Here is a 110,077-nt window from a genome sequence, read left to right on the forward strand (position 1 = left end):
ATTGAAAGTCCAGTCAGGTAAATGGAAATTCGCTTAGTCTGCAGGTTTGCTGCAGCGGGGGTATATAAATATATATATATATATATCTTTACTCTTTCGTAGGGTTGGGGGGAGTCGGGAGGATGTATGCGGCTGCTAATTTTTTTCTAGTTAATAAAATATTTATATTTAAGGTACGGCTGTTTATAACCAAACTCTCAGTTGAAAAAATTCCATTTAGGATCCATATTTTTATTGCAGTTAACAGTTTCCTATAAGATTTTTTTTTTTTTTTTTTTAAAACAGAAACCTAAAAAAAACTTTTATCAAATACACTTTGAGAGTACAGTAACAAAATTGTCCGGAATTTAATAATAAATTTAAATATAACATTATTTTAGTTAATATGTAAACAAACAATACTTTCTCCATATACTATGGTATAGGGGGAGAAAGTAAAAACATGCTAATGAGGTAATACCGGCATGATGTCCACTTAAACCTGCCCCCGGGCAAGACTAAGCTTGCAGCTTAACTCACTATTTTTTTTTTTTTTAATTCTATATATGTATGCCATTTTACTTGGTGTGCTACTCAAATATATAAGTAGCAGTCAGCATAGTTTAAATATTCATCATGGTGTCGCAACATATAAAGCGAAGATACTGTTTTATCACTAAGGACTTACCATAATAATGCGTTTAATTATTACCATCCTGTGGTAGGCTGGAGGTATTACGTGATTTACTATGTTGAAACTAATTATAGCCAAACAAATAATGATATGCTTAATCAATCCATACTCTATTATAAATTCAGAAAGGTCGTCCCATAGAAGTTTGTGCCAATAGAGGAAGATGGGGTGAAACTTTAGGAACGCATTCCCCATATCATTCTGAAACAAGTAAGAACAGTTGAACATCAAAAATAAAAAATAGAGGAACATTGACCACCTTAATAAATTTAAAGCTTGAAACCAATAAAGCATTGTATGATTTTAATTAGGTCTATATTAATTTAGTTGTAATGACATCAATAAATGTATCTGTATATCAAACAGTACAAGTTAAGTTATTTTTAATTTAACTAAACATAAATTAAAAAAACTTGCTTGCAAAAAATATCAAGAGCAAAAATTTCAAAAAAAGATCTTGAAAAGCATCAAAGTTTCATACCATGAGGGTCTGATCCAAAAGGAATGTTTACCAATAAATAACATGGTAATAGTTTATGGGGTTTGAGCTACCTTTCAGTTTTTGATCTTTTGGTTTCAACATTGCATTTCTATTTGACTGGAAAAAATATTGTATAGTAGCCTATAGTCCCCTGTCAAATGTACACCAGGGCCGATTTACCGAATAGGCACGGTAGGCACGTGCCTAGGGCGCGAGGTGATTGGCTTTTTTGGGGGCGCCGAAAATTTGGAAAATAAAGAAAAATTGGTGGTTGTATTTGCATGCGATCGCGGTTAACTTCTGATAATCCCTCACGGCCGTGTAGCAATCGTAATCGTCTCCCGTGTTTGGGGCAAGATTCTCACTATTTTCCGCGGTCGGGTCATTTAGACATAGGGCCTAATTATCGTCTTCCATGATTGAGGCAATATATGAGCATATCCCGCGGTCGTGAGGAGATTATCATCGTCTTGCGCGATCGCGGACAAATTCTGACCACTCGCAGCCGTAAAGACATCATTACATCGTCCTCCGCGGTTGTGTGGGCATAGCAATCGCATCTTGCGATTGTGGTATAATGGTAATCATCTTGCTCGGTCTTGTGAAGATCATCATCCTCTTTCGCAAATTAGGCAAAATTCAGACCTTTTCCTGCGATTGTTATCATCGTATTCCGCGATTGCGGCAATATTCTGATCATCCCTCGCGACCGTGATTAAATCATTATTTTATTTTATTTTATTTACATGCTTCAAAACAGTATACACCATTTACATTGAAGCAGTTCATGCACTTATAATAATTTCTTCAGTGGGTTTCTTCTTGTCCATTCACTTCAATCTAACTTACACTTTCATACCATGCAATAACAACATAAAAAATACAATTTTCAATAACTATAACAACAATATATACATATTTAAAAAAGACTAACAATGATAAATTATATAAATACGTAAATACTGAATAGTAAAAAAATACAACAGTGAATAGAAATATATTAATGATTGGTGAATAATACCGTTTTTAATTTGAATTTGATATTTTGCATGTTGTCAGAGAAAATATCAATACTATTCCATTTTTGTATTGCCAAATTGTATTCTTTCATTAATCGATAGAGGGGGGAGGAGGCATGGGCAGTGGTGCGGCTGTAGGGCAACGAGAAGAGATGTTTGTTCCTACTATTGAAGCAGGGCACGCGATAAGACCGACCGGCCAGGCCAGCGGCGTCATCAACCTCTCCAGTTTGTACAGGAACACCTGACCTATGATCTTTCTCCTCAGGTCTAGACTCTGCAGCCCAAACAGGTGTAACAAATCATGATATGGAATTTTGTACGTATAAATATTGAAACATTTTTAAAATAGAAATCTTAAAAACTTTTTCTGGACTTTCTCCAAAGCATCTTTGAACTGTAAATGATATGGATTCAAAATTATGGAACAGGTTTCTAATCTCGATTTGACCAACGAATGATAAAGCATAATTAAGGTTTCAATGTTTCTAAAATTTGTACTTTGTCTAACTATAAATCCTATCATTTTACTTGCAGCAGCAATGCATGTTTCAATATGAAAATTAAAAGATAGTACAGAAATCATGTGAACACCTGAATCTTTAATTTTGTTTACTCTACTAATTTAAATGCCATTTAAGAAATAGTTATTTTGTAAACAATTTTGAGTCCTAGTAAAAGTCATTAGTTGGCATTTGGAAACATTAAAGTCATTTTGCTTTAAACACTCCATCTGTAAACATTATCAAGATCTTCTTGTAAGCTATTTGCATCCTCAAGACTGTTGATATGCTTAAACATTTTTAAATCATCGGCAAAAAGAAGTGAATTTGAATTTAAAATACAGTCGCTTAGATTATTAATTAGTATTGTAAAAAGACAAGGCCCTAGATTTGAACCCTGGGGAACCCCAGATTGGACATTAAATATAGCAGAGGAAAATCCATGATAGAAAACAAATTGTTTCCTATTCACAATGTAAGATTTGAAAAATTGCAATAAATCATTTGACATGCCATACCAATGTAGTTTCTGCAACAAAAATTGAATGGCCAACCTTATCAAACGCTTTGGCCAGATCAAGAAATAATGTGTCTGTCTGAACCCCAGAACTAGTAAAATTTAATAAATTTGTGTTGACTGACCTTCCTGGGACAAACCCATCATCATTTGAAATGTATTTTTGAAAATGTCTGAATAAATATTTGTGAATAATAATCTCAAATATCTTAGCCGGTACAGATAACACTGCTACCGGTCTGTAATTTAAAACTTTGGATTTTTCGCCACTCCTAAAACTACTTACTTACTTACTTTTGTTGTTTTCCATCTTTCCGGAAATATATTAGTTTTCAAGCTTAAATTGCATAAAAATTCTAAAGGCCCAACTAAAAATTCGAAACAACCTTTAAATAAATATTGTGGGAGTAAATCTGGACCAGTAGTACATTTTGATTTTAAATGTTTGATGGCGTCCTGCACATCCTGACAGCTGAGGCGAGGCAGTGTGAGGCAAGACGCGCCGGCCAGACACGGCCCCTCCACCGCGCACTCCACACTAGGCTCTGTAGTGTAACTCTCGTACACAGAACTAAAATATTCCGCGAATGCATTTACAACCGCTCCTCCGTTATCCAGTCTTACTCCATTGTGCTCGATTATCATAATTTTATTTCGTTCAGATTTTTTACTTTGAATAAAATTCCAAAACTTACTGCTATCAACATTTATACAATCTTCCACTCCATTTACATAATTGCAATATGCTAGATCAATTTCATTTTTTACTGCTGTTCTCTGAACTTTAAATAAGTTTTTTCATCAGTGTTTACTTTTTTCCACCTCCTTCTAAGTTTTTCTTTACGATTTAAATTATAAATAATAGAAGGGATTATAATTATAAACCAAAAGGGATATTTTGATTTTTTATTTTTCTTTAATGGGCAGTTTTTACCAATTATTTCATAAAGTGTGCTGTATAAACAATCTAGAGCCTCATCAATGTTCAAAATGGAATATAAATTTGACCAGTCAGCCTGTTGTAAATCTTCGTATATTCGTAGAAAATTGGCTGGTCTGAAACAATAACCAGCTGACTGGGTTGACCTTGAACGACCAGATAATGAGTAGCCAACACAACAATTACCTCCAAAGCAGGATGATAAAGATCTTCACTAACTAATTGTTCACCGCTTCTCGTCACCACTACTTCCTCACAATTTGATATGACTAAATCCAATGTTTTATTTTGAAAGTTTCGAATGTCATTTTTTAAATTTAAACCATGCATATTCAAAAATATAAACAATTCTTTACATATTGTCCCCTTGATCCAAGCATAAGTCTTGACCATAGATTGAAATATTAGAATCTCCTAATACAATAATATCACAGTTTGATAATGAATTTAATTGTAAAAAACAATCAAAAAATCTTTAGTATGCTACTAACGGTGACCTTGGCCTGAAAAAAACAGTACAAATATACAATCCTCTCCCCTTGCTATTTACAGCTTTTACACAAACACTTTCACAACCAGGAATTGAATCATTAAAAATTTCGACTACGTTACACAATATATCATTTCTTAAGGCTAACAATACTCCCCCTCCTCCCTGTCTGCCTGAAATTTCTAAATTTCTGTCACATCTAAATACATTAAAACTATCAGGAAAAAATTCCGATGAATTAATACCAGGTTGTAGGTTTGTTTCTGTTATAGACACAATTTTGTAATTGCTTGTTAAGATGTTACTAAAGAAAACACTAGATTTTGTTCTCAGACCTCAGACATTTTGGTAGTGAACTAGATTCTCGAAATCATTTTTTACCATGAACAGGTTTTAATAAAAAAAATAACATAGAACAATTTCATAATATTTGGGTTAATATGGATTATAAATACAGCAATAAATAGAAAATAAATAATAAATAAAACAATAACATTTAAGAAGTCGATGAATATTATACATAAATAGATAAACAACATATTGTATACACATGCAAAAATAAATTAATTAAATACTCATGAAGAAGTTGAACGTGCAATTGTATATAAATTTGATATAAATAAATTATGACATAGAATATTAGAATATAAACTAAGCATTTGATTAGGCTACTTACAATTACAGTCATTGTTATACATGCTGTCAATGTCCACGTCCGACCTAATCTTGATAGCATCAGTGTCCTTATTTTGTCGCACGAAGATGCTGCAGTTCGCCGTCCACACCTGGCTGTAGCCTTTGGCCTTCGCCGCATCACGTGTCTTCTTCAGCAGGTCCCTGTTCTCTGGAGTCAATGATTCGTTGACGTAGATCGAGTCTTCGCTGCTTTAGCCAAGGTCCGAAGCTTTAAGATTGTGGCGTTCTTTGCGTTTATTTCGAAAAGCGTCCTTTTCCAGACGTCTGACGAAGCGTATGATGATAGGTCTACGATGTATTCGTAGGTTCGTACTTCCCCATTCGATGTACAGCATCAACTAATTTCTCCGATCAATCTTGGAAATGTAGAGCAGTTGCTAACCGTCTAATAATGAAAATTATTTTTTTCATTGTTTTCCTCCGGGATACTATAAACAATTAAATTATTTCTGTGTGAATACTGTTCAAGATCACGAACTTCACGTTGCACTTTTTCAACTGATTTTCCGAATTAATAAGTGTCCTTCTTAGTCTTCTGTACCTCGTTCTCACACTCTCTTATCTTTAAATCTTGAGTAGATATTAATTGTTTAAAGTCATTGAGGTTGCATGGCATAACTCAATAGACTCGCACATGTCTTTTTCTTCTTTTTTAATTTCAACGATGTCATTAGAATTTCTATTGTATCTCCCGCGGTCCTGTAGACGTCGTAATTATCTCCCGTAGTCGTGAAGACATCATAATCGTCTCCCGCGATTGCGGAAAAATGGTAATCATACCTCGCGGACATATGGAGATCATCGTCTTCCATGAATGAGGCAAAATTCTTATCTTTTCCCGCGGTCATGTGGACATTATCATCATCTTGCGCGATTGTGGCATAATTCTGATCATCAGGCTGTGCAATCATTAGGCTGTTGCATCTCCCGTGGTCCAGTATACATTGTAATCGTCTCCCGCAGTCGTGAATAAATGGTAATCGTCTCCCGCAGTCGTGAATACATCGTAATCGTCTCCCACAGTCGTGAATACATGGTATTCGCGATTGCGGCAAAATGTTAATCATGTCCCGCAGTTCGAAGGAGATCATCATCGTCTTCCAAGATCGTGGCAATATTCTGATCATCCCTCGCAGCCGTGCGTAGACATATATCATCGTCTCCTGCGGTCACAGAACACTGTTGTCATGCGCGATCATGGTAAATTGAAAACTCCAGGTAGAAATACAACATTTACACATAATTCCTGATTCAAAAAACTCCCGCATGATTCCCGGATTTCCCGGTCGGTGGACACCCTGTTATATATATTGCAAAGGTGCGCTACTATTAGTTGTGCCTAGAGCGCTGACAGGGTCAAAAACGGGCCTGATGTACACCTGTGTGCTCCTTGATGAGGCAAGTGTGGGAGTAGTCTTAATCTCTTCGTTTGACCTTTGAGAAATACAATGGTGCGTTTGAATGCTATGAGTAAAAAACAAAATGGCCGCTGTCGCAAACTTGTTTTCTTATTTATATCAGTAACCGTTAGATTTATGAAAGAATTATTGATATCAAAATGTAGCTATTTTAAATTTGCACAAAAAAGATTATTACAGTTTTTTATGGAGGATCAAACCATTCTTTCATAAAACGTAATTTTTATTTTTCATAAATAAAAATTAATCAGGGTGGAAAAAATGTCACAGGACAGTTAAATATTTCAAAAAGTAATAAATATAGAGCTTCAAAACTTGGTACACAGTTACTAGGCATTTTAACATATATTCAGTGATGCACTACCTCCTCAGGGGGCCCGCTAGGAGTCAGAAGAAAATCTTAGACGTAAGCATAGGTTGATATGTATACCAAATTAAAGGTCTTTGTTAGTTAATTACAATGACACAAACCGGAACTCAAACGAACAACGGAGTCAAAAATGACAACTATTCAAAGATGCATTGAGTTTGCATTGCTATTATACACTAACTCCACAGGGAGGCACCCGCTAGAAGTCGGATGAAAATGATAAACATACTGTATGCATAGGTCGATATGCACGTCAAATTAAAGGTCTTGATTAATAAAATACAATGCCAAAATTTGAGCTCAAGATAACATCTGAGTAAAAAATGGCAGCCGTTCAAAGATTTAAAATGGCATATTCAAGATATCTTTGAACGGCTGAAATTTTCTTCTGACTCCTGGCTGAGGAAGTCCCCCTGAGGAAGTAGCGCAATACTGAATAATGTGTTAAAATCATTGTAACACCCAGTAACTGTGTACCAAGTTTTGAAGCTCTATATTCATTACTTTTTTAAATATATAAAAATTTCAAGCCATTTTGTTTTTTTCAAACGCACCATTTTCAAGAGAGCCACCATTGAAATTGTATTTCTCAAAGGTCAAACGAAGAAATTAAGACAATACCCACACTTAGGTACGTCATTAAGGAGCACACGGGAGCCTGTATATGTACATTTGACAGGGGACTACTAATTCAAATAAATAACAAAATCAAAGATATAAAGGGAAAACTTAAACTACTAAACCGTCCAAAAATACTGCCCAACTATTGTAATTTAAAATGTTAAACACCCACAAACACACAAAATTACCAAATATAGTATAAAATGTAAACAAATTTGTTTTAACTTCAAAAGAAAGTACGGTACCTATGTGTTTGATGATTAAATGTTACATGATGAGTATGCTAATGAGTAGTAAATGCTACGTCAAACAATAAAAAAACATACAATCAGTGGCATATCCAGGGGGGGGATTTTGGGGTTTGAACCCCCCCCCCCTTGACTTTAAAACGTCATATTTTAATGCAAGTTTACAGGTCTAAGTTTCAAATGTTTCCTGAGGGAGGCCCCCCCATTCCCTGGGGGGTATTACATACCCCAGACCCCCGTTGCAACCCCCCCCCCCCCCATCCTAGTTATGCCTATGAACACATAATACCGTACTTACTTAGTGAAAAAGTGTTTTATGTCTTTTGGTTTTCAGCTGACATTTTCTGACCCCCAAATTTAGTAGTAATAGTCTCTTTAGAAGTACAAAGAGAGTACCGTACTCCTCCATTTGCCATTTGCATAGACACTAAAGGTGGGTTTTCCTAGCTGCCAAATTTGGCAGGTGCACTACCACGAAAAACCAAGGTTGCTCGGCGTTCACAATGCCACAGCTGTAGGGTCATTTATATTCCAGCAGATTGGAAACCTTGCCTAAAAACTTAAGGATTAGCAGAGAGATATGCAGACAAGAGGAGAAAGTACTGTACTGTCTAAAGCCTGACTCAGATAACCAAGAGAACCCGCTGTCTATGAGAATCATACAAAATCTTTAATGTAATATGGTGCTTATGACATACGTTTAAGGTTCATAATTCAATAATAATAAATTGTATGTTTTTTTAAATAAATTTAAAGTAGGCCTAAGCAAATTACATAAAATAAATTTCAACTATTGTATAGTTTTCCAAGATAAGCACCTGATGGGGATCCGGCGTGAGTGAGAGTGACACATAGAGCATAAGAGGGATAAAAATAATCCAGGTCGCAAAATAGTAATACTCATATACTGACATGACTTCATTTCGACAATATAGAAACAGCCACATTCCTAATTGATAAATCATTGGGTAATCTGGCATCTCAACTGCAACAAAAGAAAAGCACATCATGAATGTCATGTACAATCACATGGACAAGTCAGTGTAATTATTGGTGGTCTTAAGATTTACCAACTTTATGAGTGAATAATGCTAATTTACCAATTAATGTTGTATTATTTGTGGAATTTTAGCAAATGCCATTCTGAATTATTTCTTAAAACGCAATAGGGTATTAAAAGGTTAAATTGGAATATTGATTATATTAAAAGGAACAATGACAGATAAGAGTCTGTTTTAAATTTAAATAAAAAGGGTCAAGTGGACATTGGACTTTCCTAGCAGTATTATCTAGCCTATAGAATGGACCCCATTAGACATAAGGATAAAAAAATATCAACTGAATGATTGAATGAATGAATGAAAAAGTTAATATACAAAATAAGTGGGCCTGCATACAATGACATTCTTAGCTGTAGATACAACAATGATCATTTAAGACCGTCTGTTGTGGCTGGGGTAGTGGCGTACCTGGTCATCAGCTCTTAAATAAATATCAAAGAGCAAAAATTAAATTAATTAAAGTAAACTGTACTTCTAAATCAAATTAAGAAACACAAGAAATACATTTTTTGTACAATGGAGATATTTTAACAAAAAGAACGAACATGTATATTTATTTCTTTTTTATTTAAAAAATATCAATTGCAGTTTCCCTAAAAAAAAAAAAATTAGCAAAACATCAATTTCAATAAAAAATACGGCTATTCAGAAAGTAAGTAACGTTTCCGCCCGACACTGGGTGGAGCACACTAAATGCACACATTCAAGTACAGAGGTGTACTTTTTACTGTGCAGCTGCTGTGATTAGAGCTGCAAAAATAAAATATAAGCCAACTCAAAGCTTAATGGTTACAGATGCATACATGAAAATTGAGACTTACGTTTCTCAGTTACGTTTAATGTATAATTCTTGCTGCTTACAATTCCAAAGCATGTTTTCTTGTGTGGATCTATATTGATATGGAATTTGGACAAATCAAAGATGTAGAATTTAAAAACTGGTTTTTTGTCTCTGAACTTTTTCAACACTTCTTGATTATTTTTACCCCAGAAAAGACTGAAGTCATCGTGGCGAAGAGATATCACTGCCTACAAACAAGAAATTAGTGTTTTATGTAGTATAGGATAATAACATTAATCATAAATACATAAGTTATATAAAAATCCATAATCCAATTCATCCCAACAAACTAAAGTATTTAGGTAAACAGGAGCTGATTATGTGTTCATTTAGATCACTAATGCTTGGTTTTTGTCTGCAAAAACTGTTGTGTGGTGTAACTGACATAAGAGGTACCTACCTAATGTAAGCTAATCTTAAACATTTGTAAAGGTTTTAACCCTTAACACTTGGACCCTGCTAAACATATTGATGCAAAAGTTACATGATTATAATATTTATCCATTATGTAAAGCTACACGAGTACTATATAAAGTTACCTCTGCAGTTGTGATACTCAGTTTCAGATCATTGCCATGGTAACAGTAAATCGTAGGATTGCTTTTGTTCAGTGATTCTTTGCAGCATGAGAAAATGGATCCATTTTTGAGATAGTTACCTGAAATTGAAATTAAGTATTAATACCATTTAATTATCAATACATGAAAAAAATGAAATAGCGGAATTAAAAAAACAAGCCAGATGTACAGGTGATAATGAGCTTCTACATATTTGTAAGCAGAGAAGCAAAGATTATAAAAATAAGTTAATAAGACAGAAGAAAAGCTTTTATGATGGAAAAATTAAAAACTCTGACAATATTTCTAAGAAAACTTGGGAAATGATAAATAAGGAAACAGGAATAAATGCAAATAAGTCTAATAGTTCAATCACTGTTCTGAAAAAGGAGAATAATATTATAAATGATCCCTTAACCATCTCAAACACTTTTAATAATCATTTTATTGGAGCCATTGAAACATTGATACAAAAAAACAGTATCAAATTCACACTCAGCTACAGGAATTAACCTGCCCAAAAATGCAATAACAAAGCCATTTCGTTGTAGCCCAGTAAATGAAAATGAAATAAGTAAAATAATTTTATCTTTTAAAAATAAACTATCTTGTGGCCATGACGAGGTTCCACTAAAATTAATTAAATATGTCAGAAAATCTATTTTAAAACCTATTGTACACATAATTAACTGCTCTTTAATAACTGGAGTTTTTCCTGACAGTTTAAAAATTGCTAAAGTTATTCCAATTTTCAAGACAGGGGAAAAAACTGAGGTAAAAAATTATCGACCTGTGTCCTTGTTGACTTCCATATCTAAAATATATGAAAGAGTAATGTACAACCGTGTTGTGGATCATTTAGTAAATAATGATTTCTTTGATGATGAGCAACATGGTTTTCGAAAAGGCAAGTCCATAACTACTGCTTTAATGGATTTTACAGACACTATAATTGACGCAGTTGATAAAGGAAACAAAGTAGTTGGTATTTTTATGGACCTTACAAAAGCTTTTGACAGTATATCACACAAAATACTTTTAAATAAATTGCAAAATCTGGGTATAACAAATCGTTATATAGATTGGTTTGAATCATATCTCTCTAATAGAAGACAGTATGTTGAGATTGTGTCTGAAACAACTGGTAAAATCTTAAAACATAACTCAAAAATGATAAACATCAAACATGGAGTTCCACAAGGCTCTATTCTTGGGCCTTTGTTATTCTTGTGCTATGTGCAAGGAATGCCCTGAGTGAAAATTTAAAAACGTACGTTTTCATGTCCCTGGCCTTTTACTTCGTAGATACTGGATTTGTAGTTTGTTATTATGTGTTTTAATATTTTTTGGGACGGGGGCAACATGTTACACACATTTATTTGGTTTTAAATAGGTTCTAGGTATTTTTTTCGTATTTTTAAAGTCTCGAAATTCACGACCATGACGTGTCCCTAGGGTACATTTTCCAACTTTCACGCTGTTTTTAGACTAATTATTCATGCCGAAATATTTAAAGCCATATTTTTATGTCATCAATGGTTATTAAACTTACAAAAAAGGAGCATATTATAATTTTATTGGCATTACAAACTGACTACCATGACAAAATAAGTCTGTCCCTCGATTTGGCGTCACGACCATTTGGGGAAAATTTATAACTTTGGAGCACGACAGTGGCAAGCCTGGCGTCGATGGAGTCAGTTGGTTTTAGAGAGTAGTTCGGGGTGTACGTCAGGATTGTAGTGCCGGTCGTTTCGAGTTGAAAGGAGGAATTACAAGATTAATAGAGGAAAGATAGTGTTTTTTGTAATTTTGGTGTGTCCATGACCGTACGTAGTCATTCGATGAAGTAGACATGGTGTTAATTTTTGTTTATAAGATATTTCAATTGCTAGATTAACCTAGAAGTCCACTTTGTATCCTCGAACATGAGGTGCAGGGCTACCGCCAGAACAGAGCCAAATAACACGTAATTTCACGACCAAAGTTTCACGACCATCGCGGGTTTTTTCACGACCAATCCAGCCTTATGGATTATAGTGTGTTTGGTCGTGACAATAACTTTAATATAATTGTAAATTGAACAGTTTAGTTCAATTGAAACACATATTTTTATTATAACTAACAGGATAATTGAAGGATTGTTTAGAAAGATTTAGATTATTCCAGACAATTCACGACCGTACCGCTTGTCCCTGACCATCACGTTTATGATTTCTATCATAAAAATTTCAAAAGTTAAAATATCGTCATATTTCAATGTTTTATACACAAAAGAAGCACACCTCTATACAAACATAACGATTTTTCGGGTCTCAGGTAAGTTTTTTCGGAGTTATACAAACTTAAAAAGATTTTATTGGCTTTTTTCAATTTTTTGAGTTTTTTTATTTTTTTCTAGAAAGACCAAATATACGAAAAGCTCAGTGACCTTTTTATTGTATAATGGCCATAAAAGTAAATTAGTTTATAGCAAAACATAGTTATAAAAATAATATTAACTATTTTTAATATTCATTTAAACGTCCGTTATGGTCGTGACAGGATTTTGTGTTTTTCCACTAAAGATGCTCTTTTAAAAAGAAACTACCAAAGATATTGCGTTACCATGGACATTTTATGAAACTTCAAATGTTAATGAAATAAAAAAAATAATAAACGTTTTGAAAAAAGTGGAAAAAAATTTGCAAAGTGCTTTTCCTGAAAACGTACGTTTTTAAATTTTCACTCCCCTCTATATTAAAAAGCTTTAATGGTAGCAATAGCAAGTTAGTTCTGTATGCTGACGATTCAAATTTAATAACATCATCTAAATCTGATAATGATCTTGAAATTGTGTGTAATGAACAATTAAAATGTTTTCAATCCTATTTCTCAGAAAAAAGTTTATTTTTAAATCATGGAAAAACAAATAAAATGTTCTTCTCAACAGTGCAAAATAAAGACAATCCGGAATCGTCCATATCAATAGAGCAAAGTCAAGTAGAGACAATAAAATTCACAAAATTCTTAGGTTTAATTGTGGATAACCATTTGAATTGGGATCTTCATGTTCTTCATTTAGTAAAAAAGATTTCTTCAGGATTATACGTCTTAAAAAGAATGTCATTTTTATGTAATCTAGAAACACTAAAATGTATTTATTTTGCTCATATACACTCACATCTGTCATATGGTCTAGCAATCTATGGGTGCACTAGTGCACAAAACCTAGATAAAATACTTAAACTTCAAAAAAAGGCTTTGCGAATAATGTTAAACCTGGAACCTAAAACATCTGTAAGAAACTACTTTTCACAATTAGATATACTAACTGTCTATGACCAGTATATTTTAGAATGCATTATCTCTGCCAAAAATAACATTCATAAGTATGTGTTTCGCAAAGATATACACGTATATAACACAAGAAACAGAGATCAAATAGATATACCCCGGCATAACCTCACTTTTTTCTCAAAGAAAGCAACACAAATCGGATGTAAATTTCTTAATAAATTACCATCAAATCTGAAAACTAATATACACACAAAGGGATTTAGGAAATTAGTAGGAAAATATCTCCAAGATAAAACTTGTTATTCTATAGAAGATTTCTTTTTATAGCTCTATTAATCCATCCTATAATCAAGCTTATTTGCTACCAGCAAACTAGAGCTGGTTGTAGGTATATATTTACAAAAACGATTTCAATGATAAAGAAGAAAAAAATACAAATTGCAAGATCAAGTGACTGGTGAGCGTATTTAATAAATGTGTCTTTAGCCTTTTGTTATGTAGGACTAACTAACCAAAAGAGTAAAAAATGTTTTAACTACATTCATAAATACACAGCATTAATAAAGGATTGTATTGCATAGATTTAGCAATGTATGTAAATAAAATAATGTTAAAATAAGAAACATAATGTACTTGTTAGTTCTTATTTCTGTGACTCTATTCATGTATGTATGTACAGTTTGAATAAAGATGATTTGATTTGATTTGATTTGATTTGATTTGATTGTCACTTTGTAAAACTATATTTTTACTAATAGCCTACTAAATAGAAGTTTTAAAAGGTAAAAAAATTGATTGGTGTTCACCCAATAGAAAACTAAACAATAAATACTGAACAAAATAAAATTGATTTGCTACTACTGTCTATAAAAATGGGTAGGCCTAATAGGCCTTGGCCAAAATTTGAACGTCATGAATGAGCAAAGCATAAAGTCATTGGAAGTCTAATAAAAATATACAAAGTGTGATAAATAGATTAGCAATAAAAACTGGAATTTAACCCCCTGTCCATATATAACTAGGGTTTAGGCAACTGTAGATGTGGATTTTTACCCCCGGAATTTTACCCCCGGATCTTTACCCCCTGACCAGATATAGAAATTATTGAGAATGATTCATCTTCCTCTTTCAGTTTTAATTTAATATTAAACATTTTATAATTAAGTAGCCTATCTTAATTTATTTGTAATCTCAACTAAGTAAACAGATTTCGCTGTTTAATTTTGATATTTGGGATTTGGGTTTGGGACCAACTTTTGGTTAATATGTATGTATAATAAACTGAGTACTGTATCTCATTTAAATGATAATTGGGTGAACATTTCTCAAATGATTTATTTTACCACCGTGTGGAATAAAATGTATTTCGTTTCTGTTGTACAATAACTAAATATGCCTTTTTGTTTCTTCAGGCACAAACCATGAACTATTTATGGTTTGTACTGAGAAGGTCATTGAAATAACACGACCAATTGTTGAGTTGACTACTGCAAGGAAACCCAAATGTATTTATACCCACAGTTATCATGTATTTATTGAATTGTTCATATAAAATTGGCAATTTTGCCGTTGAAATAAATTAAATTAAATGAAAAGGGGGTAAAAGTCTGGGGGTAAAATTCAGGCCCATTGTAATGGGCACAATACACTCTATGTTTGTATAATTTGATGTATTCTGATTAAATTCACAACCGTAAAAATATACGTTTAATTCCACCATTAATCCATCAAACTGATATTATGCAACTCAAAAGTCTGCGGCCGGAATTTCACCCCCTGGTTTGTGACATAAGTTTTGCCCAGGGGGATAAAAATCTGCTACCCCTAAAAATGTACAGTGCATTCTCAATGTAACAAATTTGTTGATATAACACTTGTTTTTCAAATCCGTTACAACCCTCGATACGTAGGCTTATCTACAGGGTGTGGCAAAAAACCGATCCATTTTCTGCAACACACTGTTCAGCTTCAGGTTGTCTGAGCGTGGTGGGAGTAGACTCGTTGGAAAGCCTACACATTGCCATTATCTGTAGTCATATCACCTGAGCAACCTGCATTTGTTAATGAGTCATATTTAAAAAGTACTGATTCAGTCATAACAACTCAGTGGCAGTTCCATGCATTCTTCCAATTAGGTCGACATGGAGAGGTTCTGTTGCATAACAAAATCATGCGGTAGATTACTAACTTTAGAACAACAGCTTCTGCGATCAAAAAGAAGCTAACAGGTCGTCCAAAGCAGATCGGATGCCAGACAACTAACATTTGAAAGAGTTTGTGGTGTTGTGGAAAACAGTCCCTGTAGAAAACAAGCAGCTGCTTTGAACATGTCTGATAACTCAGATACACGGATTTTGAGGTTCGATCTTAAATTTCATCCCTAAAGATAAATTTGAATTAATATGTTCAAATTGTTTAATTATCCATACAGATAGTTGCGACGGAACCTCTCTATGTTGACCTAATTGAAATAATGCACGGAACTGCCACTGATTTACAATGACTGAATAATAACTTTTTAAAACAACTTGATAACAAACACACGTAAGTTAACCCTCCCAGTGTTACTTGACGAAAATTCGACAAGCAGCACACTTTGTGTAGTGTTACTTGTCGATTTTTCGACAAGCAGACATCGTTTACGGCGAAGGCTCTATAACTGACTGAATCGGATTGAACTGGATCGAGTTAGGTATCGTTCTTTCCGTTTCATTCTAAGCTTTCTCCAGAGGTCTGTCTCAGCGCTGTACGTTATCTGAGCCGATCGTAATATGTAGCAGACAGCTGACGTGCGTGTATTTGTAAACAGCTAGGTTACCCTCCGACCGATGACTGATGTGTTTTATTACGTTTATCATTGTTTTAGTGTTAAAAATCAAAAGTAGTGATACGGTATACGTGTTGCATTATAAGAAGATTTAAGTGGTTTTGAAGTGCTGGTTGATGATCCTGAAGAAGTAGGTAGTGATATTGATGTAAATTATCAGCCAGATTCCTAGCTATGGTTAGGCTATGCATTCTTAGCTAAACGCTATGTACTGAAATCTGTTTTTGCCCATAACTTATTTATTTGCAAATCTACTTCCTTATATTATTATATATTTGTAATCCTCATAAAATTTAGAACAAAGTGGCTATTTTCAAATATTTATAGGCCTATAATTTATACAATTTCATTGAGCGCGAACTTATTTTTTTTTAAAGTTTTCGAAATTATTTTTTTTTACCTAAAAAATTTTTTTTTGAAAAAATGTTCCTTATGTTTTATATATAATATTGAAGCCATGATTTTCCAAACAAAATGGTATATAGAACATTAGAATTAACATTGTTTTAAGCTTCTCAGATCCGTTTTAATAAAACCTTGCAAATGCGCCAAAAATAGGTGGACATTAAGGCCTAAACTATGGACACTTGGAGGGTTAAGTTAGCTCAGGTGAACACTGTTCTATGACGAGGCTACTACTAAAATTTTAAAATACTTTGATCAGATAAATAAATAAAAAGATTGTAATGGCATAACTTAGTAAGTTTTAGCATATAGGCCTAGGCCTATAACCAAGATAACTAGACCTAGGCCTAGCACGCAATGCAGACCAAATGTCTTAGGGTTAATGAAATATGGTTAACGAATGCATTTTGTATGTAGGCCTAAACAAGTTTTAAGACTTAGCATATACATTAGTCAACTAAAAACACTACAAAATTAACATATAATAGTCATAACAATATTACTTCTCAGCTAAAGGCTTAGAGCTAAAGCTTAGGCCTACCATGTTTTGTGGAAACTTCTACGATGTTTGTGGTAGCTTCCAACTGCTCGGCAAACGCTACAGCGAGATATAAACAAGTCACAAAGAAACAAAATTTCTTTTTTTCTGACATTTCTTTGCAATATTGACTGGAAATATCACTAAAATAGAAAACAGTAAACTAAAGTTTAAAAAGATATTCCTCCAAAGTTCCAGCAACCAACTCCAAAACGAAATCTAGTGTCAAAATTCAAACACGAAATGGTAAGGGTAAGGGCATTAGTTGATTGTTGCTTCTTATTCTTTTTTAACTACCGGCAGGCAATAAATTTAGCCATGCAGTTTTCCTATATACTACAAGGTACTACATAGTACCTGAATCATAGATGGAAAGTATTCCAATGAGTGCTTCAGTATTTAAAGTTATTAATCGTGATATACTTAGTATTACATGTACAATGAATTATCACACTCTAATACCCCCGCCACAGTAAACCTGCAGTCTAAGCAAATTTGAAATTTCCATTTGCCAGGTTGGATTTACACTATCACCTTAAAAATATCACATTTATTCCCTATTTGTGATGTGGAAAGCGAAAAGTGACATTTTGTCGGAGATGCAAAATTTTCAGTACGGCCGATATAAGTAACTAAGGTAGAAAATATTGAATTTCGAGGTTTTATCGATTTATATACCTCATTTAGCATAGAAAATGACAGTATCAGTTAAAATATCGAATTGAAGATGCAAAAGGTCGAAAAAATTACTTTGTTTAGCCTCTGCACGGTGTGATAAGAGGTACCTCTTGTCGCTGAATGTTATTTCACCATAACGACAAGAGGTCCCATTTCTAATATTCACTTTTTACACAGATTTTAGTCCAAAAATTAATTGTCCTGTATTCTAGTGGAAATTTAGAGAACTACATAAAAGTTCAGTTCACGGAGAACAAAATAACTCACAATTTTTGTGGTTCCGACAAGAGGTACCTTTTCTTATCTAATGGAGAAATAACATAGGGCCGACAAGAGGTCCCTTTTCTAAAATGCAATTTTTACGACACGCTTCAATAAAACAATTATTTAAATGAAACTTACTGTGAGTTATGACAACAATTTGTATTGCTTCCAATGAGGACATTATAAGTTTTCTTTTGATACCATAATCGTTTTCTTAAATACGAAAAACACCGTATTTATGCGTATTTGAAATTTTCAAAACAGTTTTTCTCAAAATGACCCTTTTCCAAAACAAAATTTCAAAGTCCTATAACTTTACCAAAAAAAATCATACACCACTTCGACCAATCGACTTGCACTAATCGATTCGGAATTCAATAAGGAATTCAAATACATATAAAACTCAAAATAGAAAATTCCCGACAAGAGGTCCCTATTCGTTTTCCACATCACATTTGAATAACATTAGTTTAACAGGTACTTAGGTTTACTGGAAAAGGAAGGGGAAAAATAGTTTTTATTAAAGGTTAATAGTATAATATGAAATAAATAAATTTTCAAAATTTTTCCAAAATATGTTCATAAACATGCAAACTACAATATTTTACGTATTCTCCATAAGAATAACATGGAAATTTTAAATTTACAATTTTTTGGAATTTTATCTGTAACTATTACGCGCGTAACAATGCTTCTATATAGTAAATTATTTATATTTGTTTTCAAGCTCTACAAAATGGTTTGGAAATATGGAATGGCAAAATTTCTTTTTTTTACGGCCAAAAGTGGGAAAACTAATTTTTACCCCATAAACCTCCGTTCCCATAGTCCGATCATGCTGGTTCGCGAACTAGTTCGAATGAATGTAGGTTTACACGTTTGTACCAAACTTCATCGAAATCAGATCATTTTTCCCTTTCCCCCCTGCCCCTAACTTATTTTAGCGAATTTCCCTATGGGAAAGTAGCTATTACCGTAGGAGGCATGGTAAGACCTAGACCCGGGACCGATTTACTTTTTCATTTTGATGTCCCCAGAGGCCAAAAACACCTTTCGTTCAAATTTTTATATATGTGTATATATATATATATATATATATGTGTGTGTGTGTGTGTGTGTGTGTGTGTGTGTGTGTGTGTGTGTGTGTGTGTGTGTTTGTCCGTGAACACGATAACTTTAGTAATTTTTATCCGATTTCGATGAAATTTGGTTTGAAGGTGTAAGGCGGGATAAACTTGAATGAGTTCGCAAACCAGCATCATCGGACCATGGGAACGGGGTTTTATGGGGGGTTTTATGGAGTAAAAATTGGTTTTTCTAATTTTTGACCCTCTAAACGCAAAATTTCCCGATTTCTCTTCAGACCTCCTTAAAGAGCTTAAAAAAAAACAAATAATTAAGTATATCAAAGTGTTTTTGTACAATTATTAGTTACGGAGAAATTTCAAATAATTGCTATTTTCCATGTTATTTTTATGGGGAATATTGTAAAATGTTGTAGTCTCAGTCTGCTTGTTTATGGATATATTTTGATCAAACTTAGTAAATTTATTTATTTTATACTAAGTCATTAATATTTCACTAAAAACACACTTTTTGACCTGTAGCAGCAAGCCTATGTACTCATAAACATTAATATTAATTAAATAAATTTAATTGAAAATCAATTCAGGCAACTGGAAATTCGCTTAGTCGGCAGGTTTGCTGCGGTGGGGGTATTTTTGAATAGCAAGGTACCCCTTGTGATATATCAAATGAAAGAGCATGAAAAAATAAAATGTTTAGTGAAAACAAATTTTAAAATTGGCTCATAAATTTGTTAAATATCCCCCTTCCCGGAACTTATTTTTTTAATAGCAATGTACCCCTTGTGACATATCAAATGAAAGAGCATGAAAAAATAAAATGTTTAGTGAAAACAAATTTTAAAATTGGCTCATAAATTTGTGAAATATCCCCCTTCCCGGAACTTATTTTTTTTAATAGCAATGTACCCCTTGTGACATATCAAATGAAAGAGCATGAAAAAAGAAAATGTTTGGTGAAAAACCAATTGAAATCGGCTCTTGAGTTTGTGAGATAATCCTCCCCTTCCCACTACCGATAACTTTTTTTATAATAGCAAGGTACCCCTTGTGACATATCAAATGGAAAATTAAATTCACCAAAAATTTTCTTTTTTCATGCTCTTTCATTTGATATGTCACAAGGGGTACCTTGCTATTAAAAAAATTAAGATCCGGGGTGAGGGGGGGGGGATATCTTACAAATTTATGAACCCATTTTCAATTTTTTTCATCAAACATTTTATTTTTTCATGCTCTTTCATTTGATATGTCACAAGGGGTACCTTGCTATTAAAAAAAATTAGTTGGTGGCAGGGGGGAAAGGGGAGAATGTTAATGTAATGTTGAATTCAAAATAATTGGGCCCCATACGTCAATAGATGATTCCCGCAAACTGCATATTTCTATCTATTGCGGTTTTTACATAAATAAAGATGCAAGTTAAAAAAAATACCCTGTATGTAAATTTGAACGGATCGTGTTTTTGGCCTCTAGGGATCTCAAAATAAAAAAGTAAATCGGTCCTGGGTCCAGGTCTTACCATGAGTAGGGTACTACGTTTTTAGCTTATTTCCTAAATGGGAAATCCGATAAAAAACTAATCACAGTAAACCTGCAATCGAAGTTAATTTCCGTTAACCTGGCTGAATTTCTACTAAAATAATTCCTTACAATTAATTATTGTCATATTTATTTCCTGTTTAGATAATATTGATGTTAATGAGTAGCCTACCTGTGGTTACTGCTACAAGGAAGGTAATGGATTGGGATTTTATTGGAAGTTAATAGCTTTGTATGAAATCAACTAATTTGCCAAATTTGATTACATAATATCCACAAACAAATAAACTACAATAGGTAGTTTATCTATTCTCCATAAGAATAACATGTACATTTTTCATTTCATTTTTTAATTCCTCCGTAATTATTGTAAGGCATACAACAACTCTTGAATATGTTAAATTATTTATTTTTTAAGCTCTGTAAAATGGTTTGGAAATTTTATGATTTTACGATTGACAATTAGAAAAACTGTACTGGATATGTAGAACTGAGTTTGGACTTGTAAATCAAGAGGAAATGTGACTCTGTTTTTTTTATAGCTTTAGTTTTATTGACTTGGCCATTTGTGAATTACTGGACGGCTCAATAAATCTTGAATCATGAACCCAAATTTTACCTCAAAAACCTTTAAGCCCCGCCCGTTCTCATAGTCCTATCATGCTGGTTCGTAAGCAAAATCGTTCAAATAAACGTAGGTTTACACGTTTGTACAACATTTATTCGAAATCTGATAATTGTTGCTCGATTTATTGAGCTCTAAACTGACACATAGCCTATTAATCTTCCAGTTATAGAGGACTTGAAAGCATGGGTTAGATCACTCTGAGTTAAATACGATGGCAAATCAGATCCATCTGAATTGTGTACCGTTATGTTACCGTAATGTAAATTTTGTTCAGAAATGCTACAATACACATAAGATGTTTTTGGTATACAACTGCAGATTTTTTTAAATTACACTTTATTGTTAACGTAAATCTGTTTCGGGGTTGTGTTCAAATACTGTTAGGTTTTTTCTTAAATTTTCTTTATTTATACGATTACTTCAAAAACAATTTTAAACAATGTTTTTGACAACAGGGGAAAATATCACCTAGCTATCATACCTCACAACCTTATTTAAGAAAACATCTGACACCAAATGTAAATAGCTTATGGCATGTAGTATAAGGAGTTTTGTATATGTATTACTGTAATTGACATAACCAATGCATGTAAATTATGTAAATCTGGTTAAATAAATGACTTATGACAGCGTTATGTGCTTACCATACAGGGGGAGGCACGGACGCCTCGGACACGGCCGCCTTTAACTGTAGTTAAAGATGGCCATGCCTTGGCCGGGGGGGGGGGGCGGGGCGGTTTAGACTTTATGCAGCGTCCTGCGTCACTTATGGGAGGGAGGGGTTTGAAATTCCGGATAACGCGTTACGTACGTAATTGATGGCGCCTTGCACGTCAGCATAATTAATTAATATCTAAGACTATCGTAAGTTGATAATTTGCAACGTCGGTTATTTAGGATGTCGGTAAAATGGGAATATTTCAGTGTCGACCAAATGGGAATAATTCAGTTTCGATCAATTTCTATGGTTGTCGATAATTTGGAACCCACCCGTAAAAACGGGGTTTGCCAAAGATGAAATAAATAATTTAACAGCTATATAAATTAACAGTGACATATTAATGCCAACACAAATAAATTAAATTGTTTAACTGTTATATCGTGTTCGCGTTCATTTTTAATCGTAAATTTATTATAATTCTTGATTATTAGATTATACGTGCTAGCACTCTTATTGGTACCATAATCTATTAACCTGTAGTTCCACCTTAAATTAAACCGTGGGGTCCCAGCTCAATGGTCCCAGATTATCGACATCCCAAATGATCGACACTGAAATCGTCGCATACCACTGCTATGTGAGTCTACAGTCTACATGGAGACACAAAAGTAGTACATTCTTATGACGTTTACAAAATGGTAACTAGCATAACAGCATAACCATAACCTCATTTTGCAGAATAAAAATGTGTCAATTGAATTTGTTTTGTTTTGTTGACACTGACAGTGAGTTGAGTGACACTACATTATTGAAGTGATTAGTAAAAAGACTAACATTTGGATTGAACGTTGTAGATGTGAACACTGTCCAATAAAATAGGGTTAACCTGCTTAACTAAAGATTGATGAAGTTTCAATTATTTTTATATTTTCCATGTTTTTGCCATTAGTTTAGCCAATACCAGTTAGCAAAGATGACAGCACTACTTATACATGATTGGCACCCTACTGATAAAGATGGTTATTATAGGTATGATAATTACAGCCTAGAAAAAAACAAATTAAAAGGGTACAGTTCCTTAACTGGGCTACGCTAATATACAGTTCTGGCACCTTATTTTTAACAAATCGAGCACTGACTAGGCCTAATCGAGCACTATCTGAAAATAGTGAAAATGTCCTATGAATAGACCAGATTTGTCATTAAATCCTTTTATTTTGCCTAAGGTAACTTACAGTAACGCAGAGAATCTAGCCTAACTTAGGCTATGATCAATTATGAAATTTTCAATTGACCCTAAGTTACATATCCAATCATTTAAAAATATTTCATTCAATAAAAATATCCTTTAAAATATTTTGGTATTTATTCCGTATAGGTGCCTCCAAACGAATTTTTAATTTTGATATCTTACTTCATAGTTTTTTACCTCCTGTATAGGTGCCTCCAAACGAATTTTTAATTTTGATATCTTACTTCATAGTTTTTTACCTCCTGAATCCAAATATACCATTGTTTTTCACCGCTAATGAATATTTCTCAAGATATTGCCGTAAAAACATACTTAACATTACAATAAACAAGATAGGATGGATAACATTTCAAGTGATTCTGTAGTCAAATAACTTAATGTTCTCTATAATAGGAATTTCGTCACATTATAGAGATATAGATGGACTGGTGGACTAATTACATGTAGTTCTTATTTAGGCATGTCAGGGTGGTAGGTCGTGCTGTATGTGAATTGGTGCCTGCATTAAGTGTTTTGAAGTTAGGTTAGATTAGTTAGGTAAAGTTTAGGTTATAATGTATCGAGTTGTTAGTTTATGTCGCCTGCAGACTGTTTTTGTAAAATTAAAATCCTGAGAAGAACACTTCAAATTACTTTTTCAAAAATGCTTGCAGTAGTAATTTGAAGTGTTTTTTCTTTGAAATGTTCATATTCAAACTATGTAATTGATATAACTTAATGTCACATGACAACAATATGTGTTTCAATCTAAATGTAGGTATTGAACTAATATTTTATCCAATAAGATATCGTAGGTTCTATGTGAAACTGTACCCTGGACTGTCCTTGCTTAATGTCTCGTTCTTGGTAGTCCATTAAAATCAATCACTAAAATGTATGGGTACACTTCCGTATCTGTTGCCAGAAACAACCAAATGAAAATATCAATCGATATATTGAATGAAACAATAGAATAATCAATATTTTAATTTGGTTGTTTGTGCCAACAGATACGGAAGTCCACCCAAATGTAAGTTATGGGAATAAACTAATAGTACCTCTCATATAAGTTAGTGAAATACATGACTTTTTTACGGAAAGTAAATAAAAGAAACGTCTTATAACACTTAAAATCACTTTTTAAGTGTTATAAGACGTTTATTTTATTTACTTTCCGTAAATTTAATAACACGTACAATGCTGATCAAGAAGTTATTTAATGACTTTTTTCTAGAGCGGAGAGAGGAACGCGGAGAGCGGACTCCACTTGTCTTAGGTAATTATATGTTACTGTTTTCCTAGAAGCGGAACAGAACACCATGTTTATCTCTTTTCCGCTCTCCGCGCTCCTCTCTCCGCTTCCGCGCCTAGGAAAACCCAGCTTTAGTGGTTACGGTATGCCCAAATCAAACCGAGAGTAGGCTGGATAAAAACTTAGTTTAACCTAGTGGATTTTTTCTCACACAACAAAATTTGGTATTTATGAACTTAAGAATCATGCGAATCATGCGATTTTGGGGCTGTTTAAACCTAGGTTAGATTAGGAAGGTAAAGTTTAGGTCAGAATGAACCGAATTGTTAGTTTATGTTACCTCCAGACTGTTAATGTAGGCCTACAATGAAAGCTCTGGAGTAAAACACTGAAATATACTATTAATAAAAACAATGCTTATAAGGTTGTCTAATAGGTATGTGAGGATAAGTCTGGTTTATGTAAATTCGGGACTGTATTATAAGTGTTTTTGGTTAATATGCATTTTAGGGTTTGCACACGATTTTTGAATTTGTTTTCCTTCTACTCAAAATTCAATGCTGATTCCAAAAATGACGTTCTTTTTCCACGGAAAAGGACCATAACACAAAAAAACGACCACAATTCTTTTTTTACAAAAATACTTCATGTAACTCAAATTATCTGGAATATTAAGCAGATCATGAATATGCAAGAACTTTTTGGATCCGACGTCAAATAAGCTAAAATAAGATTTTGACAAAAATGTGATACAGCCATAACCCCAACTCACTAGGGGACAGGTGGGAATTCGTGGTTTTGGGTGGGGGAGACATCTAACGTGGTTTATCATCCAAAAATAGGCAGGGGAAAGAGTAATTTAATGTGTAAAAGGGTAGTTTAACGGGAAATAATGGGTAATTAACTTAGTCGAGAAAATTAAGTTTGTATAGGAAATATGCTTGGAATTCTTTCAGTACCAACCTATTCATTGGTTGTTGTAGCACTGCCAGGTTGCTTGTTATGTTCTGGTATTTTAACACAAGCAAAAGTTGGAGCAAAAATCCTAAAAAACCATTGCAGATTTTTTTAAATCTCGCTTATTTGACGTCGAATCAAAACATTTCTTGAATATTTGTGATCTGCTTAATATTCCGGGTAATTTGAGCAGGTCCACATGACATGGTTTTGGTCGTATAAAATAAAAAAATCACATGCAAACCTTAAAATGCATATTTACCGTGTTTTTTAATTAGGATGGATTGCGATGGTATGAATTGTTCTAGCTAGGCCTACCTAGGTTTAACTTCACAAGTGAGCTCGTTCGCATGGCTCAATCACGTCCTGGTTGAAGTTCGTTCGCTACGCTCACTCGCTTCCAGGTTGAAGTTTGTTTGCTACGCTCACTCACCTCTTGGTTGCAAATTGGCTGTAGTCATAAATAAAAAAAATAAAAAAAAATCCTTGTAACTTTAATGCTATTGAACATCATAGAACAGTACCAACTTGTTTAATTGAAACAGCTGTTAAGAAATTCCTTTTAAATATGAAAAATCTAAGGTTATCATGGGAAACTTCAGAGCCACTGGGGTAGAGCCCGAAAGCCCGATCAGAATAAAAACTACTTAGTTTTCCTATTTAATGCCCAAGGAATCGGTGTACCGAATTTCAGCCTCCTAGGTAAATGGGAAGTGGGAGAATTAGTGATGAGTGAGTGAGTGAGTGAGTGAGTGAGTGAGTCAGTCAGTGAGGGCTTTGCCTTTTATATATTATGTTGATATATTTATTTGACATATATATATATATATATGAATTTGAACGGATGGTGTTTTTGGCCTCTTGGAACTTCAAAACGACAAAGTAAATAGCAGTATAGCTTATTCCCTAGGCCTATATGGGAAATTCGCTAAAACTTGAACCGTAGGTAGGCCTACATAAAATAGCTGCCTACTCCTACATAAAGAAATGTTAAGGCCTACCCCTAAGGCTTTGGAGGTGTCATGGATACACCCAGCTACATAATCATTCACATTTCTTTTTGTTTACTTGGGAGAACGATCTCAACAACATCTTTATCTTAGGTCAACGGCCAAACCCCGAACCCCATGCCACCATTCTTAAATCAGGCACTTGGTTTTTCCTTCCTTACGTTGAAATCAGTATACGATGCATAATGATGTTTAAAGTTAAAAGTAGTTTGGTTGAGAGACTTTGTACTGTAGTTGTAAAAGGATGTGTAATAGTATATTACGTTACTAGTCCTAAAACAGTTGACTACTGGACGAGTGTGGTAGCTCCTGTGCAAGACAAAGTCGAGTGCGGGATTACCGAATGACTCTGGTAAACACATTTTGGACAAGTGACGTACGATATTTGACGCCATCAGCTGGTGTCCAGTAAAAACTCATTAGGCTACAGTACAGTAGTAAGTAATGAAACCCGTACGTTTACCCGGGTAAAACTGTTTAAAAAACACATAATCTTGTTGCAGGAAATTTGAAATGTATAATATGTCATGGCAGAGAGAGGTTTCACTTGAGTCGTCAGTTCTCACATGTTCTCCGAATGGTGGTCCTATTGCTGTAATGCGGGACAGAACCAAGTTGGTCAAAGTACAAGGCAGTGGAAAACCAGTAATTGCAATCTATAGCTCCTCTGGAAAACTGATTTCTACTTTTGTGGTAAGCATGTGATCCTTTATTTCTTAGAGATTAATAACTGTAATACTGTCAACAGCTCTTAATCCCTACTAGGCGGTGAATAATGCTTTTGTTTTACATAATGCTGTGGTACATAAAAATGGATATTTTAGTGTGAATATAAATAGAACATACAAAGTCAGACGCTTAGTTAAAGTACTTATAGCTAGCCTATAAATACATATTAAATAGTATGCATACAGTAGTATGGGCACTATTCTAATTCATGCATGTCAAACCACATTCCAGCTTTATAGCTTAAATTATTTCAAATTTTTTTTAAAAATTATTTTGAAATTATTTTCAGCTTCAAATTGACTGCCTATTTACACATATTTTTAGGCTATATTTTGCGTAATTCATAATGGCTTCATTTGACGCTGGTACACTTTACTCTTTAGTGTTGATTTTAAATCTAATATAACGTCATCAGTTAGGTTTTTCATATTGGATAACCATATGCAATAAGAAACGGTCTCTTAACGTACCGAAGGTCATTAGGTTTTTATTACCACAGTTAAAAGATTATTTTCAAATACCTTCTCGTTGACCGAGTGATATGTTTGATGTTGCAGTGGAATAGTGGCAATGTTTTGCAGCTCGGCTGGTCTACGTCAGAAGAACTTCTATGTGTACAGGAAGATGGAATGGTTTTGGTCTACGATATGTTTTCCAATTATCAGCGTACTTTCAGTATGGGGAAGGTTAGTTCTGAACTAAGAATTAACACATGCACAATAAGCTATTGCCAACCTAGATCTAGAGTTTGCCACTTCCCATAAAATATAAATGTAAAACTGAAACGTATTTGATTCATTGAGCCAAATGTGAACAATACAAGAAAATTATTGTCATCCCTTTACAAATTACAGCATTGCTATAAAATATCAATCTTCTGTGTTCTGTGAATCTTTGGGGTACCTACATAGTTACACAAGAGCTTGATCGGTAGGAGCATAGAACAGTGATGTTGAATGTTACGTGTATGTAGACTAAGGTCTAAATAGTTACACAAGTCACCTTTGTTTTTAAGTAATGCAATTATCAATTATCAATTATCAATTATTTAAGATGGGGACGCCACTATGTGCGTATTTTACCCCAAATATGAGTGAAGGATGAGTGTAGGATGAGTGTAGGATGAGTGCAATTTTATAATCAAATTATTTTACTTAGGATGTTCAAGAGACCCGTGTTACGGCAGCGCAAGTGTTTGAAAGTGCCATAGGGACTGGAGTCGCAGTGTTGACTATGGCACATCGTATCTTCATAGTCAACAATTACAAGGAACCAAAAACGAGGCTCCTAGCTGAAATACCAGGTTTGATGATTTACAAATTAGCTAACTATTCTGGTAACGATTGAAACAGGTTGTTTTAAGTTTGTCCTACATAGCTATGATGATAACAAAAATATACCATGAGCATTTAGTTTTTTAGCTTGATTCATGCAGGTAAGGATAAAATAGATATATTGCAGCAAAAATTGGCAAAAACCAAACATTCACATAAATTAAATTGTACAATGTTTTTTAATAAGCTGCCTGAAGAAGCAAAATTGGTTTCTTACAGTATTTTTTAAAATAAACTGTATGACTGGATTGTTAAAACCCCCTTTTACAAAATTGATGATTTTTTAAGTTGTGAAATAAATATTAGATTTTGAAGAGTAAGTTGAAATAAAGCTTTTATTTTCATGTAAGTGGTTATTTAAATTTAGATATATTGTACTGTAAACACTGAATCACCTTGTAACTATGTAATAGCTGAATTTTCTTGACTTTTGTCTATTGCATTTGTTGTAAATGTTGAAGGACAATAAAACGTTTCTGATTTCTGATTTCTGATTTCTATGTATTACAAATGATGTGTCCTATTTCTTTTGTAAAGATTAATGGGAATAAATATTTCTTATTCTTATTCTTACACTGCACCCAAAGTAGAACCAGGAAGAAATTTTGCCCGAGAGTTTCGTCAAGTCCTTTCTCAAGTCCTTACAAGGGGTCTAGAATGCTCCTCCTCCAATCATACAAAGGACTGATTTTTTAGCTTTGGAATATTTTTATTTGCTGAAACAGATTTTTTGGTTATTAAGGCTATCCAGAACTAAACGGAGTTGATATAAGATATGGCTATAAAATAACAAGACTTGTTTTTCTAAAAGACAAACGGCATGAGCCTGAAAGCCAAATGCCATACCGAGTCACCTGACATCCCCCCTCTACTTTACAGCTGGTTTGATGACCTTAGGTCACTTAGTTCTGACACATTCTTTATTTGTGTCAGACCGTGTATTGGCCGCTTGCCGGAAAATGGTATAATAGTGCAATGTCTCAATAGGAAATTTGTTGTGAAGTCCTTATCAGAGCCTAATTCCATCATAAATCAAGTGTAGGGGGATCAATGTATTTTTGTACACAGGATTTTGAGTGGTATAAGCGTTTCAAAGACTAAAGAGAAGATATCAAAGATGATCCGCACCCAGGAATTAGGAAATAGGCAATGTCATCTGTCAAGATCGTTGTTTGAGTATCCGTGCAGTTCCTTAGACTGTAGGAATTTTCAAAGAATCAGTTTGACACAAGAACATTTCAACACGAGAAAACTCACTCAATATAAAATGGTTCCCAAAATCCTCACGCCTGAACAAATCACTGACAAATGGAGATTTGTTCTGAGATGTTGAGGAATATTTGTAAAAAAACACCCAAAACAGTTTAGAGCCTTTTTAAGAGTGTTTAAACTTTCAAACTGTTACCAAGCAAAAAAATTCACGTTAACACGTTACTCAATCATAACGCCTACTATTTACCAAAAAATGCAAATACACGATGCGATGCAAATGAAGCTGCGGCCTAGTGTTCTCAAACGTGTTGGAATGTGGAGGGGGATGTCAAGTGGCCCAGGCAATATGGTGTTTGGCTTTCAGGCTCATGCCTTTTGTCTCTTAGAAAACCTGTCCCTTTATTTTACAGCCATACTTAGATTTTTTAACCCTTATCCATTAAGTCACTACGGCTTCACAAATGTTGTATTGCTCTACAACCTGTCCTCCGATCACTTCCTGTCAAGTGTGCTATTCCTATTCCACTTGTAATTACTATTGATGACCTTATCTATCTTATTGCCTTTCAAGAACCAAGAGCGCATTTGGCGTTTAGTCAATGATTTGATTTATGTAGGTAACCATGAGTTTGTGAAATCTAGTCAGTAGTCAGGGTTTTTACAAACCTGTGGCATTTTGCACAAGTTAATCCAAAATTATGTAAAAATTAAAAATTTAACAGTAAATGTTTTTTTTTCTCATCGTGTTTTTATTTTACTCAAAATATTTTCATAGAATAGATCCAATATTTCTTTACAAAACTCTACATGTAGTCTGCTGTGGCAGTATTGATGATCATTTTGCTCATTGACCCTTTTATGCTTTAACTAGAGAGGCCTAGAAGGGCTTTGCAATAGAGGAGCTAAATTTATGGAACAATGTGATTTCATTTGGATGACTTTGTGTGTGGTTGTAGGTATGCAGTTAGGTCCGAGCGCCTGGGCGTTAGTGTGCGAAGAGAGACACACTAGGGTCATGCTGGCTCTTGGTCCTGAGATATATTCCCTTAGTGAAGCGGAGTCAAGGGCCACGATACAGGTTTGTTGAAACATGTTTAATTTAATCTAAATCCAGCAGGTTTTACCCCTTGATGTTTTTACAAATTTTCAGAAGGGAAAGGTCCAATTCTGTTAGAGTAACATGTGATAGGACAACCTTTTAGAAAAACCTTTTAGGAAGCATCTCTAACTATAAGCATCTCTGTAGCTGACATGTACATTTTTCAGTGTGTCTAGAACAATGTTAAAATTATTGAATCTCCTGACGCAAGCAAGATGGGGTGAGTGGTGAGTGATATGTTTTTTGACTTCAAGAAACATATCAGCTGCAGACATTTATCACCAGATGACTGAAGTTTATGGCTCTAATGCAATGAGTGAGGGTGAAGTGCAGAACTGGGTTAGGGAGTTCAAAAATTGCCCTTATATGTCCAATTGGGAAGGAATTTGTGCTTTTGGTGGGTACCCAGACTTCTCACTGAAGAGCACAAATCAAAACAACTTTCATGGCCATTTTACACCCCCTGGCCCATTTATGCACTTTACCCTCACTCATTGCAGTAAGGTCATAACCCTCAGTCAACTGTCGATAATTATCGGTATGTGATATGTTTCTTGTGGTCAGAAAAATATCACTGACCTTATCTTGCATGCGGCAGGGATTTAATAATTTTAAAAATTGTCTAAACTAACAGCGAAGCTTACATGTCAGCTACAGAGCTGCAAATGACACCATCCTGTTTAACAATTATGCCAATAAGTGGCAAGCTGCCTCATGACGTCCATGCGAACATCGGCGTTATACGTAAAATAGGGCCTTACTTAAAAACGCCCCTCGTACTATTATCATTATTGATAGTTATCTTTGTCAAGTGGTATTTGCGTCTTTCACTCATTTTACCCTTGTTATTCTTATAGGTAATAAGTACATTAATTGTTGCAGGCCTAGTTTGATTGTTTATGGGTCCCATATTTTGATATAATTTACTTATTTCATACTAAGCTTTTAACATTTCACAAAAAAACCATTTACCTTCCCTGTTGCTAAAAACCTAAGTAAGTACTCGTTAAACTTAACTTTTTTAATAAGGAAAAAATCCAACATGTATAAGGAAATATTTGAGTAAGAATCCAATGAGGGAAATGGAAAATTGCTTGGTCTACAGGTTTGTTGCACTAGGTATTTTCCTGAAACTTTGGTAGGCCTAATTGTATTGTAAAAAAATGGGGCTTAAACGATAATATCGAACATTATCCAGAGGTCCATTCTGTCTTTAGCATGTAGACCTGGGAGACGAAGGAGCAGGTGTCGTAGTCAAGATGGCTGTCTCGTCCACCAGTCAGAGTGTGGCATTGCTGACGGACCGAGGCAAACTGTGGCTTGGCACCGTGGACTTGCGACACAACTACCGGCTACTTGATGTACGCAACTTCAACATCAAACAGATAGCATGGTCAGTAGCAACCACAAACCAGCTACCAAGAAATATTATAGACTGCTAATTCCTATACCTATAGCGTAGACCCTGAAGCCGACTTTTAGTTCAAAATAGGTCCACGTCTATCAGCCAGCTACTGGCGCAAAATTTAACTTGTCGCTTTTTGATAAACCCAACAAAAAATGTAATTTGAGATAAGATATGTAAAATATAAATATATATACAGGATGAACAACTAAACTGTGTTTACCAAATAGATAAAGTTTTGAATTGTACCTTTTGCTAAAGAATTATCCTTGATGTAACAAATTTTTGGATCACCTGAATTCAAATTACTGAACCTCAGTGTAACGGAATACTTGATATGTCAAATTTTGTGTTAGGTCCTGTGGGATTTATCATATTGAGGTCGCTCTCTAAATTTTATTTATTTATTTCCAAAAAATATAAAACACATACAACTCAGCCACAATAACCAATATGGCTTGTCTGCAGCAATTATTCTAATTTTTGTTATTTCACAGTGTTTTTTTATTCAATCAGTCTTTGTTTTCAATCAGTCTTTTGTTTCCCTTGTTTTTCTGTAAGAATTCAATAATATACCAAACCAATCATAGAATTTAATCACAGATTTTAACAATTATTAATAAACAATGAAAAAGGTAACAGTAATAAACGGATTTAAAACCATTAAAAAAGTAACAATAATAAACATTTAGAACAGTGAACAGTGAATAAACTATTAAAAAAGTAACAATAATAAACATTTGGAACAGTGAACAATAATGATAAAATATTAAACGCAGTACAATACAATATTCTTTATTGTTCATTCGTTAAGAATTACAATAGTGTCAATACAATAGTGAATTGTACGTGTTAATTTCCATAATTTTCATAAAATTCCTTTCTTTAGTAGAAGGGTCTTGCGATTAGCCACTTCTTCAACTCCTGGTGTAGCTTGTTGCCAGTCAGGTCTCTCAGGTAATCAGGTACCGGTAGATGGTTCCTCAGTTTGCAGCCGGTGTAGGAAGGTTTTTTCTCTCAAAGAGTTGTTCGGTGAACTGGTAGGGCAAGTTTGGAGCCATGACGGGTGTTGTAGTGGTACATATCTTGGTTTCTTGGGGGGTTTATTTCATTCACATACTTTATGGTTTCAAGTATGTAGAGAGACACCACTGTGAGGATTCCTAGGTTTGCGAATGCTAGTCTGCAAGTCTGTGGTGGGACAAGGTCGGCGAGGGCTCTTATGGCTTTCTTTTGAAGAACAAGGATTCGATTCATATTTTTTGTTGAAGTTCCTCCCCACACTGTCAAGCCATATCTAAGATGCGACTCTACCAGTGCGAAGTAAGCTGTTTTGGCCACAGAGAGTCCCCAGTACTGATTTTTTTTCTTAGGTGGTTGCTGTGCTCTTTCCATGTTAGTTTGTTATCAAGGATAACAGCGAGAAATTTTGTGTGGTTTTCTATTGTTACATCCTCTAATTGAGGGACTATGTCTTTTTTCTTACTGAAATTCAGATTTGTAGTTTTTGTGGGGTTTATTGCTAAGTCATTGTTCTTTGAGTAGAGGATAGCTTTATTTAAGATCAGTTATCTTTAACTCAAATCTAGATATAAATTCTTCTTTAAAACTCTACAGTAACATATATTCTTCAGCTGTACCGGTAAACTGTTTAACAAGAATGGAACTAAATATTCCCTTGTTCTTTTAGAATATTTATTTGTTGTTCTAGGCTAAATAAAGAACATTTGCCTTGAGTTGTAATTCCAAAGTGTTTCCAAAATGTATTTCCCAAGGTATTTCCAAAATGAAATGTAACGATTGCCCGAGCTTTTACATCGGCCAAACTGCTTGCTCTTTCGCCACTAGGTTGAAAGAACACCTACCCAAAAAGAACTCAAAATCAGCATTCGCCAACCACATAATTAACGCAAACCACAACTACACAGACATACATAGTAATTTAGAAATTATGCATTTATGTAATAAAGGCAGATACATGGACACAATAGAGGAGTTTGAAATATACAAGGCATCCAAAGAACACCCTGACCATATATTGAACGAACAAATTTCATTCAGATCTAATATCATCTACAATACTGCCATTCATTTAAACCAAAACAAAACTGGTCCTGATAAAGGAGTTGGGGGGGAGGGGTAACAGCTGATGCTTGGACACACGCCAGCAGTCATAACGCAACATCCATCGCCGCCTGTCTCGTGTGTTCGTCACTTGGCCAAGCTCGTAAATTTGTGTTATTTAAATGTTTTTTGTGTATTTTGTGTATGTAGAGATATTTATTTCGACAAGTTCATCTATGAATGAATGCTGTTTTATCTAACGTTCTACCAACAACCTGAAGATGTACCCTAGTGGTATGAAACAGCTGTAGTTGTACTAACTACACACGGATCGTTCGACGCAAAGAGGTCAAATAAACCATTTTTATAAATTTTATTGTGTTCTCTAGGGTATCAAAAGCTTTACTAAAATCAATAAAAATCACCAATACCTGCTTTCCCTGGCCCAATTAATTGTTTACTTAGTCTGAAAATTCTAACAACAGCTCATTTGTCCCTCGTTTTCTTTGATATGCGTATTGACTTTCATGTATCACTCCATTATCTTCTAGATGTTTTATTAGTTTATTTGGAACATACCTTTCTAATATCTTACCAAGGGAGGGGAGGATCGATATGGGACGATAATTTGAATAGTCATCATGTCTCTTTGATTTATAGATTGGTCTTATAACTGCAATCTTAAGCATGTGGCCGGGTCCTTTTTTTCTCATTCTCTGCAGTAAACTCACAACTTCATTTCTCTTAATTTTAGGTATATACAACGATGCTATGCACTCATTTTGTCCTAAGGTATCTAGTGTTTTATGCTGACAGTTATGTATTATTGAATATATGCCTCTAGTAAATTTATCTGCAAATGCATTACATATTTCAAGTTCTGTTTTATGCTTTCCTAGATATTTAACTATACTTTCATCAATATTATCCACTTTGCCCCTACCTAAAATTTAGTTTATCTGACTCCAAGTTTCCTTAATATTATTTTGATTATTGTAAAATAAACTGTAGAAGTGCCTTTGTTTTGCTTTTTTGATTTCTTTGTCCACCTTATTCCTTGCTACCCTATATCTTTCTTTATAATTATTATTGTTTGGATGTGTTTTGTACAATTTAAATAATCTATCACGCTCTTTAATCTGTTTTACTATTTGAAAAGATATCCATGGTTTATTGGGAGATTTAACTGGTTTTGATACAATAATTTTACTAATATCATAGGCTTCATTAAAGTTTAAATTTATCTTATTATAAATCTCTGATGCATCAGATAAACATTTTATAGACAGCCAGTCCATCTGCCCCAATACCTGTCCCAATATAGCCACATTTATTTGTATTTATCTGTTTTGTCTTATCAGTTTTGCAGGAGTTGTCAGGCTGGACATTGATAACACAGGTGTAGTGATCTGCTATCTTAGTCTGAACTACATCTAAGTTGACCTTCGCTCTTTTAACTCTAATGAATGCATGGTCTACAGGGAAGGACTTATGGCTTCAGGGGCCCCGGGCAAATCTGCCAATATGGGGCCCCCAGCATGAATATCCATTATATACACAATATAATGTGTCTTGCATGCACACTGATTTGAACTATTATAAGGAATGTAATGGCAAAATAAAATTTAAACATGTTAGAATATCAGTATGTTGCATTTTGTATAAAGTAATTTTATATAATATTTTAACTGTTAAAATATTTTCAATGTACGATTTTATGGTTTGTTGTAACTGTATTTATTAAAATTCAATATACCACATAAGCAGGTACCTTGCAAATTCCTTTGCAATACTACATTAAACCATTGACTATTGGATACTGAAGTCTAATTGTTTCAATAGTCAAAGATTAAAGTGTAATATCCTTTTCAACAAATAATTATAAAAAAATTCAGTCAAAATAAAAAATAAAATAGCACAAAGTAGGCCTAAGGATTATTATTTAAAATTTATTTTTCACTGTAATACCATACTTTTTAAATCTGGTGCAATACATACTTTATTTGGGACTTGAATGAAAAAACTTGAACAAATAACTAAAATTAATTAATTAAGGTAAATAAGTGAGAATGCAAAAACTTTGAAAAGTTAATTACTTCATCCTATAACACTTTTTCGGAAACAACCATGGTGCTTTCCCTGATTGCAGCAACATCCACGATGATTTCTCGCGATTTTGGATATCTGTATTGGTGCTCTTATATAAAAATCGCCCCAAAATTTTTAAATATGGGGGAATTTCCTACAATCGTGTCAACATCCGTGATGATTCCCCACGATCACAGCAGTTCCGTAATCTTAGTAGTTGTGTAATCTTCTTAGTTTATCTTCCAAGCGACCATGTGAACCCCTTTAATAAAGTCAATGATTTTACTCAACCACGGCAATCGGGACAACACCTGTGATGATTTTACACGATTGTGGCAAACCCCGCAATCGGGTTTTGCCGCGATCGTATCTGTTTTTCATTATAAGAAAAACAGTATACTTTTTAGTTGGTATGTTCAAATCCTGTGACTATTTTTTTGGGATCTCGACGTAGTTTGTGATGATTCTCGTGATCACGGCAACATCCACCGACCACCATTATCTCAATACTCGTGACAATTTGTTGTGACCATTATCTGGCTAAGGCTGTCATGATTTCTTGCAATCGCTGCAATTTCCGGTATTCGTATTAGTTTCCCATGATCATAATTTTCAACTACGCAAAACGAGAGAGACCATTCGGTAAGCGCCTAATTAATTTTTTAACTTATTGAGAAGGGGCGCCTGGGTCTGGGGGCCCCGGGCGCCCGCCCCATCCGCCCCTAGGTAAGTTCAGCCCTGATGGTCTAAACATGTTTGTGTTAGTTTTCCTCCTCTTACTTCCTCCCTTGTATAACAATTATGTAAGAATCTAAGCTTGAATCTTTAACTTTTTTCTTATGTAAATCTCTTAAATCTAAATTCATATCTCTCATTACTATTATGTTTCCTTTTATACTCTGTAATATTCTATCTAATTCTGTAATAAATCCTGCTTCATCAAAAATTGGCTGTCTATATGTGGCTAAAATGCTAGTTTCAAAACTTTTCATTTTAATATCAATGAGCATGCTTTCAAAATTTGTACTGTTGGTTGATACCCCATGCACCAAAATATCTTTTCTGGCAAAGATTAAAATACCTCCACCCCTCTTTTCTTCCCTTGGATTAAAATACTTCTTGTAATTTTCTATACTAAACAGATTTAACATATCAGATAACTCATTCTTAATATTAACTTCAGTGAGAATAATTACATCAATCAAATTTAAACAAGAGCCAAAACAAGCAACAAATTGATCCCGATTCTTTCTAATAGATCTAATATTCAAGTGTAGAACTGTCATCCCAAGGTCATATTTTTGTAATTTAGCTGATTTTTCAAACTGGGCAAAATTTAAGTGAATATATGATTTATTCTCCTCAGTAAAAACAATATCTTGATCCATATTTAATCTCCTTTTTAATATTATTTATTTTGGTTCTATTTTTAACCCTGGAATGAAAATTCTCACTTAATCTTAGCTAAGTCAGACATCTCATTAATCACTAACACATCACTCTCCTTTTCTTTACGAAGCCTAACCGCACCATACTTAAACCAGATGAACTCGTATCTTAGATCCTTTCCTTTTTTCTTAGCTTCTTTTAATAGGTTTCTATAGTAAACAGTAAGGTTTTCACTTACAAAGGTCTGGCCGCTTGGTAGTCCTGTCACCTGGTTGTTTGTCACAACCTTCCGCCTAGCTGCCCTCTTCTTCCTCCCGGCAAACTGGACGATGATGGTCGCAGGTCTGTTGTCCCTCCGAGTTGATGGTAGACGGTGTGCAGCCTCGATGTCATCCTCTGTGATGTCCACTCCCATTTTCCCAGCAAGTTTCACAACTATTTCTTTCACATTTTCCTTCTTGTTTTCAGTTACTTCATTGATTTCTAGATTTTGTTTCTGCCGTATTGCTCTAATTGGCTTAGACGCATACTCAAATCGTGAATCTCTTCATCCTTCCGCTGAATTGCCAACTGTAGTTGCTCCACCTTTTCTTCCAGTTTCGGTAGAAGTTCCTAGTTCCAGCTTGTGGATAATATCCCCATTCTGTTCACTTATGAAGTGCTGACTTTTAATAACTTTCTTGCTGTCTTCTTTAATTTTATCTAAATCCTCCTTTAGTGTTGGAAGAATTTGTAGCTGCTTGGACACATCTTTCATACATTTTATAAATACCTCTGTAATATTTTCTTCATTATCTTCAGAAACATCTTTTTTAAAACACATTTTTTCCCTGACTTGCATTTTAGACATTTCCATTCCTGTTTATGAATAAGTGTCATTTTTCTAAATATTGATTTACTTATTCCCGCACATGAATAATGATAATTAGATTTACAGTTAAGTACTGAACAAGTAATTAAATCGTTCATGTCCAAAATACTATCAGTGCACTGACCACAATCCATCTTGATATTACCTCAAAACTAGTAGTAGCGAATAACAAGGAAAACACAACCTTCCTCTAGCACTGCCTCAGACTGACTGTAATTTAATAGAGATATTAATGCTATTTATATATCTATACAGGGTGATACAGTGTATGAATTTTAATAATCTATATCTGGTATGATACAATTTTAATCATCTATCTTTGGTTTGATATAATTTTAATCCTCTATCTCTGGTATGATACAATTTTAATTATCTATTTTCTTTCAGGTGTGGAGAACAAGGTGTAGTTCTCAACTGTGACACTAGCCTAGAAGTAATCCCTTGCAGAGAGGACAACCTTCAGTTTACCATGGACTGTACGAGTCATCTGATACAAGAGAAAGACTGTTTGAGGGTTGTGTCAGCCACCACACACGAGATTATCCAGAGGGTGCCGCAAGTGGTCGTAGACATCTTCAGGATAAATAGCACCAGTCCTGGGTCTTACCTACTAGAGGCTTCTCAACAGTTCCAGGTTTGTATGATGAACGCTAAAGAGGCATTATAAAAATAAGGAATTAAAACACTGAACAGTAGTAGCCTTGTTTAAAAATAATAGTCGAGTAAAGTTATGCAAACACCCCAAAAAAATTGCTACAAATGATTTTTTGTTGAATTTTACTTTAATAGATACCTGTCAATGAAAATATAAAAGTCTAGGAAAATCGGGCCTCCGGAAAGGGTAATTTCCAAGATGGCGTCGAAGATTCCTGTAAAAATAAGTAAATCAAGGTATCTTGAATATTTGTTAACACTTATTTTTTGATTTTCAATCTAAATAGCCATTTAATAACACAAAATGATGTACACAATGTGCAAGAAGACATTTAAACTTTATTAACATAAATATTTCAACAAATATACAATTCATTACAATGTTGATATAGTAAATGGGCTGCTCTGTTAAAACTTGTTCAAACGTCTTCGTCTTCATCTAACTCTATCGAACATGAAATGTTCTGCACATTGTCACGCTCTTCAAATTGGCATGTACCACAGGCTGTTGTGCAAGGAAGGCCATACTATCTACAGGAACATCTTAAGGTTTTACAATTGGTAGAACAGTTACAATTCAATGACCTTCAACACTGATGACTCTCTGGTGCAACACTCTTTGTTGTAATTATTGGGTAGAATCGGTCGTTCTGGATCTTCCAGTCCCACTTTAAAGGATAAACCTCATTTTCCTTTCCCGTCCATACCTGAATCTGGTAATACCCTCTGCGACAATGCAGTTTTGAGGCACATTCAGTCGGCGGAGGTGATTCCGGCTTTACGAATTAAGAAGTGGTAACGACCTTTTTTCTGAATATATTGTATCGCAATTTTCCTATGAAACCATTACATGTACCATCATATAAAATGGACTTGGCCTTACAACCAAGGTCATCAGTGAGCTCTGTGGTCTGGTTTGGAGTGGTAAATATTTTGGTACATGATTGTAAGGTAAGGTCCCATTTTGACATTTTCTGGAAACACATGGGAATTTCACTGTGGAAAGAATACATCATTTGTCTGCAGAGTACATATCTATCATTGGCAAATACCTGACAGACGATTTTCCTGGGTATCCATTTCCTTTATAAATAGTGTGCATCAAACCATGCCATCCTTGGGCAGCCAATTTGAAAGACAGTTCCCAAAAAATATCAATCTTCTTGTTACATTCAGGGAAAATTAAGGGAATCTGTAAAACTTATGTTTTATGAATATACCTATTATTATTTTCTGAAGATTAAACAAATATCGGCACTTTCAATAATACAGCAATATTCAACTCAGCTTAGTGACGCCTTGCTATAAAATACTGTCTTCTGTCCTGGTGCAAGGCTACACTAGTGTGGTCTTGCCTAGTGTAATGGCAGCTATCATTTCCATTCCATGAAACGTTACTTTTACATCGAGAGTTGAAATATTGTGGTCAACATTGTCTGCTGCTAACAAAGCTGAATATTTTATTTCCTCGTGTTTGGGGCAATAACATTAGTATCATTTTTTTCCAAATCTTTACATTTCACTATACGACGAGCAGAACTCCAATTTATTTAAAGTGTCTTTTTGTTTTTAGAAATCTGGTCTTAAATAAATTATGCATTTGTACAGAAATGGATAATTGTAAAGGATCAACTAGCGCTCGTTTGCGGACTTCCTGAATAATCGACTGACCGATGCCAGCAACCTTTTGATGGTTGTCTTTACCAACAAACGTTGTTTATGATAAAATTCTAAGTGATTCAGGTATTTAATTTAAAGCCGACTGAACATTAATGTCATCTGTGGTGGGGGTTTTCTCTATATTATTGTATATGATTGTACCTTTCTCTTAATACCATTTTTTTTATGAATATTGCTGCTGCCTCAATTATTGCTTTTTACTTTAACCTTCAAGTGTAGTTCTATATCTTTTTGTTTTAGTGTATATCTTACGACAACTTGTATGCACCTTATTTCCAGGGACCTCTACTATGGTGTCCCCTCTTCGAACACTAGCCGCGTTTATTCGGTGGACATATTGACGCACCTTTTTGTCTGATTTCAACCACTTCATATTTAACGATTAGTTGTTTGTAAAAATGGGGCAAGCTGGCTGAAAATCGTTATATCAGCCATAATATACAGAAAATTGCATAAGAGCACCAGGCCTAGTCAGTTTTTGATACGGGAGAACGAAGGAATACATGAATAATAATTATCCACTAAAATTAAACTATAACGGATTAAAAACTAATTTAAAGCAATAATACACATTTAAATACCCCCGCTGCAGCAAACCTGCAGACTTAGCAAATTTCCCTTTGCCTGATTGAATTTACACTAAAATGTCTCCTTAAAAACATCACATTTATTCCCTATTTAAATAGAATTAATTTAACAAGTACTTAGGTTTGCTGCAACAGGGAGGGTAAAAATGTGTTTTTTGTTGTAAAATGTTAATACTGTAGTTTAGTAACAAATGAATGTATTTTCCAAATTTAATCAAAATATGTTCATGGGAATTAAAATTTACAATTTTTTAAATCTTTTCGTAACCATTAGGCTAAACGCAACCTTACCATTAGTAATAACGCTTCAATATACTAAATTATTTGTTTTTTACATTTAAACCAAATTGTAAAACAATCTGATAAGAAATGTGCCTTTTATACAATAATAACTTTTAAAATCTGTACTTTCTGGAAAATTTAGGCGCCATCTTGAAAATAACCCACTTCCGGGATTCCGATTTTCCTAGACTTTTACTATGTTTTTTAATATACCAATTAGAATAAATTAACGATACAAAACCATTTGTAGCAATTTTTTTAAGGTTGTGCAATAAATTTCCTTATTTTGACTCGTCTATAAGACTACTCAAAATTACTAACAGGCTTTGTCAATATTTGATTAAACTTCATTCAGAGGCTAAAAATATAAAAAATCTATATACTGTACTATGTAAAAGAATCAAAATATTTTATTGTCACTGGCTAGCCTACTTTGACCTTTTTTTACTTTCCGACGGTGGCAGTGAAATATGAGGATGACTTGACTCCGTACAGATGACAAATCAAGTGGAGCTTACAGTCATCTGTGCGGAGTCAAGTTGCTCTGAGTATGGCTCTATATCAAGGCCGAAACGTCGGTGATTGTTAGTGGTTTGTCATTCTTGACACGGTCTTCGCCAGAAGATTCTACATTAAGAAACCGTAGAATCCTATCCAGGAAAAAAGTGGACATTATTGAGTGTATAGTTGATTATATTTATGAATAGGCCTACTTATTTTCTTTGTGACCGACAATCAATATTTTATTTAAATATTCTTTTAAAAACAAATTGAACGGTTCCCTTAAGAAACGGATAATTTTTTAGACCTAAAACCACAGATAAAGCTGGCTTTACGCCACCGAAATGAGAACCAATTGTTAAAAATATTTCCCAATAATGGCATATGCGATTTTTGTCCGATAAATAAATTCAGACCTAAAAATCACTGCCTGCTGTGCTTATCGTGGTAAAAGCATCTGCAAGGTCATGAAATAGAAAACTTGTATTGACTGTTTTAAGAGGTAAACATTAAGCTTTTCTATTGAGAGTTTTTACTTTATAATGTGTATATACGTTTAATACAGGTGACAATAAGGTTTGTAATGTGTTCCAAATAAATTGTTTGGTCTTTTATTGATCAAATTTATGGGGTGAATCTTAACCCTGCGCGAGCTCTCGTGATATACCGATAGGCTACTACTACTACTATTAGAGTACTAACTTAGTACTCTAGGGTTAAATAATAAGAATTTATTGTTAATTTTAATTTAACATATAAGCATAATTATTTTAAATACAATACAAAAGTACATCAACTGATCTATGTTTTAGATCAAGAGTTGTTTGGAGAACACACAAATAAAACTATAGGACTATACTATACTTGAAGACTATCAAATTAATAATATCTCAAAATGTGGAATAGAAATACCATTTTAACCCGTTAAGTGCTGAAAACCTATACAAAGGCGCTCGCCAAAGGCGGCAAGGCCCAGGCGAACACCCTGCGTGCAACTGAATTAGCAAACGGAATTGGCATTCAAATATTTCAGTCTGACAAACCACAAAAGAGCAGCGGTGATTGTGCTGCGTTACTCCAAGAGTGAATGTAGTACACTGAAACACCTAAAAGTAGCAGCAAGACCTGGATCCGTAGCCAGTGTCTTTGTAATGTGGCTCAAAAAGTGAAAAATCCCCGAAACCGGGACAAACGCATTGCCAGACGGGATTTTACAGGAAATTTTAGTACTAACCTACACCAAAATAAAGCTCGCATTCTAAGCTACAGGCTGGCAACCATTGTAACGTTCTCAGCAATGGTAACGTCAGCAATGGCTGAGCTCATGCTGAACTAATGTAGTGAGAGTTGCACGACTACATCTATTGATATAGTGGAGCTCTTTTGACGCACTACATCAATAGATGTAGTACTCAACGTGTTAAACAAATATAATTCACAATCATGACATAACTTTTTGTGCACATACTGAACATACTAAGCCTACATCTGTTGTACAATCCCATATAGCACAGCATTTAAGTTTAAAGGATTAAAAAGGATAATAAATTAATTACCCACCGCCAACCTCTTAAAAAAAAAAAAAAATTACAAAAATATTAGTCATACTTGTATTTGTTTTCATTTACACATTAATTAAATTTGTAGGCTATATGCACTGATAGTATTAATGTTATTTAGTATATCCTTTCCCAAATTAAAAAAAAAAACCTGAATTTTCAGGTTTTGATGTCTTTAGTGGTATTTTGCTGCCAAAATAGAGTCTTTCCAATTCTGATCTTGACATAATTTTTCTTAAAATCTGTATGGTGTATAATTTGATTTTCTTTTATAGAAAAAAAGTCACAGAGCAAATGAGTACATCCACTTGGTGAGGCCAAAGCTCGCCATGGCTGTTGGACAGTGTGTCGAGGCAGCAGGACATGAGTTCAATCCAAGCCATCAGAAAATGTTAATAAAAGTGTGTATTACTAGTATTAAATGCATGTTATTAGATCTTAAATTCTATTATGTATACCTTAGATCTACTTTAGTCAGTATCAAGTCCATCATGAGTATATAGATTTTAATCTAAGTTCTAAGACTAACCTATACATATAACTCATTGTTGTGGTTTGCCCCTGAGCTGGTAAGACAAATATTAATAGTGGTTTATTTACCTTGTATTTTCGTCCCAGCTCAAAAACTCTATTGTCTCAAACTAACATATCAATCTAAAACACAATTCATAGAACAAGTGTATCAAATAGAAAACTGAAGAAACAAATTATAGTGAAATAAAATTAATGTCTTATGTTTTTGCAGGCTGCCCAGTTTGGTAAAAGCTTCCTACCAGAATTTAATCCTGATTCCTATGTGAGGATGTGTCGTCTGCTTAGAGTTTTGAATGCTGTTAGAGATCCAAAAATTGGGATCCCCATCACATTTGCACAGTATCCTTTTCACTTTGAGTAAATTGAATAATCATTTTTTGTATTTTGTTTTAGTATGGATCTTTTACATTTCCTAAAAATATTCAGAAAAGGAAAAAAAAACTTGACATTTAAGCACATTTTGAGGCACTAATAGTAGGTTATTTAGAAAATAGAACATATTTAAATAGAAACAGTTATAATGGTAATATAAAAAGAATAGGCAAATGAATAAACTCAATTAATGGAACAAAATAGGTCCGTTTCAGCATAATCCTCTAGGAGATAAGAAGAATTTCCGTGCCCTAGCCTACTACTATTGGCTTAGAGTTTATTTTATACTACCTTCACGCTAAGCTTTCGTATATTGGATTTATATGGAGCATGACATTGAGTTTTCCTGTTTGTACAAAATTTCCCACAAATAGTCTTGATTCAAACACCTCAAATACAGTGAAACCATCAATATGACTCTCAATATCAAGTCAACCTTCACACCAAGTTTCATTTTTAAATTTTTGAATTTATTTTACCACTATGAAATGAAATGAAATGTGCTTTATTGTACAATTTGGAACATTACACAATGATACATACTTATGTGCACACAAAAACAATGGTTACTAAACCGTCTGTTTGGTTGACACATTAATTTTTGTTTTAAATAAATAACAGAAAGTAACTCCTTGACAAAAGACTGAAAATAAAATAATAAACTTAACATAAAATAAATTTTTTTACATTAAAAGATCTATCTATAAACAAAATTGTTAACAAAAGTAACAAACAAGGAAACAATAATTTTTGAGATTACTTGCTTTTTCATTTGTCTAAAAGTTAAACTCCTGTATTAGATCCCATCTTACACTCCAAGCATCTCTTAAAAAACCACCCAAAGCCCGCCAATCCCTTCCATTTAAATAATCAAAGAATTTGTCTTCACTCAAAGAATGTGCTTTTAGCCAAAAATATCTGATATTCTTTAGAATTGGGCATACTGCTACGTAATGAAACACTGATTCAATTTGCCTATTATTGCATAGAGAGCAAATGTAATTTTTATTCTCTATCCAAGGTTGATAATTTAATGACAGTAGCCCTGCTCTGGCCTTAATAATCCAGGATATAAGGGAAACCATGATAGCAAGTCATGTTTTATAATCCCAATGAGAGTCTTATCGAGGTTCTACTGTAGTTCTTATACTCTCATCACATCTTTAAATTTCTTATATCGATTATGAGTAGGCCTATCTGTTACATATATTTTCCTTAGGTGTGACCAGATTACAGCTTTTGTCAATACCACTTCTTGTGGACATGTTAGTCAGGAGGAGGCAATATTTTTTAGCAATTCAAGCTGTCAATTATCTGCATATACCAGACTCCAGCAGCCACATTCTCACTCATTGGGCATCCTATAAGGTAAACACTACTCAATTCATGGACACTACAGTGTAGCGCGGATTATCCAAATGCCAGTTATCCAAAACGTGGTTTAAGCAAAATTGCCACTAAAGACAGAAAATTTGAATTTACCGCCACACCAACATTACAAGAGCGGTTTATAGGAGTGCATGCGGTGCAACGCTTTGCACGAATTCAAGCGACACAGTGATCAGCTGTCATGTAGGCACTACACGTAATACACATAACCTCACTTTGTGTCAGTGTCAGTGATATCAGTGATAGTTGTTTCAAGTATGTGGCGTTTTTGGTTTGCTTTTTTATTCATAGTTATAGTCATAGCAGGTTCAGAAAAAACCGAGTTTCAAACCTTGCAAAAAAACATGTATGATTTCTTGTTTCTTCTAACTTAATATTCTGTATCTAAATACAGTATTAATTGTAATTTTGTTGTTTTTCCTTATTGAATAATCCAAAGAGATAACCAAAGTAGTCAACCACTGACATTATACCTTTTGTCTTCATAAAATACAGAACAATATTTTTTATTTCATTGTCACATCCCCAGTAGCTGCCTAAGCTACCACCTAGTTCCCAGCAAAAGTATACCATTTTTAAACAAAAGTATGTGAATTGACTTGTGACAAGTATTTTTTGACTGGTTACAGGTAAAGCAGCGCAGGCAAGACTCGGACCAAATTGCGAGAGAGATCGCAGACAAGTTAGGCCGTACCGTGGGAGTTTCATACACTGGCATTGCCAAAGAAGCCATCAATGACGGGCGAATTGAGCTAGCCATCAAGGTAAGCCATTAGTGTCCATCATTCATTATGCTTTCATTTTTATGTATTCTATTCTCAAATCACTTAAACATATAAGAGGTTAATTTACCTTGATTTTGTCTAGTGATTCCTAATACCTCATCTAAGGGTGGATGACGACCGTTTTGGCGATTACATCGTAATGTTTTTATTACTTCAATATGAATGATGATTGATTTTCTTTACAAGGATCCAAAGAAGGTGACATAGTTGCCGAAACAATCACCATCCACCCTTAGAGGAAGTATTGGAATCACTAAATGAAATCAACATAAATTAACCTCTCATTTGTGCTCTACCTGAATTAATTATTTATATTACTTGCATTATTTATTAACTGTCCCAGTACTATGACGCAAATCACCTCAAGCCGAACCCTGCTAAGACCCAAATTTGTGCCTTTCACCTAAACAATAGAGAAGCAGGCTGTGAGTTGAATGTGAGGTGGCGGGGAGACCGTCTTCAAAATTGTCCTACACCCAAATATCTGGGGTGCTAACCCTAATGTCCTCAGAACCTCAGCTTTAGTGCTCAGTGTGTCGGCTGCAGAGTACGCTGCACCAGTATGGAATGCATCGTCACATGCAAAAAAGGTTGACATTGCAGTCAATGAGGCTGGATTGTAACTGGGTGTTTGAAACCAACCCCAGGACACAAACTCTATCCTATCATAGGGATCGCCCCTCCATCAATCCGACGTGATGCCACTGCCGACGCAGAAAGGACTAAGCAAGAGACGGACCCTCGTCACCCATTACACGGCCACCAACCTGCAGAGCGACGGCTTCGGTCCAGGAAGAGCTTTTTATCACGGACACGAGTCCTGGATGGATCACTCTCAAGCAATCGGATGCCAAGGTGGGAGGCCACGTTGACTAACCCTCCCATACCAGTCAGGGAGGAACTGGCTCTGGTGTAGGCCCTCATTACACGGTGTAGAAGACCCTAAATCGAATTAGGGTCGAGGTACCAAAATGCAAGACAAACATGCAGAAATGGGGTCTCTTACCAGACGAAGAAAACATCTTGTGCGCGTGTAGTGCTGTTTAAGATCCTGGCCATCTGCTGATCTGCCCAGACCAGTCTTGCACATTAGATGATCTTTTACATGCAAATGACAAAGCCATATCGGTGGCTAATTTTTGGAAAAGCGAAGTCTTATTTCCGGACACGGAAAGTAAAGTGTGCATTATTTATTTATATTATTATATTATTTTGCAGTATAGTCTTGATTAACCAACCTAAATTGGCGGTGGCAAGATTGACTAAGCAGACAGTTGACATAGGTATCAGATTTGAGTTATTTAGGTCAAACTGTATTCCTCAATCTTTTGTCATAAAGCCATCAAATTCATATTTTGTCCAACTCTCTTTGTCTACACTTGCAAAAATCCCCCATTGAATGAAATGTTGTGTGTTTTCTGTGTATTCTAGCTGTCAACCCATCATTATAAAAATCACATCCTGGCCTGGAGCCAATCCTTAAACAAAACTCAGTGTTAAAACAGTTAGTCAACACAAATTATAGTTTAAGATCCAAACTTTACTAATGAATCATCTATATATCAATAGGAATCCTTATTAAAATGAGATGAGCTTGTTGTTCACCTTATAGCTTACCTATATCTTTAGATTGATTCTTTGGTATTTTTCAGTTATTGGACTATGAACCTAGGGCCACACTTCAAGTTCCTTTACTTCTCAGTCTTAACAAGGTGGAAGTTGCTCTGGTGAAGTCTATTGAAAGTGGCAACACAGATCTGGTCTATACAGTGCTCATACACCTGCACGAAAACATGCAACTTGGCAATTTTGAGGTAATATACAATATTATGTAAGTGATGGTTGAAACCACAGAGCATAGAATAAATATAGAGTCGCCACTCCTATACCTACAGCTACGGTATACCAGTAGTGAAGCCGATTTCCACCATCTTGGTAAGAGTGTCGGGCTCGGAACTTTGAAAACCCGGCGTCTTTACCACTGTGTTATTCTATGCTACTTTATGAATTAGATGAAGCTACCGCTCCGAGGGTACATATAGAACTACCCCCCCTTCGATATTGACCTAGGACTCTGTCCCGCAGGCTTTCAAAGTTCTGAGGTGAGAGTTTTAAAAGTAAATATTGATTGGTGGTTTCCATGGTAACAATATAATGGTTTAAATGTAAATGCACACCGGGCCAGCCACCATCTTGGTATAACATTTTTACCGACTTCGGTTACAAAAAATACAGGAATATTTATTATGCAATCAAAACTGAAATTAATTGGACTTTTGACCAAAACGTACATTGATTTCTGACTACGCTTTGAACCTAAAAAAAACACTATCCTGATACAAAACAAACGTTAAAATAAAATAAACTAAACTCCTGACGTAAGATTTTATTATCTTTTTACATTGACATGCATTGGCAAATCCAAAACTTCAGCATGCATAAAGTATTTTGCATTGATGATTCCAGTCTTTATTAGGCATTTTAGGATATTAGTTTACATAAAAATCAACTGAAATAAGTAAATAAATGTAGGTATAACAAACTAAAGAAGTAACTTACAATCTGACTAGAAATAAATAAACACACTTTCATCAAAATCATAAATGAGTACTTCCTAGGTACTTAAAAAATATAATAACTTAATTTTTTACATAAATATCTGCTACCAGTCCTTTCCGCAGCAATGTACACAAGTGTAATTAGTTGAAGGGCCTATCTTGAATAGTTTTGGATTATGTATGTAACTTATTCTGATGACACCTCAAGAAGTGGATTCTTTTTTTTTTGGACTGAGGATGGCGGAGTTATAAAAAACCACCCAAACATATGTACAGTAGAACCTTTTTTTTAGGGAGAGGAGGGAAAATGCTTTTACGCACACAGGTAGCCAGCCTGTAGTGTGAGACTCCTGAAATTATCAGACTACTCACTAAAAAACCCCCTCTACTCTGTTGGACACAGACCTGGAATTGTTTGTCACATTACTTCACGTCAGGCCAACATGTGACCTAAGGCCCCGTTTATGCACCAAGAGCGGGAGCGGGGCGACAGCGGGCCCCGCTTTTTTTTTTGTTGGTGCAAGCGATAGCGGTAGCAGTTGGTCAAAGGAGAATGGAAAGGGGACACAGTCTTGCCAACTCAAACTCTGCCAAATAATTAACTCAGCTATTTGTCCTAAGTGCACGTGTGCGTGGGTCAAGTTGGCAACCCTGGCTGCAACCGCTCCCGCTCCCGCCACAGTCTCATTTGACTCAATGTAGTTGAAAACCGCTCTATCCCAAGCAACCGCTGCGATTTCTAACTACACAGCGGTCGAATTAGAAACCGCAGCGGGAGGTCAACCGCTACCGCTATCGCCCTTCATGCATAAACAGCCCCATTTAACTCAATGGTGTTGAAAATCGCTCCCCGCTGTCGCTGCCGCTCCCGCTCTCTAAGCCCTCAGGGCTCAAACCGTTTCTGGCATTTAGATTCCTTATGACCTACACCGCATTCTGGTCAAGGTCGAGCTTCTTGGCGCAGAGAATACCCTAAATGTAATGTGACACACAAGTTATAAAATAAGACTTGTTATCAAGGTTGACTTCTTATCGAGGATGGCAATAACATGTGATTAGGGGTAAAATATTTTCAAGGGGATTTGAAAATGACCCTTGTTATCGAGGGTTACTTGTTATCGAGGGTCTTGTTATCGAGGTTCTACTGTAGCAAGTTTCAAACAATACTACTAATTAGTTATGGATTGTCTGATGAAGTATGTTTTGCCATAATTTGTCATAAAACACAATCTATCAAAATAATTATAATAAAACACTTAAATTAAACTCCTTTTAGAAGTATTAAAGTTTGGAATCTCAAAAACCTAGGGGTTTTGAGATCTGAGATTCAGTTTTGAAAAATCACAATTTTAAAAGTTATGTAACAATATTAGTAATGGTCGGATCCGGATATTGGACTACCGGATCCGTTGGATCTGAGCTAGAACCGGCACCCGATCGGATAAAAAAAAATCCGGACCTTGGGCTGGATCCGGTTTTTGATGGATCCAATTTTTTCTAATTTTTCCTGATTTTTTTACTAACACGAAACTGTCTTTATCCATGTACAAGACCGATTTTGTCCCGATTTTTTTACTAACACAAAGCTGTATCCATACTGTACTACTGTACTAACACAGTCTGTATCCATGTACAATACCCATTCTTTCCCGATTTGCTTACCAACACAAAGCTGTCTGTATCCATGTACAAGACTGTTTTTTACTGTGTAGAACACAGTATAGTCTTCTTGTACACAGACACAGGGTATTTTACCTGTATAACTTCACATGCCCGGCTATCAGTACTGTGGACCTGGAACAAATTTAAGGAAGAGATTAACAAGAGGTGATCCAGGCATAAATAAATTGGATGCTGCATGAAAAAATCACGATATAGCATACTCAAGATCGAACTACAGTATAGTAAAATATACACAGATACCCTTTTGGTGGTCATGCAAACTTAGCACAAAGTTTCATTTTATGATTTTGAAAAGTTTTAGTGTCCCCAAAAAATGAGGGGATTATGGGCTCAACTGGAGATTACTCTATATATAAGATATATTAACCTTTAAACATTACCAATTTAATTTTAAACAGTATGATTTAAATTGGCATTCTGTTAATTTCATTTTTTTCAACCCGCCCTTAGGACAGTGTGTATCTGGATCCGGATCCGGTACCGACATTTTCTTGGATCCGCCCATCACTAAACAATATTATTCTGGGGTTATGTTTATAAAAGTAAGAATGTATTATTTTAGTTTTTAAAACCATTTTTTAACTAGAGGTAAAGCTTTGTAAACAAAGAGTAATGTTTTTTTACTCTATGTACAGATGAAGATTCGACAGTTTCCTCTAGCTCAGGCCCTGTACCTCAAGTATTGTAAGGAACATAGTAGAGAACGACTCAGAATGATTTACATGCAAGAAGATGACCATTTCGCTCAAGCTGCCTGTTTCATACAAGATGCCTACGACCCAAAGGTAAGAGACTCATTTAGCCATCAGTTAAAACCACACGTTTGTGAAACTATAAAAAAAAAACTAACAATGAATGGGATTAGGATAAAAGTGAAAAATACCTTTTAAGACTTGACATATATTTTTTTGTAATACGAGTTCAAAAAAATCACTAAAAATGTTGTTAATTGTTCTGTAATTTTTAAGTAGACAATAGACAATTCCTTTATTACAATTTCATCAAGAAATGTTACAGCGTCAAGTTTAAATAAATAACATTGGTTGATTGGTATAACAATAATAGATACAAAGTGAAATGGAAAAGCTTTTTCAGTGTTGTGTGTGGTCTTGCCATGCAAAGAACTCCATTAGGGTGTAGAAAGCTTTGTCTAGCAGCCATCTCCGTAGCTTCCTCTTCATCAGCACAGAGCCTCCAATTTTCAAGTGATCTGGTAGCTTGTTTAGCATCTTCACTCCTGCATACAGTGGTTTCTTTTCAAACATTGCTGTTCTGTAGCCAGGTAGCACATAGTTTCCTACATATCTGGTATTGTATTCATGTATATCTCTTTGTTTAGGCGGGTCTTTGGTTACACAGTAATAAACAATATTTAGGATGTAGATGGAAGTCACCGTCAGGATGTTCAGGTTTTTGAAGGCATCTCTACAGCTTTGTTCTTTACTTGTGCTATTATTCTGATAGTCCTTTTCTGCATAACCAGGACCTGGTTAAGATTGTCCATAGTGGATCCGCCCCTGACAGTAATACCATAGCTTATATGGCTTTCAAACAATGTATGGTTTGCAGTCCTTGTTGCCTTAGAGGTACTAGTCTCTTTGATTTGTTTTATGGCAAAACGAGCTGGCCCGAGTTTTTGGCAAAGACAAGCTACATGACGATCCCAGGATAAATTTTCATCAATTATGAAACCTAGATGTTTGATTTCTTCAGCTGCTGTCAGATTGGGCATTTAAGATTCTGTAGACTTTTTATTTCCAAAGTCATTTGCTTGGTCTTACTTTCATTGAGGACTAAGTCATTTTTCATACAGTAGTCCTGTGTCATATTGAAAGCAATATAGGTGTTAACTTCTAGTTGATTTATGTTTCTGTTTGCTGTAAGCAGTACAGTGTCGTCTGCATACATGACCATTTTGCTGTATTTGCAGGTGTTCCGGGAAGTCATTAATAAACAGCCCAAACAGAACTGGCCCTAGGACAGAGCCATGGGGAACTCCTCTGTTAGTCGGTAGCAATTCAGATCTGACAGTATCTGTAAACCCTTTTGTTGTGTGTTTTATTTCTACCATTTGGCTTCGCCCTTTTAGATAATTTACAAACCATTTCAGAGCTGTTCGCTGGATTCCTAAATTTTTTAAGTTTAGTTAGAATAAGATCATGTCCCAAGGAATCAAAAGCCTTGCTTAAGTCAAGATACAGGCTGGTGATTGTGTTGCCATTTTCTATGTTCTCAATGATATATTCAACAAAGTCTATCAGAGCAGTTGTGGTTGATTTTCCAGGAACAAACCCATGTTGGCTGTTTGTCAATGCTTGGTTTTGACTAAGACGCTCCTGGATTCTTACTTTTATAATATTCTCTATGAGTTTGGAGACAGATGAGAGCAGTGAGATAGGTCGGTATTTAGTGATGTTTTGTATGTCCCCTTGTTTGTGTTTAGGAAATACCTTAACTGTTTTCAACTTGGTTGGAAAAGTCCCCTCTGCCATCGACATGTTTACAATCTTCATTAGCGGCAATATTATTAGCCTTAAAAAATCGGATCCAAACGAGAGTTTACTGTACTCATTAATTTTGTACCCATTTTTTCTAGAAAATGTAAAACACAAATTATTTTAATTGAATGAATTTGGAGATTTACGAAGACCACGTATCTTAACAACTGTTTTACAGAGCACTACAAGTCGGGAAGCTTCTTTGGTTGCTGCAGCGGAAAAGTTCAAAATTGCAAAGAACGAACTTCACGCTTGTTTGTGTGACGAACAGTTGAAGTTGTTGAAGTACCAGAGGACTTTGGAAGAAAAATTCCACAGAGATTTCGTAAACGGAAGTCTTCAAGACACTGTTGTGGGTCTCTTGTCCTTGGGAGAGGTCAAACTGGCAGACAAACTGCGAACTGAGTACAAAGTTCCTGATCGCAGGTAAGATGTTGATCAAACTGCTGTACTCTGTTGGTATAAAAGATTATTATTCATTAAGTACTGTGATAGTAATTGCTAAATGCAGGGTGCAAGACCATTGCCACCCTTGTTTTGAAAGTACAAATATTTTTAGTGTTTATTGTCTTTGTGTTTAATATGTCTTCTTCATGTCAAAAGTTAAGTAGATAATTTAACAATCTAACTCCCTGGCCTCTGTTAGACCTAAAGAAAACTCTCTTCCTTGGTTGGAAACGCTGTCAGTGAGTGACAATGAAATATTCTAATGTTTTGTGTAGGGGTGTGTGAATATTCGAAAGTTTGAATAGTTGAACGAATACTTCAGTATTCGAGCCTAACTCGATCAGAATGAGTATATTTGAACATTTGAATAGTAAACAAACTTAGAAATAATCTCTAATTTCCACCAAATAAATCATGGTATTGTGTTGTTTTATTTCATTCCAACATTTCATGATTCATCGGCAACGTCAGCATATTATGACATCTTCCTTAACTCTACACACGAACACGACCATTTTCAAGGACAATAATTTTATTGTGTGATTATTAAAATCACTCCGCTCAGCTGGCTAGCTTACAATGCTCCAATACGATAGGCTTACTGCAACCTACTTGCATGGAAACACAAGACTGTCAACCATTCTTATTTTATTAATTAACAATAGCCTATTTTAGCAGGAATTAAGTTTGTATTAGTTTACCAGACAGATATCTATTTGTATACATTTTAAATATATTCTTTTAGCTTGGTTAATATTAGGATCTACTTTTTGTAACAGAACTTAAAGTACAGTAGAATGACGAAATAAGTCGTCTGAAAGTGTTGTCTGAGTAGCAACTAGTAAGCTATGAGGATAGAACTACACTTCACAGTCTTTGGCATAGATTAAACATACTCCTTAACAAGACACAAACTCGTGAATTAATTTCTATGAAAATAATCAGCAAGTTTTTTTTTACATTTTTGAACAGAGAAATATCTTTTTTTAACTCTACTTTCTTGTTTTGTTACACAATTTTGTCTCTGCTTCTCTTCTGAAACAACACAACCAGATGCGTAATAAAGGCCAATGACCTAAATATCATGATTGTGCAATGGTTGTATTTTTATGTTAAAATGCAAATCATGGCATTAATTTGAATGTATTTGTAGTTAATTCAAATTATATAGATTCAAAGTTTCTACACGGAAAAAGAGAATCTGAAGTCAAACAGGGCAAAGGATTTCCGAAAATACAACTATGTATCATTGTCCTGCTATTAGAATCCCAGGCCAAGCCACCCCTCTAGTCTAAATATAGCTTCAAGGTTGCACCCTCCCCTCCCCCCCCCCCATCTCCATTCACAGTGGCCCGCTCCTTTCGAGGTCATTGTCCAACCAATCCCACCCTTCTATTGTTTGTTTTGTCTTACTAGTATTTATATTCTCATTCTGACTTTTTCTTTAAACATTAAATTAAATAAATCATGGAAGACGTAAAGGAATAAAAGTGATAAAACTTTTGAACTTTATAGACCAAAACTACTGACTAAACAAGTTCTTGGAAGTACTTGACTTGACTACAACAATGTCGGCATAAAATATTAATGCAATGGTTTTGGGTTTTGGGACTGCTAATGGTTTTTTAGTACCTCGGTGCACCGCAGACCCCTAACTGAATGCATTTATATGTTTTTAAAAGTTTAAAATAAACAACCCGTTATTGTGTTGGTTGGAAAAAAGTAACCAGTTGTGTTACATTATTTTGTCAAAATGTTGCTGCAAACATCTTTATTCCAAAAAATGCTTTAGGCCTACCTAATTTTTAACTACTTTATTATGGCTATGACATGCTATGACCTATCATAGTTGTAAAATAGGTTAAGCCTTTATCTTATTTTTTTTCTTGATATAATCATGTTAGGAGCCAAAGGTGATATAATGTGTGATACTGTAAAAATTGTTTTTAGAAAACCATAAATGTAGGAAATTATTCATTTTTATAGTAATATCAATTAAATAAAATGAGAAAAATACTGGAAGCCCTGTACTGTACTCATTTTGTACCAAGAACAAATAAAATAGGTAAGGGCAAAAATTTATTATTTTAAAATGTTACATTGGTTAAAATCAGAATTATTAACCTTAGTAGGGTTCCAAAACTGTGATTGGAAAATTCTTTGGAGTCTATCATAATAACATAAATATTCGCTCGGTAATATTCGATATTCGAAAATATTATGAAGTATTCGATTCAATTTGATTTGAACCCAAAAATCACTATTCGCACACCCCTAGTTTTGTGTATAAACACAAAAAAATGTCATTGTTTGTTTTCTTGTGCCAGTTTGGAATCTATCCCATTCAGTTTTTGATTGGTTTTTATAATTTGAGCCTTTAATTACAGTTACAAATTTAATGCCTTCATTGACTTAAATTAACAATAAAGTAATGTTATGAACCAGGTGCGTGTACTGAACCAAGTTATGCGTACCATAATAGTCCAGGCGCTAAACGGGTTGAGTATGCACTGAAAGTCTGACAAAATTTGACTTTTGATTATTGTTGGGGACATCTAGTAGATGAAAAAAATCGATGATGTCGCATTTCTAGGGTGGTCACAACTCGGGGGGGAAGGGGGGAAGTTGCGCGGGTCATCGGTTTACGTTTCCGCGTCTAACTCACAAACGGTTAATGATAGAAAGGTGAATTAAGCGTCTATCTACGCCTAAATATATTGTCTTTTAAAAAGGTTATTACAACCTTTCTTCTATCTCTTATACTTTAGGCGCTAATCAACATTTATTGCAAAAAATAAAATTTAAAAATACTTAAAAATGAAATATCGGAAATATTGAGCTTGTTTAGGGCATGTTACAAACTATTTATGGTTAGAAAAACTAACAAGTAGTACAACAACACCAAGTTTAAAGAAATCCGTGCAAAAACAACAGAGCTACGTTGATTTCAGTAAGAGTAAACGTGGAAAATTCGTAGTAGTACCGAGGCGCGCATGGACGGTACGTAGCCCACAGTCGATATAGGTTTGATGTTGTAAGTAACTATGGGAAAGCTGAATTTTTCTATGCTGTTAGACCATGTTGCGATTATCATTTTCCCGAAAGTCAACACTCCTCCCCCCTTGTGCTTTCCTCTAACCCCCCTTTTTAGATAAATTTACAGCCTCTTAGCAATTAAGCTATAACTTTAAAACGGGTAAGGATAATAATGCAATATTTTATTAATCATTTTGCGTTACGATAATCTACAAAAAGAATTATTAGATGAATAAATGATGAAGAAGATAGATGATGAAGAAGAAGAAGAAAATGTGTTTATTGTAATAAAATATCAATACAGTGTTTTTTATTTAAATGCAAAGAACAATGGTCAAAGACCGTCTGTTTTGTGTTAGACACACTGATTTTAAAATATTTTAAAACCGTTTAAAAAAATACCATGAATCACATACAATTATTCATAAAATAAACTGATTTCCACTACAGAACATACACAAATAGCACTACATACTAATAAAGATCAGATAACAATTGAATGAATAATAAAATTTAAATGTAGCCTACTGAAAATCTGAATTTTTCTTACAAACAGTTAATAATTCATAAAACAAACCTGTTACTTTTATAATTTACTTTGATAGATACTTAACAAACAATATTTTATAAATTTTTTAAATTACATAGATTTTTCCAATTTTTGTATCGATATCTCAATTCTTAAATTTAATAATTATACTCCATTATCAATTCCCAACCTTTACTCCACGCCTCTTTAAGAAAATTTCCAAGTGCCCGCCAATCTTTGCCATTTAAAAATTCAAAAAAACTCATATTCATTTAAATATAACTTGTTAGACCAAAATGGACGTATCTTTTTTTAAATTGGAGATTCTGCTATAAAAGGGTACACGTTTCATCCCGGTTGAGATTACATAGTGAACATACACAAATTTTATTTTCCATATAGAGTTAACTTTTTACTAGACGACCCCTTTTAATTGTAAAAAAATGTTTTTAGGGATGGTTACGAATAAAAAATATATATCCACAATTTTCCAATATGGCCAACAACTTTGTTATTTCTTATGGAATACGCTGTATTTTAGTATTCTTTTACAATTTAAAAGCTATTTTCTTATTCGTGACATTTTTTCTCTAAACCTACCCCATTTAGGAGTTACAGCGTGTTATATCTAAAAGAAAGGCTTGTGGTGTACATTCGGCATCCTGTAGCTCATAAACGAGTAAGTTGAGAGAGAAAGTGCAAAGAATAAATAAGTCACATATAAGTCCTCGTTCAAAAAAATATATAAAATACGTAAAAAATACTGATTTTGTTGTTTTAAAAATGGCCACCATTTTCAAAAATGCTAGCTTACTTTGGCATTTTTGGAACAAGGAAATGTCCCTTAAATATTGGAACAATTTATTTTATGGTTTTTTTTTAAATGTAGATGTGATTTGAAAACTTGTTTATTCTTTGTATTTCCGCTCTTAAACTTACGTTTATGAGCTGTGAGGATGCAGGATGTACTCACAAACCATTTCTTTTTCGATGTAACTCCTAAACAAGTAGCTTTAGAGAAAAATGTCAAGAATAAAAAGGTTTAAAAGTTGTGCGTTTACATTCTAAAACAATCATAAAATACAGGGTATTCCATAGGACTAACAAAGTTGTCAGCCATATTGGAAAATGGCGAACATATTTTTAAAATTCGAAACCACTAAAAAAAACATCTTAAAATAAAGGGTAGTGTCCCATAAGAAGTTAACTCTATATCTCATAATAAAAAGGTTATCTATTGGTTCACTTTAGGTGAGACACCCTGTATAATAAAATGAGGCTCTGGCGTACAGCAGCAAATGCACGATATTCATTCATATGTATCCACTACAGTCTGTATATGTACTGAATGAGCTACATAACGTTAATATAATCTATATAAAGCGGCAAATTCAAATACAAAAACCATAATATACGTAATTTTTTCATTGTTGCGGTGCACAAAAAAGCCTGAATCCTGTAAAATCAATATACTGTACTATCTATAGCTACTATATGCAAACAAACTGTTAATAACTATGTATCATTTTCAAATGTAAACTATGCACCCCAAATTTTGTATCAAACATTTTGTTGTGCGACCTCGTGTAAAAAATCTACAAAGAAAAGTTTCATAAATTAATCCGCAAAAAATATTTTTTTATGTTTATGATATTTTTTAACTATGAATATTTAGGATACCATGGTAAACACTTGTTGTAGAATATCGTAACGCAAAATGATTAATAAAATATTGCGTTATTATCCTTACCCGTTTTAAAGTTATAGCTTAATTTCTAAGAGACTGTAAATTTATCTAAAAGGGGGGGGGGGCACAAAGGGGTAGGAGTGGGGACTTTTGGGAAAATGCTCATCTCAACATGGTCTAATAGCATAGAAAAATTCAGCTTTCCCATTGTTACTTACAACATCAAACCTATATCGACTGTGGGCTACGTACCGTCCATGCGCGCCTCGGTACTACTACGAATTTTCCACGTTTACTCTTACTGAAATCAACGTAGCTCTGTTGTTTTTGCAGGGATTTCTTTAAACTTGGTGTTGTTGTACTACTTGTTAGTTTTTCTAACCATAAATAGTTTGTAACATGCCCTAAACAAGCGCAATATTTCCGATATTTCATTTTTAAGTATTTTTAAATTTTATTTTTTGCAATAAATGTTGATTAGCGCCTAAAGTATAAGAGATAGAAGAAAGGTTGTAATAATCTTTTTAAAAGACAATTTATTTAGGCGTAGATAGACGCTTAATTCACCTTTCTATCATTAACCATTTGTGAGTTAGACGTGGAAACGTAAACCGATGACCCGCGCAACTTCCCCCCCTCCCCCCCGAGTTGTGACCACCCTAGAAATGCGACATCATCGATTTTTTTCATCTACTAGATGTCCCCAACAATAATCAAAAGTCAAATTTTGTCAGACTTTCAGTGCATACTCAACCCGTTTAGCGCCTGGACTATAAACACATAGATGACCGACCACGGTCTCTCGCTCGATTTGAGCAAAACCGAGATCGTGATTTCGTCAAAAAAACTGATTGACACCATCGGGTTTAGGGTGGGGGCCGTCGAAGTCCAAACCGTTCGTACTGCCAAGTACCTTAGGGTCATGGTGAACAGCAAGCTTAGCTGGCGGGATCAGATCTTTCGTACAGCGGACAAGGCCGCGAGGGTGGTTTCTTGTCTTAACCGGTTGATGGCCAATGTCGGAGTGCCTCGGTCCAGTCGTAGAAGGCTGTTATTGTTTTCGGTCCAGTCGTAGAAGGCTGTTATTGTTTTCGGTCCAGTCCGTACTCTTGTACGGAGGTGTGGGGAGATGCTCTCAATAAGGAGATATATATAGGATGCAGCTCGACCGAGTGCAGACAGGCAGCACTAAGGGTAGCATCTGCCTACCAAACAGTGTCCGAGCCCGCTGTCCTGGGGTTTGCTGGAGCCATCCCCGTCGAACTTTTGGCGATGTAGAGAAAGGCAATTTATCAGTATCGTGAGGAGGACCAGGTACAAACAGAGGAACGCACCCGCTTCACCAGCTGTGGCAGGAGAGCTGGGAACAGGAGACACGGGACATTGGACCAGGCAACTGATACAGCAAGTCCAACCTTGGGCTAATCGGCGGTGCGGAGAGGTGAACTTATACCTCACCCAATTTCTGAAGGGTCACAGCTTTTTCGGGTCGTACCTGTTCAGGAAGGGCAAGGCCGAGCCACCCAATTGCTTATACTGCCCAGGCATTCCCGATGACGTGGAACATACTTTTTTCCACTGCCAACGTTGGGAAAGGCCCCGCCTGGCGGTTCAACAGTTCGTAGGACTGCTGTTGGTGGACACCGTCATACCGATGATGACCGGTGAGGACAGTTGGACCTCTGTGTCACATTACATCCAGGGTATTCTCCACGCCAAGAAGATCGACCTTGACCGTTATGCGTAAGTCATAAAGAATCTAAATGCCAGAAACGGTGCGAGCCCTGAGGACTTAGGTCACATGTTGGCCTCACTTGAAGTAATGTGACAAACAATTCCAGGTCTGTGCCCAACAGAGTAGAGGTGGTATTTTAGTGAGTAGTCTGATAAATTTAGGAGTCTCACACTACAGGCTGGCTACCTGTGTGCGTAAAAGCTTTTTCCCTCCTCTCCAAACAAAAAAAAAGTTATGAACCACTATTTTTTCTGTCGACCATCATAAGGTAGTAATGTTGGTGAGAATCCACAAATCAGTTAACACCAGAAGACCAGATGTAGCTCTACAGAAAGCATATAGGCTATGCTTAAAACTGCTTCAATCCATAATTGTTAAGACATCAATCGGATATCAGGGTTTTGATAATATACACATTAAAATTTGTTTTTGCTCATTTACAAAATCAAACTTCCAAAACTTATTCTAGTCTTTTACTGATTCCACACTTTTTAACATTGTTGTATTATTAATTTAATACAATACTTAAGAAATTGTAATGGAAATAATTTGAATTTACTGTTCAGCCATCTTTAAATTATATGTTGAGTTATACGTAATAGTCCGCTATTTATTTGTAATGGTGTGAAGCTAAAGACAGTTTTCTTATGTCATTTATTGTTTCTAGGTACTGGTGGCTTAGAATCGAGAGTTTAGCAGAACAAGGGAAATGGACAGATTTAGAAATATTTTCCAAAAGTAAAAAATCTCCCGTTGGTTATGAGGTAAGAGGCCCCCAAATACAGGAAAATATGGTTTTTCTGTTATTTTTATTTATTATTTTACATAGACTAAAAGGTGCTTTAATATTCAGTTTAAAAAATTTTGGTATCTGAATGACACAATTTTCATAATTGGTTACAAGAAAAGAGACACTCACAAAATTACCTACCAGTCAGATTTTCTTTGATTCAAGTTCTTTTTTTACTCTTAGGAGTGTGGCACCATTCAACCATAGACACTATTTCATACTCTTCAGGGATTGTTGGATCCTTCATTCTTATTCAGTTAATACAACTGGAAACTAAAATAAAACACAAAATAATTTTTTTGTGAATTTAATAAATGTAAATTGTTTATACAGTACTCTAAATTATTTAAGATAAATCGGCCGTGGAATGTAAGGTCGAGCAATACGTGTATGTAAAGTCATAAGTTCTCTTTCACCCCAAGATTGAGGGTCAGAGAGTTATGCGCGTATTATGAGGAGTTGAGGAGTTAGGTGGAATGTAAAACAATAATTAAGGACAGTCAAATGCAGGTGTCCTATCCCGGCGCATATCTTTTGAGTTATGAACATTTGAGTAGTGATGTGTCAAAACTCAAAGCCATCTAATCTTAAAATTGTCAAAACTTTTAAAGAGTTTTGGTTTAAAGGTTCAAAACTTAACCGTAACTGCTGACCTTTTTTTGCATCATTATTATTGTTCATGACAGAAAATATGCCGCAAGTCCCCTGCCAAGGTCACAAGCCTCTAGTCATCTCCTATCTGTACTAGTGACGTTGTGGATACCCTTTCCATATCCATCAATATCCCTATAAGAAAACAAATTAAACATGTTTGGTATTTTATTCCTCACGGATCGTACATATAAATTGCCATTTACATTTTGATCCTCAATAAAATTTCTAAGCACTCTTGAAACCTTTTGTTAAAATTCCTAAATTCCTAAACATTAAAACTAACACTGATGAAACAAGTAAATTATATTCTGAACTGCAACAAGTCTCATAACTACTATTACCACAACTTACGTTCAATAAGGTTTCATATCGATTCGAATATTGACTGTGAATGTTTGAATTGGTCTCATTTTCATGTTTGTCAGGGTCTGGAGTTGAATTTACGCGTATGCCAATATATATTGTTCATAAAAAATTTGGTTTTTAGGCTCAAAGTGCAATAAAATCACATATTCATGTTAATTTTTTTACTTTCGGTTTCGAGTTACAACATTTTTTGACCACTACTTTACTCACACCATTTCTGAGAACAGTTTGTGTCGGCAAAAGAGGCTGTAACATAACCTTTACGTTGTACAGTCATACCGATCGGAAATAGCACATGATTCACAGTATTTGATCATCATTAAAGGTCAGAGAATCGAGAGTCTACTACAATACTCATTTATGTAAATACCAAAAAAAAATGTATGAAATTTGCAGGTAAAGTGCCTTCATACTGACTTGTCTAAAAATTATCTCATCGCCTCACATAACTAGTGATATAACCATTAATCATTAATACTAAATTTTAACAATTAAATTATATTTTTCAGCCGTTTGTTGATGTTTGTTTAAAACACAACAATCAGTCAGAAGCCTTAAAATACATGCCAAAGGTACGAGAAGAACTGAGAGAAAAATATATCAGCAAGCTTGGGTGAGTTTTTACTAGCCAGCATAAATAATCATTATCCTCGGGGTAGAAAATATTTGATTTTCATGACACATTGATGTTATCCCCGTAAACATGAATCTAATTGAATAATATTTCCACGATTATATTCCATTTTGTTCAGCTCACAACATTTATTAGTGTACATTGTTTAGTCTTTAGGTATTTGTATTGAATTGATAGATTGGCTGAAAACATGTAAGGTGTTATATTGTTAAATATAATGTCGGGAGGTTTTCATTCCAATAAAAACTTTTATTTAGTACTAATTGGGTGACACCAAGCTTTTTCCTCCTATGATTTTTTTGTAAAACCAAGGTTTAGAGTGCACTCAGAAAACAAGCCTTACAGATATTTTTTATAATTTTGGGTTAAAAACAGCTGTTATTATTTTGTTGCCGTGAAAGTTATTGAAGCCAATTTTTTAAACACTTACACGTGAATCCTCTAATCAATGCCCTTATTCTATTTTTTTCTTATTACATACAATAGATACAATAGATCTAGCTTCAATATATCTCCAATAACAATGACAAGCGAATAATCAAGAAATGTTCAAATTTTGATGTAAACTAAAGAACAGTCCTTTTAAATTAAAATAAGACAGTTCTAAATTATCAAAATAAATGGTAAAACACAAAGAGAAAAAAATATATGTGTTAACTGTACCAAAAAAATACATTTACAAATATTGTTGATCCCACATATTTAAAAATAGTTTGAATCACAGTCTTAGTGGAGGACATTAATTTTGTTCAAGGAACGGCTCAAGGCCAGGATTTTGAATTGTAAAATTCAGAACAATTTGTAACAATTCCAAATTCTCATTTATTATGTCTAGTCTACTGAAGAAATTGTGACTGTAAACCATCGGATTGTCCTCTAGGCCTGATTCTTAAAACGTCTTTAAAAAATGTGAATCAGCAAACCCAAGTTTCAACCAGTAGTTGTTATGCACACGGTTTCTTCAATAGTCAGTAAAAAGGGTTTCAATTACAATCTGTACTTCCTTTGATGGTTTGACATTGTTAGGATAAAATAATTATAACGTGGAGCAATAATGAAATTTACAAGACTTGTCCTTTGAGTAAGCTTAACACGTTGTTTTAAAAATTAAACTTTATAACTAATGTTTTGTATAAAAGTTTTTAATTTTGGATATGCTGCTATCTTAGTGGTTTGCATCTCAAGTTTTCGTGTTAGATTTGCAGGATCTGTTTATAGCATATGCACAGATATCAGACATTTCAGAAGCTTAGAACGTGTTTCATTGCATATGTTTCTCCAAATAAAAATCGGTTGGTGTAGCGACTAGAAAAAAACCTACCACTTTTCCACAAACATTGTGTCTTCTAAATAATTTCTGAAAATGACAAGAAGTAATTTTTTGGGTCTTCTGTGGAAGAAATACATATTTGTTTGAATACATTTTGTAAATTTATTGATCTTCTTAGTGTCATGTATTCCCAATTTGTGGAGAATCGATAAAAAATATGCCTGTAGGAAATGTAATTTATAAAAATTAAATTTGAAGCATCGTTGATGAAAAAAAGTTTAGCCATTTTTCACTTGTTAGGATTAGCATCTTGAGCCAGGGAAGTGATTTGAGCATATTAGCTTGGTGAGTGTTTCAATTTTTGTCCCATTTTGGGCTGATTGTGCTTTTTGCAGTTTTGCAGAATCTTTAATTGTGCAGCTTTCTGTGCTAAACTTCTTCTGGATGTTTTAGTCTGTCAAGCAAAGCCGCTTCATCAGAATTTTTAATTTTTTACTGTTTTCTTCAATGTTTATTGCTAGTGTTGCAATGGTTCCTATTTTTTTTTTCTCTTGGCCATAAATAGTTAGTGCACCAGTAATACAATTTAGCTTTTAAAATGGACTATACCAAAATATTCTTTGCTTTAAAGTTTTTTTCATCTAAGACTCGTCATCTTTAAAATGATGGTTTATAATTTATGATCAAAAAATGTGTTTAACAACTACTTCACCTATATTGCTGTTATTTTGTAAAGTGCATAACTATGTAACTGTTTATTTGACTTGGCTGTGTAGAATGTAGTGAAGTAAAATTTTTTTGTACTTAAATGTGATGGTGGTCTTCCACTTTAATTAAGTCTGTTGCCAAACAAAATATTCATCGATAAAAATAGCTTTATGTTTTTAGGTAAAGCTATTATGATATTTGATGCCATTATAAGATGGATTTTCTTGTAAATCGATATAAGAACATTGGCGAATTAAAGGGGGCTTCCTCTCCCCAGATTTACAGAGCATAAACAAAAATTTTGTTTTCACTGTTAATTAGTTGTGCAGTACGATTAGGTCCACTATTATTTTTTTTTCACTATTAAAAAATTAACTTTAGGTAAATACAACTTATATTTTTCTATGAAAAGAATTCTAAAAGCTATACTAACATCTCTAGGGGTTTTGTTTTCACTAATGAGATTTCAGTGTTTATCATATCTTTACCATTCCTAACTAATATTTTAGCCAATTTTTTTTACATTACGTTGGCACATTATGTTCTTAGCCATATTTGTGATACAGGCTGATCAAAGATGTGTTGGGGGCTGTTTTTAATCCGAAGCCCTTGGAGCTAGGGCACAGCACGTGGTTCGTTAATCCATAAAGATCTGCAGCATCACGGTTTGTCTCTGTCTCTTAGCTTTTGCTCGCTTGCACTTAACTACTTCAAGCCTGTCTTTCCTCACAAATACCACAATGTCATTGTACTCTCACAAGATTTCACAGATTTACAAGCAATATTTTTGTACTTTGATTGTTTGGGACTAACTGTTTGTTGTTACGGGAAAAGAAAAATACGAGTTGATTGATTTAAATTTAAAATTACCTGACTCTATGGAAAAAATAATTCCAAAGAGTCTAAGAAAGGTGTCAGTGATAGATATTTCCAAAAATCAATTGAAGAGTTGCTGAGACATCAAAAAGTAAGTATTTTAAACTACAGCCAAATCAGCTGTTAGCCCTACTTTAGATTTACCTTTGCTGTTGCCTGAGTTCTTGTAGGGAAAATGTTTGTGTCACCATATGCATATCTCCACATTGTAGGGCATTTTCAGCACTCTTAGTCTTAGTATATATATTTACACACGTGTGGTTACTAGTGTTGCGGTCGGGTCAGTTGGACAAGGCAAGGACGGACACGCGGCGGAGTCACTGCAGGGTTTTTTCCTCTGTTTCATTTCTTCAAGACCTACTGTCACTCCGCCGCATGTCCGTCCTTGTGTTGTACAATCAACCTGACCACAACACTAGTGACCACACATGTATAAATACAATATATACTTGAGTGTTAGTGATGAGTGACAACGAAGCAAGATGTATGGAGTAAAAGAGGTGGGCCAGGCTGAGCGTGCCCCTCTCCCACCTCGCCTATCGGGCCGAGGCAGTGACGTCACTGCAGTCCTCGAGCTGCTACTCACAGCCCGTAGACAAGACTTAGATAGATGTTATGTTGCGTTGCTTACGCCAGTTTGTTCCACGCAATTGTTAAAATCGGTTTTGCTTGGTGTTTAATATATTAATATGTTATTCCTTCCATTTCTGCAATTGTTGTTACTGTACACCACTAAGAATAGATCTACTGTACTCTGATCCGGTAAATAGCATCTAATTTTATGATGTATATATTTTTAGGATAGCCTACTTAAGTACAGTTGTTCATGAATATATTAGTTAGTAAATTAGATACCCTTAAGATTTATAGCTCTTAAAATTATTAATTAAATCAAACAAAAATTTTTCGCTATACAGATATACCAAATAAAAGTAGCTTTTGGTAATGCACAATCATTAGATTAGTGTAATTAGGGATGGAACTTTATTTTAAATAAAAACACTTTATTTACAAAGTGTATCTCTCACCATTGGACCATGTAATCAGTTATAAATACATTGCGGTATTAGAGTTCTTGAAATATTTTACAATTTACTATTGACAATGACGTTTCTTAGTTGATTTTTTAAATTTTATTTTTGCCATTCATATGTTTTTGCCTGTTTAAAAACTTCAATCTCATTACAACCTACTATTCTTCTTTGAGCAAATAGCTCAAGACGGTCTAGAGGTAAACAATTAACTTAATGGCTTATGGCTTAATGTCTTTACTTTCTTCACAAGGGTCATTTTTTCATATCATGGCTTTTGAAGTATTTAATTTTCAATTTATAAAAATTCCTTTTCCAAAGTCTCAAGTTTCATTTAGCCTACATTACGGTGTTTTAATTTTACAACACAGCTTGCATATTCTTTTGTTTCCCCCTGTAAAATTTTCTACGTTTTTGTTTTGTAAAACATTCCTCCGGATCACTGCGATAATACTGTTTTCAGAAAACACAAGTTTGATTCAGGGCTCACGAATGTTTAAGTTACATTCCCCAAACCCAATAATTATGAATTTAAATTCCTTTACAAAACTTCAAAATAAACAAATATAAAAATGTTTGAATTCCAAAAATCCTTTCTTTTGCACCTTTCAATCCAGACAGAGCGTACCTTTTTTTCGGAAATCTAAAATATGACTACTATGTCGAACTTAGTTTAAGTCTTAAAATAGGTAACTGTCATTATATATAGCTAGAGCAAAACGCATATACTAGAATTTTTTTATCTCAGATAGTAAAGTAAAGTTTTCAGAAAGTAAACTCGTATAAACACACCAAACAAACGTGCAATTATATAAAAAAAAATCCTCTTAACACGAAAATAATAAAGTTTAAAATGAAAAGTATAATACGGAATTAGTATTTTTTCTTTAAAAGTACCTGTGAACCAAGCTTTCCTCAGGGAAAATCATTAGTATTCCCTGAGAGTACTCTTTGGCCAATGCAATTTATCCGAACAGATTTTTTGGTCTATTTAATTTACGGAAAGTAAATAAAAGAAACGTCTTATACCACTTAAAACATATATTTACGCTTATACTGTTACTCACAAGACGGTAAATATACAAAAACGATGGTAAATGGTGATCGATTTCGATTGGACACTCCAATCATCATCAGACCCAATAGGTGAATGACAAGAATCTTGAATGGCGTCCCTACTTATACCCTATTGGCTACCGGAAGCACCGGCCAATACATTTTTATAAGTACAACTGGAATCAAAATGTATTTGTTCATTAATCAACTTATTTCTATCTTTACATTTTTCCTTATAAATATACAATTCTTCTCAAGCATTCATTACATATCCTTTCTTACAATTCTTTAAAATTTCTAGACTATCCTCCATTTTTCCTAGTGAGTGCCCATTTTGTAATAGGTGTTGTGCGACATTTGATCTTTCCGGTTTGTTGTTCCTCCACGCAGATATGTGGTTTTTGAAGCGGTTTACGAAGTTCACAGTCTGTCCAATGTAGAAGCTATCACAATCGTTACAATTGATTTTATAGATGCCCGAAGTGTCAAATTTGTTACAATCTTCTATTTTTGGATGCAGTATTTTACTCATGGTGTTCTGAGTCCTGTAGGCTATTGAAACTCCGTATTTCTTGAATCTGTTAGCAGTCCTTTGTGTTGTAGTCCCCGTGTAGCTAAATGTGATATATCTGGTGCTTTCCTCTTTTATCTCTTCTAATGTTGTTCTGCTGTGTAGTGTATTCTGTCTATCGATTTTTCTCCTCGTCTTCCTTGCGATGTCCTCTATCGTCTTGGTTCGAAATCCATTCACTTGGGCGATCTTCTTAATGGTGTCCAGTTCTTTTTTCCTATTGGCTTGGCTAAGTGGGATCTTATAGGCTCGGTACAGCATAGATGACCGCAGCCTTTAGATCTATGCTGTACCGAGCCTATAAGATCCCACTTAGCCAAGCCAATAGGAAAAAAGAACTGGACACCATTAAGAAGATCGCCCAAGTGAATGGATTTCGAACCAAGACGATAGAGGACATCGCAAGGAAGACGAGGAGAAGAATCGATAGACAGAATACACTACACAGCAGAACAACATTAGAAGAGATAAAAGAGGAAAGCACCAGATATATCACATTTAGCTACACGGGGACTACAACACAAAGGACTGCTAACAGATTCAAGAAATACGGAGTTTCAATAGCCTACAGGACTCAGAACACCATGAGTAAAATACTGCATCCAAAAATAGAAGATTGTAACAAATTTGACACTTCGGGCATCTATAAAATCAATTGTAACGATTGTGATAGCTTCTACATTGGACAGACTGTGAACTTCGTAAACCGCTTCAAAAACCACATATCTGCGTGGAGGAACAACAAACCGGAAAGATCAAATGTCGCAAAACACCTATTACAAAATGGGCACTCACTAGGAAAAATGGAGGATAGTCTAGAAATTTTAAAGAATTGTAAGAAAGGATATGTAATGAATGCTTGAGAAGAATTGTATATTTATAAGGAAAAATGTAAAGATAGAAATAAGTTGATTAATGAACAAATACATTTTGATTCCAGTTGTACTTATAAAAATGTATTGGCCGGTGCTTCCGGTAGCCAATAGGGTATAAGTAGGGACGCCATTCAAGATTCTTGTCATTCACCTATTGGGTCTGATGATGATTGGAGTGTCCAATCGAAATCGATCACCACTTACCATCGTTTTTGTATATTTACCGTCTTGTGAGTAACAGTATAAGCGTAAATATATGTTTTAAGTGTTATAAGACGTTTTTTTATTATTTTTTTTTATTTACTTTCCGTAAATTTAATAACACGTACAATGCTGATCAAGAAGTTATCTATTTAATTCCTGTAAAATAGTAATATCGTAGTTGACTTTGATTTGTAAGCAACTTTTTTACCTAGTGCTAAAAACATATATTTTATTAACTCGCCAGAAAAAAGGCAGTGTTATATCTTTTTCTAAAATTATTCTAAAGTGTAATTATTTTTCCTGTAATTAAAATGCGTCCTGTATCGGTAGACGCCCAAATTTCATCATTTCTATGCAACATACAGGCCTAATTAGTTATTTATTATTGTCAATTAAATCAAATGTAAGGTACGGTACATCATGTGTGTTGTTATTCAAAATCATAAAAATCATTATTTAGTAGACAAAGATATTTATGTCATGACGTGAAATACCTCCTCCAAATCAGCTTAAATCGTGTCTGAAAAAGTAATGTTTGTGCGTTTAGCATGTATCTAGCGGCGAGGCGGCCGCGGCCGGGACTGCAGTGACGTCATCGCGCGCAGTCCGCTCTGTCTGGCCCACCTCTTTTTACTCCATACATCTTGACAACTAAGACCCCTGAAGATGCCATACGATGTGGAGAAATGCATAGTGAAATAAACATCTTACCTACAAGAACTTGGGCAACAGCAATGGTAAATCTAATATGATTCAAGTTCTTGAATCTGGGCGGGATAGCAAAAATAATATTTAATCTAATCACAGCTGTTACTATCTCCTAACGGTATCATCCAAAACTATTCCCATGTTTATTATTTTAGAATAAAATGTGTTACAATAATGAGTTTTAACATAGACTACCAGAATTCCTACTTTAAAACCACACTAACAGGTTAAAGCCTTATTTTTTACTTTATTCGTACTTGTCAAACTTTTTACTTTCTAGCATAAGTTTGTGCCAGTTATCATTCAAGAAATTTACACTCAAAAGCTTTTGTCCTCATGAAACTTATGTTTATGTACAATATATTATACAATATGATATGCTTACCCATATTCTAGTATAAAAAACTTATGTTTTCATGCTTCTACATAAATATGAAGTTGTTAATTGTTATGGAAATAAATTAATTAGTGTGAAGTTTAAAATTTGTATGCATTAATTGATTAAGAAACATCTACCGGTACCAATAAATTCAAGAATAATCATTTGCATAATACCCAACTGAAATCAAATAGTACAATGTTTTTCAATAGTAATACGTTGACCCACAGAAAGTTAAGTGCTCATTTAATTCTCATTTTATTACTATTACTTTTTTCCCTCAGCCTACACTCAACATATTCCCTAAAATTTGTCTGGGACTTAATTTGGTGTAGAGTAGAACCCCTCATATCCAACCTCAGCATAACCGACTCCTTGTGATATCTGATCTAGTGTCTTACCGTCTACTTATTTCCTGTCTGGGGAGATAAAATTGGGCGCGTTCGGTTTACCACGTGGCTGATCACAGGTGTTGCTACAATCTCGGCAGACAATCACCGCTATCGCCGAGACTGCAAGATGTGGTCACGGGTGTGACTGCAATCACAGGTAACGAATACCGGTGTCACCGAGATTGAAGCTATGCTCACGGGTGTTGCCAAGGTCGCGGGTGACAATTCCTGGTATCGCAGATACTGAAAGATATTCACACGAGTGTTGCCGTAATCGAAGGAGAGGATTACCTGTGTCGCGGAGGCCGCAAGATATGCTCATGGCTTTTGTCCTGTTCGCGGGAGACCATTATTGGTGTTGGTGTGAGCGCAAGATTACCTCACAGGTGTTGCCGCGATTGCAGGAGACAATTATCGGTATCGTTGAGTTATAATCTTCCCGATATCCAACCTTTAAGCCATTTCAACCATATCCCAGCCCTGTCGTTGTTGGATATGAGGTGTTCTACTGTATTTGACTAACTGATAGTAAATAAATAAATAAGTATCGGGTGCTCAAAAGGTCCAGGAACCCTTTAATATTTTACTTATGTTTTTAAACGCAGAACATAAAAGTTGTTTGGTTAAAAGTATTCCTTGATCTGCTTATAATCATATGTTATATTATTTCTTTATTGTTATTGTTTACATTTGAATTCTTTTACAAGTTGTACACATTCAGTTCAGTAATAAAGATACTTTTGTCTATTAAACATGGCGCAGTCAAGAATAATAAAGTAAATAAGGGAATTCAAAAAGAAAAGAAAGATCAAAATGGATTTTAATAAACCTGAAGAGTTGAATGTTGTTAATGGTAATATTGCCACCAATTATAAGAAGTTTAAAGAAGAAATACTAATATATTTTGAAGCAACTGAAACAGACAAAAAGTCAAACAAAGTACAAGTTGCAAGATTGAAGAACCTTTTAGGGGCTGAAGCTTTAAAGCTTTACAACACACTGAAGAAAGATGCAGAAAATGAGGATGAAACAGTCTTAAGTATCTTAAAAACGTTGGAAAAACACTGTATTCCTAAAAAGAATGAGACTATGGCAATACATCGTTTCTTAACTCGTAAACAGAGAGATGGGGAAAGTTTTGATAAATATTTGATTGATTTAAAGTCACTTGTAAGCCCTTGCGAATTTAAGAATCAAGAAGATAAACTCCTACGGTCCCAAATCATAGTTGGAATTTCCTCTGCGAGCGTTAAAGAACGCCTTCTAAGAGACAATGTTCCTCTAGAAAAAGTAATTGATTACTGCAGATGCGTAGAAACAGCAGAAGAAAACTTGAAGCAATTGATGAAAAATTATCAGCCAACCTATATTGATGACGTTACAATTAACAAGACTCAAAAACCACAGACGAATAAGCAAAATTACAGCCAAGCTACAAATGGTAATTCCTCAATGATCAGGCCTAGAGCTTATGATAATGAGGGTGCAAGATGTTCAAGATGTGGATATTTTCACAAAGGCCAACCTTGTCCTGCACAAAATAAAGTATGCTTAAAATGTCAAAAACCCAATCACTTTGCTAAAGTATGCAAGACAAAAATTGTTAATGGCCATGAATTAGAATCAACTGCTCAAATTGATGAAACACAGTCAGAGTGGATGCTTAACGATGAAGTGGGGGCTATAGTCAATGTTAACAGGATCAAAGCAAGTCACTGGACAGTAACATTAAATATAAATGCAAAGAAGATCGTATTTAAGATTGACACTGGTGCAGATGTTAATATTCTTTCCACCAAAGATCTTGATAGCTTATCTCTACCTAAGTGCTTTGAGGTTCAACCATCAACAATCAAGCTTGAGGCTTTTTGTGGGTTCAAAATAATCACAGTGGGGGAAGTAACACTGCCAGTTACAGTGGCTTCTAAATTGTACAACATCACATTTATTGTGGTTGATTCTGAAAAGGCGACACCAATAATAGGACTTAATTCATCTATTGCAATGGGCCTCATCAAGAGAATATCTATTGATGCAGTAAGCAAAATACCCGACGTACAAACGCTGGTTGAAGAGAATAAAGATGTATTTGTAAACCAAGGTTGTTTTCCTGAAGTACTGAAACTGAAACTCAAGGAAGGGGCTGTTCCAAGAAGTTCACCTGCCCGTAGAATACCTAACAAATTAATGGATCGTCTTAAGCAGAAGCTGGATTCTTTGGTATCAAGAAACATAATTGAGAAATGTGAATCTGGAGAATGGGTACACAACCTTGTTATAGTGGAAAAACATAAAACTGGAGATTTGAGAGTTTGTCTAGACCCAAAGGAATTGAATAAAAGTTTGATTCGAGACTATGTTTTAATCCCAACTCTTGATGAAATTACCACTAAGTTAGCTAAGAAAAAATACTTCTGTGTGTTTGATTTGAAGGATGGGTTCCATCAGGTTCCCTTGGATCCAGAGTCTTCAAAACTGTGTACATTTAGCACTCCGTTTGGCACTTATCGTTATTTACGAGCACCATTTGGTCTCTCAGTTCTTCCAGAGTACTTTCATGAAACAACATCAAAGTTTTTTAGTGACGTTAAGGGGGTTGTAGTGTACTTTGACGATATACTGTGTGCAGCAGAAACAAAAGAAGAGTTGTACAAAATTGTACTTGAAGTTATCAATGTAGCAAGGAAAAACCACATTCAACTGAATAAGGATAAAATTCAATACTTTGTTGAAAAAGTGTGATTTTTAGGACAAGAATTTGATTGTAATGGTGTTAAGCCTGACTGTGAAAGAATCAGAGCTATTAATGAACTGGAAATACCTAAGAATAAGACAGAACTTCAACGAATTTTAGGCACTGTGAATTATCTTAGGCCTTTCATTCCTAACTTAGCAGAGCACTGCTCATTCTTTCAAGAGTTGTTGAAAAAGAATGTAGTTTTTCAGTGGACCCCTGAACACAGTCGTCATTTGGACAAACTGAAGGAAACTATTACAGCGGCAGCTTTATTTAGTCCCTTTGATTTTGACTCTCCAATAACTATTCAAGCAGATGCAAGTAACTATTCTCTTGGTTGTTCCTTGTCCCAAAATGGGAAGCCTGTTATGTTTGGATCCAGGTCACTTACTGAAAGTGAAAAGAACTACGCACAGATTGAGAAAGAGCTACTTGCAATTGTATATGCTTTTGAAAAGTTTCATAACTTAGCCTATGGACACTTCAGCATTGAAGTACAAACGGACCATTCTCCTTTGCTATCAATTTTCAATAAGCAAATTCATCAAATAAAGAACAATCGTTTAAGAAGGTTGCGGCTGAAGTTACTTAAGTACTCATTCAATGTGAAGTTTGTTCCAGGAAATAAACTATATGTTGCAGATCTTCTTTCAAGACAGTGTGCTCCTACAAAATCACAAGAAGATGAAAGTATGTTGGATGTTATTCACTCAGTTCATGAAGTTACAATAAATGTAAAAACAATGGATCAGTACATAAAATCTACAAATGAAGACGAATCCTTACACAAAGTTATGCAGTTTTATCAAGAAGGATGGCCCAGCAAAGTTTCGCCGAATAACCATGAACTAATGCATTATTTTAGAATACGAAATGACCTAACAGTTCAAGATGGACTAGTGTATTTTAACGAAAGGTTGATAGTGCCACTATCTATGCGAAGGTATACTTTACAGACACTCCATGAAACTCACTTGGGATTCAACAAGTTAAAGAAGAAAGCTCAAGAACTTGTTTACTGGCCTGGATTAATTTCAGATTTGAAAAATCTTATTGACAGCTGTGCTACTTGCGCTAAGTTTATGCGAGCAAAATTGAAAGAGCCACTTCAACCTCATGAAGTTTTTGACATGCCTTTTTACAAGGTAGCAGCAGACATAGCCGATTTCGACAATCAAAGTTATTCAGTGTTAATAGATTATTACTCAAGATGGATTGAAGTTGAGCGAATTCGAGATAAAAAAGCAACAACTGTCATTGCAGCATTGAAGTCAATTTTTGCTCGTTTTGGAATACCAAGTATTTTTGTAAGTGACAATGTCCCATTCAACTCTTATGAATTCATTGACTTCAGTAAATTGTGGAAGTTTGAAGTAAAGTTTACTAGTCCCCATTATCCTCGCAGTAATGGACTCGCGGAGAAAGCAGTGGGCATAGTTAAGTCAATGTTGCAAAAGTCAAAGCATGAAAAGTCAGACTTTAGTTTATATCTGCTAAATTATCGGTCATCTCCAGTTGCGAATCTTAGGTATTCTCCTTCACAACTACTTCAAAGTAGAGTTCTGAACACTAAGTTACCTGTAATACCATCAAAACTTAAACCACAGATTATTGATGATAAAGAAGTGACAAGCAAACTTGGCCAGGGTATGCAGTATAATAGATCAGCACTAAAGAAAACCAGTGTTTTCATGAAGGGGCAAAAAGTATTAATCAGGAATGTTTCCAACCTTCAGTGGGAAGAAGGGTTAATAGTTGATGTGCTGGGAAACAGATCATACATTGTTGAAGTAAATGGGAGAAAGTTGTGTCGTAATTCGTGGTATATTCGACCCTTCATTGAACGTACCAGAACAAGGATAGTCAAAGCTCCAAAAAAATTAGATTTGTGAAAAGGGGCATGTTTGGTTAAAAGTATTCCTTGATCTGCTTATAATCATATGTTATATTATTTCTTTATTGTTATTGTTTACATTTGAATTCTTTTACAAGTTGTACACATTCAGTTCAGTAATAAAGATACTTTTGTCTATTAAACAAAAGTATCCTGGGAATCTATGATTACATCCTCACTGCAGTTACCTGTGGTAGTTCTAAGGGAGGGGCTGAAACCTCCCCATTGGACCCTAGAAAAAAATCTAAACATATATTTTGCCCTGAATATGTCAGTTCATATTCGACAGCTTTATTACTGTTGCTGCAGCATGTCTTAGCACTACATCTTATCAATAATCGAAATTGGAAGTTCTGCTGTCATCTTAAATGTGTTCCATTAGATTTGAATTTGTTAACTTTAAATAGCTACTTCATGTAATATTTATTAATTTCATTTTCTAACTCAGTATGTATATTTACCTAGCTGTTAATATTTGTACCTTTGGCGAAAAAAATTAAGTCTTTTGTTGTCCTCCTTGAATTTGTTGCTTTCTAAAAAAAATATTACATAAAACTATTACATTGGACGTGCTTCCAGTTATTTGTCATTATTTCATTTTGGTTTGAGAATAGGTGGTTTAATTGTTTTTTTTACGACTTTACACGGTCCATGGCTTGAAATAGGCTTGAGAATTAATTATCTTGTGCCAGAGGCAGACTGGCTGTGTAGCATTCTGGGCAAATGTCAGAAGAGCCTGATAAATTTAGAATAAAATGGACCAAAATAAAAATAAAATCAGTCTCTTGGCCAGCCCATGCATAATTTGATGGCCGGTAACCAATGGAGTTTTTAATGAAAATTACTGCAAAAGAGGCAAACATGAGTATTTTGCAGTAGGCTAAATATGAAATGAAATAAAATGAAAAATCCTTTATTTATTCAGGCAAAGTTAGGATGAACCATTCTAACACTTAACCTGACTAATACAAAATGAATAAATTACAAATGAAGAACTTAATCTAATGTAGCCTACAATTTGTATACTTACCTATAAATATACATATTTTATATTTACAAAGCAGATAAGGAAAGAAAAAAAAATAATAAAGCAAATCAAGTAAAACACATAACCTAATGCATGATATGATAACATACCCTAATGAAGTGATTACATAGCAGTAATCGCGCAAAAACACGGCAGTCCTAGGACACACCAGCCAAGACCATCTGCTCAAAGTAGAGACATTTCAGTGTCGCCAAAAAATAGGAAACGTTTTTTATTTATTGTGCAGGGGTAGGTGGTAGGTCGTTCCACAGACGGGGAAGCAGTGACAACTAAAGCCCTGTCATAAACTGTGGTCACATGATGAGGTATTTGCAATGTGATCGAGGAGGAACGTGAAACTCGTGAACTACCTTGAGACACAAATTTAAAATCTAATTAAAAATAATTTGTACTTAATAAAATAAATATCACTTTGTTACTAACAGAGTAGGTACTGAGTGGCATATCACATTGATAACAACTACAAGTTTAAAAGCGTTTTAACTTGGGACTTGTGAAGGTTCGGATACCCACCTCCGAACAGTTCTTTTCTGCCTGGGTTTTGTTGTCTGAAGGATGCCAGGGTCGTATATCCTCCACTCGTACTTTGACACAGCATAACAGCATAAGATTTATGTGTGACACAACTCACTCAAGCTAACAATTTCCATGGAAACAAAACATTTTGGTACACTACCTTATATTTTCTGTTACCTCTTTGCATTACAGATTATTTGTAAATAGGTGTAATAATGACTAACTCAAGGAACAAGTTTTTGCATGGTAGGTGATAACTACAGTAGGGACCACAAGAGTCTGCAGTTGGCGGTAGCCAATCACAAGACAAGACTAGTGCGACGTTGTATCGTTCACTAATTTTCGACTCTAATTAAAATATACTAAACAAAATTTTCTAATCAGCTGGTATTATTAGATTTGGCAACAACAGGTGGTCCTCGTTGGCTACTTCGAAGTCATGTGGTAAATAGGCTCCTCCCTCAACTGCAGACTCTCGTGGACTGTACTGTAGTTTGGTTTTGACTCCAGAGAGTATTGAACCTAATTCAAAATATTTGTTAAAAAAGGGAACATGAATTTTTACGAGGGTTGCTTTTAATCTTAAATCGGTATTATACATTATGCTTCAACAGTTTATTCAGATGGAGTGCTTTATGGTCAACTCGTGGAATGCTGCTAAAATTGGATTTTGTTTTTGACACACTCTGTATATCTCATAAACTGTATAGTTGATTAAATGTTTGCCAAAAACAAGCCCTTTCAATAGGAGTTACTTGATATCTATTTCCATATTTTAATCACAAGGAATCGGATAAAAGGAGTTGGCGAGGATTATTTTAAACAAGAGTGATTAGGAAACATTAGCATTAAAAATAATAATCGTTTAACCTGCATTACAATTTTTGTTGAATCACTGATTTGTTTGGTATGGGAACTAAATTCACAGTGTTGATTTTATTACTCAATATGAGTGTATAAGATTCTTTTGTGCTTTAGATAAATTTGTTTTTTTTTTTCATTTAGCAAAGAATATTTTATTTTTTCATTTTTATTATTTGTCCAGTTTGTCCAGAAATTTACAAGCTATCAATTTCTTGCTTTTAAAAATAACTTAAAATCATGAACAGTATTATGCCCTACTTCTGAGGAAATAGCCTACATGTAACTTTTTGTTTCTTTAATACAAAACAATATTTTCAACTTATTCTATATGTGTGGTTTTACAGAAGAACAAGTTAACATGCTGAGCTTCTTGGATGCAAGGTTTTTCTTCAATCAGAGCCTATCAATACAGGACACCTTAAATTCCTAATTTTGTATTCACATAGCAAGATTTTATGTTACTCAAAGTATTTAGTCACAATATTGTAAATAGGAATAATATGTTGGAATGATTTGTTTTAACCTTTTTTAGCATAATTTTAATGACCATTTATCCTTTGTTATAAATAGTTTAATTTATCTAAATTTGTTATTACTCAGAATGCTTTATTGTTATTCAAAGTTTGATTTGATCAAATTTTGTAATTAAAGTGGTCTACCCACGATGCATGATTTTTGTACTTTCAAATAAAGTTTTAGTTTTAAATTGTTTTCAGTTTTTAAAAGTTATATCAGTTTTATTATGTTTAATGTGCGACTGGACATGCTTAGAGTATATATAAATTGCACAATAAAAATGTTGCCATACATCCATTTTGTATTGGTATGTTTTCTTAAACCACACCATACCAAATGAAAGATTTAATGTCTACTGTGATCATTCCAGATTTTTATATCAAATAGCAAAAAATTATTTTAGTTATTAGTAGTTTTAATTAATATGTTCTTAATTTAGTGTATTTATTTTGTACAGCTTGAAAATAATTGTAAAGCAAGCTATTCAATGTTGAGAACTATATTGTTATTCTAGTCATGTATGCGCATAGATAATAAATTTATACAATTTATAAAACAAAAAATATCCTTTTTAATCCAATCCTATTGTTAATTTCTCGACGTACTACGACGAATCAATGGCAATTATGTAATGAATACAATGGTATTATTTATTGTACAATGGCTTTTGCCGTAAATAAACAAATTGTATTGAATTGAATGAATTCTGGTTTCTCCAGACCCAGTGGACTGGCAAGGTTGAAAGAACCCATCAACTTTTTATTAAAAAAATAAGACACTGTAATTTCCAAGTGTTTTACAAAGTTTTTGTGGTTTCCAAGTGATTTACTAAGGTTACCAAAAGCCAATGCTGTTTTAACTTATTGCGAAAGATCCAGGGTTTTTATCTTTTCTTAGCTCATTAAATTGAAGATACTTTTTCATGAAAGTTTTAGGAAAGAAGAAACATACTTAATACATAAAAACATATTTATTATATACAACCACATATTATGCAAAATTTTATAACATCTGTTACACCTGTATCAAGCTTAAAACTAACAAACTTTAACATACTTATTGAGTTGCATAAGCACACTTAAACCTCAAATAGACAATTGTTAAAAAAAAGTAGTTAAAACATGTTTGACTTATGTGATCAGATTAAAGATTTAAAAATTATGGTAATAGGAAATATCAGACGTCATTAACATTATCCCTTCAATCTTAAGAAAAAATGTATTTCTTCTCAAATAAACAAAAAATAACTGAATAAAACTCTATTAAAAATATCTGTAATTCAATCTGTTTTAATGAATATTTAAATGAAAAGATAAACAATGTGAGTTTATGGTCTGGTGTATATACGTGTTTTAAACAGTTACTCAATCGGGATTAAAAAATAGTAAATTATAATACATAATATTTTGTATATTATGGGTAACTTTAAATCACACTTTCTCAACGCCTGCAAAAATGAAGACTTTTCACAAAGAAATTATTAAAACTTAAGTAAATAATTTGGTTTAGGCCTACATTAATTTGTAACCAAAATTTTCACAAACTTCAAGTGTAGAGTAAAAATACTTTGTAAACTAGTTAACTTAATGTTATTAAATTGTCTAAAAAATGAGGGTAAATAATGAAAGTAGCACTTAATACAACATTTAATTGATAACTTGGTTGTCTCATGGTCGATCTACACTAAGTGCAGAATCATATACTAATATTTTATTTTTACATTAGTTTAGATTTTAAAACAGTGATTTCTAAATTGAATGTGTTTGTATTCAGTTTTAATTAAATATTGTATTATTTTAGTTGTGAAACAACAAACACTTAATAACACAGTCTTATAATTTTGTGAACATTTTATTTTTAATTAAAGTTGGCAAGAGACAATTTTGCTTAGAACCTCTTACCCTTTAAAACTACATTTCTCATGAAAGGAATGTTTAAAATGTTTTGCTGTCATGCACTTAAGAACAAGATTAAGTGCAATATTATAAAACTGTATTGTTACAATACTTATAGTTTTGTTTTACTAACTTTGTAATACTACTGCCTCATTGTTAAGAAAATTAGTGAAGTGAAGAAAATGGCAGCCCACAAAGAATCACTTCTTTAGGTTGTTTTTTTGCATGTCTTATCATGCTGGAATTTGTGGCAGACCGAATTCATCCACTAATACACCATCCTGAAAAAGTCAAAAGTATTCAATAAAACATATGAAATCAGAAGTGTAATTAAATTATGTCAGGAAATATGTTGTAAGCCCAATCAAAACGTTTCTGTTGCATATTATGGATATTTTACAAAATATAAATCTTGAATTATTTTGTTTTTTATTCTTTTTAATCAGGAAAAAGAAACAAAATTACCATTACAATATTTGTGTATAAATAATTTAAATTGAATAAAAAATAGTGGGAAAAAGTGAATACTTTTGCTTACAATCCTAATTTGCAACTAACTATTAAAATAAAGAAACATTTGTAAGATAACCATTACAAGCATTGATTATACTGTGAAGTATTATATCCATATTCACAGAACAAAATATTTCAAGAAGTGCCCATACTATGAAAAATTGAAATATTTTTCATCCCAAGTACATAAAGTTGAGACATTGTCATGTTTGAAAATGTTTTTAGAATTAATCAAGCATTTCTGATCAAAGGGTCTTATATACAATTCCAGAGTTTTAAGAAATGAACAATTGTCTTAAAAATAATTTCACCAATAAACATGAAGATTATAAATAATTCATTTTGTAGAACTGTGTTAGATGAAATGTGGCATGCAAAATCAACAGTTACGCCCTACCTTGTTTTTGACACTGTCCGCACCAGGCTCTTTGCTCGGGGCTGCTGGTGCTTTAACTTCGTCTAAGTAGCTGGTGTCGTCATCAAGAGCAATCTCGTCCCCGAGAGCATCAAGTTCTGCCTGCAACTCATCGTCGTCTATCTCGGGTGTGCCGTAGGTTCGTCCCAGAGCTTCTTGTACCTCTTCATGTAAGTCCAGCATATCTGCCATGTCATCTTGGAGGTCCTAAAATGAGAGCGAGGTTACATGAAAGCTATAACAATACTTTGAATGATGCATATTTAAAACAATATTTACTTCGACGTTATGAAGCAAAATTTTTTGTTGAAAGTGGTTCTCTTTAGGCCAACGATGAGAATTATAGAAACGTATTTTGGACATGGCTTATGAACTGAATGAATTCGAAGAAAAAGCTCCAGGAGATCAAAATTTTAAGATGACTTTTGAAGACAAAATTTGAAAAAATTTTAGTTTTTGCATTTTAAAAAATCTAAAAAGATCGTTTTGTTTGATGTGGTACAAACAACTTTTTTTTTCTGAAGTATCTTGAAGATTTGATACGTAAGAATTGCGTACCTATTAACTCAGAAGTATAATATGGTTTCAGGACCAACACTTATATGGCTGGACTAACACTAAGGCATTATTTTTATCAGGGGGTCAAAAGAATGTGACTTAAGTTGAGTAAAGTGAGCCAAGAACTGATGGTTGGTGGTACAGTCTTCCAGACTTTGAGACTAAAAACTTACACAGAGTAAATATGTAATAAACCAACCTCGATTTGATCGATGTTTATTTTCTTAAACTCTTTCTGCATGGTTTTGACGCCAGCTTTCATCGCATCAATAGTGGCTTGAGTATCCTTCAGGGATTGGGTAGCGAAGTTGGCTTGTTCCATATTGAATGCCTGTTGTCTTAAGTTGTCTACTTGCGATTCATACCTGAGTCATTGCAAGATATTTTATATAAAGATTGTATATAAAACATTTTAAAATCAAAGACAAACAACTTCCTTTGATCTTAGAACATTAATAATCAGGATTGATTGGGACCGACTCCATACGGATCATAAAATTATCTGGATTATCGAAATTACCTAAAAAAGGACCCCACCACTATTTGAGTAAAAATCTTTTTTAATTGTATATGTTCTATTATAGGTACCTACAGTAAAGGGTCAAAATAGAGAGGTGAATTTAAAGTATTTTTTATGTTCAAGACACTACATATTTGAGCTTTAAAAAAATGTGTGTTGACGTCCAATTTTTCAACGCTTTACTGTACCTCTACAACTCACATGTCTAATTTGACATAAAACACATGGCTTAGGTGATAAAAATGTTTTTGTCTTATTAGCACTTGTGGTTAATTTATTTAGGAAAATAAATTACAACCACATCAAAATGATATCTTCTATATAAATTTAACTGCAGAAACTCTTGTATTGCTTGTTGCATTGAACATGCAATACAAGAGTTTCTGCGTTTAAATTTATATACTTAAAATTTCTCTGTGAACTCCCAGAGAAGGTGCAGAGGATAAAACATAATTCATATCTTTAAGAGAGGAAATCAAAATAAGATGTGGGTGTAGTGAATTTTCTGTAGCAGTTGCACCTTGGTTTTATCATCTAGATACATGTATTGCTTCAACACTCAAGAACTTAAATGCAAAAGGGATTAACCCTAGAGTGTCCGCGCCTACCGCTAGAACGTGAGTGCAATTTTTTAAATTTGATCAATAAAACAACAAGCAATTTGTTTGCAACAAGCAATTGTGACTACTAAGATTCTAAAAACTAAGGTGAAAACTTACATCTTTTTCTGCTTTAGCACTCGGAGAGCTTTTTGCTTCACATTATTTTTAGCTGGTCCTTCCCTCATTTTGGCCATTTGATCCTTATACTTCTTTAATTCTACATCTAACTTTGCAATTTTTTTCTCAACTGAGTCTGCTCTACCATCCACCTGTGAAATAACAAACGAACCCCAGCTGATGGTTAGTAGCCTACATTCCATAGTGTTTAAAATCTGTGTTTAGTTAATAGGCCTATCGCAATCAATGGGATGCCGCAAAGGAATCAAAATTATCAGCAAATTCTCAAATCTTCAATAGGGTGCAAATACGAAGGTTCCATGAGAATTAGGTTTTTTATTTACCTCTCCTCTTCTAGTATATTTACCAAATTGCCACATTTTTTACTCGATTGTCCATTTTAGGTACGGGTTGCGGCATTGTTATTAAGTTCATCAAGACCTTTCATATTAAACATATCATTCTATGCTTACCTTTAAGATTGTCAACTTACTTCCAAATGGGCCGCCCCACTAGGTGACATCCAATCACCACGTACACAAAAAAGTAGCTTACCATTACCAGTAATGATATGCCAAATTTAGTTGTTATATATCTTTTCATTTAAAAGTTATAAAATTGTCCTAAGACTTTATTGTCACCCTGTATAAAATTGCACTTTAAGAACACTATAGCTCCATTTATCAATTAAAACAGTTGATGGTACTATTCAGTCATATATCAAGTTTTGCCTAAGTATCAAACATGTTTACTCCAACAGTAGCTATCTAATGCATTGTAGAGATGAGCATTGTTAGTCGATGTTTTCGAAACACCGATATTCGATGTTTTTGAATCACCGATATTCGATGTTTTCGAATCACCGATATTCAATGTTTTCGAAACACCGATATTCGATGTTTTTGAACACCGATATTCGATGTTTTTTATATCGATGGTAGATTACCGATGTTTCTGTTCCATCAATGTTTTCTGCCAAGTATTGAAATATTGACGTTTTCCATGACTGAATTGTATTTGTAGTTGTATTTGTATTTGAATTGTAGTTTGAGGTTAGATAGCTGTTTCTGTTTGGCTGTTAGCTGTGTACAGAGAGCAGACAAAAAAACTAAAAAAAACATTGATTAACATTAATGTTTTAGCCCCGAAAACATCTAAGATGTTTTCACGACAGTGTTATCGGTACATTGATGTTACCATTGAAGGTGAACATTAATGTTTGACCTAATCAAAAGCATAGTGCATAGTGCCTAATGCATCGATGCTCATCCCTAATGCAGTTTATTGTCGCCTAAAAGTGAGTTAATTCTGGCTCTATCTAACCATAATAAAAACTAGGCCTACCCTAGGAACCAAATAAATTTTTAACATACAATTGTATAATACTAGTATTAAAGGAAAATTACCCCCTGAATGACATCTGTTAAATTAGGTGGTGGTGCTTTATCTTTGCCTTTTCCAAATATTCTGTTCATTTTCAAAATTAACACAGGTTATAATAGTTTTTCTTTGACAGGTATGAATGAATCAGAAACACGATAAGTAAGTAGTGTAGTGACAGTTCCTGTTCCTAGTTCCAATCCAAAACAGCGAAAAAATCACATGATTTTTAGGTACCAGATACTTAGGTAATAGTTATTTTATCATGAAGCCTTGTAAAACATAGAATTAGTTGGTTTTGAGTAATTAATCTCTTAGCCCATAGATTAATTATTTATTCCTTTACTACACAGTCAAAAAAACTGTACTGAGTAAACTCCCTACGATAAAAGATCAAGGGTGGTTCCACGCCAGTTCTTAACATCCTTAATATCCCCTGTAGCATTACTTTATTGATTTATTCATTACGGTACTTTAAAATAGAGATTTGATCAACCATTTATTGTTTGTGAGTATGAGTTCTAGATCATAAATAAGAATGAAAACTCTAAAAAATATTCATTGTAAACTATAATTATTTTTACAGTAGCCTCATATAGTACTGTGGAGCCATAGGACCCTCGCCGACCTTGTCCCACCACAGACTTGCAGATTAGCATTCGCAAACCTAGGAATCCTCACAGTGGTGTCTCTCTCTACATACTTGAAACCATAAAGTATGTGAATGAAATAAACCCCCCAAGAAACCAAGACCTGCACCACTACAACACCCATCATGGCTCCAAATTTGCACTACCAGTTCACCGAACAACTCTTTGGGAGAAAAAACCTTCCTACACCGGCTGCAAGCTAAGGAACCATCTACCTCACTACCTGAGAGACCTGACTGGCAACAAGCTACACCAGGAGTTGAAGAAGTGGCTAATCGCAAGACCCTTCTACTCAATAAAGGAATTTTATGAAAATTATGGAAATTAACATGCACAATTCACTGACACTATTGTAATTCTTAACGAATTAACAATACAGAATATTGTATTTTATTGTATTATTGTATGTGTGCTACTTGGGATTTTTAACTCTTGATGTTTATTTTATGCTTTGCATTATGCTTGTACATTGTTTGAAATAGCCTGTAACAAATAATATTGTTGATTGGCCGAATAAAATCATTGTATCATTGTATCATTACGTTACACAGCGAGCCTCTCATCAGTCAGCCCTGAAGATTTTTAATGCTCTACCGGATGAGGTAAAGACCTGAACCCAAAGACTTTACGACATAGTTTCCACGTTCCTTTCCAATAATGCCTTTCCACTAGGTGGATTACTTAGTGAAAAGGCCGCTCTACTCTCTTCGAGTGTTACAAGATGGAACACCTCTATTTGGGCTGTAAATAGCCTCAACACTCTTCTGACGCAGTCTATCCAATTTTCATATTGGTCAACGACGAAGACGACAAGTATTACAAGTAAGCATTACTCACCTTAAGTGAGAGATCTGAAACTTATTTTATGTAAACGTTCATCGCTGAAAAAATAAAACACCACTACACTTTGTAGTGAATTCAAGTTTACTAATAATTTCAAGAGTAAGTCTTAGGATATTGTTTAAGTGACCAACTTTAGCTTGCCAAGATTATGCTTTGCACCCTGAGTCTAATGCTTATTGTATAACTGTTATGTATATTTGTACATTTTCATATATGAAGGTATTACTTTTCTATTGGCCTTTAATTTCCAGATGTTTCCTAGTCAGCTGTTATTAAATTTCCGGCCACGTTATGGCTACTGCCGTGAAATGATTGCAGTACACCAAACACTTGTCGTTGTCATATCATATCATTCATTGACAGAATCTTATGTACGCGGCTATTTATATTGTAATCCAATGGAGTTCAGTTTTTGACTTGTGATCGGTTTTAATTGTTGTCTGAGTGATGTGCACATCTTGTAAAAGTGATATGATGGGTTTGTGGACGAAATGGATTGTACTTACAGTAATATTAGCTTATTTTCAAATAGCCGCTGGAGTCGAGCTAACCTTCGAATTGCTTGATAATGCCAAAGACTGTTTCTACGAAGATATTAAATTAAATACATCTGTGTCACTTGAATTCCAGGTCTGAGATCACACATTAATTTTTAAGTATTTCAAGATAAGCATAGTTTATACGAGTAGTTTAGAGAATGTGAATTGGGATAAGGATGTGTTGACTGTTGAGCCTGCCAGTTGGCAAAGCTTACACCTGTCCTATCAAGGAACGAATTTTCCTGGTTCCTAATAGCCTACTTTATTTGGTTTAAAACTCGTATAACTTTGGTAGACAACAACTAAATTTATGACCTTGCTAGGCCTTATAGTACTGTACCTAGCCTAACTAAATAAGTTTTGGGTATTTATTCCGTACAGGTGCCGCCAAACGAATTTTTAATTTTGATATCTTACTTTATAGTTTTTTACCTCCTGAATCCAAATAACTTATACCATTAATTTTCACCGCTGATGAATATTTCTCATGATATCACTGTAATAATAATATACAACATTAGGCCTAGAATAAACAAGGTAGGATGGATGACATTTACAAGTGGAATGAACTGTAGCTTAACTAAGCCTTAAGCCTACTTACAGCTGATTGTTTTCAACCAACCACACGACAAGAACTGGAAGTAACAACTTTTGAACTTCATTAACTCACTCTGATTCTGTCGCTGGCAATATGCCTATACTAGTGACATAATTTTACTTCACTACAAATAAAATACAAAACAAAAATACTCATTCATACTCATACGTGTTGCGTAGTGCTATTCTGCTACGCCGTCGCCATCACAAGTTCAGGTTTAGTGAAGAGAGTAACGGTTGATGAGAAGATTAGTTAGTTAAGGTTAAGAATAACATCATTGACTAAAGATAATAACATCGTTGTAGAAACATATCAAGTGATTCTATAGTCAATAATGTTTTCTACAATAGGAATTTTGTCACATTATGGAGATATAGATGGAATAATGGACTAATTACTCGTAGTTCTTATTTAGGCATGTCAGGGTGGTAGGTCGTGCTTTATGCGAATTGGTGCCTGCATTAAGTGTTTTGAAGTTAGGTTAGATTAGGGCTTCTCGCCCAGGGTAGATGTGGGCTTCATCTAATATTTTCCAGTGCCAGTTTGGTATTTTTCTTATTTTCGGTAAAGTTATTTGATATTTTATCCATGATACTTAATTGTTTCAGTGGAACATAAACTTAAAGCTGGATTTTGACTACAAAGAAACTTTTGAAATATAATTTTATAATCTTTTTTTAATTATATTTGTGTTATCCAACCTTATCATGCCTAGTTTAGGTTGGATAATCGAGACTACTGTACATTATTATGTCCCTGAGACCATCTAAAGTTAGGGCCTACATATGAGTTTCAATTTAACCTAAGTGCATTTGAATCTCAGTTTATAAAGTTAGCGTTTGGAACTGTACTAACTTTTGTGAATTCAGGCCCTCTAAGAATGTGAAATGGTGGTTATTTTGTTATTTAGCCTAACAAATATCACACATTTCGTTGGTGTATCTTTTTGGTCAGACGCATATATTTCATTACTATTTTTATTTTCAATAGTCTTCAGTAGGTCTACACAACACTGATTCGATTATACTTAAGGTTGTTAAGCGTTTTTGCAACTATACATTTTTTGCTCTGTAAATAAATTTACCCTACAAAAAACATTCCCTTCATGAAACCTTACATGTAAATAAATACATTGGTCTCTCTACAGCTTACTAAGTCCTTTGGCTACGAAAAGTGATAACGTTGACATAGGCTATTCTTATCTGTTATAAATGTATTGTCACTTCTACCTTCAGTACTCACTTGTTAACTCTTATCTAGGCCTACTTCAGGTTATCTTAGACATATGTTAACCAGACACCCAGTGCCACATATCTCACATAGGCCCCAGTAGAAACTTTTCATGTCAAAAGTAAAACTTTTTAAACACCATCACCAAATGTAAATAAACTTGAATGTTTTTTTTTAAATTTACTTCCTGACTACAATATGCATCCAAACAATAAACCGATTTAAAACTGACTCTACTTACATGCCATGATTATGGGATAGCAGGTAGTTGTGCCTTGGCCTGATTGTTATCAGACCAAATTTTAAATATGGCATAGGCCTATACTGATAGTAAAAATGTCTGATTGAGTTTGGGAGAAAAACACCCAACAGATTGATGATGCCCACAGCCAACACAATCAAAGATGAAGGTATGGAAGGGTCGGGTTGTCTGTGTGAATTATTCATTGTGAAACACTTATACCTATTCAATCCACAGTCTAATCATGAGAAAAATCACGTTTGCTACAACCTTTTTGTTTTACAGGTGGTAACAGGAGGGTCATACGATGTAGATGTTACCCTGGAAGATCCGACGAGAGAGATAATCTATCGACAAGTCAAGTCTCAGTTTGACACCCACATGTTCACCACAGTCAAGGAAGGCACGTACGCCGTGTGTTTCAGCAATGAGTTCTCCACTTTCAGTCACAAGCTGGTCTACATGGATCTCCAGGTCGGGGACGAACCACCGTTGCCAGGGGTGGGGGAACACGCCACCGTTATGACACAGGTAAGTGAAAAAAAATTTGTAGGAGAACAATAACTGCCAAACTGCAAAAAACTTTACTTCCGTTAGTTTCTGTGGAAATGTTGATGTGGTTTTTGTATCAGTGGTTAAATTTGACCCGTGATTGTGGTTTTGTAGCCTTCTCATGATGAAAATTGATGGGTTAAAAATTCTCACCCAACAGCTTAACCTGAATTTGATTATGATTTAAATAAATAATAGATACATGTTTTGTTGGGAAGTGCCCGTTTTATTATTCGTTATATTGTTAAAATGAAAAAAAAGCGTTACAATATCGTTCATTGGTTCAGTAAGTAATGCATACACTCCAATTATTTATTTTCTCTCTGCTACATACAGTAATCAAGTTTACTATTAATCTGGAATCTTAATTTCTATTTATGTTACGTTTAGACTGTATGTTTTTTTTTTATTCTCAAGATGTATCTGTATTAAGAAAGGCATACTAACAAATACATTAAGTTAGGTGCTTCTTGTTATTAGTGTCAGGGATTGCTTTAGTCTTATCTCCACTTATTTTCACAGCATTATTAATGAAATTTCAAGGTACTGAACATAAAATTCTTTGGAAAAACAATTAAATCCATTAGGCCTATTACATAATTTGTTGTACTATTTCGCAACCCTAAATTGAAATCATTCTTAATTTCTTTGCTTTATAAATGAACCAAAATTACTCCTGAGGTTATGAATATGATTTAAAACCAACAGAACAGATTTAAATCATAAATAAAGTCTGTAGGCTAACTACTATTTGTTATCAATGTTGTAAACTAGTCATTTACAATTATGACATTGGGAACCTCAAAGAAATGAACACACTTTTGTTAAATAAGTCAAAATTTGCAACCACTTTTGAATAATTGGAATGTTTAAGGGATAAAAGGATAATATTGAGTTGAGACACAAATATACAATCAACATGTCTGAAAAAATTTAAAAGGTTTTTGTAGGCTAGTTCAGCCTTAGTTTTTAATGGATAAACTATATGTAGATAGTTTTGAGATCCGTAATATCCATAATAAAAACTCACCAAAACCACTCTGACCATAAACACTAAAACCATGCAAGTTTGAAAAATGGTCTATATGCTGTCATTAGTTGGAATTCGTGATCATCTTAAATCAACATCGATGGAAAATACACTGTTAAAAAGGTTGGCATTTTGGTAAAAATACTCAAAACCCACCTCACCCAAAACACCATTCTTGAAGCATGAAATTGTGAAAAAATGTGTGTATTGAAGTTTTGAAGGGTAACTACCCCGTTTCCTACCAGAAACAAAATAATGTCAGCACACCTACAATCAGTCAGTGAAACACAAGGTACAAAGTCATTGTCACACTCGATTTGTGCTACATCCTCCATTCATACTAACAAGGAGAAGGTTCTAGACAAAGAAATCACAAACCAAGCAATGCTCCAACAAGTCATGTGACACGTGTCACGACAGTACCACGACAACCAATAAAATATCTCTCTCTTTCCTGAAGGTCACACTTTTTCCCGATGTTAATTGTAAAACTATCCCTGTTCCAAAAATTCATTAGAGTTTAGGTTGGTATTGACTAAATTTCCCTATTTTGGGGAAATATCTAATTTCCATTGAAGTACCCCTGAGCTTACTCCATTGAGTTACCCTTGTATTCCATTGAGTTACCCTTTTACCCGACCAACTACCCATAAATTACCCTTTTCCCAGGCTAATTACCCTTTCTCTCTATGTCCACGTTGGAGATCTCCCTCACCCAAACCCCTGATTCCCACTGTGTTCCCCTGTTAATTGATGGTGTTGCTTATTTATTTAATTAACTTAGTAATACAAGTAAGTCCATGCACGTTCAAAGTCATAAGACATTTCAAATTGAACAGCCTTGACAACCTTGATATTTAATTATAAATCTACTTACGTATGCCAGAGGGTCTCAAATATGGTCATCTTTCATGATGTACATGTTTCTAGCTTTTTACGTCTCATTTTCACAGCATTCATATAGGCCTACAGTATTTATAATAGATCCCATCGAGCGAATTGTTAAGTATTTCAAACACTATTATTACAATAAATAGTCCAATTAACTCAATAAATTATGGTAATAAACACTTATACACACAGAAATAAACATTACACGTATCATTTTGCCGGTATTCATAAATAATTTGGTACGCACGCTTGGAGTTATCAAAACCAGAATAAATTCGTAGACCTACTGAAAAACACGGGAGAATGACGTTAGTGTCAGCTGACTGGTTGTTCTTATGTTTATTTCTGTGTGTATATAAGTGTTTGTAAATACTCAACAAACATCACTCTTTTGGCTTTATTGTAAATACTGTAACATGCTGCTGAAGATGAGCCGTAATAAGTTCAAAAAATGTAGGCCTACAGTGTAAAAAATAACTACATTTGACACCTTCTGGCATAAGTAGATTTTCATCTATAATCGAGTCATTCAAGAAAATCTTAGATGACATAGAATAGTTTAAAAGTGATTTTAGATCGTTTTAGGTGAATTGGGTGTTGTATTACTACTAAAATGGTTGTTAAAACATATGATATTTGACATCTCGATGTACCCTTTTGGTAGTCTTTACTCTTAGTAACATTTCCTGTCAAGTGATGAATGAAGTAGGCTTAGTATAGTTTTAATGGTAGAAATTAGTTTGGCAAGAAGGATTGAATGTTTCGAATGTTGTTTTTGCTAATAGTTTAAAGTCTTTTATGTGTTGTGAGAGTCCAAGATATGTTCTAACAAGTAACCATTTGCTCTGCACTTTTGAAAAACATGCACCTTGCTTGTTGTGCTTAGGTCTGTGTAGTGCTGAATAATTTATTGATTATTATATGGGTTTGTGATATTCTACGTCTATAATAGAATATGTCTTTCAAGACTTTGATTTTAGCGAGTTGCCCATTAGGGAATAATTTATTACCGTAGGCCTCATGGTAAGACATGGATTTGGGACATTAACCTTTTCGTTTTGATGTCCCTAGAGGCCAAAAACATCATCCGTTCGCTAAAACTATCCGATTTTGAATGATGAAATTGGTATAAGCGTGTAAACTTTTGTTCACTCTAACGGACTATATGGACTTATGGACTATAAAAACATAATGTTTCTCAATTTCTTTCTTAACCATTTTGTAGAGCATACAAAAAATTAATAATTTCTTACATTGAAGCGTTGTTATGCGCTCAATGGTTAGGGAAAAAATTTATTTTTCTCATACTGTAATTGCATTCTTAGTTTTACATTTTCCTTTGTCCATTGAGTCTTATCAGTGTATGTTTTTAGTCCATAGTTGGATAAATCAAATCCGTTCGTTACAGTTTGGTTCGATTGCAAAAACATATTTTCTCTAAATTTGAAACTCTATAAAAAAAAAATAAATTGATGTAGGTATTCAATATAACGCCAAAGAATCGTTCCAAATTATAAATCATCAAGTGCTAAATCACCATGTTTCTTTTTCTAACAACATTTGCACGATAAATTTCGCAATAGTTGCATGTTTGCCTGCAAGAGAAAAATTAACTAATCGGTGAGTTACGTTCTAAATTATGTGTGGAGTGGAGCTTTGTTTGGTGGTGGTTTTATGTCTGGGCACTGAAAACTCCCATGTGGCAATTAATGTACAGGTTATCTAAAAAAATGTTTAATGTCTGATTTAGGATATCTATGTATCGTAATTGACATAAATATTATTGTTTGTTTTCTGTTAGGAATTTTGTACATGTTTCGCTTTTGGCAATATGGATTTCCTAAATTGGTTAATTTACGTTTTTAAAGTTCAAACAAAAACTGTAGTATTCCTGATAACTAACGTTCTCAAACCTAACCAATGTTTACTAAATATTATATAGGTACATTTTTATTCACATTTTCAATTTCGTCAATTTTTAATTGATTGATAAAGAAAATCATGTAGGTAGTTAATATGACAATAGTGTTTGTAATTTACTAGTGTTTTCCTATAAAGTGTTCACTATTGTCCTATATTCTCCATGGTCGTATTGATACCGTTGCAAATAAATTACTTCGGTTTTATTGTGGTTTATGGGCTTAAAACCACACATACAGAGTTTAATTAATTTTAATAATTTTGGATAGGTTATTTTCCAACTTGGTCTGTTCTTTAACAATTGTAATGTAGGAATATCATGCTGTACAATCAAAGAAAGCACAGCTGAAATAAAACCTTTTCATTAGTTTCAGGGAATTTAAGCTATTGCCTGTTGTTATAAATGAGCAACATAAAATGGTCCTAGTTTGTTAGTGCACAATTTCTCTTGTATTTTCATGTTTTATTTATTAGTTTTTGCTTAATTTTTCTCTTTAAAATTGTTTTACTTCTACTTGTACAATTGCATGGAAAAAACAATGAGGCCTGGATTGCAGTTTTTGGTGTTACACTACAGATTTTGTTTTCGTTTGTGTTGTGATTTTGTTGTGAATTTTGCTTTGCTGTTACAATTTTCATTACACACTGACAGTTCACAGAGTAAAGTAGTTCTGGATGGTTTTTATTTATACACTTAATGAAAAATACATTACTAGTAGTGAGTTTTTCTGTTGGGAAGTAGCCACTAATGTAGTTTTCATAACTGGGCATTTTTTTGTTTTAGTTGTTTTTGGGACAAGTCAGTTGTAGTTCAAAGTCGTGTTTGTTCAGTCTCAGATATATAATTAAGTCTTTGTTAAAGCTCAAAGGCTTAACTCTGATCAAAAATAATTACCTTAAGTTTTCCTTTGTTTAAACAAAAGTTTGCTAGAGATCTTCAAGTTGTTTAAACACCAACTCAGTAGCCAAGCTATGTTGCGTTGTCTTGACAATTGTAGGAGAAGTTTGCGATTTTTCTGCGATGTCGGTAGATGATCGTGCTGTCCTTAATTGTGGTAGATGATCATGATTACGCCGCGATCGCGTAGGATAATCATCATTACACCCACAGTGATTGTAGATGATTTTACCGATGCCGCCTCGATCTTGAAAGATTATCTATTGACGAATAAAATTACACAAATTCAGCGTGTAACATAACAATTACATTTTTATTTACAATCATGCAAAGTTAACCACAAACAAGGTTTGTTTCTGTAAATATTAGGAGAAGTAAGGTTTTTTGCTTGTTTGCTGAACGTAGCTATCCAAGTATACAGTGTCAATAATTCAATTATTTTGTAGATGGAAATGTCTGCTCAAGAAATCCACCAGTCTCTGAAGAGCATCATTGACTATCAGACGCACCACCGGCTACGAGAGGCTCAAGGGAGAAAACGAGCGGAAGATCTCAACGATAGAGTATTTTGGTGGTCGCTCATGGAAACTGTCTTGATCCTTTTTGTATCCATAGGCCAAGTATTTATAGTAAAAAATTTTTTCACAGAAAGAAAACCGACAACATACAACCGGTTATAGGATTAAAGTGTTAAACGTTTTGTTGATTGTTTATACTTAAGTCTTCTTTCTCGGTTAAGACTGAGTGAAAGGTTTTAGGTTAAGAACACCATCTCATATTTATACAGTACACTTAGCAGTTCATTAGTAGTAGTTTCATTGGATTGTTCATGGATATAAATTTCAAGTAGTTTTCCCACTTGTCTGTTAGGTTGTGATGTGAATTTTCATGTTCTTCGAGTTCCAGTATTGCTAAGTCAATTCAATTTTTCAAACCGTTTTTTGATGTGCATTGAAGTGTTTTGTAATTGTGAATAAAAAACTGAAAATTAACAAAATTCATACTAGGTATCCAGGGAAATTTTAGAATACTCACGCCAAAGTAAAAACCTTAATATATTTGTCGTGATCAATTTGATTCAATTGAAAGGGTCAAGTTCAAAAGGAAAATCATTATTCACTTTGTTTATATTTGTACGGTTTAGTTCATGTACCTAATTATTATATTACATTTTTCTAATTGTTTTGTTTTCACCCAAAGTTTATCTTAAGTTTTGACACAAAGTTAGATTTTTTGTTTGGTAAGCTACACATACGCAAAATATTTTGTTTACATATTACAACTAAATTATATGAGATTTTCTGGTTTTTATGGGTATGATTTTCATGTGAATTAATTCTGTATCTATCTTATATCTTAATATTGTGTGTTAGACTCTAGAAATACTTCAATAAAGCTTGGAAACCTAATTTTACAATTGTTGTTAGGTAATGTTTAGATCAATTGGCTTGCTGTTAAAATATCTTGGGAAGCAAAACAGTTTCTATTTCAAGTGCCAAGATTTGTTCATGTGCTAAGAATAGGAGCCCTCCTATTTTTGGTAAAGAGTCAAGGAATAATTTTGACAGGTTGATTTGAATTATTTGAAATTTGTCCTATTATTTATAGCAACTCAAATTTTATTGAACTGTCTCCATTATTAAAATATCCAGTGTACAGGCTATATTTATTAAATATCCATCATTTAGTTTGATAAAAACTATTTCAACATCTTGAGAAAATAATAATAATGTGAACATTCTTAGAACAGTAAAGACACAATTTTATTATTTCATGATTGAAAAATATTTTTATTTCCATGTTCTTGTACTTTTTGAACACATTTCATCATCTAAAATTAACTATCCTATACTATGATTTCAATCATAATAATTTATTACATCTTTTAAGGGAAATAGTGACAGTTTAGTTTAACAATTATTTACAATCAGTGAAACCACAAAAAAATGGTAGCTGACCCTTGAAATTAATATCAACTCATATTTTGTGGACTGCAATTTTAAGAACCTAGTGAGGACACCTTTTAGGGGAATCCTTTAATTTTGAATACAGTTTAATGATGTGTGTTTATTGCTAAACAAGTTTATATTATTCAAAGGTTTGCTAAAATCTGATTCCTTTAAGACCATGGATGGTATTTGTTACTATAATTGTTCATACCATATCTTAACAGGGTGAGGCACAAAGGAATCATTCCCGTTTACAAATTGTGTCCTAATCTATTTCAAGGGCAAACAAACTTGCACATGTTGAATACACTGTGCTATTTATTCTTCCAACATTTTTGACACATAGGTGTACATAATGCAAACATAGTGTGCAAGTGGCCATTTTGAATGTTGTTGCTTTAGTATTAATTTCTTTATATATGGGATAAGTTGTGTATATTTTGTGAATATGATTAGTTTAATTCAAGTGGTTTCTACCAGTGATTTTTGGCTGATGTGTTTTTGTTTATTTTTATTTTTTGGGGTGCTATCATTGAATATTTGTTAGCAAGACATATAAAATATTTTTAGCATTGTCCATGGGGTCTGACATAAAGGGGTTTTTACGTTATGGACGTTAGTTTAACCTTGGACTGTGTTGAGTTCAATCATTGGTTCTTATAACACATAGTTTATAAGCAAATGTTTGTGTTTTGTACAATTTTATATACACTTAGGCCTTTTTTCACACTGGATGAAATGCAACGTTTTTGTCATTGCAGAGTTCCGATTTGTTCTCTAATGCTGCACCAGTGTTACAAAAATCATTTTGGGTCTGTAAACTAAGGCAGATTCGTGGTATAGTATCTGTGTGAATTTGTATTAATTTGCTAAGCATTGTTTCACAAGCCACATTCATTGATTTATAAACCGCTAAATGATCATCAAAGCCAAAGATCACTTGTCTTTATGATTAATATGTAAAATAGGCCTATGTAGAGTAATTTATACATTGCCATTTTCACCAAAAATCTACTTACTGTTCAATGACATTTAAAATTGTCAGAAATGCCATAAAATATAGTAATTTTACTCTAAAACATTCCTTAACCTCATCATACCTAACTCAAAAACATCTGGTAAATTGGTTTAATTCTGTTATTACTTCATCAAACAACCTTAGACATTTTATAAATTTACTTTTACTAACAATGACAGCTGTTCTTTGTTTACATAGTTGTTTTTAATATCAGATAAAATACTCTTCGTTACATAGATTTACCATCTTTATAGAACAGCTGAAGACAATTTTGAGGTTTGTTCATTCCTAATTCTAAAGTCAGATACTTTGTTCAGTTGTTGTTTACTATTTGCCTCTTGATGTTTAATGAACTTTAAAAACATATTTTAACTGACAGAAACAAGATATTTTTATAGGAGTACTTATCTTAAATTATAACCAAAGAAGAAGGTACAAACTGTAATATATTCTCTAAAATGAGAGATAAATGTTAAGTCAATATCAGCACTTTCAAACGTGACCAACATTAAACACAAAAACTGTTTTTATATTTTGGAATATAATGAAAAGAGTACTTAAAATGATCAGATTCAATTACATCCTGTTTGCCATGAAATCAATGAAACAGGCTGTTTAGGACAGTTCTTAAATTAAAGTAAAACTATTATCTGAAGGGTTATCAGGGGGGGGGGGTCAGAAGGGGGGGGGGAAGGGGGGGTTATTATCAGAAGTAATTTCACTATTGGAAATTCATTGTTGAGGGCTAGTAAGTAGAACCAACTTTTCTACTTGTCATAATATGTGAAATTATAGCGATGATTTTTCTTGTATCGGAAACATCAGAAGTAAAATACAAAATTCACATTCATCAATCACAAATCTATTAGTTTTGATTTAGAACTACATAAGTAAAAATGCAAGTATAAATTGTTCCCAACAAATAAAATTAATATGACTTATTTTGGACAAAATATTCTTTAAAACACTAAAATAGTATTTAAGGAGTAAACACATTTCTGTCATACATAAATCACATGGAAACTTAATACACAAAGAATTAAACAACAAGAAATGTTATAGTGAATAACATATTTCTGGCATATTTTAAGTGTCACTGCAATGAGTTTTGGTGTATAAATAATTGTATTTGTGATTAATAAATACAAGTTTAATTGTTTATTTAATTGTTTATGAGTTGTGTTTTCTCCTGTTCAACAGTATATTTTCCCAAATGAGTCAATAGGATACCCAAATACATTGGGAATATAAAATTGTTGAACGTGTATTATGAATAAACATTTACGCCTCACTACTCTAAGTTAATGGACTTCCCATGCATGGATATAGTCTAATAATCCCTCACAACGTCAGGAGCGCAAATCTCCCATAATTTAGCCACGTGCCCCCTTCCCTCACCAAAACAAAGAGTTTCAGGAATTTGCTAAGGAAAAAAGTCAAGTCAGTTCAGTTTTGACTAGCTATATTTAACTATATTTAAGAGTAACACCCTCAATTGCTACTAAAATGTTAAAATGGTGTAAGGCGCATTGTTCCTTACACAACCTTCGGTAAATATGCTTGTGGTTTTAATTTTATATCATCATCAGGCTCAAAATCAAAACTCTAATCATCAACTTCTTCAAAATGACTTGGTTTTTTCAGGAACAAGATAAGGATACAAAGCCATAAGAGAAATTTATGATAAAGATTACAATGGTAAGGTAAAAAAAGGGGAGCATAAAATTGTAATTGGTAATGCATTTTTAATAAAATAAAAACAATGGAATTTTGAAAGCAGCACCATCTTGTGTAAACACTAAGATGAATGTATATTTCCTTCTTAGATCTGTAAAAGAATGAGCTTAAACGTCACCTCAAAAACAATGACGATCTCTTAAGCATTAGTGGTTTAGTGAAATAATCATATTGGAAGGGGACAAAAACGATGAGGGAAAGGATTAAAATTCAATAGTACAACATTATGACAAACTTTTCACATTAAGGGAAGTTAAATAATAAAAACATAACTTAATCAACAAGCGAGGAGGACAAATTGGAAATATTAATTAATGAATTTATTAACAAAGGTAACAACATCACCTTTCATAGAAGTAAATAAAAACTATTTTACCTGATTATGGTAAATAATAGATATTGATAAAATATTACATGGTATAGTGGTTTCCAGATTTTAAGAGGGGTTTAAAAGTTATACTTTTACTTACTTGAATAACTACAGTGTAACCAACTTGCAAAATAAAATAAGTTACTAACAGAACTATACATTTCTACTCAGTTTAATGCTCAACTCTTGATTCCCTATCTTTGCAATACTATCTGCAAAAATTTTGCTAAAAAGGGGGTTGAGAAAAAATGTAAATATGTTGTTTTCAATTTTGTGTAAATACATCTTTTATTTAATGCCATAATGCTATAATTATATAATATAATAATTACTCTTAAAAGAATCTGCAATTAATATGAATCACTAATAAAAATATCTATGTAGTCATATTTAACTTCCTCAAAATAGTATATTATGTTACCAAGCCAGAAAAAAAGGTGATTACCGAACGAGTATGTTTGTTCCAGGGATGGGGTGGGGGGGGGGGGGCATATGAGGTTGTTACGTAATTACCTTACAAGTACAATAAACACTTTTTGTATGAATGAGGTACAATATTATTTGCCATACTACTCAAACTAACATAACTATAAAAAAATATCAAAGTTTGTAAAATGCTACCACCAACTTTAAAATTTAACAATCACTTACTATTTATAAGTGCTCTGAGAGGTTATTGGTTATAAACACTCACTGCCATCAGAATATTAAACTACATAGCTAATAAGTTCAAATTATAAACATTCAACAAAGTGGTAAATATATAACAAAGTGGGGGCCATATTACTGCCCATATTATACAAGGGATATTCAGTAAGTAAGGAACGTTTCCGTCTTATGTTGCTTGGGGCACACACTTTCAAGTACAGACGTGTTTACCTCCTCAGTCCTCAGCTGTCCAGCCATCACAGTGTAGAAGCTTTGCGCTGTTGCGATATTTAAGTTGAAAAAGTGTGCTGCAATCAAAAATCCTGCTAGCTGTGAGATAATTGAATTTATGAAATGTTCACATCGAGATAATGGTTTTTCAACAATATATTAAGTATTCAACAGCAGGTGGGAAGCAGAGCGTTTGAATGTGAATCTGTTTTTATTGTTCTACAAATTTGTCTGACCAGATTTGAAAAATGATCTGGGCTATAACGCTACAACGTTTCAAATAGAGTGGCAATCGCAAACAAGAACCCTTCCCCCACTGCCACTTTGGTTAATTTTTTTTAGGCATCTCAATTATCTTCTTCAACCTATGGAATTTGTAAGTTATCTTTCTATAATAACACCAATTTATTACTCACAGCTTATTACAGTATATGGATGCCTCTACTCTCATCTAGTTTATGCTGTACCCCATTTGGGGATCTGGAAAGACTACAAAATACATATTCAGCCTTCAAAAGCATGTAATAAGAATTATCATGGGCCTAAAGAAGCGACGGTCTTGTAGGAAAACCTTCCATAAGTATGTTCTTTTAAGAGGGTTCTACCCGGTCAATTCAAGATGGCGGCTAAACATGCTGATGTTCCTGAACATGCCTCTACAGTACAAGCTCTCAACATCCTAAAACTAATTTGTTTCCAATGAATGTGTTCTTGTTGTGCTTTTAACATATCAGAGCTTGCAGTGGGTGGAGAAAAATAGTTATTTGTGCAACTATTGAGCAAAGGGAGCAATTGACTCACTCGAGAGAAATACTTACTCACGAGCCGTAGGCGAGTGACGAATGGTTTCTCGAGTGAGGCAGTTGCACTTTGCACTCGAGTTGCACAATATATTTTTCCTGCAGTTACCATACAACAAATAAATTAGTAATGAAACGTGACAAATTTTTTCACAGAAGTGAACTTTTAATATGACATTTAATGATACAACAGCTGACCAGCTGATTTACAGCCAGTGCTGCCAACGTATTTCGCGTGCATACGACCTTGTCTGCATGTTACGCGCTCACTATTTCGTGCCTTCACGTTGCAAATCTGGAGTCAGTGAGACAAAGTAATTAGAGTAAGACAATGTTAACATTGTCTCACTGATGAGCGAATTGGCCACTTTGCTTTCTCAAATCAGTGAGAGAACATGTACATTGTTAGGTAACTGTAGGAAAATTATATTAACTATTTAGAAGTTAAAATTACATGTGAAAAAGACGTATATAAGGATTTTCAAAATGATTTTGTAAATAATTGAAGAAAAAATTATGAAGTTTTAGCTCAGCCAGAGCATAGTTTGGATCTTTGTGAATAGTTTATGTCAACTCGATAAACACTTTAATAATACCAGGAGGTTCTTTTTTGCATGACCATGTTTATGTGGTAAACAGCCGGGGGTGGAACCTTCTTAACATTTCCCTGTATATACATTTTTGGTACCATAATGTTATTTATTAAAAATATACATCTCTTTAACTTAGAAACACAATCAATTTACTTGTAGTCAAAGACGGAATCTTCCTATTCACATGCATGAGCTACCTTTTTTAAAAGAAATATTTACCACTCTGCTATCAAGTTTTACAATGGGTTGCCTGAAGTTGGGTTGTCCTAGGCGCAGAAGCGAAGTGCGGAGAGCAGAAAAGCGATAAGCATGGCGCTCCGCTTCTAGGAAAACAGTAACATTAAATTACCTAAGACAAGAGGAGTCCGCTCTCTCCGTTTCCCTCTCTGCTTTCGCGTCTAGGAAAACCCAGCTTAACTGTCTAAAGGTTGTAATGTACCAGGTACATTTTGGGAGGTGACTTAAAAATTATTTACTGAAGGGAGCATTTTATATTGTCTATGGATTTTTAAGTATGATTTTTAGTTAGAGGTTTCTCTTTTCAATGTATGTTTCATATTAGAGTGTAGTTAATATTGTACTTGACTCATGCCAAAGTTTTTAAGTTTTATTTCAATAAAGGATGATTTGATTTTATAATTTATTGCCACAGGGATTATTTAACACCCCTAACGTCTAGTGGTCTGACTCTCTGTTATCCCTCATACCTTCCTCCTTAATATACATGGTCTATAACCATTTGTAAAACAAGGATTTTTTACTGGTTGATACCAATATTATTTTTAAAAAATTATCTACTTTTAGGATTGAAATTACTTTTGTTCTATAGTATGTAGGTAGATATTACTTTGAACTACAGCAAAACCTCACTAACTCAACAATTTACTGGACTCAGAGGTGTTCAAGTTTGGGGGTTGTCAAGTTATCCTAAAAATTGAAATTTTAATGGGTAATGGGTTTAAATAAATGAATACTTGACAGACTAATTTTTACATATCAATTTATCAGGTACTTACATGAGTATTTTTACATATTGAGTAGGTAAACAATCTTCAACGAATCTTATAAACAGTCTTCAACCGTCCTTGAAAAGTCGAACGCACTAGTAAGACAAAGCCAACTAAACGCCCACCCTGTCAGCTGTTGACTGTTGAGTTACCGGGTGTCGAGTTAACGAGGTTTTACTGTAGTTTTTATTTACTTTCTGTGATTTCCTTCCTCTTTCATGTTGTTTATTTTTGTTTATCCTCAATATTAGCCATAAGCAAAACCAGCAACAACACCTCTTTTACTTCAATGAACCATTGAAACTTGCATTAAGCTCTTTTATCTGGCATTGCGTAAATCAGCATTTACATCAAGTGATTTAAATTGTTTCACTCCCAGATTAAGTTACGGTACCACAATATATGACATAGTACATAGGGCTATTAGAAGGATGCAGCTTATACAAATCAATTGGCAAATAGATTGTTAAGAGTCAGTGAAAAATTTGGTACTGAGTGGAATTTGACGTATGGAAAATGTGAGTTTAAGTCTTAGTACTGACTTTAAACATGTTTCTATGTTTTTTTCAACTGCGCCAGTATTGTCTTATACCCTAATTCAATTGTTTAAAACGCTCCACACATACCATAGGTCCATTAGGATAGGTAAATCCAATGTTTAGTTTTTTCAGAACATATATTTATCCGTGCAATATTGATTCCATCCATCTTGCAAGAGGGTGTCATCTGTATTAATGTTTGTTGTGATTACACTAAATCAAGTAATAAAGATGAAATCGTGCTTAATGTATAGTTCAATACAACAATTTTACCAAACATTTATTTAGTTCACTGTTTTAGTATTATTCAACAAAAGATTGCATCGTCCCTTTAAATATAATTTTTCTCAAATTTTTTTCCTCAATCTTAAATACACCCAACACAGTTTTAATAAACCTGCATCACATGTTTTCATTTTCAACCCTTAAATTGTAATTATAGTTTTTATTTTAGAATTTTTCCAAAGTTCACAAAGAAAATAAACATGTTTACATTTTAGTTTTGGTTGTATTTTAAACACCCTCTAAAATTGATTTTCCAGTCGAGTTGAACTGATTTTAAATAAATCGCGTTCTTTTCCAGATGGAAATGTCGACTGCGGAAATTCACATCAACCTGCGGCGAGTGGTGGGGTATCAGACGCACCACCGCCTACGCGAGTCCCAGGGGCGAAAACGGGCGGAAATCCTCAACGAACGGGTCTTCTGGTGGTCCCTCACATGTACTACTGCTATCCTCTTTGTTTCCATTGGTCAAGTCGTCATTCTCAAAAAGTTCTTCTCTGGAGAAAACGTAGATGGGATAAATACGAGAAAGTTACCGATCGGTACTTTGTAGTTATTGCATTTAATTTATTTGCTTAAGTACTTCCTCCTAAGAAGGTAGAAATTTAAATACACAGTGCTTAAGAGTACAAAAATAACTGAAAGAGGTGTTGTTGATTGATGTGTTGCATTTGTTCATTTATTTTTTTGATGTTTTGTAAGTAATTTTTGAATAATTGTACAGTAACCAATTATTGGCAATGATTAAGAAGGATAGAGTGGAATTTTCGTTCAGTAGATTAAGTCAAAGAAAATTTTTTCTTTTAAAACAAAAATGAATTTTGCTTGGTAAATAAAGAATTATATTGATGTTCTTTGGCCCAGGATAACTTCTTGAATATTAAAATGGTATAAGATTACCTGTTTCCGTCTGTGATCCTACATTTGTTGTATAGAGCAACCGGTTTCAAGGTTATAACCTCATCATCAGGCTCTTGTTGTCACTCTTGCGAGATTGTCGAGTTTTACAAACACACAAAAACACTACTGTAACATTTAAATAAATAAACACGAGACATTGAAAGATGAAGACGATAAACATAAATTCGGGAACTAGTTCCACACACGACGCGGCACGGGCAGACGTGTTGTCATGATGTGTTGCGTCGTGTGTGGAACTAGTTCCCGAATTTAAGTTAATCGTCTTCGTCTGTCAATGTCTCGTGTTTATTTATTAAAATATTAGTGTTTTTGTGTGTTTGTAAAACTCAACGATCTTGCAAGAGTGGCAACAAGAGCCTAATGATGAGGTTATGACCTTGAAACCGGTTGCTCTATACAACAAATGTAGGATCACAGACGGAAACAGGTAATCTTATACCATTTTAATAAATAAAAAAAGGTTATATAAAACGTATACTGTTTTACATAACAAAATCAAATGTAAAAATCAAAACCATATTTTATTGTGATTGTATTCTTCGGCCATTAGAATATAGGCAAAAACTGAAATCATGTACATATTAGACATATCACAGATAAAGAAAACCAGTTTTTGTCAAATTTTGCTTTGTACAAATACAAAACTAAACAAATCTCATTGTATGTAGCCTAGTTTAGATTCATTACAACCTATTGTATGTTACCATAAAAGTTATGAAAAAATAGGTAACTGTCTAAATGGTCCATAAATGGCAAAGACGTCATTTCAACCACTTGTGTAGTTTTAAGCCAAACTCTTTTGGGCTTTTTTTCATAAAACATTTTATATAAATTATGTGTTTTGGAAACTTGGGCTTGGTTCGGTTAAAACCAAAAGAAGCATGCCTATACTTTCATTTTGCAATGGCAATTAAATTTTTCTCTCTGTTTTTCTATTTCTGACTAGGCTAAACTTGAAAAGTGTGTGTCTTGAAGGGAGCTTTGCCAAGTGACTGAAATTTGTATCACCACTGATTATTATAACACATTGTTTTCTAAGCTTATTCTCTATTTAGATGTTTTATTAGTTATATGTTGAGTTCATGGTTATATACTTTCATATGTTTTATAGAATCGAGTGGTTTTTAATATTTTAATTTGGCAATCTATGGTACAACAACTTTGTTTAACTATACTTTCCAGATAGGTTCTATTATAAGATTGGAAATATTTGCTTATAAAATTTGAATATTGTTTTATGGACAACAATTGTTTTATGACTTGTTATAGCTTTAGTTGTGTGTGTGTGTGGTGTGATTTATTGTTGTGATGGAATGACATGTTTTTGTGCAAAACATTTATATTAAGTGTGCATTTTGTAAAATATTGTTTTAAATAAAGTTAGTGATAAATATAGTGAATGTTTTTACGAATGAGTTTTTAAGAACCTTTCAATTTACTTTATAAACTCAAATAATTGAAATGAAATTTAAAATTTATACAGTATGGATTTTGTTGATTTATAAAAAATGCCGGTTGGAAGATGTCTAGAATTTTTACAAGTTAATACTGTGTATCACACCACTGTATGGGCCACTGAATTTAGTACTTAATTTATAAACAAAATAATGCATTTTCATTTATTATAAATTAAGTATAAAGATAATTTATCATATCTTTGAGGCCATTCAAAAATTCTAATTGTTTCTGTTTCCTTCAACTATAAGTTTACAATTGCTACACATATGCATGCTAGTTGCAATCTTAGATTTGCAGGAACAAGATAAGAATATGAATTTGCCTAACTCATAATAACTTTAAAATTTGGAAAGTCCTTAATTTTCTCGAAGTGATTAATGACCTTATATGCCAATTTCACTGGATATTAACTATATCATAATTATTTTGGGACATACTTGGACAAAATATTTGAGGGATTTGGATCGTAAAACATTAAACAAAAATTCAATTAGTATATAAATAAATATGAGTACAAAAAATCTGTTTGGAAACAACTTTCAATTTTAGTGGGCCTAGTGGATGCCACTAATTCTTAAGATGTCTTTTTTCACATTATGAGTAAACATTTACAAATGATTAGCAAATTAATTTATTTTTGAACAGGATCTATTTGGTAAGATAAAAATAATTTAACTTTGAATAGTTTGTGAGGTATAAAAGATAGCTGCGGAGTATATAATTGTGGTAAGCCAGATTTGTTTTACCCCCAAAACCTTATTTGAGCAAGATGAATGGAAAAACTTGATAATCCTATGACACTTTAAAACAGTTATCACTAAAATAGTAAAATATATTTTTGAAAATTGTTACCTGGCGGGAAAGGAAGATTGGTTTTATATTGTTTTTTGTTGCTAAAGAGGGTACTCAGGAACAATGGAGATTTTGGGATTTTAAGTCTAGAAATTAGTCTTAAATAGTTTATTATAATGGTAAAGTACAAAATAACAATCATTGTCAAAAGAGTTTTAAGTTTTAAAACGCTATTTACATGTCATACATCCAGTGATCCAGATCATTTACAAACATACAGAATATTCTCTGGCAATTTGTTATTAGATAAAGACTTGAATAGATCCACAGAAAACCAAAATCCATTTAGATGAGACTCGGTTAGCAGCTCAACACTCATCGAAATCTTGTGAAGAACAATCATGCATATGATTCATTTTTAATTACCTCATTAAAGAATTTTTGCTTTTGTAATAAGTAAAATATGATGTTTTTTTGTTAAATGCATTAATATCAGATGGATTTGTTCGTTATAAGAAAAAAAAAACACATAATTGCCAACAGAAATACATGAATGAGTGGCTTTCGGTCTCTTTGGATGCACAGTGTGATTTTTACTTTTTCCCCGTATATATAGTACATGAAGAAAGTATTGTTTTCGTCAAAATTTTTGAGTTTGAGATTTGAGTCAGCCTGAACCCAAAATAGTGGGTTTCAAAGTGATTTCTGTGAGCGTGTGTGGAAGTGTACAGACTACAACAGACTACAAGTGTGTTCCGAATGTCATGAAATTTAGTATGTGGGTAATAAGCCATGTTATCTCCAGTTGCTTTTTACATTTTTTTAAATTTAAATTTTTAATGGTGAATTAAAAAAAAACCATAAAATAACAGAAAATCTTATTCTTTATAAGTGGCTGGAAAGATTTTAATTAAAACTTAATATGTTATGACCCCTTTAACATTAAACAAAATAGTACAACCTCAAACGCTGTAAAAATTACTGGCCAAAAGTTATTATTTATTGTGATTTTCCCTATAAAATAGGCAATAAATGTTGGGACTTACCTATTTCCATCCAAGGAGAAAATATCTTTAAGTCTGCTGATACCTAGTTATTTATAACATAAGACAAATTGATACCTAAATGGGCAAATAAGTAATTCAAAGACCATGTACATACTAAATTTAACATTTATGGCTTTTACCATTTTGAAATGGCTTATCGTAAGAAATGTAAAAATAAAATATTTAATCTGGCTAAAATTTTCAACGATAAAATGTCAAAAGCTAAAAAAGTGATCTCGTTTGCTCATAGTCCTTAACATAGTAACCATTTTCATGTTTTTGCTCAAATGGATCCTAACCTTTTAGGTCTGAAGAGTTAAAAGTCTTAAAAACTACATAAAGATAATTTTGCACTTTTGGCCCATTTTAAGAAGCTGTGTAATATGTGAAATATTGTTCTCTCAATACAAGGGACAAATCCATATAAGGAGACCAATCAACTACTAACAGATTAATTAGAGTTAGACCTTAAACTACAAACCTCGATAGTAACACATTACTGCTTAAACCGTCTATGGATACGGCGACTTTTAAGTTTATCGAAGAATGTCATGTTTTAGATGGAAGCTTCGGCAGAGCAAATCCACAATAACATTCGGCGAGTGGAAGCTTATCAAAGGCATATGAGAGTGAGAGAATCTCAAGGAAGGAAGAAAGCTGAGCAACTCGGGGAAACTGTGCTCATTTGGTCCCTTACATGTACTCTGTCTATCCTGCTAGTATCCATCGGACAAGTGGTGATCCTGCGAAGACTGTTCTCAGGACCGGTTGTTCAGACCAAGCATTGGTACAGAAGACCTGAAGTCATTGAGTTTTAACACTGGTGAACTTTATTTGTGGTTTAACAAAGGTTTTAACATTGGATTGTTCAAAATGCGTCTTTTTTACGATTGTTGAAAATTATTGTGAAATGTCGAGTATTACACGTAGCTAATTTTTTTGGGTGAGAACATGGGCGTCCATCTGACATTTCTATGGGGGGAGGGGGGGGCTGGGGATTTGGGTACAGAATAAACCCCAAAACCCCAGTAAAAAGGGTGGTCTTACAGTGGTGGTCTCAGGGGGGGGATGGGATTAGCTTGAGCATATTTTAGAGCTCAAATATGTATAAAAATACGTTTTTAGGATTTAAGTTCCCCTTTTTTACGGGGAGGGGGGCCCTTTTTTGTGGGTAATATTCCATACCGGTACCCTCCAGACCCCCCGGTAGTCATCCCCCTCCAAAATGAAACCATGAGACCGCCACAATGGTCTTAGGAGTATTGAGAAGAATGGTAAAAATTTAGATCTAAAATGTTTGCTTTTACATTTTTTAAACCTAAATTTGCTTTGGCAATTTATATGCTGTTGCTTTGCTTTTAAAATTTGAATACTTATTACTGTGGCCACTGACTGTGAATCGTTTAACTGCTATGTTTTACTCCATGCACATTCTGAAAAAATCAGTTGTTTTGAGCAGAACTCCTAGACAAAATTCACAATTTTTTTATTACCTGGTTTTCCCGGTCTTGATTCCTAGTCCCCAAGTGTACCTTATACCATAGTCAATGCTTATACTAAGGGTCTCCATATTTTCGGGTCTGGTCGGCCAAGCTTAAATTGAGTTAAGCCAAACCGAGCGCAAATTTCCAACACCACAGAGAGCGTTTACGAAGGTATGCAATCGAAAATTGACGATTTTACATGATCGTGGGAGACAATGA

The 110,077-nt window shown here is 33.9% G+C and overlaps 3 protein-coding genes across 7 annotated transcripts; 2 read left to right on the forward strand and 1 right to left on the reverse strand.

Annotated features, from left to right (window-relative positions):
- The first annotated feature begins 22,988 nt into the window (after positions 1-22,988).
- Positions 22,989-80,109, forward strand: LOC128998730 (vacuolar protein sorting-associated protein 16 homolog). Of its 5 annotated transcripts, none has more exons than XM_054425050.1 (19): positions 22,989-23,040; positions 27,296-27,485; positions 28,079-28,207; positions 28,680-28,824; positions 31,024-31,145; positions 32,384-32,559; positions 39,371-39,617; positions 44,522-44,647; positions 44,992-45,119; positions 46,382-46,520; positions 47,171-47,305; positions 48,979-49,140; positions 52,203-52,352; positions 54,244-54,491; positions 62,167-62,263; positions 63,819-63,922; positions 65,514-65,558; positions 66,488-66,586; positions 79,417-80,109. In XM_054425050.1, the coding sequence occupies exons 1-18, from the start codon at positions 23,024-23,026 to the stop codon at positions 66,567-66,569; spliced, it is 2,442 nt and encodes an 813-aa protein (XP_054281025.1). In that variant the 5' UTR covers positions 22,989-23,023; the 3' UTR covers positions 66,570-66,586; positions 79,417-80,109. The 5 variants fall into 5 exon arrangements, with proteins under 5 accessions (XP_054281025.1, XP_054281024.1, XP_054281027.1 ...); XM_054425049.1 differs by lacking the exon at positions 22,989-23,040 and adding an exon at positions 23,097-23,371; XM_054425052.1 differs by lacking the exons at positions 22,989-23,040; positions 66,488-66,586 and adding an exon at positions 23,097-23,371.
- Positions 80,110-80,543: 434 nt separating this feature from the next.
- On the reverse strand, positions 80,544-85,749 carry LOC128998203 (charged multivesicular body protein 5-like). The gene is made up of 5 exons (XM_054424224.1): positions 85,615-85,749; positions 84,209-84,360; positions 83,169-83,334; positions 82,394-82,618; positions 80,544-81,764 (listed from the first exon to the last, which is right to left on the reverse strand). The coding sequence occupies exons 1-5, from the start codon at positions 85,681-85,683 to the stop codon at positions 81,717-81,719; spliced, it is 660 nt and encodes a 219-aa protein (XP_054280199.1). The 5' UTR covers positions 85,684-85,749; the 3' UTR covers positions 80,544-81,716.
- A 1,650-nt stretch (positions 85,750-87,399) lies between these two features.
- On the forward strand, positions 87,400-98,608 carry LOC128998241 (transmembrane emp24 domain-containing protein 7-like). Its single transcript, XM_054424290.1, has 3 exons — positions 87,400-87,711; positions 89,975-90,220; positions 95,427-98,608. Exons 1-3 carry the CDS (start codon positions 87,529-87,531, stop codon positions 95,658-95,660), a joined length of 663 nt encoding a protein of 220 aa, XP_054280265.1. The 5' UTR covers positions 87,400-87,528; the 3' UTR covers positions 95,661-98,608.
- Positions 98,609-110,077: the final 11,469 nt, after the last annotated feature.

This window comes from Macrosteles quadrilineatus, unplaced genomic scaffold, assembly GCF_028750875.1.
Source record: "Macrosteles quadrilineatus isolate MER2022 unplaced genomic scaffold, UCM_ALF_1.0 Scaffold_7__1_contigs__length_78375512, whole genome shotgun sequence".
NCBI lineage: Eukaryota > Metazoa > Arthropoda > Insecta > Hemiptera > Cicadellidae > Macrosteles > Macrosteles quadrilineatus.

Coding starts and splice junctions, on each gene's coding strand:
- LOC128998241 (XM_054424290.1), top strand. CDS start 87,529: ATGTGCACATCTTGTAAAAGTGATATGATGGGTTTGTGGACGAAATGG. Junction 87,712..89,974: donor CTGTGTCACTTGAATTCCAG/GTCTGAGATCAC, acceptor TTTGTTTTACAG/GTGGTAACAGGAGGGTCATA. Junction 90,221..95,426: donor ACGCCACCGTTATGACACAG/GTAAGTGAAAAA, acceptor ATTATTTTGTAG/ATGGAAATGTCTGCTCAAGA.
- LOC128998730 (XM_054425049.1), top strand. CDS start 23,316: ATGACAGCACTACTTATACATGATTGGCACCCTACTGATAAAGATGGT. Junction 28,208..28,679: donor GTACTTTCAGTATGGGGAAG/GTTAGTTCTGAA, acceptor TATTTTACTTAG/GATGTTCAAGAGACCCGTGT. Junction 44,648..44,991: donor ATCAGAAAATGTTAATAAAA/GTGTGTATTACT, acceptor ATGTTTTTGCAG/GCTGCCCAGTTTGGTAAAAG.
- LOC128998203 (XM_054424224.1), bottom strand. CDS start 85,683: ATGAACAGAATATTTGGAAAAGGCAAAGATAAAGCACCACCACCTAAT. Junction 84,361..85,614: donor TAACAGATGTCATTCAGGGG/GTAATTTTCCTT, acceptor GTTATTTCACAG/GTGGATGGTAGAGCAGACTC. Junction 83,335..84,208: donor GTGCTAAAGCAGAAAAAGAT/GTAAGTTTTCAC, acceptor GCAATGACTCAG/GTATGAATCGCAAGTAGACA.